We start from the raw sequence: 144,179 nt of genomic DNA, 5'->3' as shown, positions 1-144,179 counted from the left end.
GACATTCAGACAGAGAGATAGAGACACGTAGAGGGAAGATGATATGAAGAGACATAGGGAGAAGACAGCAACTGACAAGCCAAGAAGAGAGGCCTCGAACAGCCTCTTACTCCATAACCCTCAGAAGGAATCAATCCTGCCAACAACTTCATTTTAGACTACAAGCTTAAACTCTGAAACAGTATGTTTCTTTTGTCTAAGACATGCAACTTGTGGCACTTTGTTATGGCATCCCTAGCAAGGAATTCACCATTGTATTGATACCAAATGAGATTATTAGACAGGACAGGAAATCCAAAGTGAATTCATCCAGTCTTTCCTATACCCTTTTTTTCCCAATTTATTTATTTTCATAAAAACATTATTCATTATTCTTTCACCACACCCAGTGCTCCATGCAAGCCGTGCCCTCTACAAAACCCACCACCTGGTACCCCAACCTCCCACCCCCCTGCCACTTCAAACCCCTCAGATTGTTTTTCAGAGTCCATACCCTTTTGATTCCAGGAAAACTTACACTCATGGCCCTTTATATGACAATGTGATGGCTTTCAGTGCGGTGGTAGGATCTATGAAATTTTGTCATGTGGGTGCTCCCTGTCACAGATGTCCCTTGCCTATAGAATTCTTAATTACCTATATACTTCTCAATAAAACAGTCTGTGCCAAAGTGTAGGTGTCCTAGATCGAAGTGTCCGTGTATTCCATTCAAAGTCAATATTTCTATTGACTATTTCTATTGCCAAGTCTGAATAGTAAATCCAGAAAGCAAATCACTGAGTATAGGCAGCCTCCAAAGTTATGCAGATATCTGTGATGGGTGGTGATGGGAATTGGGCAGCAACAGTAAGTGGTTGCAGAGAGATTGATCCATCTTGTCTCCCTGGGTGAATTTTGATTATAAAATACACCTTTTGTGTTAACATATGAAAAGCATATGCAAGATTAGATATCCTCCCCTCAATAAAACAGTAGAGAAGCACAAAGATAAAATTAAATCTCTTACAAAGAACATCAAAATGCAAATTGAGAGGCTTGATATTAGAGCTTATGTGACTTGGGACTGCCAATGTAAGGGTCATCCAGGGCCAGGCCTACAAGTAAAGAAAAACATTCCATCGTAGTCCATCATCAAGAAGAGTAGCACTGCTACCCCTGAAACTAATAATACACTATATGTAAACTAAACTTATTTAAATAAAAGAAAAAGAGAAAACTTCTATTCATGGAAGATGTTAGTTGAAAAATGCTTTCAAAGAAGGAAGGAAGGGAGGGCGGAAGGACGGGAGGGAAAAGGGGAGGAAGGAAAAGTAAAGGAAAGAAAAGAAAAAAGAAAGAGAAGCACTGAAAGATGCTATTAAATCATATTCAGGCTTAGGGCTCTAAGTGTATCTTTTTTGCAGGTAATGCCAGCCAGAAGTCTCTGGTATGTAAAAGTCTTGGGAAAGGCATCTATGACTCTGATCATATTAACTCATCACTTTCTTTAAATGTTATGACCTTTCAAGTCTGAAGATTCCATAAATGCCTAAGAGACTGCACCAACCATTCTAGATCACCAGAACCCACTGAATAAGACATAGAGAAGTTCGAGTCTTGAGGCTGTTAAAGAACTCCCTCACGCCCTCTGAAAGTTTTTTTGTCTGAGATAGCACACTTGACTTGCAGAATCTCATGACTCATATTTTTGTTAAATTTTTATCCAATAGTTCAAGTTATTTGTGAACTACTTTGAAATGTCAGAATATAAATGTGCAGAAGACAGTGTGATGGAGGTTAATGGCCTAAACTTTCTTCCATTTCTGCAGTTTCCTACATAATATCAGAAGCGATTATGAGATGTAAAAGGACCGTAGCAATCATAAGGCTATAGAACCAGATGTTTACTTAAGGTTGAACAGCAGATAAAAGATTTGAAACAGGGCCAAAGTTGTTTGGGAGTGAGAACAAACAGCAGGTCAGCGAAACGGAGGCAAGTCCAGGGATTGGCTAAAATCAACCAGGAATATCCATCCCTTACTTTTCTACTTCACTGATTGCTAAAATAGATGGGGTCCACTTAGACAAATTAAAGAACAGACATTTAGATGGGATAAGATTCTATTATATGCAGCTTTTCTTACATTCCAGCTACTGTGTTTGTATGAGAATATAGTTAGATTTGATGCTTCTCTAAAGAGCAGTAGGTTCTGAATACCTGGGTGACTCAGTGGGTTAAGCATGTACCTTTGGCTCGGGTCATGATCTAAGGGCCCTAGGATCAAGTTCTGCATTGGGCTCCCTGCTCAGCACACAGCATGTTTCCTCCTTTCTCTCTTTCCTGCCTCTCTGCCTACTTGTGATCTCTCTCTGTCAAATAAATAAAACCTTTAAAAGAGAGAGAAAGAGAGAGATTAGTAGGTTCTGGTGGGGAGGGTAGTTAATAAATACACTCATCCATGCATATAACACCAGAATTAAGTACGTCATAATTCTGTGAAAGACAGAGTCTAGTATGGAATGCTGTCTTCCAGAGTTGAGATTACTGGTTCAATCTGGCTGTCCTAGTGAAAGTGATGGACAGAGGTTGGAAGAAGACAGATAGGAAAGATTTTTGTTTAATGTTCTCCAGAATCAGGATATGAATTCAGCATGCTTTCAGACACTTAATGTAGTGAAGGCTAAAACTCAGGACGGGAGCAAGACTGTCTGGGTTTGAATCCTCACTGTGTAACTCATTAAAGAAGCAATAATGTAAATTTTTAAAAAAGAATCATTGTATTCTGTTGAGTGACTATACCACTACATATTTATCTATTCCATATCTATTCCATGAGCAGAGTTGGTTCCAGCTTTTGCAGAGTATTGATAAGAACACTAATATATACATGGACATATGGACACTTTTTGCTTTGTGTTTAGAAGAGCAATTCTCTGAACTACAGAGAACAGAGAATATAAAGGAGAGTAGTTAGCAGAGGGGAGGTTGGTGGGGAGATGGCTAAAAGAGGTGATGGGGATGAAAGAGCATACTTATCATACTCATCATGATGGAACACTGAGTAACATATAGAATGTTGAATCACCATGTCGGACACCAGAAAGGAATAGAACACTATATGTTAACTGTACTGGAATTAACATTTTAAAAAAAATTAAAAAGAAGAGGAATTCTGTGATAAGAGGGTATGTATAATTGATGGACGTAACTGCAGTGCAGGATTGAAGAATTACTTCAGTAAACTATGACATTGGGTTGCAATATCCTAGCTCTGTTACTTCTGACTTTGACATGATGTCTCTTCTTTACCTAGTTTTTCTAATTCTCAATCCATAGCTATGGACTTCCCTATCATTCTTTCTTTTCTAATAATTATCTCTTTCCAAACATGCAAATACTAATGACAAGATCATTGACTATGATCTTCAATTGCTCATCTAATCAAGTCCTACTTAAGTTTCAATTTTTTAAATGCCAGCCTCTGATGAGGTTAATTATAAGAAGTCACTACTCCCAACTGTTCCTTGCATCCATTTTCCTATGGCCACCTCATATGTGTCTCCTCATTTTATTATGGTTGATGTTGTTGTTATTGTTTTTCCCTGGGTCCTGGCCAGCATCTGAGGATCTCAACTCCAGGACCATAACTAATATATTTTAATATTCCAGCACCAACTAGGCAGAATGTACAACACATAGAAGATATAAATACCTGTCACAAATACATGAATATTTAAGCACATATCTCAATTTGTATAACTGGGTTTGTTCTTTAAAAGATTTTATTTATATATTTGACACAGAGAGATAGGATTATAAGTAGAAACAGGCAGAGAAACAGGCAGTGGGGTGGGGGAAGCCGGCTCCCTACTGAGCAGAGAGCCTAATGCAGGGCTTGATTCCAGGACCCCCGGATCATAACCTGAGCCAGAATCAGAAGATTTAACCCACTGAGCCACCCAGGCACCCCAGATAGGATTTGCTGTTTAGGCATGCAGTTCCCTCTTTTTGTCTACTATAATCAAACTAATCTTTTTGTGTTTTTCTCCTATACTTTTCTGCTATACACATGGCCCACCATTTTGTCAATTTAAAAAAAAAAAAATCTTCTCCTGTTGACTAGTTACTGAAATACATGTATAGATGAGGAGGCATTGGTAGTAAGGGTATATATTTCTTTTAGAGAACCTTACAAGGGATAAAGAAGTTCTTCCAGCTTCTTAGTGTATTACTTAAGCTAAGTTTTATTGCACCTTGTCACTCACTCAAATGTTACTTTTTAGTTAGTTGGTTTATTATATTGTGAAAACCCTTTTTATTGTATATGATAACAAGACTTCTGTATCTGTGATTTCAAAACAAGGAAGATATCAACATCAATTTCAATCAAATTCACCCATATATTTAATTTAGTTAAGACCTCTAGTAATTGCATGTTATCAGGGATAGATCTGAAATTGAAACTGACAGGAGTATAACATTCTCCGACCTTTTCAGAATCCCAAGTTGGAGCAAAAAACAAAGGCTCAAATTAACTAAACATGTATAGAGAAGTAACACAAAGTCTATAAAGAATCCAGTCAAGAAATGGGCAGAAGACATGAACAGACATTTCTGCAAAGAAGACATCCAAATGGCCAACAGACACATGAAAACCTGCTCAATATCACTTGGCATCAGGGAAATACAAATCAAAACCACAATGAGATACCACCTCATACCAGTCGGAATGACTAAAATTAACAACTCCAGAAACAATAGGCGTTGGCAAGGATGCAGAGTGTAAGAGGGACCCTCTTACACAGTTCATGGGAATGAAAACTGGTGCAGCCACCCTGGAAAGCAATATAGAGGTTCTTCCAAAGGTTAAAAATAGAGCTGCCCTATAACCCAGCAATTTCACTACTAAGTATTTATCCAAAGGAAACAAGCATAGGGATACCAAGGGGCACAGGCATCCCAAAATTTATAGCAGCAACACCCACAATAGCTGAACTACAGAAAGAGCCCAGATGTCCATCAACAGATGAATTAATAAAGATGTGGTATATACATGTACACACGTATCACAGAATATTACTCAGCCATCAAAAAGAATGAAATCCTGTCATTTGCAATGATGTGGAAGGAACTAGATGGTATTATGCTAAGAGAAGTAAGTAAGATAGAGAAAGGCAAATACCATATGAGTTCACTCATATGTGGAAATTAAGGGTAAAAAAAAGAGATGAACTCAGGGAAAGGGAAGGAACAATAAAATCAGATGAAAACAGAGAGGGAGGCAAATCATAAGAGACTCCTAATTGTAGAGAACAAACAGAGTTTCTGGAGGGGAAGTATGTGGGCACATGAGGTAACTGGGTGACTGGCATTAAGGAGGCTACTTGATAGAATGAGCAATGGATGTTATTTAAGACAGATGAATCGCTAAATTCTACCCAGAAAATAAAAATATGGTGCATGTTAACTATACAGAATTTAAATATGCATTTTTTAAAAAAGAAGTAATCCATTGTCTCCTTCTGGATAATCAATTAAAAACAAAGAATAACCGGGGGGGACAAGATGGCGGGGTACTAGGAAGAGGTGTCTTTTCAGCTGGTACCCCAAAGTGAGCTGATTACCTACCAAAGAACTCCGATCACCCATGAAATCAGCCTGAGATCAGAATTATACACGTCTGGATCTCTACAGGGGCAGAAGACGCCAGTGGGCAGGTAAAGCGGAATGGGAACAGCGGACTGATATCGGAAGATAAACAAAAGGGGGAGGGAGCCACCAGAGGCGACCGGTGGGAAAGTAATACCCCGATACGAGCGAGAGTGCCCTGCGTCTGGGGACCAGCATTAACTTGGAGACTGGTTGAAAGCACTCCAAAAGAGCAAAGGATCACGGGGGCAAATTGTGGGAATCGGGGCGGCTAGTAACAGGGGCTTAAGTCCCCGGTCCCAGACGGCCTCCCCGGCGTGGAGGCAGAGAGTGTGGCAGAGAAACCGGCTCCTGGTCCCTAAGCCGCCAGCGCGCCCCAGAGCGCATGGGTTCCGGCTCCTATGAGGGGATGGGAGCTGAGCCGGTCTGCAGAACGCGCGCTAGCCCTACCACAAAGCTTGAGATGTGCGCGCACGTCGCTCCAGCTCTCCTGGGTTTCTAAGGCCTGGGGGCGCTTCTTGACCCGCACCATTGTTTCAAAGTCTAAGCCGCGCGCGCGAAACTCTTCCCCGGACAGAGGCGAGCAAAAGCCCAGCCTGCGGCTTACGGACCAGCGCCCCGTTCTCAGTGCCCCAGACGCGCGCCGGACCCACAGCCGCATCTGAAAAGAGGTGCGCGCAAGCCGGGCACTCCCAGCCCGGGCCGGCGGCAAAATCTCAGTGCGCGATCGCTGCTTGGAACCTCTCTGGCGGTCAGGAGCTCCCAGACAGCCACCACTGCCTTGGCTTTGGGGACAAGCAAAAGATCCTGCGCCCCCAGGGTCTTTAACTTGGAACCTGCACTGCCAGCGTCCAAGGGGGAATTTATTCAGCTTCTGCACCCAGACTGAGGCTTCTCTCTGAGACGGAGATCAGGAAGTGTTCCAGGTTGCACCTTGACTGCACCAGAGTTGATACATCCAGCTACATCGGTTCAGTCTTCTCCCACCAAAATGACTAGGAGGAGGAATGCCCAACAGAAGAAAAATACAGAGGATGGACCTTCTGCAATAGAGCTAACGGCTATCAACATAGACAATATGTCGGAAAGAGAATTCAGGCTAACAATTATCCAGGCAATAGCTAGGTTGGAGAAAGCCATGGATGACCAAACAGAATTGCTTAGGGCCGAACTGAAAGCGACCAGACAGGATGTTCACAATGTTAGGGCGGAGCTTAAAGCTACCAGGGAGGAGGTCCACAATGCTCTCAATGAGTTCCAATCCAATCTAAACTCTCTCAAAGCTAGGGTAACTGAGACAGAAGATAGAATTAGTGATCTGGAAGACAAACAGATAGAAAGAAAGGATCAGGAGGAAGCCTGGAACAAACAGCTTAGATCCCACGAAAGCAGAATTAGGGAAATAAGTGATGCCATGAAGCGTTCCAACGTCAGAATTATTGGAATTCCTGAAGGGGAGGAGAAAGAAAGAAGTCTAGAAGATATCGTGGAACAAGTCCTTCATGAAAACTTTCTGAATCTCACGAATGAAACCAGCGTTCATGTACTAGACGCTGAACGGTCTCCACCGAAGATTATACACTCCAAAAAAAACATCACGACACCTGATAGTCAAATTGAGAAATTATAATTGTAGGTATAATCTCTTGAAAGCTTCCAGGGCAAAGAGGCTCCTTACTTACAGAGGGAAGCCCATCAGAATAACGTCAGACCTGTCCACAGAGACCTGGCAAGCCAGAACAGGCTGGCAAGATATATTCAGGGCACTAAATGAGAAGAACATGCAGCCAAGAATACTTTATCCAGCAAGACTGACATTCAAAATGGATGGAGAGATAAAGAGTTTCCAAGACCGGCAAGGCTTAAAAGACTATGCAACCACCGGGGAGGAGTCAAGATGGCGGAGAAGTAGCAGGCTGAGACTACTTCAGCTAGCAGGAGATCAGCTAGAGAGCTTATCTAAAGATTGCAATCACCTGCAAATCCATCAGCAGATCGAAGAGAAGAAGAACAGCAATTCCAGAAACAGAAAAACAACCACTTTCTGAAAGGTAGGACTGGCGGAGAAGTGAATCCAAAGAGACGGGAAGATAGACCCCGGGGGGAGGGGCCGGCTCCCGGCAAGTGGCGGAGCAATGGAGCACAAAATCAGGACTTTTAAAAGTCTGTTCCGCTGAGGGACATCGCTCCGGAGGCTAAACCGGGGCGAAGCCCACGCGGGGTCGGCGTGACCTCAGGTCCCGCGCGGTCACAGAAGGATTGGGGGTGTCTGAGTGTCGCAGAGCTTGCGGATATTGGAACGGGAAAGCCGGCTGCAGAGACAGAGCCGACAGTAAGCTCGCAGCTCGGAGTTGCCTTGAACCGGTCGCAAGCTCAGTGAGCTCGGAGCGCGGCCGGAGGTTAGGCAAACGCGAGTTACTAGGAACGGTTCGCTGAGGGCGCACAGGGGAGCGGGGCCCTGGGCTCTCGGCTCCTCCGGGCCGGAGACCAGGAGGCCGCCATTTGTATTCCCGTCCTCCGGAACTCTATGGAAAGCGCTCAGGGAACAAAAGCTCCTGAAAGCAAAGCCGAGCAGATCACTCAGCCCGGCTCCTGGTAAGGGCTGTGTAATTCCGCCTGGGGCAAAGACACTTGAGAATCACTACAACAGGCCCCTCCCCCAGAAGATCAACAAGAAAGCCAGGCAAGACCAAGTTCACCTACCAAGGAGTGCAGTTTCAATACCAAGGAGAGAGCAGCAGAATTCCAGAGGAGGAGAAAACAAACCACGGAACTCATGGCTTTCTGCCTGTGATTTTTTAGTCTTGCAGTTAATTTAATTTTTTTCTTTTTCATATTTTTTTCTCTTCTTCTGCTAAAATTTTTTATAACTTTTACCCTTTTCTTTTTTAACGTTTTTTAACTAGATTATTTAATATATATATATTTTTTTCTTTTTTATACTTTTCTTTATTCATTTTCTTTTTTTTAATTCTTTATTTTTCTTTTCTTTCTTTCTTTCTTTTTGAACCTCTTTTTATCCCCAAATCAGAAGAGCTCTTAATCTCTTCAATCTTTTTTTTTCTTAATTCTTTTTGAAATTCTTGATTGAATTTTTAATTCAATCTCTTTTTTTTAATTCTTTTTTTCTTTTTTTTCTTTCTTTCTTTTTGAACCTCTTTTTATCCCCAAATCAGAAGAGATCCCAATCAGAAGAGATTGGGAGATCCCAATCAGAAGAGATTGGGAGATCCCAATCAGAAGAGATTGGGAGATCCCAATCAAAGGAGATCCCGATCAGAGGAGATCCCTCACTCAATCGTGAGAGGGGAGAAATCCCCCCTAACGATTTGGGATCTCTTCTGATTTGGTGAAAGCATATTTTCCTTGGATTGTTGCCACCCTTTTAGTATTTTACTTGCTCCTTCATATACTCTTAGCTGGACAAAATGACAAGGCGGAAAAATTCACAACAAAAAAAAGAACAAGAGGCAGTACCGAAGGCTAGGGACCTAATCAATACAGACATTGGTAATATGTCAGATCTAGAGTTCAAAATGACAATTCTCAAGGTTATAGCCGGGCTTGAAAAAGGCATGGAAGATATTAGAGAAACCCTCTCCAGAGATATAAAAGCCCTTTCTGGAGAAATAAAAGAACTAAAATCTAACCAAGTTGAAATCAAAAAAGCTATTAATGAAGTTCAATCAAAAATGGAGGCTCTCACTGCTAGGATAAATGAGGCAGAAGAAAGAATTAGTGATATAGAAGACCAAATGACAGAGAATAAAGAAGCTGAGCAAAAGAGGGACAAACAGCTACTGGACCATGAGGGGAGAATTCGAGAGATAAGTGAAACCATAAGACGAAACAACATTAGAATAATTGGGATTCCAGAAGAAGAAGAAAGAGAGAGGGGAGCAGAAGGTATACTGGATAGAATTATTGGGGAGAATTTCCCCAATATGGCAAAGGGAACGAGCATCAAAATTCAGGAGGTTCAGAGAACGCCCCTCAAAATCAATAAGAATAGGCCCACACCCCGTCACCTAATAGTAAAATTTACAAGCCTTAGTGACAAAGAGAAAATCCTGAAAGCAGCCCGGGAAAATAAGTCTGTAACATACAATGGTAAAAGTATTAGATTGGCAGCTGACTTATCCACAGAGACCTGGCAGGCCAGAAAGAGCTGGCATGATATTTTCAGAGCACTGAACCAGAAAAACATGCAGCCAAGATTACTATATCCAGCTAGGCTATCATTGAAAATAGAAGGAGAGATTAAAAGCTTCCAGGACAAACAAAAACTGGAAGAATTTGCAAACACCAAACCAGCTCTACAGGAAATACTGAAAGGGGTCCTCTAAGCAAAGAGAGAGCCTACAAGTGGTAGATCAGAAAGGAACAGAGACAATATACAGTAACAGTCACCTTACAGGCAATACAATGGCACTAAAATCATATCTCTCAATAGTTACCCTGAATGTTAATGGGCTAAATGCCCCAATCAAAAGACACAGGGTATCAGAATGGATAAAAAAACAAAACCCATCTATATGTTGCCTCCAAGAAACTCATTTTAAACCCGAAGACACCTCCAGACTTAAAGTGAGGGGGTGGAAAAGAATTTACCATGCTAATGGACATCAGAAAAAAGCAGGAGTGGCAATCCTTATATCAGATCAATTAGATTTTAAGCCAAAGACTATAATAAGAGATGAGGAAGGACACTATATCATACTCAAAGGGTCTGTCCAACAAGAAGATCTAACAATTTTAAATATCTATGCCCCCAACGTGGGCGCAGCAAACTATATAAACCAATTAATAACAAAATCAAAGAAACACATCAACAGTAATACAATAATAGTAGGGGACTTTAACACTCCCCTCACTGAAATGGACAGATCATCCAAGCAAAAGATCAACAGGGAAATAAAGGCCTTAAATGATACACTGGATGAGATGGACATCACAGATATATTCAGAACATTTCATCCCAAAGCAACAGAACACACATTCTTCTCTAGTGCACATGGAACATTCTCCAGAATAGATCACATCCTCGGTCCTAAATCAGGACTCAACCGGTATCAAAAGATTGGGATCATTCCCTGCATATTTTCAGACCACAATGCTCTGAAGCTAGAACTCAACCACAAGAGGAAGTTTGGAAAGAACCCAAATACATGGAGACTAAACAGCATCCTTCTAAAGAATGAATGGGTCAACCGGGAAATTAAAGAAGAATTGAAAAAAATCATGGAAACAAATGATAATGAAAATACAACAGTTCAAAATCTGTGGGACACAACAAAGGCAGTCCTGAGAGGAAAATATATAGCGGTACAAGCTTTTCTCAAGAAACAAGAAAGGTCTCAGGTACACAACCTAACCCTACACCTAAAGGAGCTGGAGAAAGAACAAGAAAGAAACCCTAAGCCCAGCAGGAGAAGAGAAATCATAAAGATCAGAGCAGAAATCAATGAAATAGAAACCAAAAAAACAATAGAACAAATCAACCAAACTAGGAGCTGGTTCTTTGAAAGAATAAATAAAATTGATAAACCCCTGGCCAGACTTATCAAAAAGAAAAGAGAAAGGACCCAAATAAATAAAATCATGAATGAAAGAGGAGAGATCACAACTAACACCAAAGAAATACAAACTATTATAAGAACATACTATGAGCAACTCTACGCCAACAAATTTGACAATCTGGAAGAAATGGATGCATTCCTAGAAACATATAAACTACCAAAATTGAACCAGGAAGAAATAGAAAGCCTGAACAGACCCATAACCAGTAAGGAGATTGAAACAGTCATTAAAAATCTCCAAACAAACAAAAGCCCAGGGCCAGATGGCTTCCCGGGGGAATTCTACCAAACATTTAAAGAAGAACTAATTCCTATTCTCCTGAAACTGTTCCAAAAAATAGAAATGGAAGGAAAACTCCCAAACTCATTTTATGAGGCCAGCATCCCCTTGATCCCAAAACCAGACAAGGATCCCATCAAAAAAGAGAGCTATAGACCAATATCCTTGATGAACACAGATGCAAAAATTCTCACCAAAATACTAGCCAATAGGATTCAACAGTACATTAAAAGGATTATTCACCACGACCAAGTGGGATTTATCCCAGGGCTGCAAGGTTGGTTCAACATCCGCAAATCAGTCAATGTGATACAACACATCAATAAAAGAAAGAACAAGAACCATATGATACTCTCAATAGATGCTGAAAAAGCATTTGACAAAGTACAGCATCCCTTCCTGATCAAAACCCTTCAAAGTGTAGGGATAGAGGGCACATACCTCAATATCATCAAAGCCATCTATGAAAAACCCACCGCAAATATCATTCTCAATGGAGAAAAACTGAAAGCTTTTCCACTAAGGTCAGGAACACGGCAGGGATGTCCATTATCACCACTGCTATTCAACATAGTACTAGAAGTCCTAGCCTCAGCAATCAGACAACAAAAGGAAATTAAAGGCATCCAAATCGGCAAAGAAGAAGTCAAATTATCACTCTTTGCAGATGATATGATACTCTATGTGGAAAACCCAAAAGACTCCACTCCAAAACTGCTATAACTTATACAGGAATTCAGTAAAGTGTCAGGATATAAGATCAATGCACAGAAATCAGTTGCATTTCTCTACACCAACAACAAGACAGAAGAAAGAGAAATTAAGGAGTCAATCCCATTTACAATTGCACCCCAAACCATAAGATACCTAGGAATAAACCTAACCAAAGAGGCTAAGAATCTATACTCAGAAAACTATAAAGTACTCATGAAAGAAATTGAGGAAGACACAAAGAAATGGAAAAATGTTCCATGCTCCTGGATGCGAAGAATAAATATTGTGAAAATGTCTATGCTACCTAAAGCAATCTACACATTTAATGCAATTCCTATCAAAGTACCATCCATCTTTTTCAAAGAAATGGAACAAATAATTTTAAAATTTATATGGAACCAGAAAAGACCTCGAATAGCCAAAGGGATATTGAAAAAGAGAGCCAAAGTTGGTGGCATCACAATTCCGGACTTCAAGCTTTATTACAAAGCTGTCATCATCAAGACAGCATGGTACTGGCACAAAAACAGACACATAGACCAATGGAACAGAATAGAGAGCCCAGAAATAGACCCTCAACTCTATGGTCAACTAATCTTCGACAAAGCAGGAAAGAATGTCCAATGGAAAAAAGACAGCCTCTTCAATAAATGGTGTTGGGAAAATTGGACAGCCACGTGCAGAAAAATGAAATTGGACCATTTCCTTACACCACACACAAAAACAGATTCAAAATGGATTAAGGACCTCAATGTGAGAAAGGAATCCATCAAAATCCTTGAGGAGAACACAGGCAGCAACCTCTTCGACCTCAGCCGCAGCAACATCTTCCTAGGAACATCGCCAAAGGCAAGGGAAGCAAGGGCAAAAATGAACTTTTGGGATTTCATCAAAATCAAAAGCTTTTGCACAGCAAAGGAAACAGTTAACAAAACCAAAAGACAACTGACAGAATGGGAGAAGATATTTGCAAACGACATATCAGATAAAGGACTAGTGTCCAAAATCTATAAAGAACTTAACAAACTCAACACCCAAAGAACAAATAATCCAATCAAGAAATGGGCAGAGGACATGAACAGACGTTTCTGCAAAGAAGACATCCAGATGGCCAACAGACACATGAAAAAGTGCTCCATATCACTCGGCATCAGGGAAATACAAATCAAAACCACAATGAGATATCACCTCACACCAGTCAGAATGGCTAAAATCAACAGGTCAGGAAATGACAGATGCTGGCGAGGATGCGGAGAAAGGGGAACCCTCCTACACTGTTGGTGGGAATGCAAGCTGGTGCAACCACTCTGGAAAACAGCATGGAGGTTCCTCAAAATGTTGAAAATTGACCTGCCCTATGACCCAGCAATTGCACTACAGGGAATTTACCCTAAAGATACAAACGTAGTGATCCAAAGGGGCACGTGCACCCAAATGTTTATAGCAGCAATGTCCACAATAGCCAAACTATGGAAAGAAGCTAGATGTCCATCAACAGATGAATGGATCAAGAAGATGTGGTATATATACACAATGGAATACTATGCAGCCATCAAAAGAAACGAAATCTTGCCATTTGCGACAACATGGATGGAACTAGAGCGTATCATGCTTAGCGAAATAAGTCAAGCGGAGAAAGACAACTATCATATGATCTCCCTGATATGAGGGAGTGGTGATGCAACATGGGGGCTTAAGTGGGTAGGAGAAGAATCCATGAAACAAGATGGGATAGAGAGGGAGACAAACCATAAGTGACTCTTAATCTCACGAAACAAACTGTGGGTTGCTGGGGGGAGGGGGGTTGGGAGAAGGGGGGTAGGGTTATGGACATTGGGGAGGGTATGTGCTTTTGGGTAAATTGGAAGGGGAGGTGAACCATGAGAGACTATGGACTCTGAAAAACAATCTGAGGGGTTTGAAGTGGCGGGGGGCTGGGAGGTTGGGGTACCAGGTGGTGGGTATTATAGAGGGCATGGCTTGCATGGAGCACTGGGTGTTGTGAGAAAATAATGAATACTGTTTTTCTGAAAATAAATAAATTGGGAAAAAAAAATAAAAAAATAAACGCCTCAGCAGTTACTAGTATAGGTTCCAGGTAACTGTTACTAAAACACACAGGTAGGAGACATCCAATCAGCCAAAGCCACATATGTAGATGTCTGCGATTGTGCCCTATAAAAACTAGCCTATAAGACCAAGGGGCGTTGCTCTCTTGGGAGGCGGCCCTGGCCAGTCAGTCTGACTTCTAATGCTTGGCATAGAATAAAGCTTTACTTAACTTTCACTTTGTCTCAACCTCATTCCCCTGGCGGTTCAGTCTAACTTCTAATGCTTGGCATAGAATAAGGCTTTGCATAACTTTGTCTCAGTCTTGTTCCTTGATAACGGACCCAACAAGTTAAGTCTGCTTTTGATTTCACCCAAAAATGGAGGTCTTCATTCCCTTCCTGCTTTCCATTTTTGATTTTTCCTTTTCTTTCTTTACTTCTCTCCTATTCTCCATCATGTTTTGCCTTGAGTTTCCTTTTTCCTTTTTCTTCTCAGACACATATTAAATTGAATCTGTTAAATAATTCTTTATAAGCTTTGGGACTATCTGTTTATGAGTTTACTATTATTAGTTTATTTTTTATGAAACTATTAGACAAAGACAAGGATATTAAAGTTATTAAATCTTCATACAAATGCCAGTTTTTCCCCCACTGTGCTCTGTTATCTAGTTCAAATTACTTTTTCTTCCTGAGATTCAGTTTCCTTATACATAGTCAGGAATATCTGTTTAGATTGTGCCTGGAAAGCTGTCCTAGATACTTACACAATTTACCCCATTAAGATAGCGGCTAAATAATAAGAGGACGTTTATATAACTGTTACCACTTGCATTATAAATCTATTGCTGTATAACAAGTTACTTCAAAATCCATTGGTCTAAAACACCACTTATTTTATTAGAGCTTCTGTGAGCTGTAAATCCAGGCGCAATTTACCTGGGCCCTTTGCTTCAGTCTTTCATAATAATGTAATCAAATGTTTCATCTTAAATCTCAGCTGGGGAAGGATGTTCCAAACTCATCCAAATGGCTATGTGGAATTAGTTTTTTTGTAGGTTGTTGATTTGAGGGTCTTAGTTTCTCACAAGCGATTTATCAAAGTTTTCTTTCAGTTCCTTGCTGTGGGCTATGGGGGCTCCTGTGTAGATCAGTTCATAACATGGCAGCTTATTGCATCAGAACAAGCATGTAAGATAAACCAAATAGAGAATTTTAGTAAAATAGAACTCTGTATTTTAACCTAATCACAGAAGAGATGGCTCATCACGGCATATTTTATTTGACTGAGGCCATTTACTAGGTCCAGCAAATACTTGCAGTATAAAAAGGGATTATACAGAGTGAATGACAGGGTGGGGTGGGCATTATGGGAAACCATGCTATCACGCCCTTAATGCAAAAAAAAAAAAAAAAGACACAAATCAGAATTTGTACTCATAAAATATTAGCTAAATAGGAAGGCCAACAATTCCTAGAAAAAGCAGTATGCCTGTGGAGCCTAAATCTAATATTCCTAGCAAATTGGTTTGAAATCCAGATATGTTTCAAAAAGTTCTGTGTGCTTTCATGTTGACTGAGTAAATTTCATCGATCTTTGTATGAATTGGACATGTTTGTTATTCATGTCTTTACTATTAAAGCATTAAAGAAATATATTCATCATGACTAAAAAAAAAAAAAAAAAAAAAAAAAAAAAAAAAAAAAAAACTATGCAACCACCAAGCTGATACTGCAGGAAATATTAAGGGGGGTGCTATAAAAGAGGAAAAATCCAAAGAATAGCATTGAACAGAAATATAGAGACAGTCTACAGAAAGAAAGACTTCAAAGGTAACTCGATGTCAATAAAAACGTATCTATTAATAATCACTCTCAATGTGAATGGCCTAAATGCACCCATAAAACGGCACAGGGTTGCAGATTGGATAAAACGACAGGACCCATCCATATGCTGTCTACAAGAGACCCATTTTGAACCTAAAGATACACGCAGACTGAAAGTGAAGGGGTGGAGAAGCATCTTTCATGCCAATGGGACTCAAAAGAAGGCTGGGGTAGCGATTCTCATATCAGATAAATTAGACTTCAAACTAAAGACTGTAGTCAGAGATACAGAAGGACACTACATAATCCTTAAAGGGACTATCCACCAAGATGATCTAACAATTGTAAATATCTATGCTCCCAATATGGGAGCAGCCAATTACTTAACAAAACTGTTAATCAAGATAAAGAGTCATATTGATATGAATACTCTAATCGTAGGTGATCTTAACACGCCTCTTTCAGAATTAGACAGATCATAGAAGCAGAAAATCAATAAAGAAACAAGAGCATTGAACGACACATTGGACCAGAAGGACCTCATAGATATATACAGAACATTCCACCCTAAAACAGCAGAATACTCATTCTTCTCAAGTGCACACGGAACCTTCTCCAGAATAGACCACACACTGGGTCACAATTCAGGACTCAGCCGATACCAAAGACTGAGATTATTCCCTGCATATTCTCAGATCACAATGCTTTGAAACTGGAGCTCAATCACAAGGAAAATTTCCTAAGGTACTCAATAACCTGGAAGCTAAAGACCACCTTGCTCAAGAATGCTTGGATCAACCAGGAGATCAAAGAAGAACTGAAACAATTCATGGAAACCAATGAGAATGAAGACACGTCGGTCCAAAACCTATGGGATACAGCAAAGGCGGTCCCAAGGGGAAAATATATAGCCATCCAAGCCTTGCTCAAAAAAATTGAAAAATCCAGAACACACCAGCTGTCTCTACACCTTAAAGAACTGGAGGATCAACAACAAATCAGACCAACTCCACACATAAGAAGGGAAATCATCAAGATTAGAGCTGAGATCAATGAGGGATAAACCAGAGATACAGTAGAACGTATCAATGAAACTAGAAGCTGGTTTTTTGAAAGAATCAATAAGATCTATAAGCCACTGGCTACACTAATTCAAAAGAAAAGAGAGAAATCCCGAATTCATAAAATTATGAATGAAAAGGGAGAGATCACAACTAACACCAAGGAAGTAGAAACAATCATCAGAAGTTATTACGAACAGTTATATGCCAATAAGCTTAGCAACCTAGATGAAATGGATGCATTCCTGGAAAAATATAAACTACCAAAATTGAACCAGGAAGAAATCGACAACCTGAATAGAATGATATCTAATAACGAGATTAAAGCAGTGATCAAAAATCTCCCAAAAAACAAGAGCCCAGAACCTGACGGATTCCCTGGGGAATTCTACCAAACCTTCCAAGAAGAAATAACACCTATTCTCCTGAAGCTGTTTCAAAAAATTGAAGCAGAAGGAAAACTTCCAGACTCTTTCTATGAAGCCAGCATTACCCTGATCCCCAAACCAGGCAAGGACCCTACCAAAAAGGAGAATTTCAGACCAATATCACTGATGAATATGGATGCTAAGATTCTCAACAAGATCCTAGCCAACAGGATCCAACAACACATTAAACAGATTATCCACCATGATCAGGTGGGATTCATCCCAGGGCTACAAGGATGGTTCAACATTCGTAAATCAATCAATGTGATACAACAAATTAATATGAGAAGAGAGAAGAAACACATGGTCCTCTCAATTGACGCAGAAAAAGCATTTGACAAAATCCAACATCCGTTCCTGATTAAAACGCTTCAAAGTATACGGATAGAGGGAAAATTCCTGAAACTCATCAAATCTATCTATGAAAGACCCACAGCAAATATCATCCTCAATGGGAAAAAGCTTGCAGCCTTCCCGTTGAGATCAGGAACAAGACAAGGATGCCCACTTTCACCACTCTTGTTCAACATAGTATTAGAAGTCCTAGCAACAGCAATCAGACAACAGAGAGAAATAAAAGGTATCCAAATTGGTAATGAAGAAGTCAAACTCTCTCTCTTCACAGATGACATGATTCTTTATATGGAAAACCCAAAAGACTCCACCCCCAAACTACTAGAACTCATACAGCAATTCAGCAGCGTGGCAGGATACAAAGTCAATGTGCAGAAATCAGTGGCTTTCTTATACACTAACAATGAAAATACAGAAAGGGAAATTAGAGAATCGATTCCATTTACTATAGCACCAAGAACCATAAGATACCTGGGAATAAACCTAACTAAAGAGGTAAAGGATCTATACTTGAGGAACTATAGAACACTCATGAAAGAAATTGAAGAAGACACAAAAAGATGGAAGACCGTTCCATTCTCTTGGATCGGAAGAATAAACATTGTTAAAATGTCTATACTGCCTAGAGCAATCTATACTTTTAATGCCATTCCGATCAAAATTCCACCGGCATTCTTCAAAGAGCTGGAGCAAATAATCCTAAAATTTGTATGGAATCAGAAGAGACCCCGAATCGCTACGGAAATGTTGAAAAACAAAAATAAAGCTGGCGGCATCACCATACCTGATTTCAAGCCTTATTACAAAGCTGTGATCACCAAGACAGCATGGTACTGGCATAAAAACAGACACATAGACCAGTGGAACAGAGTAGAGAGCCCTGATATGGACCCTCAACTCTATGGTCAATTAATCTTCGACAAAACAGGAAAAATATACAGTGGAAAAAAGACAGTCTCTTCAATAAATTGTGCTGGGAAAACTGGACAGCTATATGTAGAAGAATGAAACTCGACCATTCTCTTACACCGTACACAAAGATCAACTCAAAATGGATAAAAGACCTCAACGTGAGACAGGAATCTATCAGAATCTTAGAGGAGAACATAGGCAGTAATCTCTTCGATATCAGCCACAGCAACTTCTTTCAAGGTATGTCTCCAAAGGCAAAGGAAACAAAAGCGAAAATAAACTTCTGAGACTTCATCAAAATCAAAAGCTTCTGCACAGCAAAGGAAACAGTCAAAAAAACAAAGAGGCAACCCACGGAATGGGAGAAGATATTTGCAAATGACAGTACAGACAAAAGGTTGATATCCAGGATCTATAATGAACTCCTCAAACTCAACCCACACGAAACAGGCAAACACATCAAAAAATGGGCAGAAGATATGAACAGACACTTCTCAAATCAAGACATATAAATTGGTATCAGACACATGAAAAAATGCTCATCATCATTAGCCCTCAGGGAGATTCAAATTAAAACCACACTGAGATATCACCTTACACCAGTTAGAATGGCCAAAATTAACAAAACAGGAAACAACATGTGTTGGAGAGGATGTGGAGAAAGGGGAACCCTCTTACACTGTTGGTGGGAATGCAAGTTGGTGCAGCCTCTTTGGAAAACAGTGTGGAGATTCCTCAAGAAATTAAAATAGAGCTTCCCTACGACCCTGCAATTGCACTCCTGGGTATTTACACCAAAGATACAGATGTCGTGAAAAGAAGGGCCATCTGTACCCCAATGTTTATAGCAGCAATGGCCACAGTCGCCAAACTATGGAAAGAACCAAGATGCTCTTCAACAGATGAATGGATAAGGAAGATGTGGTCCATATACACTATGGAGTATTATGCCTCCATCAGAAAGGACGAATATCCAACTTTTGTAGCAACATGGACGGGAGTGGAAGAGATTATGCTGAGTGAAATCAGTCAAGCAGAGAGAGTCAATTATCATATGGTTTCACTCATTTGTGGAGCATAACCAATAGTATGGAGGACAAGGGGCGTTAGAGAGTAGTAGGGAATTTTGGTAAATTGGAAGGGGAGGTGAACCATGAGAGAGTATGGACTCTGAAAAACAGTATGAGGGGTTTGAAGTGGCGGGGGCGTGGGAGTTTGGGGTACCAGGTGGTGGGTATTATAGAGGGCACAGCTTGCATGGAGCACTGGGTGTGGTGAAAAAATAATGAATACTGTTTTTCTGAAAATAAATAAATTGGGAAAAAAATCATCAAAAATAAATAAATAAATAAATAAGAAAAAAAAAACAAAGAATAACCAATTATTGGATGGGCAGAAAGCAATGGTTATGGAGTCTAGTGCATGTGCAGCAAGCTATGCCTTGTCATTATATTTAGAATGATTATTTGTGGGTATTAACCAGTTCAGGGTAAAAGAATATCTTGGGGCGCCTGGGTGGCTCAGTGGGTTAAAGCCTCTTCCTTCGGCTCAGGTCATGATCCCAGTGTCCTGGTATCGAGCCCCACATGGGGCTCTCTGCTCAGCGGGGAGCCTGCTTCCTCCTCTATCTCTCTCTGCCTGCTTGTGATCTCTGTCTGCCAAATAAATAAATAAAATCTTTAAAAAAAAAGACTATCCTAAGATCAAGCTTTCTGTAAAGAACTTAAATACATTAATTGAGAAATCATGTGTCTTTAACATTCGTTTATTTTTTCCAAGTGTGACAATATATTTAATTTTTGTCCCTAAAAGACACATTTATGAACTAATATCATTTTATATTATTTTGAAGTTTAGTGAAAACTTATTTTCTGTGCTTGATGGTTGTTTTTATTGCTTCAATTATTATTTTGACAAATATAAGTGCCAAAGATTTTGAGAAAAGCACTTTTGCACAATTTGTTAGGAAAAAAAAATAGATCCACTAACACATAAAGCTAATTCTAACCGTTGTGTTTTCAAGTATCTCCACAGATGTGTGCCTTGATTTTTGCTTTGCTCTTCAGAATACTGATAATGATCTCTGCCTGCCATCCTCATGAAACTATTCTAAGACTCAGTTGAGAGAGGTATGAAAATAATTTGAAAAATCTAAGAGTTCTGAAATTAAGAACTTTCATACTGAAGAGTACTCTATTTGTCTCTTGGGAGGTTTTTTTTTAAAGATTTTATTTATTTATTTGACAGAAATCACAAGTAGGCAGAGAGGCAGGCAGAGTGAGTTGGGGAGGCAGGCTCCCTGCCAAGCAGAGAGCCTGATGCCATGCGATGCAGGGCTTGATCCCAAGACCCTGGGATCAAGACCTGAGCTGGAGACAGAGGCTTTAACCCACTGAGCCACCCAGGCACCCCAAGAGCTTACATAATTAAACCAAGTGCTTAGTTTTCTAAGTTATGGAAATACTCACTGGAGATTAAGCACAATGGGTAACTTCCAGTGCTGAGTTTCTACAGGGCGACTAGAATTAGAAGTGGCCATTTTGTAGGATACTCTAAATGCTTCCATTTCATTCTATATGGTGTGTTAAAACAATTTGATAACCATATGTCATGTTTCACCTGGGTCTATTCTTGGATTTCATTGGTGTGGGGAAGGTTCTGTCTTGTCAGCCAGTAGAAAATTGTTTTTATAATTTGTGAAATGCCTCTTAATCAACCTTGGGAATACTTTAGGAAGCAAATATGTTTTTCCTTGATCAATTATAATCCACTTATTAAGTAATACCGGCTTTTAAAAGTGCACTTTGGTTAAATCACATGTATCTCAAAACTTAAAATCCACAAAAAGATATTTAAGAACTACTGTTCTAAGAGTCAGAATGCTAATTCAGGCAATATTCATTAACAACACATCAGGCATAAAAACATGTATCTTTACATACCATGTGGATAAATAGGTACCAATTTTGCACATATGTGTCCATAGACAAATATGTACATGCATGAACACTTAGATGTCTGAGAAATAGTTTTAAATTTGCCCAGCTAAAATGTATTGTTAAAACTACATTGAGGGACGCCTGCTTGGCTCAGTAGGTTAAGCCTCTGCCTTCAGCTCAGGTCATGATCCCAGGGTCCTGGAATCGAGCCCTGTATTGGGCTCTCTGCTCAGCGGGGAGCCTGCCTCCACGTCTCTCTCTGCCTACTTGTGATCTCTGTCTGTCAAATAAATAAATAAAATCTTTAAAAAAAGGCAACTACATTGATCATTCGTGGCCAAAATAAACTCAGGTGAGTTTCTCTCATCATATCACAGAGCCTTAGATATATTGTCCTCACATGTCCTTTCCATTTATCTGAGTCTTTATTCACTGACCTGTCACTTTTTGGCATGAATTTTAAATGTGCTTTTTTTTTTTTTCTTCTGAGTTAAGTGTTTGAAATCACATTACTGGGATCCAGGTACACATTAATGGTATTCAATATAGATCACTCTCAGAATGTTAACCAATCTTTGGCTTATGGCAAAAATACTCCATAAACTTTCTCCTTTCTATTTCTTGATAGTGTATGAGTAACATGGTGTAGTGGAAGGAGCATGAAGGCATACACCTATAAATTTGAATGCTGCTCATTATTTCATCATTTATCTTTTTTTCCAATTTATTTATTTTCAGAAAAACAGTATTCATTATTTTTTCACCACAACCAGTGCTCCATGCAAGCCGTACCCTCTATAATACCCAACACCTGGTACCCCAACCTCCCACCCCCCCCACCACTTCCAACCCCTCAGACTGTTTTTCAGAGTCCATAGTCTCTCATGGTTCACCTCCCCTTCCAATTTATCCTAACTCCAGGCACCTCCTCTCTAACACCCCTTGTCCTCCATGCTATTTGTTATGCTCCACAAATAAGTGAAACCATATGATAATTGACTCTCTCTGCTTGACTTATTTCACTCAGCATAATCTCTTCCAGTCCCGTCCATGTTGCTACAAAAGTTGGGTATTCATCCTTTCTGATGGAGGCATAATACTCCATAGTGTATATGGACCACATCTTCCTTATCCATTCATCCATTGAAGGGCATCTTGGTTCTTTCCATAGTTTGGCGACCGTAGCCATTGTGCTATAAGCATTGGGGTACAGGTGGCTCTTCTTTTCACGACATCTGTATCTTTGGGGTAAATACCTAGGAGTGCAATTGCAGGGTCATAGGTAAGCTCTATTTTTAATTTCTTGAGGAATCTCCACACTGTTCTCCAAAGAGGCTGCACCAACTTGCATTCCCACCAACAGTGTAAGAGGGTTCCCCCTTCTCCACATACTTCCTTTCTGCTCCAATGCAGGGGCTTGAACTCAGCATCCTGAGATCAAGACCTGAGCTGAAATCAAGAGTCAGACACTTAACCACCAGGGCCACACAGGTATCCTCAGAATCTCTATGTTTGACATAGTCATTATTGTGTTATTTTCTGGAGTGCAATGATATTGTCTTGATGAAGTTAGGGTGCAGCGACTTAACATTCATCTCTTGGCTAAATAGGTGAATTCATGATCTTTCCTTTCAAAATGTATGCTGGTCACCTGCTTCTGAATACCTGATATTCCACCACAGTAATAGGGAGCCTCATGAGGTTTTAGACCTTTAAACCCTCTCCAACACCTCTCACTCTTTTGGGTTTTATAAATTCCTATGGAATTTGGTTATGAATCATTTACACTTTAGTGAAAATTCACTTAGTACTCATCTAATGGACAACTCTTATTTTCCAGACACCAGGTGGGAAAGTGTGTGTGAATATGTATATATGTATGTGTGTGTGTGTGTGTGTGTGAATATATATATATATATATATATATATATATTTAGATATATTTAGATATACCTATTCTTTTTTATTTATTTTTTACCTAATGAAACATTTTTGTTCAGAATCTCAGTCTTCCTTCCTTTCAATAGAATGTTATTCGCATGCTTTTGGTGCCTCCTGAACAATTTGACCATCTCTACCTCCTCAATTTCCAAGAAAGTTATTCTTACCTAAAGTCGTCTGCCATTTTGTTAAAAAGAGTTGGCATCTTTTTGCAGTTGACAATGTTTTTGGTTTGAGTATCTGTTTATATGCTGATGAAGGTGACTTCGGTACTACTCTTTCCTTCTGAATTTGTTTCTTCTTGGGAAAGTAAATTTTCTACTGTTTCAAAAGAAGGACCTAGAAAAGCAAAATGGTTCTTTTTGTCAGTCTACATTCCTTGTTCTCATTTTGTATGTAGTTTATGTGAACAGAGATTTGGGGGCTGACAGCATGTATCAGCATTTAAAAGAAAAAAAAAATGAAATTAAATTTAAATGAATCTAAATTAAATATCTTTATTTGAAACTTGAAAATACAAATTAAAATTTTAAATTAAAAATGTAAATTAAATACATTGGAAAGGGAGGTGAAACATGAGAGACTAAGGACTCTGAAAATCAAACGGAGGGGTTTGAAGGGGCGAGGGGTGGGAGGTTGGGGGAACCAGGTGGTGGGTATTAGAGAGGGCACGGATTGCATGGAGCCCTGGGTGTGGTGTAAAAACAAGGAATACTGTTATGCTGAAAATAAAAATTAAAAAAAGAAAAAATTTGAAAAATCAAAAATGAAAACATTTTAAAGAAAAAAATGTATTTTTAAAAAGGGATCTATGAGGGCTGTGAATTGTGTAAACCTGGCCAATCACAGACCTGTACCCCTGGGGATAAAAATATGCTAGATGTTTGTTTAAAAAATTAAATGTAATAAAATAATAAATAAATAAATAAATAAATGAACAGCTAAATAAAATAGGGATCTAAAGAGGGATAAAGCAAAGAAAATGCAAGACAATGGTCAACAATTGAGGGGCTCAGTCATTTCATGAATTGTCAATGGTTTCTATACTGGGTCACAAATCAGGACTCAACCGATACCAAAAGACTAAGATGATTCCCTGCATATTCTCAGATCACAATGATTTGAAACTGGAACTCAATCACAAGGGAAAGTTCCAAAGGAACTCAAACACCTGAAAGCTAAAGACCACCTTGCTTAAGAATGCTTGGATCAACCAGGAGATCAAAGAAGAACTGAAACAATTCATGGAAACCAATGAGAATGAAGACACTTAGGTCCAAAACCTATGGGATACAGCAAAGGGGGCCCCAAGAGGAAAATACATACCCATCCAAGCCTCGCTCAAAAAAATTGAAAAATCCAGAACACACCAGCTGTCTCTACACCTTAAAGAACTGGAGGATCAACAACAAATCAAACCAACTCCACACATAAGAAGGGAAATCATCAAGATTAGAGCTGAGATCAATGAGGGAGAAACCAGAGATACAGTAGAACGTATCAATGAAACTAGAAGCTGGTTTTTTGAAAGAATCAATAAGATCGATAAGCCATTGACCACACTAATCCAAAAGAAAAGAGAGAAAGCCCAAATTCATAAAATTATGAATGAAAAGGGAGAGATCACAACTAACACCAAGGAAGTAGAAACAATCATCAGAAGTTATTACGAACAGTTATATGCCAATAAGCTTAGCAACCTAGATGAAATGGATGCATTCCTGGAAAAATGTAAACTACCAACATTGAACCAGGAAGAAATTGAAAACGTGAAGAGACCAATATCTAATAACGAGATTGAAGCAGTGATCAAAAACCTCCCAAAAAACAAGAGCCCGGGACCTGACGGATTCCCTGGGGAAATTCTAAAAAACTTTCAAAGACGAAATAACACCTATTCTCCTGAAGCTGTTTCAAAAAATTGAAGCAGGAGGAAAACTTCCAGGCACTTTCTATGAAGCCAGCATTACCCTGATCCCCAAACCACGCAAAGACCCTACCAAAAAGGAGATTTTTAGACCAATATCACTGATGAATATGGATGCTAAGATTCTCAACAAGATCCTAGCCAACAGGATCCAACAGCACATTAAAAAGATTATCCACCATGATCAGGTGGGATTCATCCCTGGGCTACAGGGATGGTTCAGCATTCGCAAATCAATCAATGTGATACAACAAATTCATATGAAAAGAGAGAAGAGCCACATGGTCCTCTCAATTGATGCAGAAAAAGCATTTGACAAAATCCAGCATCCGTTCCTGATTAAAACGCTTCAAATATCTTTGAACCAAAAAATAACTTCTTCAATCTAAAAAAAAAAATTCAAGAGTCTTATTTACCTTCTAGTAAAGCAGTCATTTAGCATGAACTGTTCAGTGATAAAATAAGATATTCTATAGAAAGTACAAATGGATGAATGATAAGTACTAGCATGAATGAAAAACATCTCAAGGCAAAAATGCAGAAGCCATACGTAATAGAAAAGGATGTTTATGGAAAACAATCAATGACCTTGTCTTGAATTCTGTGTCTGAAAGAGAAATGTTCTTAGTAGACACTTCAACTAGAGACCATATTTTGTCTACGGTCACTGCTAAACTTTCCATGGATGAGGAGTCAGATTTAAATTTGAGTAAATCAGATTTCACACCTTAGTTAATTCTGATCAATACAGTATCATAAATGCAAAGCCTTCAAGTTCTAAGAATACTCTTTGACTATTACTTTTTAATTTTAACCTATCCCACGTTTATTATTTTCTGTGTCTCAATATGACCACATGCATGTAGATCAGAGATGCCCTTTCCATGTATATGTATGGACATATGTATATGCTATCATACATATCACGTATCATTAATTTACTATACTGTGTAATGTACTACAATGGTTCTTGCTTTAAGGAATAGCAAAGTAACCCAGCACACCTCAAAAGAAGAAATTGAAAGAAAGAAAGAAAGAAAGGTAAACAGCAATCCCGACCTTTAAAATTAAAAGATTAAGCAATGGACTGTGTATTTGGAAAAACAAAGGCCATTTAAAAGTATTTTTTACACCTCAAAATTACAGATAGATCAAAAACACTCAGGATTAAATCCTATTGATAGCCATCCTCGATACCGTGTGTTATTTGCCCAAGTATCATACGTATGATTCTTTTGTTCCCAGCATAAAAGTGCCTTTTGACTGAGCTGTCCAATGGGTGTGGGTATGAAATATGTATCCCAGATTTGATATACGCCATCCTTAGTATAGCCATAAGAAGGGTCTTTTTCACTTAGGCCCATATTTGATTGGGGAGTTATGGCTTGACAGCAATCCCCTTTCTTTCCAAAGAGCTCCATGGGCATGTAGTACCAAGAAAGCATATTTAGAGTCAGTGTTAATGTTTATTCTTAGGCTTTGGCAATTGAAAAGTGCTAGTGAACACTACACTATACCTAGATTTTCTTATTTTTTTTTTCTATGAAAACTACTGTCATCAGTAAACTGTCATTCACATTTTTAACAGAGGCATCTTAAATCTGGCCAAATAGAGTAAGCAATATCAATAACCTCTGAACAGTTTTGCTCTAAAGAGAAAGAAGTACAGTGGTCAGGTTCAGGCATACAGGTAACTAGGTTTAAAGTTTGACAAGTTTTAAGTATTATTTCTGGCATATCTGTTAGTGTAGCCCAGTATTTAATTAGTCGGCCTCCATCATTCATTGGTGGCCTTTGAATTCTAAGACAAATCTGGACCTGATGTGAACTCATTAGTTAGGGGCTGTTCCATAGTAAGCTCTGAGGCTCTTTTTATAGGAGGGCTGTTCTAGGTTTCACTAAATCATCTGTTTGCAATTGCACCTCAACAGAGGTGGCCTCTAGGATAAATATGACTAAGGGATGAAACCAATACGAAGACCTTTGAGTGGTCCAGCCTTAACAATATCCTGATTACAGAGGATCACTGGCAAATGAGAAAACTTGTCAAGAGATAAGGGGAGTCCCCCATGCATCACCCGATCCAATCATAAAGAAAGTGAGGTCATCCATTATCTCCACAAGTTCATAGTTAATCCTATGGAGTGTGATAGGCTGGCTTTTAGGCAATTTCATTATCCCAGCCACAAACAAGGTGTTAGTTAAGTTATACAATTGTAGGGGAATCAATCCCATTTTCCAGTTGTTTAATCATGTGCCGTGGGGTCTTGCTAATATACCCACAAAATAGTAAGGTTGACTAAAGAAGCTATTGTGTAACTTCTCTGAAGTTTACCTCAAATTGTTTAGCTTAGGTAAACATTTAAAGACAATCAAATCTAGAATTTAACATCCATAAAGGTGTGTTACTAAAACAGAATTTTTCTCTCTAAAATAACCATCATTTACAGAGATAGCTAAATCAGGACTAAATCACTTGTGAAACAATTCCAGTTTTAACAAACTTGGCCCATTATTTACATAAGCTCAGCAAGAACAGTTGAGTGTGATCGATCATATAGATCTTTTAGAATCTGCTTTGATGGAACTTCTTATAAGGTATCTCTAGGTTGAACTTTTAGTAGCCTCTCCGGGCCAGAAGCCAAGCCCTGTACTTGCCATCAGGCATGCCTGCAATACCCTTAGGCGAATTCCTCTTCCTGAGGCTAGACCTACCAATGAGTGACATTCTTTACTCACCTGGTGAGGCTGCTGGGAACTCTGTAAGCAAGGCATCAGGCCAACAGTCCCAAGGGGCTTTATGGCCCCAGGTTTCAGAAAATCAGCCTTAGTTCCGTAAAGCTGTCTGGTCATATCTGAGTCTATGCATGTCTTTCTCAAATACGACATTCCAGTCAAAGCCTTGGTAAAATAACCAGTTTCCAATGCTGTCCTGTTACAAGGAGAACAGATTCTTATTGAACTTATGCAAATGACTGTCTGCCATGGAAGAAAGCTTACTTACTGAGACCTTTTGGTTTCAGAGGGTTCAGATAGAGAGAAAAGTTGAATGATTTGATTTGTTTGCAAATATTTTACATCTCTGTAAGTTACAGATAACTTAAGAAAAAGTATCCCTAGTCTGGAAGAGCAAACATTAGAGAACCAGCAATGAATGGAATCTATCAGAATCTTAGAGGAGAACATAGGCAGTAATCTCTTCGATATCAGCCACAGCAACTTCTTTCAAGATACGTCTCCAAAGGCAAAGGAAACAAAAGCGAAAATAGACTTCTGGGACTTCATCAAAATCAAAAGCTTCTGCACAGCAAAGGAAACAGTCAAAAAAACAAAGAGGCAACCCACGGAATGGGAGAAGATATTTGCAAATGACAGTACAGACAAAAGGTTGATATCCAGGATCTATAATGAACTCCTCAAACTCAACACACACGAAACAGACAAACACATCAAAAAATGGGCAGAAGATATGAACAGACACTTCTCCAATCAAGAAATACAAATGGCTATCAGACACATGAAAAAATGCTCATCATCATTAGCCCTCAGGGAGATTCAAATTAAAACCACATTGAGATATCACCTTACACCAGTTAGAATGGCCAAAATTAACAAAACAGGAAACAACATGTGTTGGAGAGGATGTGGAGAAAGGGGAACCCTCTTACACTGTTGGTGGGAATGCAAGTTGGTGCAGCCTCTTTGGAGAACAGTGTGGAGATTCCTCAAGAAATTAAAAATAGAGCTTCCCTACGACCCTGCAATTGCACTCCTGGGTATTTACCCCAAAGATACAGATGTCGTGAAAAGAAGGGCCATCTGTACCCCAATGTTTATAGCAGCAATGGCCACAGTCGCCAAACTATGGAAAGAACCAAGATGCCCTTCAACGGATGAATGGATAAGGAAGATGTGGTCCATATACACTATGGAGTATTATGCCTCCATCAGAAAGGACGAATATCCAACTTTTGTATCAACATGGACGGGACTGGAAGAGATTATGCTGAGTGAAATCAGTCAAGCAGAGAGAGTCAATTATCATATGGTTTCACTCATTTGTGGAGCATAACCAATAGCATGGAGGACAAGGGGCGTTAGAGAGTAGTAGGGAATTTGGGTAAATTGGAAGGGGAGGTGAACCATGAGAGACTATGGACTCTGAAAAACAGTCTGAGGGGTTTGAAGTGGCGGGGGGGTGGGAGGTTGGGGTACCAGGTGGTGGGTATTATAGAGGGCACAGCTTGCATGGAGCACTGGGTGTGGTGAAAAAATAATGAATACTGTTTTTCTGAAAATAAATAAATTGGGAAAAAAAAAAAAAAGACTCCAGCAAATCACTTTACCTCATGGAGCTTCAGGTTCCTCACCCACAAAATGAAATAATACATGCCCTGATTTATGCACAGAATTGTTCTGAGGTTCAATGGCATACTATATATGAAAGTGTTTTTCTGACTGTAAAGCAAACCTAATAAAAGTGGCATTATTGGTGGTAAAAAAAAAAAAATAAAGACAAAACATTAAGAGACACAACACTATAATCTTTTAGTTCATTTAGTCCCATGTTACTAAATCTGGTGAATGCAGCTTTAGTTATTAGTTTTGGAAATTCTTACCCATTTGAGTTTTAGGATTTTCAAGTATATCAAATATCTGTATTTGTCCTGAAAGTCCTTTGTATGAATCTCTTTGAAGATAAAACTCATTTTACAAAAGAATTAAAACAATTATAAATGACAAAAACTCGGAATGTATATGGTTAGAGCTGAAGAGACGGGAGTTTACAATTTAGCTGCAAGGAAATCAGGTTACTTCTGTGACACATAACATTTCCATAATTACAATATCAAGCGATGATCTCTTACAACATTAAAACTTTAGGAAGTGCATAGAATCTCTAGAATGGTTATAGCATTTTCCCAAATGTAACCCAATGTTTTTCACTGGTTCAGTAGTACTTCCTGAGCAACTTCGCATATCAAGGAAAAGCCGGAGTTAAAGAGATTTACAACTTAAATCTTGTCGACATTTGCTAAAATCTTATAAAGTTTTAAAGCACATGCCTAAATATAATTAGGGATGTTAAACACGTGATAAAACAAAACATAGAAACTGGGTTTTCTGGGCTGGCAAAGAGAAAACCATTTCCATTCTCTTAACAGATCATTAATCTAAGAAAACTTTGTCCTTTTGAACAGAGACAATTTCAGTCTTGTACCAATGTACCTTTAAAACCCATTCATTTCAATCTTAGTCCATCTTGACCATAGCTAAAATTCCTTTTCTGAAGATTTCCCTTCACATACCTTCTACAACTTTCCTCTGCATTCAGGATTTTTCCCAAGCCATTTCTTTCCAAACAACCATCTCATTTAGGACCAAATTACCTTTTATCTTTAATAAAATGCATTTCCCTTCTTTAAATCTTTCTTACATATCATCTACTTTCCTACAGAGTTTCCCTTATTTCCACCAGTCTTAGTTACACTAAGCAGAATCTGATACTCTTAGAAACCCCTTAATCTCTAGTGAAGACTAAGTATTAACCAATTGTGAACTGTTACAACAGAATTCTTCAGATGTCAAATTTATGAAACAGTTAAGTGCAAAACACGTTTACCAACAGATTTAAATACCCTTAGTTTCTTTGTAGTTAAGAAGTCAAAAGCACAAACCTACATCCAGTAATTAATGACTTAGCATTTTATCCTTTAAGACCTAGATGTCCATAATTTAATTCCATTTGTCACCCAAGCAAAACTTTAAAACTTTCAGGTTACCAAAGACTTTGAAAGCTACTTCAGCAATTACCCATTAAAACTTTGAGACAGACAATTAACCATCAGTTTAGCCATCTCTTTGCTAACAAATTTTAACAAACAACATGAGCTTATTTGACCTTCATTAAACTTCGAAGTTTCACATTTACTGCTGATAACTTAAAAGACACGACTTATCTTAAACCAACAAACTTAACTTCATTCCAATACTGATTTACATTTCACCTGGACCCACTCCACTTTGAATGTTTACCTGAGACACAAGTGGGAAGATCTGGAGTGGGGTGTTAGGTCCAGGGGGTGCTCTTCTTGCTCCTTGACAGTGAAGAGAGAAGGAGCCGTGGTGCATGATCTAGAGGCTAGTCATGCAGGCTGCACCCACGTTGGTGCACAGAAACAGGATAAAAGGGGGAAACAGAGGAAACAAAGTGCTGCCAGGAGGCAGAGAAAGGATTCCCGGTTTTGGAACTCATGAACCCCAAAAAGGAGCAGACGCCAAGCTTTCCCACCAGCAAGGGAGGAGGGGTTAAGCAGTCCATGTCGGACCAGAGAAGACAGGGAAACTTCCCCGAAACAAAGGGAGTTTCGGCAGCTGCTTGGGAATATTCCTTATGGTCTGTCTCGAGTTAGACTAACCCCAGTTGGCTCCAGTTACAGCCATTAACACGGTAAGTGAGTGAGGGAGAAGCCCCCACATCTATTAGGAGAAACAGAGAGACAGTCAGGTCTCTTTTGCTAAGGATAGCCCAACAATCTGGGTTTACTAACTGACTCATTTGGGCAAACACATTCCTCAAAAGCCCCTTAGTTCAAGGTCCTTGTGCAGAGCAATCAAGGCCTAGGTATGAGCAATGAAGGTATCCTAGGTCCATTTGCCTGTTTCCTGCAGAGGAGATCTAACTGATAGATCCCACTGAGGCCATGCACTGTTACAGGAGCTCAGTCCTTTCCTAAGTTTCGCAATCCAAATTATTTCCAGTGGGTTAAAAGGCACCCCAAGGTAGAGTCCTTGGGAACTAAAGAAGCCTACTGAGGCCATGCTCCCAGAAATGTAAAGAAGGTCCATTACCAAATCCCTCCTGACTCCTGGGTGGCGTCCTACGCAGTATATGTCAAAGGTTCCTGTGTGTCAAAAGCGATCAGAGGCGTCCCTGAAGATATCGCTATTGATCACCATCCTGCCTTCCCTGGGAAGGCATCCCTGCCATAAAAGGCCCTGGAGGGGTGCCAGCATCCCTCCACTTCCCCATCGCATCCTAGGCTACAGATGGTTGCCTGGTGAATGGACTAGGAAACGGTGCTATGCCATGCCATTGTCTGTCCTGAAGACTGCATACTGTTTTGCCATTTTAACCCATGGAAATACTAGAAAAGTTTGGCAAAGGGGAAATGACCCAATTTCATAGCTATAAGTAGTCTGTAGGAGACATTGACAAGAAACAGTAAAGACTGAAATCCATCATGGTCTATGCGACATTCCAACACATGTGGTTCTTGCAGCCAACTTCCCTAGGAAACGGTCCCCGGTTGCGTTTTAATTCAACTGGGTACTGGTTTCAGCCGGCTCCCAGTGGAGGTCCCTCGGCCAGAAGTGGCTAGACCAGGGATGTGGAGGGGATCACATTAGATCAATCAGGAGGAAACCTCACACGGGAGTCTTAAGATTGGTAGCCGTCCTGGTGACTTAGGTGGCTGTCCCGTGCCCAAGAGAGACAACTCTATATAAGAACAGGAATAAAGAGAGGGTATCAAGTTTCTGGGTCTATTGCCATTCCGGCCAGGGTACTAACTTACAGCCAAGAGGCAGACGTTCCCCTCCCCATAGAGTAGCCACGGGCTAGAGGGTTACAGCCTGAGCAACTGACATGCAAGTGTTCCAATAAGACCTCACTCCTTGAAAAGCCCTGAAATCAGAGTAAAGGAAAAGGAGAGAAAGTACTCACCAATTTTGCACCGAAGCTCAGAATCCAAATGTAAAGGCTCACAGCCCCACGTTCGGGTGCCACATGATGAAGTTCTAGAACCTAGGTGAGGTTCGGTGGGCTGAGGTCCGGAGCCGATGACCAAGAAAGAATTCTTGAGACATCTTTGGTGCAAAATGGTGGTTTATTAAAGCACGGGGACAGGACCCGTGGGCCGGAAGGGCTGCTTCCCCGGGTTGTGAGGGTAGGCATGTTATATACCTTGCGGTTGGGGGAAGGTGAGGGGAAGGGAGGTTCAGAAGGGCTATTGGGGTAAAGAAGACTACCAGGATATTGAAGGCCTGGTTACTATCAAGCCAAGGCCACGTTCCCTCTAATGAGGCATTAACATAAAGACAATTGGGAGTCTCCTGGTGGAATGTGACATTCCTGCTATCAAGCGTACTTGTTAATGAGATTTAGGTTTAGAAGAAATTTAACTTTATTTACTTTTCCTTCTACCTCCCCCTCCTTCAGTTTTTTATGGAGGGGAGGGTGATGTTAGGGCTTGAGGAACTGAGTTATGTGTCTTTGGAAATCGGGCTATTGGTAAGGTAACTTCTTTGTTGTAAATCTCAAGGACATTTGCAAACCAAGGGAGACTCCTGCCTTGCAGGACTGTGATCTCTGCAAGTTAACTATTTGTTTTCCTTCTAGGATAGTCAGGGGTGCCTGAGGAATGTGACACGTATTACTGAGGGGAGCGGGTGGAGGGGGGGTGCAAGGCGCCAGCCCCTGCTCAGTCCTCAGCCAGCCTCCTGCTCCCTCATCAACAATATATGTATATTTTATTAACTAGGTGTTGAAAATATTAAACATTTAAGAAATGAGATAGAGGGCACCTGGGTGGCTCAGTCACTAAGCAGCTGCCTTTGGCTCAGGTCATGATCCCAAGGGCCTGGAATGAAGGCCCACATTCCTGCTCAGCAGGAAGCCTGCTTCTCCCTGCCCTGCTCCCCCTACTAGTGTTCTCTGTGCATGTGTGTGTGTGTGTGTGTGTGTCTCTCTCTACCAAATAAATAAATAAATAAATAAATCTTTAAAAAGGAAATGAGATAGGAAAGGTTCGACTTCATTGGAATAACATTTGCCTGCTACAAGTTGATTTTTTTTTAAAGCAGAACAGTCTCATTTTCTGTTATTTTATTTCCCAAACCACACTGGAATGGAATGAAACCATTAAAATCCTTACTTGTGCTTTTTCCTATTATGTCCCTACAAATATGTAGTTTAATTTAAATATGAAGGAATGAGTGTCACTAACCCAAACTGATTGTTATTCTGATTTCAGAGCACTTCCAACATCTGCCCAAATTCCATTTCCGATGTTAACCTTCAACCTTAATAAGGAGAGGAAGCCCTAAAGGCAGAGCCCCAGGACTGCCCACAGAAGGGGATTATTTGAAACAAAACTGGTATTTCAACTTTGGTGTCAGCCCAAGTCCTACACTCTAATAAGATCTGAGAGGAGCATCTTGATCTTCCAGGAAGGAGAGGAGTATCCTGATATCAGAACCAAGAATGGGCATATCGCCTATCCTACCCAGCACACATGGAGTTTGGATCTGGAAATGGACTCCCTTAAAATGATCTGCACATAAGGATTCTTTATAGAGATTTTTCAACTACCCTTGGGGACATGGTACCCTACACCCACAGGTGTAGACAAATATTTTACAAGCTATGCTGGGAAAAGGGAATTCCTGCACAAGGGGCTTTTATTTTCTTGAAGTGTGACACTAGTGATGAAGTTTTGGAACACAGGTGAGGTTCAGTGGGGTGAGGTCCAGAGCCGTTGACCAAGAAAGGATTCTTGAGACGTCTTAGGTGCATATGGTGGTTTTATTAAAACACAGGGCCAGGACCCAGGGGCAGAAAGAGGTGCTCAGACAGAGGCGTGGTTGACTGGGAGCTGAGGAAAGTGAGGACAAAGGGGGTGTCCAGAAGGACTGTCATATGCTAAAGAAGAATTTCAGGATAAGGGAGACCTGGTTATTGTCAAGTCAAGGCTGTTTTTGCCTCTAATGAGGGAAAGCATGAAGACAGTTGGGAGTTTCCTGGAGATATGTTACATTCCTCCTATCACACATCCTTGTCAGTGGGCTTCGGGCTTAGAAGAAATTCAGTTTTATTACACTTCCCTCACCCTTAGCCTCCCTCAATTTTATGGAGGGGAGGGTGATGTTAGGGCTTCCAGAAACTGAGGTATGGGTCTCTGGAAGTCAGGTTATTGATGAGAAAGCTTCTTCCTTCCTTGTAAGTCGCTAGGACATTTGTAGATGGAGGGAGACTCCTGTCCGGCAGGACTGGGATCTCTATCAATTAAGCATTGTTTTTCCTTTAGGGCAGCCGGGAGTGCATGAGGAATGTTACACATATGGCATGGAGAGAGGGTGTAGGGCACCAGCTTCTGCTTTGTCCTCAGCTTGTCTCCTGCTCCCTCATCCCTAGGACAGGAGCTGGGAGTGAGGTGACATAGTTCAGAAGAGGTGGTGGTAGGGATTGTTGAGGCAAGTCTTGAAGGTGTGAAACGGTCATCCATTAGAGGGAAAGCAAACTCACTGGAGAGACAAGGGAGTTTGAAGCCAGGGTTGAGTATCCACTGGAGAATTGTGGTCAAGTGTTTTAAAGTACATCAGGTTGGCTCAGCTGTATGATTGCTTCCTGGTTTCTGGTGCATGCCACTGGCATTGGTGGAATCATTTCTAAAGAAACAAAACAAAGGAGGATAAGCCGTTCTTTCAGAAACGATGATGAATCAAGTTTTGAACATGCTGGGTTTTGAGGCACAGGTGGGACATCACAGTGAAATAGCACGAGTAGGTAGTCAGTTACAGGGGCCTGGTGGGTAGGAAAGAAACAGATGGTCGTGTATCAGTGGGAGAGATGTTGGCTAGGGAATGGGAGCTGAAACCAAGGGCACAGTTCATATCACTACAAGAGAGGGTAGCTTGGAAGAGAAAGGTTAACTGAACCCCCGGGGAAACCCTGATGGGAAAGTCACATGCATTTCTCAGGCATGCCAATGTTGACAAAGATTATTGTAACTCCTGGGGGCCAGAAGGCATGTCTTCGAGCTTCATTCATTCTCTGCCTCTGGCATGGTGTGGGCCACATTGAAGGTAATTCTAAAATTCGTTCCGATTTGATTTCATTGCACTTTTCATTTACCAGAATCTTGTCATGGTTTGCTAGTGTATCATTTTCTCGAAAAGATTAAATAAGGACCATTTTACAAATATGAGATGAACGCCTGAAGGGATTTTGTTTAATTCATTCATTAGCTTGGGAACCACTAAGATGTTACCACCACTTCAAGCAAGAATCTCAAGGCAGCACATATACAATCAGTAATACTTCAACGAATTTGCTTTGATAGATGCAAATAGATATGCAAAGAGAATGCAAATGGTTGCAAAACTGCCTTCTACCAAAGGAAAGGGGGTCAACTGTACTTCCAGTGGACAAAATTCATTTACATATCGCTAGACAAGATCATCTGCATCCACATCAATTATGTACAATCTATAGAGTTGCAAAATAGCTCAAAGACAAGAAAGGCACAGAATATCCCATAGAATTGGTGAGCCCAGAAGGGTACATGAGACAACACCTGTTTTCCCTTGGAAGACACTATAATCTTTTAGGTTCATTTCAATGTCTTTCATGATTTTGCCTATGCTTTAAAAAAAAAAAAAAGTTACCCTTATCATTCTTATTAGTTTGAAAAAAACTAATAAAATACTAGTCTGTTATAAAATACACATGGAAGAATGTTCTGGCACTATCATACCCAATTTGGGGTACTAACTGATTAGGAAGATGAGGCAGAATTTGGGAGCCCCTAGGATGAGTTGTTTCTGGTTGGAATGGGAAATATTTAAGAATCAAACTAAATGATCTCAAATCCACTCTGGAATGAATCCACACTTTCCGCTGTATAAGGAAAATACAGAAGATGTTGAAATGGACCTGTTGGGTCACTTGAGCTTTCCTGGTCGAGTGGAGACTTCTACCATGATGCTTGTCCTCCTGTCCCACCCGCCCCATACCTCCTCTCCTGGCACCAAAGGGCCACCAGACTTAAGGCTCAGTCTTCAGTTCCAAATGGAAACCCTCTGTTCCCACAGTAGTGGACAGGATGACTCTGGTTGCTGGTGGAAGCGTCAGCTGCTTTAGTCCAACAGTTCAAGAGAGGATCAGAAGAGTATAAGGACTATATTGGAAAACAATGCTCACACGAATTTCCAGAACACAGTATTTCTCTTTGCAATTTTTGAGTGTTCTGTAGCCAACCTGCCAAAAAAATGTCGAAACTATAAATAGAGAAGAGTGGGAAGGAGAAATGAGGACCTGTCACAGTGCCAGTGAAAATAGGGAACTGAGAATTTTCCAGAGATTCAGAGTCAAAGGGGGTTAATATTTACTTAGAAAAGAAGTCATGGGCACAAGCTCTAGGATGAAATAAAGGCAAGAGAGGCAAGTTAAGGAATACAGAGAGATAGAGACTTGAAGATAAAAAAAAAGTCAACTTAAAGTCTCATTCCTCATTAAGGAAAGTACAGATCAGAGAAGAGGGGGAGAGACTGGGATATAGTTGATCGCTGATTGTGTCTGGCTCTGATTCGAAGCTTTGTATCCACTTTTTAATTTCATCTTCCAGCCTGTTTCCTGGATTCCAGCTTCTATTTCCTATGAAATAGGTACCATCACCAAAGACAAGAATCAAACATGTAACAGTAGGCAAATCTTCAACAGCGTGGACAACTAACTAACCAAAAGATGGCCCGGGGACCCACGCAGAGTCAAGTGTTACACTCTCAGTGCCTGGATCCCGAGGCCATGGTAGGGATCTTGGGAAGGGTTCAGGGTAGGGAGACACACAGCAGGTTCTGGCCAGAGGCTAGTCACCAAACTTTGTGTGGCTGAAGGGGTGTGTACCAGCTGAATGTCAGCTCCCAGATGAAACTGAGGGCAATGTCCTTTGGGAAGGTTTCCGCTGACTCTCTGCCTTTCCTTCGTCCTCCCCAGGGTGTTCCATTAGCATCTGGGGTCTGGGGTCCTGCCTGTTGCTCCTGGCTTTGGTGGAGCCACGCCACTGCCACAGCCAGGGTTCCAAGTGGCAGTGCACTGTATGGGGTCTTGACTGTTCCCTCCTGACTCTTGGAAGGAGAACAGGCAGCAGGGATTTTCATTCTTTGTTGGCACCTACTCTCTTCAGCATCCCCAAGATCAGTACCCCAGGCTGCACAAGCTCAGGTTCATGACTTTACCAAAGACTGGAAATCATTTCAGAAAGGAAAGACAATGAAGGTAAAAAACAGTTCGACTACTTGCTCATCTGGACTTCTAGGGCAGGTGGGGTTCCCAGAAAACTTTGTTCCATCGGTCTGGCACCCTTGCCCCCCTCTCGGTGCCTTGGTGATGAGTGTGGACCTTGCTGTTTGCACTACATGAATTTGCCCTTGTCGCTTATTAGCACTGTGGCCCTGGGCTAAAAGTCATGCCTCTCAGAGCCAGTCGGAATAGCTTATTAGACCTATTGATTCTGGCACTGTGGGCCTGTGCGGAAATCTCTCTTCTTCATCCCTCCTCCCTCTCAGTCTTCTCCTCCTCCTCCTCTTCTTTCTCCTCCTTCTTTGATGTGTAAACCAAGGTATCTGGGGAGCAGGGAATGATGTGATGTTTGGGATTTACTTTAAAATATATTCCAGAACTCCCCCCTCCCAAAAAAACAAAAATACAGGCACTTCGGGGGGCTGAAGGAGGAGGAGGGCCTATGAAACAGTTGGGGAAGTAGAGTGATAAGTACTCGGAAGGGCCGGGATCCTTCTGCTCTACACACTTTGGTGTATGTTTGAGAATTTTCATAATAAGAGTAAACAAACAAAGACCAAATAACGAGGCTTTCATTCCCTATATCCAAATGACCACAACAGGGCATAGAATGCACTTTCATAGTTGCTCCCCTGGCAATTTATTCTGATTCTCCAGATAAGATTACCATTCTCATCCTACCTCTCATAGTCTCTGGGTATTGACTGGGAACGTTTTCCTCCACAAGGCCTTGCCAGGCCCACTGCTAGGGAATGTATTGTTTCAGATTCTGTACTCACTTTTTTTAAAAAAGTGACCAGTTTCCCGTTTTGAGTGACTCGAATGCAAGACTCACTGTAAGCCGTTGTCTTGCTGTGTCCCATCCCTTTCTAAGGACTGCTCATGCTATCTCTGGGAGATCACAGCATTGGGAGGGGCAGCCCAGGCATGGGCCATTACAGCAAAGCTGCAGCGTGAAGGGCACGCGTGAGATCTGTGGTTTGAGCTGTCAGAGTCTCACGGAGAAAAAAAAGAAATGGATCATCATTTGACCATGGCATTCCCATTAAAGGGGAGGACAGTGGGAGAAAGAGCAAGGGAAGAGGAAAGAAAAATCTCAAAATAAATGTGGGGTGGATGGCAGGAGGAGGAGGGGGTCTCGGAAATTGGGGGCAGGTGTGGCGATCGAACCAACGCTAGCCACAAACACACGGTTCCGCCCATTCTAGAGCGAACTGGACATAAACATGCTCAGCACATCTACTTGTCGGTTGTGTTTTGAGGGCCGGTAGCGAGGTGATTCTTTAAGAGCTCTGAGGACCCAAACTTGTGGTCCCGCCGCAGCTGAGCCGAAGTGGAGCCGGGAGCTGCCCAGACGACCAGAGGCTGCCAGCTGACCACCTTCCTCCCTACAGATCGCTGGAGCCAAGCTCGGCGGCGGGGGAGAAGCCACGCTCGCCGTTGGGCGCCGGGGCTGAGGGCGGAAGCCGGGCTCCCACAGAGGCCTCCGCGCCCAGATGGCTGCAGCGGTGGCGCACAGGGACCGGAGGCCTGACACGGGGACGTGCCCCCCACTCTGGACAACCGGCCACAGAAGTATGGGGCCAGCATCCCGCCACGGCTATGCTTCCCGCGGGACAATGTCGGGAGAAGGTCCTGGAAGAGGCTCGCAGGCCTATCTTCCGAGGGAAACGGCGAGGTGGGGAAGGAGCGCCCCTGACCCTCCCCAGCCTCCCCTCTCCCGCTCACCCGGCATCACCAGCGGCGGGGCTGCCCCGCAGAAACGTACGCGAGGCTGTGGTGTCACCTTCCGCCGCACGGGGGCAGCATCACCTGCTGGCTCGGCGGAGGCGGTCCGAACGCCTCTCTTGGTGGAGGCAGGCGGAGGCGGGCCCGCGGCATCCTCTTTCATTGGCCGCGGCACCGGCGCTGCCATGTTGGCGGAAGCGGTGCCTTCTGTTCCGTGGAAACAGCGTGGCTGCACCCGCAGCGTCGGGGAGCGCAGCCTCCTACCTTTCCTCCTCGCTGGAGTGTTGGTGCTGAGAGGCGGCGGCCGGCGGGATGGAGAGAAGGAGGATGAACCTGCCCAAGGGGCCGGACACTTTCTGCTTCGACAGGGACGAGTTCATGAAGGTGCGCGCCGGGGCTCTGCTCCCCGGAGCCGGCCAGGTGTGGCCTGCCTTCCTTGGCCCTCCGGGGCCTCTCCTCGGGCTTCTCCTGTGGGCTTCCTGGGCCGTGCCCGCCCCGGACGGGTCCTCGGCGGGGACCTCGCTGCACTTCGCAGTGAGTCTCTTGGCCTTGGGTTGGCTAGGTGCAGCCTAGAGAAAGCACTCCTGTGAAATCGTGCACATTGAATGAAAAGGCCTGAAAGTTCAGGGCAAGTGGTTTTGAGCTAAACGTAAAAGCCCCGGACCCGTAGGACCCGCCTCTGGTACTGTGCGGCACAGTCAGACTGCCGCTCCCCCGGCCTGACAGAAGCCTCCCAGTGCCTTGTGCCTAGAAGCTCAGCGACTGTGCGTTGAACACATCTCTGAATGCACGTACTTACCAGGAATCGGGTCAAAAAGGCACTTAACCTAACGTTTATGCCTGACTTTCGTCTAAAGCTCCAGGAATGAGAAATCTGAAAGACTGTACTGTGCTTACTGATTCTGGTCCAGTACTACAAAGCATACCAAGCTCCTTTTCTAACGTTGCCCTACTTCTCTTGGTGAGGTCAGCCTGAAGCTGGCAGCAGATTACTGTAGGACATAAACTTACATAATAGAAATTTAAACTGAAAAGACTTTACTGACAGGAAAGGTTCATCAGACATAGCCGTGAAAATGCCCCAAGGTTTGAATCAGAGCCAGGAGGAGCTTTATCTGTTTTTTGTATCCCTCTGGGTCTGTACTTAAACTATCAAAACGTATATGTTTAATTTCTAAGGATTGGGATTTAGTAGCTGGTTTCAGTGTTAAAAAGTTTTGGCTCTGTAGGTACCTAAAATTCTGAAAAGTGTTTGAATTTCTTACTTTTTTATGGCTTCAAGTCTTGTTATGTTTTTTTCTTTTTTTTTCTTTTTTGGGTTAACCAGCTAGTTCCTTATTGATACTTGCATTCAGATCACATCTCCCAAACTCTGGCTTTAAAAGTGCTTATGTCTGGATCCTCTGCGGTGTGGCCATATCATTTTTAATATGTAGGGATGTCTAGACGAAGGTATATTGTACTCTTGTTCTTGTACGGTGATGTTAAGCCACTGTAATAAGAGGTGTAAATTGAATGGAGTGTCTGAAGGAGAGCACAGAGTGAATTCTTTGATCCAGAAACCTTTTGTTAACGAAGGACACAATGTGAGGAGAGAGGTCATTGGAAGAAGAAAAGGCACACACACAGACTTAAAGAATCTCAAAGCACGGAAGTCTCTTTAGCTTGTCTGTCTTTGGACTTCGTCAGGCTTCCTTTGGGCCTAACACTAGCATATTCTCACACTTCCTAGCCCCGCCATCTTTCTCACTCTGAGCTGACAGAATGCCTTTGGTCAAAGCAGCTTCGGAAAATAGTAATCTCAAAATAGCAGTTCTAAAGTAGGACTTATAGGTAGGAGGAGAGCAAACTGGGAAAGTGGCTAGAATGCCAGCAATTCCATATTCTTTCAAGGCTCTGAAACTTCTGAATGTAATGTACAATTTGTAGTGTTAATGAACATGACCCCTTCATACATAGAAGGAAAATACATGGAGCAGCTGTTCTGTGTAAAGTGGTATGGATCTTCTAGGTGGGAGCGAGAGATAAAGGTTATTTGCAATTCGTGTTTCCGTCAGAGAGATGTTTTGTAAGTTACAGTTCCGAGGCAGAAATGAGTGGAGAGCTTGCTGTCGGGGTTGTATTTCTACATAGGTGTCTTGTTTGGCACATTTTGGAATGAGACTGGGATGGTAGAAAGGGAGATGGGGTGGGGCTGCGGGTTGCACCTTGGACACTGCATACATTGAGGGGTCCACGTTGATGCAGTCTTCACGGTAGAGCTGCAGTCAGGTTTACAGCAAGAAGTTGCATGGTCATATCTGTTGAGTTGGAGCTGACTGGTGGCAGGAGACTACTTAAAAAGTCATGTTTATGAGATCTAATGAGAAATAGAAGGGGAAAGGTATGCAAAAGAGGTAGGTGATCAAAGTGCAGGAATGGCAGATGGGGAAGGGTCACCTGGGGCAGAGGCACTGGCAACATCATACTTTGTTGGCTTAGAAATATGAAAATCCTTTGGGTTGACAGCCAACTAATAGATGAGCAGGACATAAGGTATTGGTAGTAGTGGGAGAAAGTGGCATAACAGATAAATTAGACCATTTACATGGGTGTGCTATTGACATCACACGTAGCCTTCCTCTTCCATCTCAACATATGACTTCCATCTCCAGTCGTACAGAAAAATTAGCAGCCATCCCACGGGACCTCCTCCATCCTGCTGATCACGATCCCATTCTTGTATTTGTCCCCTTCTCCTCCTCGCCTGGTACGGGGAGGGGCTCTCCTTCCTCCTCGGGTTCAGTATTCACTCTGGCTCGGAGTCCATGCCCTCCTGCCCTTCCAGGAGCCTGCGAGGATCCTCTCCCCTGCACTCCTTCCCATCACGCACTCCTGTTTGATCCTCTCCCACTTGACTGCCCCACCTCTAGGTATTGCCCTGTCACTGTCGCGCATCGCAGCCAGTGCTCAGGGGTTGACTTGACTTTCTTACCTTCCACCCTTCAGGCCCTGTCGTTCCACTAAAGAGTTCTTACCAAAACTGTAAGTCAGCACACCTGACCTTTCTCTGTCTCCTTACTTGACATCGCAGTAGACCAAATGCTCTGCATTGCTTCCTGTCTTTCTTCTACCTCTCTGATGTGTCTCTTGTGCAAAGTCATGCTCCTGGTAGCCACTGAATGCTGATTATGGGCTCAGCCCCGTGTTCCTTTCTTTCCCTAGATGACCTTTCGTGCAGCTTCATGACCACCTATCGGCAGGTAAGGCAGATTCCTGTCTCTGTCCCACACTCCTCCTGAGCACCAATTCTGTGTATCGGACTTGGTGACCTTCTCGGAAGTCTCTGTGGCCCCTCAGACTCTTCAGGTTCAAGACGGAATTCGTGAGTACCTCCTCTACTGAAAACCATCTTTCTTATTCTATTGCCTCTCTCAGTAAACACTTCATCGGTTTAGCTGGGAGTCGGGAAACCAGAAGTCAACTCCTACTCTGTCACCTTTCCAAAATCTAGTCTGTCACACCAAGTCCTGTGGATTTCGCTCCCTAAACCTCTTGAGTCCATATACTTCTCTCGATCTCTTCTCGTACCTTTGCAGTGCGCCCTCGCCATCACACCATAGAAGCTTCTCACCCAGTCTTCTTGTGCCTTCCTTGTCTTTCTGGCCCCTGGTCTACACTGCAGGCAGCCACTCTTGTCAGAATGCGGATGTGATCTTGTATGTGATCTTGGATGTGATCTTGTATGTACCAGGTGACTGGTCAGTCCACCAGCTCTTGAAAAACCATTTTCCCACACACTCGAACGTATTTCAAAGAGAATCAGTCCCCCATGGGGTAGTTTTCCTTGGTAGACAAGTTTGTTTCTGCGCTGAGCCAGTCTGCCTCCTAAGAACTTCTCTGCGTCAGTTCTTCTCTGTAACCTGTGGCTTCGTTGGCACCCCGGGTAGGGATATGATGACCTTTTCCATGAGAAGTGAAGGCAGGAGCCCTCTGGACGGTGAATGTATGTACCCTCATGTTCCATAGGTAAAAGAACCGTGTGTGTTTGCGGGGGGGGGGGGTAAGTCCTTGAGGCTCCTCCCTGTTCTAATTGGGTGAACTGGGAATTTTGAGACAGGAAGCAGGTCCTGTGTGTCCTTGTTCACAGGGAGCATGCATTCTGATGGACAAAACGGAAAAGGGGAAGAACGAGCATCTGCTCAGATCTGTTTGTACTGTGCTGGCTGATTAGCTGTGACCTGCAGATGTGGGTCCCATCCTCGGCTCTGCTCTCTGCCTGCTTATGTCTGACTTGGGGCAAATCACTCACCTCCGGCCTTCTGTTTGCTTGTTAGTATAATGAGGTGGTGCTTATCTATGTGATCTTTGCGGGCTCCTCTGAAAAGACTCTAGTCCATCCTGGCTTGCAGATAAGGAAACTGAGGCCTGCTAGTTGGGGCCAATCACAGGCCAGATCTCCTGACCCCCACGCATCAGTCCTTGGAAATCCTACTGTAATATGTTCCTTTCCAGAGGCCACAGGTGGGGAACTGAGGGAAGTGGGACAATCAGAACATTAAGAATAGCGCAGAAGATGGCACAATGTCTGCACGCCTTGGCGCCTGCATTTCACCAATAGGGCCACCTTTTACCTTAGAAAAAGTTCCCACAGGGCTGGTGATCTGGATGCCTGGCCTGGAACTTAGCTACGGTAAATGGGACCAGAGGGAAGTGATGGCTGTTTGAGGTGGACTTTGTTGACGGCGGCTGGAGATAGCAGCTGACAGAGGAGGAAGAGGGAAGAGTGACAGACGGCAGATAGCCGCAGGCCTGCAGGTCAGCCACTGTTGCCCAGGGTCCCCCATCCCCAAGAGCCGTCTTCGTGTCACAGGAGCTGAGTGCTTATCCTGTGGGTTCTTAGTTCGATGTCACGTCTTGATGACAAGATTCCATTCTCTTCCGCATCAGTTTGAGACAGACCTCATAATAAAATTCTAATTAGCCAAATATGGAATGTAAGCCTGGAACTCATTTTATAGAGAAGTTTTCTTATGTGAACTACTTTCCCTAATGATAGAGGAGATGTGACGATGTAACATCAGATAAAGTTTATCTGATTGGCACTTGGTAAGAAGGGTTCCTGGCAAAAAAGAAGTGGGTTTTTGTTGTTGTTGTCCACCCTTTTGATCTTTCCTTTCCTTTCCATTCCTTTTTTTTTTTTTTTTGTCTTTTGTGAGCGGTCATCTGATTTATAAAAAGATGCAACAAAAAGCAACATGGTACAAGATAATCAGTTTTAAAACATAAAAAATAAGTGTCTTTAGCCATAGCTCAGAACAGAGGAACTGGGTAAGGAGAATTGCTTGTATGAACTGGCAACAGGAAAAGTTGGTAAAGGAGGGCTGAGGAACTCTGTTAAGAAATAGGAGTGAGGGGCTCCGTCATCATCTGGCATTCGCTCAGTGTCGTCTGTATGGTTAGAAATGTCCATGATGGGAACTCCAGCAATCTTCTGGGTCTGGGTCAGCTGATGCCACAGTGTAACACTCTGAATTACTTCCGTACTGAGCAGTCATCTGTGTAGTTTGTCTTGTGTGTACGTGGTAATCGTTTGAATCTTGGCTCTTTGGCAATCCTTAGAGCCTCTTGATACTTTCACCCTGGTTTCTCAGTTTCAGCCAGTACACAGTCAGTTGTACAACTGATACACTTGGCACACAGCCCGTCCATCATTGACTGTACCCGGTCAAGTTTGGCCTAAATAGAAAAGTTGATAAAGTCGGTACCAACCAGGATAGTAAGGCGGCCCAGCTGTGTGTTTATATTGGAAAAAGCAGGAGGGATGTTGGGGGACTTCTCTTTCCTTGAGTGCACGGGATCCTTCTTTTCTTTCTTTTTAGGTTTTAATCTGTCCTTCTCTCAGAGAAGGATCTCAGAGCTAAGCATTCGCTTCCCCGTCACATACTTTCTTGCTTTCTCTTGCTTCCCCATGTTCACACCATGCCCATTTTTCCTTGCTTTTGATTTTCTAGTTCACTCTTTGTAGTACCATAAAACTTATTTAAATAAAATGTTGGCCTACTCAGTTATTGATTATTAGTAAGTTCTTTGTTCAAAATTTGAGAGCAAGAATATTATGTAAATATATCTTTTTGTAATTTAACTAGTCTTACAACATTTAGCATCAAATTTCTTTAAACATTTAAACAAATTAATCACAAACTGGGGCTTGGGCTTTTTCTTTTTCTTTTTTTTTTTTTTTTTAAGTAATCTCTATACCCAACATGGGACTTGAACTCACAACCCTGAGATCAAGACCTGCACGCTCCAGTGACTGAACCTGCCAGGTGCCCTTTGGGCTTTTGTTTTTAAGTTCCTCAGGTGAGGGGGTGCCTTCCTTAGTGGCTCAGAGAGTTAAGCTTCTGCCTTCGGCTCTGGTTATGGTCTCAGGGTCCTAGGATCGAGCCCTGCATGGGACACTCTGCTCAGCATGGAGCATGATTCCCTCCCCCTCTGCCTACTTGTGATCTCTCTCTCTCTGTGTCAAATAAATAAAATCTTAAAAAAAAAAGTTTCTTAAGTGATTCTAATGTGTGACCAGTGTTGAGAACTCTAGCACTGGATAAGTCTTTTAAATAGCTCAAGAAATTAAGTTCGAAAAGCGAATTAAAAGCCTACATAGATTATGATTGGTGTTAAATTGAGGGGAAAACAGAGATAAAGAGAAGAAATCAGCTGGAACAGAGTGTAATTAGCAACTCAAATATTTGTTAGATGGATAAATACATTTACGGAATGTAGGGGTTTTTTTTGTCTCTTCATAAATATGTCAAATGCGTATATAAATTCAACAAAGGAGTTTGATATAAAATTGATTAAAATGTTAGAACAGAAGTTCCATAGAATTTCGGTGTTACTGTTTCATTTTGCTTTTAAGATGATCTCTCTGTAGATGGTGGGAAGATCTTGTTAGCATATGTTTTTAATTTCTCAAGCTTGGATAATTTAGTCACCGAACAAAGATTTAGAATGAGTTTTGGGAGACACACGTCCTAGATTATGTCCCCACCTAGCTGGGTCAGAGATTTGAGAGCAGAGGCTGGAGGGAAGAGCTCCAAGGACATTTTTGTACACATGCTGATACCTTGGGCGGGAACACTCTTCCCACACTTCCTGTGGCTAGCTCCTTTGTGTCATTTGGATCTCAACTCATTGTTCTATATTTCCTGGTTCATCCAAGTTAAAATACATCCCATTTGTCAGTCAGACCTTTACGGTGTCCTGTTTTCTTTTTAGCTGTGATCACTATTCATTAATCACTATTTGATCACTGTTCATTAATATAATGTTTATTTGTTTACATATTTATTTTCTCATTTCTGCATTAGAATATCTGCTCCTTAATAGCAGAGACCTTGTCTTGTCTTTTCATGACTGTGTCCCCAGGTCTTAGAGCAGAGCTGGAGTTGCATGATAAATATTTGAGGAATATTTATGGGATATACAGGGACATTTATTCATCTCTGTTGTCCGTTGTTTTCAAGAATGGTTGGAAACACACACATACGTGAGCGCACACAAACTTTCTATGTCTTTCAACCCCTATGTAGTGTGCAGATTAGTGCTTAACTATTTTGGTTTTTGTCTGGATGAAATGGGACATGTTTCAGGGCAGAGCTCATAAATTTCATATGCCCTCTTAGTACTTCTCATCATTACAGAGTGATGGTTCTGGGGGATTCTGCTTCTCGTGGAGATAGTACATAGTGATTTTATAAGTCCATGTATCTGGAAAGGAGTGTTTTACTTCTTGGCAGCTTAGAGAACTTCAATCTTTCCAAATTCCATGTAATTTTCATAGCATTAAAGCTACTAATTTCGGATTATTGGTAAGTTTTAAATGATTAATTCCCAGGTTACTTTGAATTAGTCTTTGTTTGCCATCCCTGATTGCAGCTAGTTAGTAAAGTAGCTAAACTTTTAAACTCTACTTGGTTTTAATTTTGAGTGATGTCACTGCTTCTCTCATGGTTAATGGTTCTTAATTACCTGCAGCTTGTCTGGTTTGCTCACTTATTTTCCTGTGTTCCAGCACCTCTTGTGATCGCCCAACTTCTGGCCTTTTGGGGGATTTGTACTTTAACTGGGTTCAGATAGGAAATACCCCTGAGTACAAAAAGAAGCTATTTTTCTTCTAACTTCACTATCTCCTATTATTAATGTATTACATTGTTGTGGTACACGTGTTACAACTGATGAACCAGCATTGATACAGTATTAATTAAAGTCCATGGTTTATATTAGGGTTCACTCCTCTTTCTATAGTTCTGTGGGTTTTGACAAATGTATAATGTTATTTACCTACTGTTGGTATCTTACAGCCTAGTTTCATTGCCTTGAAAACCCCTGTACCTCATCTATTTGTTTCTTCTCCTCTGTCTGCACCCTCCTCCCTCACCCCTCAGCCTGGGATCTTTTTACTGTCTAGAGTTTTACCTTTTCAGAGGCACCTGGCTGGCTTAGCTGCTAGGGCATCTGACTCTTGATCTCGGGGTTGTGAGTTCTAGCCACCGCATTGGGCATAGAGATGACGTAAAAAATAAATAAAAATAAAAATGTTGGTTAATTTTTACCTTTTCCAGAATGCCATAGAGTTGGAATCATATAGTATTTAGCCTTTGAGACTGGTCTTTCACTTAGCAATACGCATTTAAGGTTCTTCGAAGTCTTGTGGCTTAATAATTCATCTTTTAATTGCCGAATAATCCATTGTGTGGGTGTGGCACAGTGTACCTGTTCACCTACTGAAGGAGATTTGGATTGCTTCCAAGTTTTGGCACTTCAGAGAATAAAGCTGCTGTAAACATCCTGTAAACATTTTTGTGGACACTAGTTTTAAGCTCTTTTGGGTAAATACGAAGGAGCACAATTACTGGTCTTATAGTGAGAGTGTGGTTAGTTCTATGAGAAACTGCCAAGCTGTCTCACACAGTGTCTCCCATTTTGCATTCTGACCAAACAGTGAATGAGAGTTCGGTTGTCCCACATCCTTGCTAGCATTTGGTATTACTAGTGCTTTGGATTTTTTATATTCTACGTGATATGTAATAGTACCTTGTTTAAATTTGCAATTTCCTAATGACATACAAAGTTGAGCATCTTTTCAGATCCCTTTTTTTTTTTTCTATTTTAAAGATTCTATTTATTTATTAACAGCACAAGCACACGGAGAGGTAGCAGCAGGCAGCGGGAGAGGGAAAAGCAGGCTCCTTGCTGAGCCGGGGGCCTAGTGTGGGGTTCAGTCCCAGGACCTGAGCTAAAGGCAGATGCTTAACTGACTGGGTTTCCCAGCCACCGCTCTTTTCACATTTTAAAATTAGGTTTGATTTCTTACTGCTACTAAGGCATCTTTATATTATATTTCTTATTTTAAGTCCTTTACCATGGATGTGTTTTGCAGATATTTTCTCTACTCTGTGACTGGTCTTTTCATTCTCTTAACAGTGTCTTTTACAGAGAAGTTTAATTTTAACAAAGTCCCTCTCATCAATTTTTTCTTTCGTAGATCATGCTTTTGGTTTTATATCTGAAAAGTCATTGCCAAATCCAAGGATCCCTACATTTCTTCTTATGTCATCTTTAAGAAGTTTTGCGTTTTACGTTTAGGTTTTGTGAAAGGTGTGAAAGTTTGTTTTTATTCTTTTCATTTGTTTGTTTTTTCTTATCAATGTCCCATTGTTCGGTTCCTTTTGTTGAAGACTGTCCTTGCCATTGAGTTGCCTTTTCCTGTGTGTGTGGATGTTTTTTTGGGCTCTCCACTCTGTTCCAAGCACCTGTCTCTTTTGCCAGGCACCTTCTGTCTTAATCACTATAGCTTTAATAGTAAGTCTTGAGATTGGGTTGTGGCAATCCTCAATTTCCTTTTTTCCCACTCTTTAATATTTTGTTGACTACTCTGGGACTCTTGGTTTTCCAGTTTTCCATCCAAATTTTAGAGTCAACATGTTGGTATCCACAGAATAACTTCCTGGCATTTTGATTGGGATTGCATTGAATCTGTCGATCAGTTTGGGAAGAACTGACCTCTTAACAGTATTGAGTGTTCTTACCCAAGATTATGGACTTTTTTTCCACTTCACATCTTACCTTGCTTGTTATCTTTCATCAGAATTTTATACTTTTTCTCACATGGATCTTGTGCATATTTCGTTAGATTTGCACCTAAGTATTAATTTTTTTTGGTCTGCTAATGTAAATGGTCTTGTGTTTTTTTTACTTCACATTCCACTTGCACGTTGCTGGTATATACGAAAGCAATTGACATTTTAAGTTTTTTTAATTTAAATTCAATCTCCTTAACATGTAGTGTACTTTTAGTTTTATGGTTAGAATTTCGTGATTCATTGGTTGCACACAACACCCAGCGCTCATCCCAACAAGTGCCCTCCTTAATACCCTTCACCCAGTTACCCCAACTTTCCCCTCTCCAGTAACACTCGGTTTGTTTCCTGTAGTTAAGAGGCTCTTGTGATTTGCCTCCCTGTCTGTTTCTGCATGCAATTGCTTAGATAAACGTGTTCCCCACTTAACTGCTTGGGCATTGAACATTTTGCCCTTAACCTGTGGCTTCTGCAGTTAGGAGGAGACAATCTGGAGGTGAATCAGAAGATGGCTGAATCCACATGGTGGTGGGCTGGGTTTGGGAGATTTTCCTGGAGATTCAAAAGAAAGATCTAAATTCTTCCAGTGGGGAGTGGTAAACATTTTATCGATGGGAGATGGAAAATAAATTGTCTGGTTAACCTTTCCCTCCCCCACAAAACCCATTATTTGAAAAAACAAAAAGGGAAGTGAAGGGAGAAATCCTCCCACTCCCATCCCCACTCCCCTCCATAGCCACCTCCTCTTCCAAGAACCTAACAGACAAGGTGCCAAGAAGTGTTAGGTACCAGCAGTGGTCTCAGATCTCATTCAAGGATCATGGTGAAAGGCATTCAAAGAGATTGTGGGAGCACAGGGATACAATTAAGGGGGACAAGTTTAAGGTATGCCTGGTCCCCTAAAAATTAATGGCACTACAGAAGATGAGCTTTGGGAACTATAGCTGAATGGATACAACGTGTAAAAAGCTTCAGTGATTCATGGTGGGAAGAGGCCATGAGGGCAGCAAATACAGTCTTAGATGATGTTATTAATAGCGCTACAGGCTCTAGATTTCCTGTGGTGGTGTTCTTGGCAAGACCAGCCCAGCCAAAGTGGATACTCACAACCTGGAACAGAGGGTCTTGGAGATGCCAGCACGTGAGGTATGATGAGAGGGTAAAATGATAGGAGGTGTCCTTTGGAAGGACTGTCTCCTTGACTTTAAAAGGGAGAACCCAAATCTGTAGGTGAAATCTTTTTGGCTACAAAGAGGGCCGAGGCCTCCTAAGGTCAAGGTCTCCTCGTCACTTGCAAAGATGTCGAAGAACATATTCAGACATTTCAAAGATGTCCTCATGTCCATCCGTTCCCACTCTGGAATTCTATCAATAAGGTGAGAGTTCCTCTAGTTGAAAAAAAGATCGAAAATGACTTCCCTTTCTCATGTAATTTCTGTAACCTCCAGGACCCACCCACCTACGCCTTCCAGCGCTGTAATGAAGCCACAGCTGGTGCCAATTTGTGGAACTCCTTAAAGGCTATTTTCCCTTATATACCCCCGGACCAAGTTCCCATGCTCCCTCACCTGATTTCCTGCACTCACCTCCCACCTGGTGTGTTCACACCTGCACGTGCCTTTTACCAACCCCTTTGCCAAAAGGCAGCCAGAGTGACCTTTCAAAGACCTATCAGTTCCTGGCATTTGTCTCCATAGAAATCTGCACTGATCTTCTAACAAATTCTCAGTCCTCCAAAGGCATCCATAATTCTCCCATCCGTCTCTTCCTACCCCTCCAACTGACTGATGCCTGTTCTGCCCCGTCTCTCTGCCCTTCAACCACGCTGCCTCCCTCTTCCTTTGGAGATGCCTCATGGCGCCTGCCTCCAAGCACAGGTGATTCCCATTGATGGGAAGACCCTCTTCCTCTCCCCTGTCTCCCCACTCCAGTTACTCCCACTTATTCGTGAGCTCACAAGCCCCATGGTACACACTCTCCATGCAGCCTGCTCTCTCTTTTCTAGCACTGGCCTCCGTTTCTAGCTGTGGTTGTGTCACGGATGTCCCTCCCCAGCCAGCCTCCAAGCACTCCGTCCGTTTAGCTCCAACACCTGACACAGTGCCTGGCACGTAGTAAGCCCTGGCTAGCTTCTAAGAGCCTCACTGAGGGACTGAAAGCATTTTAAAAATGTCACCACGTCGGCTTCAAACTGTAGGCAGAAAAAGCTTTGCCTGGATTGACATTTTAGAGACGTATTCGTCAAGTTAGATGTGTTCACTGACTTTACCTTGTAAAATTAAAAAAAAAAAAAAAAGGACCTCTGTATTGTTCGCATCTAATGAAGGCACATGTATACTATTAGACCACGTTATGAGCTTAATGGAAGGAGACAAGATTTTTTCGCTAAGAAAATGTATAAGACTGTTGAGGTCACGTGGGAGGAAATAGTCCATTTGTTGGAGCATTGCTATCTTACTCTATCACAGCCACTAATAAAAATCTGACACGGGGTGAGTCAGAATTGTCTGTCGGAGATGAGTTAGATCTGGCTCATGTTCGTACAGACATGAAAGCCAGGAACGAAGAAAGAGACTTTGAAAGCCTGGGTTGATGAGGCGGTGTGGTTCACTGCGATGAGCTAAGTGCCCAGGGCCACAGGCAGACATGCAGGCCTGTGTCATTCCTTTGTTCTGGGGTCCCTCTTGCACCACGTGGTGAGGCTGGCGCCTGGGAGCAGCTCAGGACAGGACCCGGTGGCATCTTACCTCTCCCACCCTCCTGTGGGCTCCAGTGGGCTCCAGTGGGTCCCAGGGGACAGCCTGCCTTCCTTGCAAAGCCCAATAGCACTGGGAGCAGAAACTGGGACCAAAGAGTGAGCACCCTGTTTGACAAGCCAGACCAGCCACCTCTTCTTCAGATGCAGGGGGAGCCCTGGCGTGCTGACTCCTCCCTTCTCCCTTTCCCCCTTCCTCTCTTCCTCCCACTTCCCTTCCCCTCTCTCCTTCCCTGGTGGTGCCCTTTCCCAATGCCCACTTCATCCCTTTCCTTTCTTACACGCCTGTCTTCTAGATTTTCTTCTCTTTCCTCCCAATTACTTCCCTTCGTCTGAATCTCCTCTTTGGTCTCTTTGTCCCCGCTCTCTGCTCCTCCTCCCCTTCCCTGGCCCCTGTTCAGCTCCATCCCGACTGCAGGCAGAGCTGGAGTAACACGCTCACTCGCTAGCTCAGCTACCCTCCAGAGAAGTCAGTCTTCGGTGGCCACCTTCCTGACCCCCTGGTCCTTTATCCACTTGCTCAGCTATTGCTCTGAAGTCTGAGGAGGACAGAGCGGGGCTGCCACAGAATCAGGCTAGAGGAGAAACCAAACCATGTGTCCACACTGTCCCCCAGCACTGCTGCTCTGAGAGCTTTCGGAGTCCTCAACAGGGTTAGGATTTAGGGGCTTCTTCAGAACCGGGAGTGAAAACAGCCATAGGTCAAAAGAAAAGCTATGGCCCCCACACAAAAATAATAATCACAAATGAAAACTAAGTTAACTCTGAAGTCCCAAATGCAAAGAATTGCCTTGAATCTGTCACTAGAAAGCACCCAAGGCCTCACTCTCTGGGTTCTGGGTGCCCTGGCAATGGCAGGAGGCTCTGACCCCCTTCCCTCTTCATTCACTCCTAAAGAACGTCCTCTGAGGTGGTTTTCGTTTTGTTTTTTTTTTTTTTTTTTTAAAGATTTTATTTATTTATTTGACAGAGAGAGATCACAAGTAGGCCGAGAGGCAGGCAGAGAGAGAGAGAGGAGGAAGCAGGCTCCCTGCTGAGCAGAGAGCCCGATGTGGGACTCGATCCCAGGACCCTGAGATCATGACCTGAGCCGAAGGCAGTGGCTTAACCCACTGAGCCACCCAGGCGCCCCCCTCTGAGGTGGTTTTCAAACTTCCTCTGAGAAACTGTCTCTGGGAACTGTAGGCCCTCGGCTGCTGGGACTAATGAGGGTGATGTCAGGACCTGATGGGCAGCTTTACCAGGAGATTGTGGCTTCTGGATGCAGTCCTCAGGTCCCATGGTCTGGGTTAGATCTGGGTCTTTGAGTGGAGGACAGATGAGATTTCAGATTTTGAGTTGATTCTGGAATGATTAGTGCTTTGGGGGGATTGGGTGAAGGTATTTTGCACATAGGAAGGACACGAATTTGGGGGGCCAGAGAGTGGACTGTTAAGAGCTGACCTGCATTTCCCCCAGAAACCTTGCTGCTGTCCTTATCTCTGGTACCACAGAACGTGACCTTATTTGGAACTAAAGTCCTTACAGATGCAATCACATTACAATGAGGTCGTTAGAGTGGGCCCTAATCTCCTGTAACTGACTTCCTTATGTAAAGGGAAAATCTGGACAGAGAGATGCCCCTACTGTCAGTGGTGGGCAGTGCATGAACTTCTAGAACCCTGACATTGGTGGAAAACAGATACAGGCTGGGCACTAGGTAAATGGGAGCTCTAGCGGAATTTCAGATGAAGATGCTGTGGACCTCGGCTTCCCATGTCATAGTGACGTTAGCCTGAAGATGCTCTTTTGACCCTGCAACCCCCGCTTTTCACCATTCACTGACTTTTAAAGCTGGAAGGACACATGGAGGCTCTCTATTCACCCCTGAATACTACAGATTAGGAATCAAGGATAGGTAGGTAACTATCAAATGGTATTTTCAAATAGGTAACTTCAAAACAATGAAAATCCTTGAACAGAAATAACCCAAGGAGAAAACGATCAGCCAAGAAACACATGAACAGATTCCTAAAATCCTCAGTGATCTCAAAAGAGCCAAGGAAAACACAATGTGTTAGTGTTAACCCAGAGGAGAAGGACCCCAAAGAGTGTTACTTATTCCAATGGATTGAATCCTGAAAAACGGAGGTAATCATGGAGTGGGGCACATGGATGGTTGCTTTCTGCTGGGGTCCTGAGGCCAGGGACTTGGGCTCAAGCCCAGCCTGGGACTCTCTGCTCAGCAGGAAGCCTGCTTCTCCCTCTCCCAATTCCACTGCTTGTACTCCCTCTCCAGTTGGGCTCCCTCTCTTACTGTCTCTGTCTTTCTGTCCAATCCGTCAATCAACCAACTAATTCCTTCAATTCAAGAAGCAAAAATCAAATGTTGACGCATGGAGTCCTAATGAACAAGATTATGGAGGATTGTTTGATGATTTTTTTGAAAGATTTTCTTTCTTCCCTTGACAAAGAGAGGAGAAGGAGGCAGAGAGACAGGCAGAGAGAGAAGGGCAAACAGGCTCCCTGCTAAGGAAAGAGCCAGATGCAGGGCAGGTTCCGCTCGCTGGTGCCTCACCAACTGAAGTGTGAAGCCCTGCATCAGCTCCAACAGTCTCTTTGGGATCTCCCTGCAGGTCTTGCCTGCCCCTCCACCGCCAGGGGCGCCTGATTGATTCACAGAGTGGGGCACTTGGGTGGCTTCATTAGGAAGCATCTGCTTTCTGCTGGGGTCCTGATGCCAGGGTCTTGGGATCGAACCCTGCCTGGGGCTCTGTGCTGAGCACGAAGCCTGCTTCTCCCTCTCCTACTTCCCCTGCTTGTCCTCACTGTCTCTCTATTTCTGTCAAATCCGTCAATCAATCAACCAATTCCTTCCATTCAATAAGGAAAAATACCATGTTGACTCATGGGGTCCCAAGGAACAATAAGAATATTGAGGGTTGTTTTAATAACTTTTCTTTCTTAAGATTTTATTTCTTCCTTTTACAGTCAGGCAGAGAGGGTGGCAGAGAGACAGGGGAAAAGAGGCTCTCTGCTAAGCAAAGAGGCAGAGGCAGGGCTAACTGGGCAGGTTGGTGGCTGGCTACGCCAACTTGAAGACCTGCAGCAGCTCCTACAGTCCCATGGGGATATCCCTGCACATCCTGCCTGCCCCTCCCCCAGGCAGGCACCTGGGGGCAACACTCAACTCCTCTCTGGACCGGTCGGCGGCCCAGACCCCCGAAGTGAGTGCGCTCAGAGGGCGCTGGAGGTGCTACTCGCTGCTAACACCAGGGCTCCAGGGCTCAGCTGCACCCTGTGGTGGCGGCTACGGCTGCAGCGGTGGCAGCGGCGGCTGAGGGAGCAACAGTCCTGCGAGGGCGGGCAGCATCTCTGGCTCCTCCCGCTCGCCTCGGGGCCCATTGCTTCTCTCCCCATCCCTCCCACTCTCAACCCTTGTTCATTTCTGTGAAGGGTTTTCCTTGTTTGTTTTAGGGAAAGAGCACATGTGATGGGGGAGCTGGCATGGCCAGGACCAAGAGAGAGACCTAGTGAACTCTGTCCTGAGCCCAGAGCTTGCCTCAGGGTCAATCTCAAGAGCCTGAGATCACTCCCTGAGCCAGAACCAAGAGTTGGGCAGTTCACTGAGCATACCACCCAGGTGCCCCTCAGCTGTTGTTGATCAATTTATGGAGACTTGCACGGGCATGGCTCCATTGCTGGAGCAACTGTCTTAGGCTCAGGTCATGACCCTGGAATTGCAGGATCTCCTCCCGCCTCAGGCTCCCAGCTCCTTGGGGAGTCTGCTTCTTCCTCTGACCTTCTCCTCTCTCCTGCTCTCTCTCACTCATTCTTTCGCAAATAAAGAAAGAAAATCTTTCAAACAAATGTCTTGAGCCTTGTTTGATGGGCTTGAATGTGGTTGAGCTCAATGAGTTTTCCCATCAGATGCCCACACGTTGAGGATGGCCATGGCTTTCTAAATGGATGCTTTGTTGCTCTGAAATGCCTTCTTTCTCTCTGCATTCTGTCCGGGGTCTTTCTACTGTCTCTTGTCAAGACCTAGGAAAATCAGCCTTTTAGGATTGGCGTGGGTCCGGTCTAGCACTTTTCAGCATTTATTCTTTTCACAAAATCTATACTATCCTCTGCATCCTTCTATGTAGAGTTGATTTTTCACTGACATAATTAGGTCTTTTCTTTCAATAGCATTTTAGCTGTTCATTCTGAAGGGAATTGTTGAAAGGTTGAAGTTGAAGTCCACTACCTTGCTACTTTTGTTTTCTTGTTCCCGTCAATTCCTTCTTCCCTTTGGAACTGCCTTCCTTTCGATGACCTGAGTCATTGGGAGACTGCTCTCTGCCTTCTAGGATCGGCTGTTCCACGGGCAGTGAGATCTTAGTAGGTAATACGGATTCTTTCTATCTGGACTGAACCTTCTTTTTCATCTTCCCTTTCTTTCCAGTATCGCTCTCTGTCTTTTGTTTTTCTTTTTCTTTTCCCTTTTTTAATTTTCTTTTTCTTTTTCTTTTCTTTTGTCTCTCGTTTGGGTGGGGAATCCTGATTGCTCAGAAGTGTTCCAGGGTGCACCTTGACTGCACCAGAGTTGATACATCCAGCTACATCTGTTCAGTCTTCTCCCACCAAAATGACTAGGAGGAATGCACAAAAGAAGAAAAATGCAGAGGATGTTCTGCAACAGAGCTAATGGCTATCAACATAGACAATATGTCAGAAAGAGAATTCAAGCTAATAATTATCCAGGCAATAGCTAGGTTGGAGAAAGCCATGGATGACCAAACAGAATTGATTAGGGCCGAACTGAAAGCAATCAGACAGGATGTACACAATGTTAGAGCGGAGCTCAAAGCTACCAGGGACGAGGTTTACAATGCTCTCAATGAGTTCCAATCTAATCTAAACTCTCTCAAAGCGAGGGTAACTGAGGCAGAAGATAGAATGAGTGATCTGGAAGACAAACAGATAGAGAGAAAGGATCAAGAGGAAGCCTGGAACAAACACCTTAGAAACCACGAAAACAGAATCAGGGAAATAAATGATGCCATAAAGCGTTCCAACATCAGAATTATTGGAATCCCTGAAGGGAAGGAGAAAGAAAGAAGTCTAGAAGATATAGTGGAACAAGTCCTTCATGAAAACTTTCCTAATCTCGTGAATGGAACCAGCATTCATGTACTAGAGGCTGAACGGTCTCCACCCAAGATTATACATTCCAAAAAAACACCACGACACCTGATAGTCAAATTGAGGAATTATAATTGTAGGTATAATCTCTTGAAGGCCGCCAAGGCAAAGAGGCTCCTTACTTACAGAGGGAAGCCCGTCAGAATAACGACAGACCTGTCCACAGAGACCTGGCAAGCCAGAAGAGGCTGGCAAGATATATTCAGGGCACTAAATGAGAAGAGCATGCAGCCAAGAATACTTTATCCAGCAAGACTGACATTCAAAATGGATGGAGAGATAAAGAGTTTCCAAGACCGGCAAGGCTTAAAAGACTATGCAACCACCAAGCCGATACTGCAGGAAATATTAAGGGGGGTTCTATAAAAGAGGAAAAATCCCAAGAATAGCATTGAACAGAAATATAGAGACAGTCTACAGAAAGAAAGACTTCAAAGGTACCTCGATGTCAATAAAAACGTATCTATCAATAATCACTCTCAATGTGAATGGCCTAAATGCACCCATAAAACGGCACAGGGTAGCAGATTGGATAAAACGACAGGACCCATCCATATGCTGTCTACAAGAGACCCATTTTGAACCTAAAGATACACACAGACTGAAAGTGAAGGGATGGAGAAACATCTTTCATGACAATGGGCCTCAAAAGAAGGCCAGGTAGCGATTCTCATATCAGATAAATTAGACTTCAAACTAAAGACTGTAGTCAGAGATACAGAAAGACACTACATAATCCTTTAAGGGACTATCCACCAAGATGAACTAACAATTGTAAATATCTATGCTCCCAATATGGGAGCAGCCAATTACTTAAGAAAACTGTTAATCAAGATAAAGAGTCATATTGATATGAATACACTAATCGTAGGAGATCTTAACACTCCTCTTTCAGAATTAGACAGATCATCGAAGCAGAAAATGAATAAAGAAACAAGAGCATTGAATGACACATTGGACTAGATGGATCTCATAGATATATACAGAACATTCCACCCTAAAACAACAGAATACTCATTCGTCTCAAGTGCACATGGAACCTTCTCCAGAATAGACCACATACTGGGTCACAAATCAGGACTCAGCCGATACCAAAAGACTGAGATTATTCCCTGCATATTCTCAGATCACAAGGCTTTGAAATTGGAGCTCAATCACAAGGGAAAGTTCCGAAGGAACTCAAACACCTGGAAGCTAAAGACCACCTTGCTTAAGAACGCCTGGATCAACCAGAAGATCAAAGAACTGAATTCATGGAAACCAATGAGAATGAAGACAATTCGGTCCAAAACCTATGGGATATGGCAAAGGCGGTCCTAAGGGGAAAATACATAGCCATCCAAGCCTCCCTCAAAAAAATTGAAAAATCTAGAACACAGCAGCTGTCTCTACACCTTAAAGAACTGGAGAATCAACAACAAAGCAAACCAACTCCACACATAAGAAGGGAAATCATCAAGAATAGAGATGAGGTCAATGAGGTAGAAACCAGAGATAGAGTAGAACGTATCAATAAAACTAAAGCTGGTTTTTTGAAAGAATCAATAAGATTGATAAACCATTGGCCACACTAGTACAAAAGAGAGAAAGCCCAAATTCATAAAATTATGAATGAAAAGGGAGAGATCACAACTAACACCAAGGAAATAGAAACAATCATCAGAAGTTATTATCAATAGTTATATGCGAATAAGCTTAGCAACCTAGATGATATGGATGCATTCCTAGAAAATAAAAACTACCAACATTGAACCAGGAAGAAATCGACACCTAAATAGACCGATATCTAATAACGAGATTGAAGCAGTGATCAAAAACCTCCCAAAAAACAAGAGCCCAGGACCTGACGGATTCCCTGGGGAATTTTACCAAACCTTCAAAGGAGAAATAACACGTATTCTTCTGAAACTGTTTCGAAAAATTGAAGCAGAAGGAAAACTTCCAGACTCTTTCAATGAAGCCAGCATTACCCTGAACCCCAACCAGGCAAAGACCCTACCAAAAAGGAGAATTTCAGACCAATAACACTGATGAATATGGATGCTAAGATTCTCAACAAGATCCTAGCCAGCGGGATCCAACAGCACATTAAAAAGATTATCCACCATGATCAGGTGGGATTCATTCCTGGGCTACAAGGATGGTTCAACATTCGCAAATCAATCAATGTGATAGAACAAATTAATAGGAGAAGAGAGAAGAAACACATGGTCCTCTCAATTGATGCAGAAAAAGTGTTTGACAAAATCCAGCATTCATTACTGATTAAAACGCTTCAAAGTATAGGGATAGAGGGAACATTCCTGAACCTCATCAAATCTATCTATGAAAGATCCACAGCAAATATCATCCTCAATGGGAAAAAGCTTGCAGCCTTCCCGTTGAGATCAGGAACAAGACAAGGATGCCCACTTTCACCACTCTTGTTCAACATAGTATTAGAAGTCCTAGCAACAGCAATTAGACAACAAAGAGAAATAAAATGTATCCAAATTTGTAGTGAAGACGTCAAACTCTCTCTCTTCGCAGATGACATGATTCTTTATATGGAAAACCCAAAAGACTCCACCCCCAAACTACTAGAACTCATACAGCAATTCAGCAACATGGCAGGATACAATGTCAATGTGCAGAAATCAGTGGCTTTCTTATACACTAACAATGAAAATACAGAAAGGGAAATTAGAGAATCGATTCCATTTACTATAGCACCAAGAACCATAAGATACCTGGGAATAAACCTAACCAAAGAGGTAAGGATCTGTGCTCAAGGCACTAGACAACACTCATGAAAGAAATTGAAGAAGACACAAATAGATGGAAGACCATTCCATGCTCTTGGTTCGGAAGAATAAACATTGTTAAAATGTCTATACTGCCTAGAGCAATCTATACTTTTAATGCCATTATGATCAAAATTGAAAGGAGAGGTGAACCATGAGAGACTATGGACTCTGAAAAACAATCTGAGGAGTTTGAAGTGGCTGGGGGGTGGGAGGTTGGGGTACCAGGTGGTGGGTATTATAGAGGGCACGGCTTGCATGGAGCACTGGTTGTGGTGATAAAATAATGAATAAAGTTTTTCTGAAAATAAGTAAATTGAAAAAAAATGTCTATACTGCCTAGAGCAATCTATACTTTTAATGCCATTCCGATCAAAATTCCACGGGCATTTTTCAAAGAGCTGGAGCAAATAAACCCTAAAATTTTATGGAATCAGAAGAGACCCCGAATCACTAAGGAAATGTTTAAAAACAAAAATAAAGCTGGCGGCATCACATTACCTGATTTCAAGCTTTATTACAAAGCTCTGATCACCAAGACAGCATGGTACTGGCATAAAAACAGACACATAGACCAGTGGAACAGAGTAGAGAGCCCAGATATGGACCCTCAACTCTATGGTCAATTAATCTTTGACAAAACAGGAAAAAATATACAGTGGAAAAAAGACAGTCTCTTCAATAAATGGTGCTCGGAAAACGGGACAGCTATATGTATCAGAATGAAACTCGACCATTCTCTTACACCGTACACAAAGATCAACTCAAAATGGATAAAAGACCTCAACGTGAGACAGGAATCCATCAGAATCCTACAGGAGAACATAGGCAGTAATCTCTTTGATATCAGCCACAGCAACTTCTTTCAAGGTATGTCTCCAAAGGCAAAGGAAACAAAAGCGAAAATAAATGTTTGGGACTTCATCAAAATCAAAATCTTCTGCACAGCAAAGGAAACAGTCAAAAAAACAATGAGGGAACCCACAGAATGGGAGAAGATATTTGCAAATGACAGTACAGACAAAAGGTTGATATCCAGGATCTATAATGAACTCCTCAAACTCAACACACATGAAACAGGCAAACATATCAAAAAATGGGCAGAATAAATGAACAGACACTTCTCCAATCAAGAAATACAAATGGCTATCAGACACATGAAAAAATGCTCATCATCATTAGCCCTCAGGGAGATTCAAATTAAAACCACATTGAGATATCACCTTACACCAGTTAGAATGGCCAAAATTAACAAAACAGGAAAGAACATGTGTTGGAGAGGATGTGGAGAAAGGGGACCCCTCTTCCACTGTTGGTGGGAATGCAAGTTGGTGCAGCCTCTTTGGAGAACAGTGTGGAGATTCCTCAAGAAATTAAAAATAGAGCTTCCCTATAACCCTGCAATTGCACTCCTGGGTATTTACCCCAAAGATACAGATGTCGTGAAAAGAAGGGCCATCTGTATCCCAATGTTTATAGCAGCAATGGCCACAGTAGCCAAACTATGGAAAGAACCAAGACACCCTTCAATGGACGAATGGATAAGGAAGATGTGGTCCATATACACTATGGAGAATTATGCCTCCATCAGTGAGGATGAATACCCAACTTTTGTAGCAATATGGACGGGACTGGAAGAGATTATGCTGAGTGAAATAAGTCAAGCAGAGAGAGTCAATTATCATATGGTTTCACTTATTTGTGGAGCATAACAAATAGCATGGAGGACAAGGGGTGTTAGAGAGAAGGGAGTTGGGGTAAATTGGAAGGGGAGGTGAACCAGGAGAGACTGTGGACTCTGAAAAACAATCTGAGGGGTTTGAAGTGGTGTGGGGGTTGGGAGGTCGGGGTACCAGGTGTTGGGTATTATAGAGGGCACAGATTGCATGGAGCACTGGGTGTGGTGAAAAAATAATGAATAATGTTTTTCTGAAAAAAAATAATTTGAAAAAAAAAGTCCTGATTTTGTGCTTTGTTGCTCCGCCTCTTGCCGGGAGCTGGCTTCCCCCCCCGCCCCGGGGTCTATCTTCCTGTGGCTTTGGATTCACTTCTCCGCCAGTCCTACCTTTCAGAAAGTGGTTGTTTTTCTGTTTCTAGAATTGCTGTTCTTCTACTCTTCGATCTGCCGATGGGTTTGCATGTGTTTGCAATCTTTAGATAAGCTATCTAGCTGATCCCCTGCTAGCTGAAGTAGTCTCAGCCTGCTACTTCTCCGCCATCTTGACTTCTCCTCCCTCCATTCTTGAATCATTTTGATGATTTCGTTTTTCTAGGAAATCATCATTTCTTCTAGGTTATCAAATTGATTAGTATAAAGTGCCTTGCAGTTTAGTAATTATGCATTTGCTTTTATATCTCCGTTCCCTATCCTTATCTCTTTTGCAACTCTCTCTCTCCCTCTCTCTCTCCCCTCCTCCCTGAAACCCCCCTCCCCATCCTCATTCCCTCTCTCCCCACCTCCTCCCACACCCCATCTTCCCCCTTTCTTATCCTTAATAGGGCATGTGAAGTTTTTTTTTTTTTATTATTTCATTAGTCTTTCATAGAAACAACTTTGAGTTTATTTGCCCCTCATATTTTTATTAGTTTAAAAATTTATCTTTATTATTATTACTTCCTTTCTTTTGATTTATTGAGCTGCCCTTTTCTGATGGGTTTAAATGAGTAGAGTTTCTTTTATTCAAAAAAATGTTTGAAATTGAAGACATTTGACACTAAAGTCTCCTTAGAGTCCAACTTCTGGTGTCTTCTGTAAGTTTTGGTATGAAATAGTCTCCTTTCTATTCCTTTCAAGATTTTCTTCAGTCCTCTTATGATTTCTTCTTCTTCTTCTTTTTTTTTTTTTTTGATGATTTCTTCTTTGATTGAAGACTGTATTTCTTAACTTGTATGTAGTTTCAAGTTTTTGTTACCAGGTTATCTAATTCTGATTCTACTGGATTGTGATCAAAGAACTGTTCTTTAAATCTTTAATTTGGAAGGCTTGTAAAGGTTTCCTTTGTTGCCTAGTACGCAATTAATCTTTACAAATATGGCTTTTCTTAGGTGTAAGAAAGAAATGCTTTCTGAGGGAAATAAGGATGTCTATTTCCTGTGTGTCCTTGTTTTTCCCTCCTTCTAGTAGATACTCCTATTTGAAAAGCTAAAGTTTTACCTTGTTCTTGCATCTTTAGAGTCTTTAGGTTTTATGTTGTTAGATGTATACCCGCTTATACCTTTTACATCTTCTTTCCAAACTCTGCCTTTAAAAATGTCCCTCTTCATCTTAGTACCTATAACTTAGACCCAACTTGTCTGTGATGAATTTTGCCATTCCGGCTTTCTCTTTTGCATGGTATCTCCTCACCTTGTACATTCTCAATCCCTTTTGTCATTTTAAGTATGTTTCTTGAACAGCATGGATCTGTAATCCCCCGATAGGCACTTTGATTTAATAGAAGTCAGTCTGTACATATTTAAAGTAATGATAAACAGTCATGATTTTATTCCTCCCATCTTATTTTGTTTTTATTTTCCCCATTTTTGATGTTTTTAATCAAGTTCATTCTTTTCCTACTTGATAAATATAGTTCTTTGCATTTTTTTGATGACAGCTTAATTGAGATATAATTCACAGGCCATACCACTCACCATCTAATGTGGACAATTTAATGGCTTTCAGTATAGTTAACTATACTATACTGAACTACTTGCACATTTTCATCGTCCCCAAAAGAAAACTTTAGCCATCACCACCAGCCTTAGGCAACCGCTAATCTACTTTCAGTCTCTGTAGATTTAGCTATTCTGGAAATTCCAGATAAATCAAATTATGCAATATGTGGTCTTCTGTGACTGACTTCTCTCAATCAGCAGAATGTTTTCAAGGCTCCTCTGTGTCGTTGCACGTATCAAAATTCTATTCCTTTTCAAGGCTGAATAATATTCCACTGGCTGGATGGATCACATTTTATGTATCTGTTCATCAGTTGATGAACATCTGGGTTGTTCTCACCTTTTTGCTATTACGAATAAACCCTAAACCTTCATGCACAAGTTTTTGTGTGGGCATAGTTTTTTTCTTGGCTCTATACACAGGAGTGATATTGGTGTGTCATATGGCAACTCTGTGTTCAGCATTTTGAGGAGCTACTAAACCGTTTCTAATGTGGCTGCGCCATTTTCCAAGCCCACCAGCAATTTACAGGTTCCAGCTCTTCACATCCTGCCAACACCTGCTTTTCGGTTTTTTGATAGTAGCCATCCACGTGGGTGGGAGGTGATATCTCACCATGGTTTTGATTTGCATTTCCCAAATGATTAGTGATGTTGAGCATATTTTCACGTGCTTATTGTCCCATTTATTTTATATATACCTTACATGTATTTTTAAATATATATTATATATTTCATATTTTTATTTAAATACATATTTAAGCATATAAATATATTTACATAAATGTATGTTTATATAAATATAAGATAACACAAAATATATTTATATATACATTTATATATTAATGTATACATTTGAATATTGGAGAAATGTGTATTCAAGTTCTTTGCTCATTTCTTAACTGGGCTGTCTTTTTATTTGAGTTGTAAGAATTCTTCACACAGTCTGAATGTATGTTCCTTATATATGACCTGCAAATATTTTCTCCCATTTAGTGGCTTGTCTTTTGACTTTGTCAATGGGGTCCTTGGAAGCACAAAACTGGGACATTTTGGTTGAGTCCCATTTATTTGTTTATTATTATTATTTTTTAAGTTGCTTGTACTTTGGTGTTATGGCTGAGGAGCCGTTGTTAGATTCAAGACCACTAACATTTACCCTTGTGTTTTCTTCTGAAAACTTTATCATTTTATTTTATTTTTATTTTTTAAAAGATTTTATTTATTTATTTGAGAAAGAGACAATGAGAGAGAGCATGAGGGAGGAGAAGGTCAGAGGTAGAAGCAGACTCCCCGTGGAGCTGGGAGCCTGAAGCAGGACTCAATCCGGGAACTCTGGGATCATGACCTGAGCGGAAGGCAGCCGTCCAACCAACTGAGCCACCCAGACATCCCAAACTTTATCATTTTAATGCTTACATTTATGTCTTTGATGCATTTTGGGTTATTTTCTCTGTATGGTGTGAGGCAGGACTCCTGTTTCATTATTTGCCTGTGGCTGCTGGGGAGTAAAATACTGTTCTTATCCCCATTGAATTGTTTGGCACCCTTGTCAAACATCAGTTGACTGTAATTTATTTTCCTTTTTTTTTTTTTTTTCCCATTGAGGCATTTCACGTGCCATGTATATTATATTTCTAGGAAAAAGGAATCCTAGGATTTTCCCTGCTGCCTGGATTCTTCCTTCTTCATGGTGCATGATGCCAGAAGAATTTTTCCATGCAGTGAAACCAAACTGAGGGGATGGAAATATTCTGCCACTTTTCTAGATCTTTCAGTTATACAAGTCTAGGGCTAGTCATGCCACACTTGTTTAACTTGCCCATGAGGTTCACAGCAGTTTTCCCAGCTCTGTGGTCATCAATAATTTCAAATTTGCCAATGTACCCATGCTTCGTCATCACAGTGAGGAAACAGGACAATGACTTTGGTGCAGGGCCTCCTAAGAACCGGGCCTTCGCCTCTCCCTTTCAGCCTTGTTAATGTTCTTGAGGGCATCTGTGGGACATTTGTTCACACTGTTACTGCGGCACGGAAAGATGGCAGAAAAAGCTGTTTTCCCTTTTATTAATATTTGGTCTTGTTCTCCTTCCCTTTCTCATAACCGAATGCGTTATTTCCCCCTCTATCATTTGAAAACTGCATACTGTTCTCCAGCTGTTTTCCCCAAAACGAGACCTTGTGTATCAAGAATCCTTATTTCACTCTTATTATACACAATCTTAAGGATTTATGACTGTCCTCTTATTTTACACATGCATACACACGAAGCACTAAATACGGACTTTATCTGAATGGCTAAATGTTGGCCAAGACAGAAGCCAGTTGTAGTGAGAACTTCTAGGATAAAGATCTAGTCTGAAGTTTTTGTTCTTTAAAAAAAGCCTTCATGGGGCGCCTGGGTGGCTCAGTGGGCTAAAGCCTTTTGCCTTCAGCCCAGATCATGATCCCAGGGTCCTGGGATCAAGCCCCACATCGGGTTCTTTGTTCAGTGGGGAGCCTGCTTCCCCCTCTCTCTGCCTGCCTCTCTGCCTACTTGTGATCTCTGTCAAATAAATAAAATCTTAAAAAAAAAAGCCTTCATATTTTATTAAAAATTTTAGATGTCCGAATTCAAAAGGTTAACAATATAGTACAAGAATAATAATAATAATCATAATAATATATAATCTAATAATAATATTATAATAATTTCTCCTGCATAGTCACTGCTGCACACTAGTAAAATGGGATGTTTCTTTTCTTTTTTTTTCTTTTTTAAAGATTTTATTTATTTTATTTATTTGACAGACAGAGATCACAAGTAGGCAGAGAGGCAGGCAGAGAGAGAAGGAAGGAAGTGGGCTCCCCACTGAGCAGAGAGCCCGACGTGGGGCTCGATCCCAAGAGCCTGAGATGACCCGAGCCAAAGGCAGAAGCTTAACGCCCCAAGCCACCCAGGCGCCACGAGATGTTTATTTTCATTTGGGATTATGGAGGGGCAAGGTTTTTTTCGTTCTCCTGCTGAAGTAGGGACTCCTGTCAGTATTGTCTCCACCTTTTTCCCTAATAGTAGCTCTGGATGATGAAGACGTCCCTCCATCTCCCAGACATGAGGGTTGACCAGGACATGGGATGGTATAAGCTCATTGACATAGTCTCATGAACTAAGCCCTGGTTTATTGGTCACAGTCGTTCTCCAAGTATTTTCAGGAGTAAACTTCAGGTGTTGCCCTTACTCTACTTTTTCTTTCTGAGATTTCTGACTGCAATCGCTACTTCCTGCAGTCACTTGAGGAGAAACGAGGCATGTGGCAGCGCAACAGTGTGTTTTTCTTTCAAGATGACAGAATCACCCTTGATTTCTGTATGCATCTAGGATTTTCATATACGAACACGGATTTTGGTGTCTACCCTGAGGTGATGATAGGTACGGTGTGAGGTACACTTGTATTCTCATGACACGTCACCTGGGTTACCCAGAACTTTCTGGGCCCAGCAGAAAGGCAGAAACCTGGGTGAATTCCTCATTGCTCCAGCAGGCTGTCAGCCCTCAAAGGCCTTCTGGATGTGTTTGTGCATCGCGGTGTCTGCTGAGTAAGATACAGAAAGAGCACAGTAGTTCAGGGGGAAAATATTTAGGAACACATTTTCCAGGAGGAACCAGGATTCAGTTTGGGTGACTCTCGACCATTTTTCGTCTTCTGATGACTGGAAGTGGTAGCTAGTCTACAGTCATGGTTTTAACATGCATTTCGAATGTAATGTTAGTTTCCATCAACATAAAACTATAAGAACTGTCTTCCTAAAGGGCATTCATGTAAGACCCATTATTTTCCAGCTTGATTAATAAAAACACCATTTTTCTGTAATGCTTTCTTCCTACTCTGCATTAGTTTTCAGGGATGGATTGAAAGTGATTTATTGTGGATGGGGTTATACCTGCTCGTGGAATTGTTTTCTGTTCCTGGGTTTTTAAAGGTGGCAGAGTTGACTTTCTGATTTTAATTAATCTTCACTGGATAAAGAATTCACAAATAGGGCTTTTTCTTGAAATAATCATAGCCTGGGGGCGCTTGGGTGGCTCAGTGGGTTAAGCCTCTGCCTTTGGCTCAGGTCATGATCTCAGGGTCCTGGGATCGAGTCCCACATCGGGCTCCCCGCTCAGTGGGGAGCCTGCTTCACTCTTTGCCTCCCCCTCTGCTTATGCTTTCTCTAATAAGTAAATAAATAAATAACCTAAAAAAAAAGAAGTTGTATTTGACTGGAGCTTCATGTGGAGTGACAGATCAACAGAAAGACAAAGGGATATGAGACAGTCAGGAAGCAATGAAGGAAAACACAGAGGCACACAATACAGACAGATGTTCCTCAGCTTATGAGGGCTTCGGCTCCTAATAAACCCATTGTTCAGCTGGAAATCTCTTTAGTTGAAAATGCATGGAAAACACCTAAGCAACTGAACATCAGAGCTTAGCCCCACCAACCTTAAATGTGTTGAGCACACTTACAGTATTGCACAGTTGGGCAAAATCCTCTAACACAAAGCCTATTTCACAATAAAGTGTCTGGTATCTCGTGTAATTTACCAAACACTGCACTGAAAGCCAGAACAGGACGGTTCAAGTGTGTTGGTTGCTGACTCTCGTGATCACCTGGTTTGCCTGGGGGCTGTGCTCGCTGTCCCTGCCCAGCATTACAAAAGAGGACCCTACTATAGATCGACAGCCCGGGAAAAGATCCAAACTAAATGCATATCACTTCTGCACTATTATAAAAAGTCAAAAAACCATAAACTGAACCAATGTGAAGTCAGGTTATCTTCTGTACCAGGTTTGTTAGGGAAGGTCAAGCGCTCCTGTCTGGCCAGGAACCATAGTGGTATGGGGGAAAGTTCCACAGTAGAAAGTTCTACAGCGGAAAACCACTAGGACTCAAGCACCAAGGGTCACAGATTGCGCCAGGAAGACTGGATGCTCCTCTGTGGGCGATGAGAAGCCACGAGCGACTCAGGAAGGCTGCAGAGCTCTGGGCAGGTGGGACAGCCGAGGGCTGCAATGAAGAGGGACAGGTGGAGCTGGGAGACCAGGTGGGGAGAGCCCGCTACCCTCGAACAAAAGGCGACAAAGGTCTGGACTGGGATGACGGAGATGGTGGAAGGTAATGGGATATTCATGAAACAGAACTGGAAAGCCATGGAAATGAAATAAGAGAATAAGGGAAAACCGAACATGACTTTAATTGCCATCAGTATAAAACATGTTGAATTAAACTGAATTGGTATTTCTAGACCGATGATGACATCACAATAATGGAAGGAAACCAATTCTGATTTTGAACCTGGTTAAGGAGAAAGTATAGACAAGAGAAAAGCAGAGGCTCTGGAGTCACACAAATGTCACCATTGAGATTTGTCACGACTCTTCATTCCCTTCCCTGTAAACCCAGGCAAGAGACACCTGCCTCACAGCACTGGTAACAAATAGGGAAGAGTACACGTTCCCGGGTCAGACAGGACAGCCAGGGATCAGCGGCGCATGAGGAGGTGACAGGTGGTCACTAAACTGAGCTCAGGCGCATGCACAGCAGTTTACGTCACCTTGAGATGGCTCCTCCTGTAACCTCTCGAAGAAGGCGGCAGTGGTGAGGAACGAACTCCAGGAGCTTATTAGCATACATGATCTTCAGGCCATCTGGATGAGACTCAACGATCTGTTCTACAGTCACCTAGAAGAAGGAAGAGCGTTTTATTTTTACTTATTTATTTGTTTGTTTGTCTGTTTGTTTGTTTAAAGCACCTAAAAGAGAAGTATGAACTATACACTACAGAGAAAATAATCGAGTAAACCTTAAAAATGTACTTCATCCTTCCTCCTCCCCACTCAGTATGCTTTCTAAACAGGAGGTAAGTAACAGCGGCACGAAAATCTAGGTCCCGGGATTTGGGAATACTGCTCCAACCCTGGAGGACACAGAGGCTGGGGGACAGAGACTGGCCTGAAGCTAAAACATCACACACACTCATCTGCTTCCCTTCTGAGCTTAAAAGCGAAATACTGTATCTCCAGACAACAGCTCTGTACCATCTTCACCCTGGCCTTATCCTCTACCGTCTCCAGAACAGGGCAAGGGCTGAGATGGAAAGTGATGGAAGAAAACACATCTTATTTTGCTTTAGTAGTTTATTTTTTTGTGATGAGGCTGAGTTGCAGGAGGTGAATGACAAGCATACAAACTTAAAATACAAACGTGGCCACAGTTCATTTAACGACACGGAAAAGTAAAGTACTTCCCTAATTTAGCATATTAGATTCAGTTCAATGAAAAGGGCATAAATTAAATAACTAAAATATTTTCCTTTAATGACAAAAAATAATGTGATCTTTTTCACCCCCACAGAGAGAGCTATGAACTATAATAGGATACATACAAAGAACTGACAGATCATTTACTTTTAGTAGTCCTAATGAAGCTGAGAAGATTACTGAAAATAATCCTTCAATTTCACTTCTATCAATGGGATACTGTCCCCTTTTAAAACTGGAAGCCTTTCATCCTGAAGTCATGGTGGGTAGCTTTATACTTACCGGACAGAAAGAACACTCGCACTGGCAGGTGACTGGAAGAAAGCCCTGAAACGCTGAGACTGGCATCATGACTTCTGTCAGCCTGAACTAGATGAAACCAACGCTCTCTAAGTGGGAAGCTGCTGATTGCTGGCGGCCTCACATGATGCAGCCTGTACTCCAGCCGCTCAGAGGCAGAATACACTGACTCCCTGTATTTAACTGTATCCTCATAGGTCAAGAACACTGGGTAACCAAGTTCTGGACTTAAGGTACTACCCCGCTAACTTGCCCGTAAAAGCCCTTTATCTTTGAATATTCCCTCCCTCCCACCTTCCTAGCCTGGCAAACTCCCCCATGGTCTTCAAGACTTAGGCCACATCAATTCTGCGAAGACACCTCCCCTCACAGACTTTCCCTGTGCACAGATTTGTCTTCCAGCTCCTCCAGTGGGCACGGGCGCCTTGGTGGGGTCACGCTTTTCGGCAACTTCATTAACATATAACTTACGGAAATGGAAATTGACCTGAAAATGTTCTGATCCGTACCTTCTTCCTAGGCAAGTCCCTCACCCCTACTAAATTAAGATGATCCCTGAGCTATGGCATCACTGGAAGAGACCAGAGCACATGCCTGATTCCTGCCATGCTGATGGGCACCAAGCGGGACCAACCTTTTCTTACAACCAGAAGAGCAGGAACTAGAAGCATCTTCAAGGAAGAGCCCTGAGCTCTCTCACACCCAGTCAAGAATCGAAGCCAGAGTAGATGCTCTGTGTTTGCAGAATGAGGTGCATGGGGGCACAAACCTCATCCATGTACGGTTTCACCAGTACTTGACCTACCAACGCCTCTGCATCCCATGTCTTGTCAATTGTAGCGTAGGTCGGTAGGCAGTGCCGTATGATGTCCACATTGGAAGTCCGAAGCCCTTCTAGCAGCAGGCCTTCCAGGGAATGCTGCAGCATGGCCGTAATGCCTGCTATACACTGCAAGAACAAAGAGACCAGGAAAGAAGGTCCAGGCACAACAGTTTCTAAAAACTCAAATATATGTATATAATTTATATACATATGTGTTATAAATAAAAAGCGAGCCTCTAATTCTACCAGAATATATGTAAGATTAAAATCCCAACATTTCCTAGAGAGTAACAATGAATCTCTTCTCCCCATGATTTCTTTCTTTCTTTCTTTCTTTAAAAGATTTTTATTTATTTATTTGTCGAGAGAGAGCACAAGCACACAAGGAGGCACAGGCAGAAAGAGAAGCAGGCTTCCTGCCAAGCAAGGAGACCAAGGTGGGACTCGATCCCAGGACCCTGGGATCATGACCTAAGCCAGAGGCAGTGGCTTAATCGACTGAGCCACTGAGGCGTTCCCTCCCTATGATTTCTTTAAAAGTAAGTCGGCTTCATCAAAGTGAAGTTTAGACAATTACTGAACGACAAAAAGTTATTTGCCTCTTAAGCTACAGAGTAAATCAGGCAACCGTGCATTTAAACCCAGTCAAGGGCTTTGGATAAATGAACTCTGACTACATCATATGATGTGTCAAGTTACATGAAATTCAGAATTAATTTTACTTGCATAGTTTGGAGACTACGCTCGTGTCTTTACACAAAATCTATCTAGTGTGACATAATGGAAGCAGGGTCCCAAGCAGGAGACACTGAAAAAAAAAAAAATTCAAAGCTAGCTTCAAAATCCTGTAGAGTAGCAATTATCAGGGGGCAATGCTAGGTCAAACCAAAATCATCCAGGAAATTCGCAAATAGCAAATTGAAAATCAAAACCAACACTTACTGGTCTTACTTTGTCCAGAAGAGTCATGCCTTTGCTCTGAACAGCATGAAACTGTAACTGGTTAAATTCTGTGGCAATTCTCTCCAAAATCTGTCTAGTCCAGACAGGGCTAGTAGAGACAATTAGAGAAGTGTAATTCACAAAGTTAATTTCTGAGTGACCACATCACCTGGTCAGCAATGCCGACTTTGGCGCCCCTTGTGCTCTTTCTTCACAGTGTGTTCCCAGCCACAACCCGCCACCCCCACCACCCCCCATGCCTTACAGCACTCAGGCACCTGCACGCCATCAATTTTCAGGACAAACTGTCTGTGCAGCAGGCCCCAGGTGCGGAGAGTGAGGAGTGGGGAGGTCGTAAAAGCCACTGACGCAGCCTGGCCCGGGCCACAGGGCCCAGGCAAGGGGATGGAGCTATTTTAGGTCAGTGTGGGTACAACTGCGTGTTTTCACAATGTTCCTCGGGCTCTCCCATTCGTGCCCTTCTTCTCCCTTTTTCTCCCATTCTCTAACCCCCTCCTCTCTCTTGCTCTGTCCTACCATTCATACCCGAATCCCCCTCTTCTTCTCTGCCTGCCTCATTCTCTCTCCCCAGTACCTCCCCAGTACCAACTACTGCTGTCTCCTCAATCAGCTAAAACTGACAGCCTAGCAGCAACCTGGGAAATCCCTCAGAGCAGCGGACTCCAAGTTTACATTTACCCAATGGCAGAAAGAGAAAGCTCGGTGCTCCGGGAGCTGGTGAGAAATCACTCACAGTGCATCTGCCATCAAGTGGACTGGATACACTTCCCTCTTGCCCCTCACATTAGAAAGCATCAACCCCATTCAAAAGGAAGCCAAACAGTGAACGAAAAAAAAAAAAAAAAAAACACAAGAAAGGCCCCGAAGCTCCTGCTGGGCTCTATGAGGCATCCCACATCTGAGGATGGGCAGTCAGGTAATAAGGAATCACACTGTAAGGAAACCCAAAATGTCTGGAGACCTGCCGCAGTGTGCCCCGTCCCAGAGCATCAGAGCTGGTGTGGAGGGAAGGCAAGCGCTCGGCACGACCAACGCCGAAGCCTAATCCCAACCTCTACTGACTGATCCCGTGCACATTTCCTATTTATCCTTATATCGGTGTTTCGGGCCTGGCAAGCATGATGGATTTACCGTGCGCCAATGCTGCTCTGGCTTTCCTGACTCTAGAGCTCAGAGCTTCTCTTCTGGAGAAAAAAAGTCCTCCAAGGTAATTCTGAGCAAGAAAGTGCACAATGTCTGTTTATCAAGGACAGCGTTGCAAAGGGACAGGATTGTAGACACAGAGCTCACTGAGGTGTTTCTATCTGAGGAGCACAGCGGCAACGGCAAAGACAGGAAGAACACTGGAGGGCCAGCTCCCCAGGGGCCGAACGTGGACGTGGCTGGAGGGGCTGAAGGCGCTGCCAAGGGCTGCAGCGAAGCAGAGCTGCTGGAGACACACAGGCCGCAGAAGGGCCACACACCAAGTGTCAGCTAAGTGTGGATGGACGGGGGCAGAAGCACCAGTGCAACGGGCTAGAGACACAAGCACAGTGGGGGCTGACCACTTAGTTAAATGCCTTGATGTGAAAGGGGGAAGAGACCTAGGACCAGAGAATCGCTTCCTTTGGGATGTGTCCGTTCTTAACCTCCATCATGAGACATGTGGAGCATATGGTCTCTCAAGTTCCTTCCAAATCTAAAACCTTAATTCCTAAAATTTAGAAACCTAACTCCACCTGCAGGGAGAGGGACTGTTAGCCTCACACAACAGAGCACACAGGGCACCAGGCGACCTTGATGCAGGCAGCCCAGCTGGTATGTACAGGACCAGCCCGGGCTCCTCCCACTGCACCACTGTGCATCTCACGGTGCTGACAGGACCTAACTACTCATTTTCTGAGTCACTCATCTACCCTGGCTGATTGAAAATTCACACCAGGAAGGGAACAAGACAATCACAGTATAACAAAGAGAGCCATCATCTTTTTTCTATTTCATAAGCTTTTTCTTTCCTATTTGTAAATTTCAACTGGATGTGTCCTATATTGTTTCATAATAATATAATGCTGGTGCAAAATACATCAATGGTAATACTCTGGACATGTCTAGGAAAAAAATGAGATGGAAAAAAACCAAGATGAACGGTAGGTATGCCTTAAAGATCAACAGGACTTTGCTAGTCCTCAGGGAAGGTGATTCCAAATATACTTTTCCACTGCAAGCATAATGACGTGTTGGAACTGTGGTCTATAACCAAAGGGTTTATAGGAACGTGTTACAGATTTCACCATTTCATGCTCTCCACTCTTCTGGAGCTACATTCTAGCCACAAACCTGGATTTTCTTCTTGTTCAGAAATGAATTCTAACTAAGCCGTCCCCTCCTAATTAGACTGGATGTAAAGTATTAATTTATGTGCTACATAGTTAAAAAAATGCTTACCTGCTTGCTTCTAGTGCAGAGGTTTCTTTAGAGCTTTGTGAATTTAAGATTTTTTCAATCTTTTCAACTAATCAAATAACTTGTATAAGCCTCAACACACACATCTATAAAAATAAAAATTAAGCAAACAAAAAAAGTCACCATCTTTACTCTTAATCATCTTTATTTCCCATGCTAAATGCAGGAAAATATAAGACCAAAAGTTAACTTCAAATATATAGGGCATGCTATAATTTGAATATTTCTATGAAACACAGAATTCTCAAGAATGCAAATCTTAGTTCTAGAATAAGCATACGTCCATATTCTATTGCAAGTTTATAGAGAAAAAAAAAAAAAACCTAGACTTTGCTTTCTCATATTCTATACTCTTATTTCTTCTTTTCCCCATCCTGAATCTTTCTATGGGCATTTCTTTCCTATTTTTTTAAAAAGATTTGTTTATTTGAGAGAGAGAGAGACTGCATGTGCGCGTGCAGGGGAGGGGCAGAGGGAGAGAGAGAATCTCAAGCAGACATCCTGCTGAGCACAGAGCTCAATGCGGGGCTCAATCTCATGACCCTGAGATCATGACCTGAGCCAAAATCAAGAGTCGGACGTTTAACCAACTGAGCCACCAGGCACCCCTCCATTTGTTTTCTTATGGCCCTTTATTCATGTTTTAACTTTGGCTTCCAATCGTACTGACCCTCTCAGTTTACATGTGCATATATCTATATGCCCAAGCACCAAATCATTAAAGACCTTTTACACAACAAATATTATCAAAGAGGTTGAGGGACATTATGAAAACTCTCATCCTTAAAGAACAAAAAAATACAAAGTCATCCATTCAATAAATAGTTACTAAACACCCCTGGGAGCTCGACATTCATTCCGATGGGAGGTGGGGGAGGAGGGGGACATGAGAAAATAAAGCAAGAAATACACCCTGCTCTCACAAAGCTTACTGTTTTGTCTGGAAGTGCACGACAAGCATTCTTTGGACAAAAGCTGTGAGGAGATCCAGAGGTGAATTAAACAGAAGGTCCCTCAAACAGGCTTCTCCCCACTGAGATTTTAACAAGTATGCTAATAATACACATAGAAAACATTGTACAGAGCAGCAGGCGAGAGTCAGAAGCCCAGACTCCCAATGCCCGCTGTGCCCCTACATCGTTATGATCATGAATGAAATCGGGGACACTTGAAACTGGAGATAGCACTAAGGGGCACACTCCCGGGGTGAGCCCTCAGATGCACAGAGCCGTTGCCTGTCTCACACACCTGAAACTAAGCCAACACCGCATGCTAACTACTGGGAATCGAAAAATTAAAGTGAACACCAGAACATAAAGAACACAGAATCAGAAAATAACAACAAACCTGCAGCAGAATCCTGAGTTTGCTTTGGAAAGCCCACTTCTCCCCTAGTCTCTAATATAGGCCTATTTTCTTTACAGGGCCGCTGACAATTTATACAGTCATTAACTGTCAAGCGCTGCACCGACAACAGTTATCACTGTTTCTTGTTCTGGAAAAAGTGGATGATCTTGAGATCGTGTGAATACCTCTAAAATTCTGTCTCATGATTTCAGGTAGATAACGTGACATAATGCGTAAAATGCACATGCATGAGAGCTTTGAAAAAAAGCTGAATAGTGCTGACAAGTACGTGGAGACAGGAGGAGAGGGCTTCAACTGGCACGCAGCATAAGAAATCTACTGGAGGGTACCTTTTTCTTCCTTATGTCCTCTTGTTTACACATTCGTTTTTCTACTGCCCGAATTCCTTCACTGACAGATGAACTGAGACTGGGGTCAAAATGACACGAAGGCAGGGTCGCATGGCCAGAAAAAGAATGACACATATACAGTGAAAGTTATGGGGATGAGGGGGCTTAGAATGGAGAACAGATAATCTGAAGCAAAGTACAGGAGAGTCTGGAAATGCGACGGGGCTCGAATTGGACTCTGAAAGCCATGTGTACACAGCTGCCGAGGTGGGGAGGGGATGGGGAGCAGATGTAAGTGCAGACGCACTCAGGGGCAGGGTCAGACAGGCACACAGCTGTGTGCACTGCAGGCTTCCTTCTGGAGAGAAGCAGAAATAGGAAGGGAGGGCCAACTTCACTGAGATGAGGTCTTTAGATTCTGCACATTTTGGAGAACGAGAGAATGTCAAAGCACTGATGCATGATGATGAAATGTGGGTATGGAAATACCAGGAATCAAGAATGAAGAACAGAAGACCAGAAAACGGCAGAGCGCAGAGGTGGAGAAACATGTCCAGAAGTTAATGAATAAAGAGATAATTAGGAATTAGGGCCAAAACAAAGGTTAACAGAAACAACTAGAATGAAGTAGGCATATCACAAAAATTCCACAGGAAGGTGAATTAATTCACTCCATCAACATTATGAAACACCTCCCGGACGTCAGTATTGTGGCAGCCCACAGGGATACAATGAAGACAGATATAGTCGTATCCCTGAGTGGTCTGAGAATCTCACAGAACAGCTTCAGAGTTGGGACCAGAAAGGCAGGTCAGGCCGGTGGATGAGCAGGACCAAAGTGGCCATAAAGACAGGCCATGGAAAAGGGAGGGGATATGGTGCTGCCAGGGGGTGAGGCGGGACGGGAGCCTGGCGAGTACAGCAAATCTGCCTCCAGGGAGGGGATTCGAGAGAAGAGTGAGAAGTCAAAGGAAGGCTAGGCTCAGGAAACAACACCACTATGAGGCCCCGGGAGGAAGAGGCACACCAAGGAGGCAGTGGGAGAGCCCCACAGCGGCTGGTGTGGAATCAAACAGTGGACCACAAAAACCCCTTCCATTCCAAGGAAAAGTACCTTTAACAAGATTTTGTAAAATTCAAATGAGACATAAACCATGGAAAGTATTGGCTAGCTCAGCCTTGAGACTTTTACCTCTTTCACGAACTCTTTCCTGCCTGCCCCTCTCCTAGGCTTCTCAGCACTGATATTTCCATTACTCTGCATTTTTCTTGGTTCTAACCATGTACTGTCTTCCCTTAAATTATGTTCTCCTTATATTCTCTCGAGGATGTAGGCACTGTCTTAGGGGAGGGATGCACGAGGCCACGCAAGCTAGAGGAGACACACAAGGAAGGATGGTGTCGTTTATGACCAGTTTATGACAGGGCGTCAGAATGGACGGAGGCTGAAGTCAGGGCACCAGACACAGACGGCGGGGTGGGGGGGGGGGAGACAGGGCAGCACAGTTTTCTGTTAGAAGTGATGCCACAACTCCCCCTCCACTCTTCACCCAGGTGGAGTTCCTTTTCCCAATGGCTTAGAGGTGGGGAGTCCCATTCCCACAACAGAGATTTTTCTTAGAGAACATGCAAATGTAACATTTATTAAGTATTACATTTTATTTATATTATCCTTCAGTTCCATTAGGGATTACATAGCTTTTGTAGATCAGCCCAGGAACCTAACCACACGTAGATTACCTGGGGGGGGGCGATATTTACAAGATTACAAACTGTTAAAATACAAGTCATTCGTAAGTTAGAAACCACCTACATATGACCAAAGTGGCATTAATAAGTTGAATTTGGAAATATGCTTCCTCCCCCCTGACATTTGGCTGTCTACTCTGAGAATATGTCTTCAAATCGAACATTTTTTAGGTTTTTAGCATATGCAAAAACAGAATCATTTACAACTCTTCTGAAGGTGAATGTTATTATCATGAACCATTAAAATACAACCACCAGTACCACCAAACTAACAGATGAAAAGAATTCTTAGAGAAAAGCCGACGAGGACAACATGCGTCACAGCAAACTGTTTTCATTAATTGGGGACTTACCAGAACTTCTTCTCGTAACTGTCCCAAAGGCACAGAAAGTTGATTGAAGGCTTTGTCCATGCCAACCTAAAGGCAAAACCAGGTTGGCACAAACACATCACGATAAGGAGTAATAGTGACGTATCTATTTAATGATCAAAGCAGTACCAGATTTAAGTTATTTTTTTGGCACAACCGTATTTTGCTACGTAACTAGCTAAACAACAGAAGTGTTATTTTGCCATTAATGTTGCTCATAGAATATGAAAAACATCTGTTGAAATACATGAAACTATAAAAATAAGGGAAGTCATGAGAAACGAAAGTTTCCTTAAGAACAATTTGCCTTTAGATGACACTTTAAATGAATGTGAAAAATTTTCACAGAAGGTGAACAGTTCTCTGTCTGTACTTGATGATACTCAGCCAGCTGATGTGAAAGTCTGACGGGCTACATCTCTCTTAAACATTATTATAACCCTTGAGAAAAATAGAAATTAAACAGAACAGAAGTAAAATTTTAGAGGTTTTTAATGCCATTGGAATATTTATCTTAGTGGTATATTTCCCAAAAGCAAATGTGCATCATTAATTTTAATGCTTCTTGAAATTCCCACGGAGCTGCAACTTTCTGTGCTTCTCTGGACAAACAGATTTAAAACAAAATGAAACATCAACAAGGAGACTTTTCTTCCAAGTAACAAAATTCAACATTTCTAAACGGCTTTTACAAACAACTGATAAGTTCACTGCAAATCATTCTTATATTTTTATAAAACCAAACTTTTTAAATATCAATATTGGCCAATGTTCCCTCAACCTAGCTCTGGCTAACAGATATACCTGGGAGTAAATTAAACATTGTAAGAGTGGTGGACATTTGCTCCTACAAATTAGTCTAAATCAAGGAAGACTTCAAGGTAATCACTTACCAACTAACAAAACAACCCCTCAGGTATTATTATCCTTTACTTTTCACTGTTGACTAATGAATTTGAAACATAATCAAACTAGAGCAGCCTTAAATGAATAAAAACTAAAACAAACAAAAAATGTATTGCAAAAAGTTTAGTTCTTTTATTAATGAAATTGGTAATTTCTTCAAGTTTCTGGTGGGGTTGGTGGGGTAATCAACTGAAAGGTTTCTAAAAACTCTGCCCTTTTAATAAATATGAAGGAGAGAGAAAGTGTGTGTGTGTGTGTGTGTGTGTGTGTGTGTGTAGGACTTGTGAATTTCAGGTTTACCAAGTTTGTGGAAAGGTTGACAAAATCTGCATAATCCTTGTTGATGAGCTCGACCATGGCTGTTTTAAGAAGTTTATAGTAGAGTTCCAGATCTTCTCTTAGTTCCTCCAGCTGAACACGGTTCCTACAGTCAGAAACAAAATGATCGACGTCGAAATCTTCCTGAAAATCAAACCAGAAAGAAAAAAACTATTGCACTGATACCACATTTTACATAGAAAAATAAGATCAGAGAAAGAATAAGAGGCCGTATTACTGCAGGGAACACACACAGGGACATGAGGAAGTCTGCTCACTTCCTAAGATTATGGAAAAGGGGGCCCCTCACCAAGACCATTCTCTCCTGTTGCCTAACTCTCCAGGCATTTTATTCCTTTTAATTATACATTTCAAAGAGGCTCTTCTCAAAATAGAAACAGCTTTTTCTTCTTAATTTTAAAAGTAACAAATGTTCACTGTCAAACTTTCAATCAACCAAGAAATACTTACGTAAGAGAGAAAAAAAAATCACCCACTCTCTAATGCTCTGCAGTTAGGCACTGTTAATGTTTGTTTATTTTCTTCACTATTTAACACAGTGATTCACATCCTTCCAGACTTTGTTTTGGTCTTTTTACTTTTTTTTTTTTTTAAGATTTTATTTATTTGAGAGAGAGAGACTGAGAGAACGAGTGGGAGGAGGGGCAGAGGGAGAAGCAGGCTCTCTGCTGAGCTGGGAGCCTGATGCCAGGGTTCATTCCAAGACCCTGAAATCAAGACCTCAACCGAAGGCAGGCGCTTAACTGACTGAGCCACCCAGGTGCTCTAGTCTTTCTCTTTAAAATATAAATTACTTTTGGCATGCCTGGCTGGTTCAGTGGGTTAAGGCCTCTGTCTTTAGCTCAGGTCATGATCCCAGGGTTCTGGGTTCAAGCCCCGCATTGGGCTTTCTGCTCAGCAGGGAGCCTGCTTTCCTGTCTCTCTCTCTGCCTACTTGTGAACTCTGTCTGTCAAATAAATAAATAATTTTTTAAAAAATAAAATATAAATTACTTTTTAAAGAAACCGACATATAATGGACACATGTTAGTTTCAGGCATACAACATAAAAATTCCACATTTTTATCTGTTGTGAAATGATCACCCTAAGACTAGTTAACATCCATCACCAAACATACACATTTTTTTCTTGTGCTAAGAACTCTTAAGCTTTAGCAACTTTAAATATATAATAATATACTATGCAGCCATGAAAAGAAATGAAATCTTGCCATGTGCAATGACGTGGATGGAACTAGAGGGTATGCTGAGTGAAATAATCAGAGAAAGACAATTATCATACAATCTCCCTGATAGGAGGAATTTGAGAGGCTAAGTGGGGGTGTGGGGGTAGGGAAAGAAAAATAATGAAACAAGATTGGATTGGGAGGGAGACAAACCATAAGAGACTCTTAATCTCACAAAAGAAACTGAGGGTTGCTGGCGGGAGGAGTGTAGGGAGAGGGTGGTGGAGTTGTGGACATTGGGGAAGGTATGTACTATGGTGAGTTCTGAGAAGTGTGTAAGCCTGACAATTCACAGACCTGTAACCCTGGGGCTAATAATACATTATATTTCTAATAAAAATAATAAAATAAATATACAATAATACACAGTATTATTTACTACAGTCACTATGATGTACATTACATCCCCAGGGCTTATCTTATTAACTGGAAGTTTATGCCACTGGGCCCCTTCATCTATTTCCTCCACAACCTCGCCTCCAGCAACCACCAATCTGTTCTCTATGACTTCATTTTGTTTTGTTTTTTAGATTCCACATGTGAGGGAGATCATACAGTATTTCTCTTTCTCTGTCTGACTTATTTCACTCAGCACAATATCCTCAAGGTCCATCCATGTTGTTGCAAATGGCAAGACTTCCTTCTTTTTATGTTTGAGTAATATTCCATCGTATACACATACATTTTCTTTATCCATTCACCCCGTCGGTGGACACTTTAGTTACTTCCAAGTCTTGGTTGTTGTAAATACTGTGATACTCACTACCGTGAGTGTGAGTCTTGCTGGCCCACTAGAGCCAGGTGATCCAGAGGTATTCCCTGGGTAGTAACTGCAAACCTCGGGGCATCATATGAGCATTCAAGCTCCTTTCCAGGAGATACCAGAAAGCAGAAGCGAGGCAGAGGGACAGCGCAAAGATGGCACCTGTCAGCTCCATCGTTGGAGAATACCTTTCTGGGCTACTAGATCCATGTTAAATTAGATGCCTGCCCCTCAGAGCTTTAAGATAAGCAAATGAGCCTCTTTCACAGAAATCTGAACGCATTTCAGTCTGCTGCTTCTGTGCTGAGTTCCAGGGTGGGTCAGTCTACTCCTGCGACTGCTTTAAGAACTGTTTCTCAGTTTTGCTATAGCCTTGTGGGTCTCATGGGTGCAAGCTCTGATGGCTTTCAAAGCTGGATGTTTTGGGGTCTTGTCTCTTAGATGTACGTCTTGAAAGTTGGGGTGCCAGAAGTGGGGCTCAAACCCTTTACTCCTCAGGGAGAAGCCTGGGGATGTTGAGTACCCTCCCAATCCCAGGTTCCTGTACCAGGGGTGGGGTTGATGGCAAGACTGATTCTTACTTCAACATAGGTTTTTTTCCTTACTCACCTAATATGTAGGAGTCACTCAGCTAGTTGTAGGGTTTTTTCCACAGGAAATTTTTTCATATGGAGCTATAGATTCAGTGTGTATTTCATAGGAGAGATGAGTTCAAGATCCTCCTATGCCACCATCTTGAATGGAAACCCCAGACCTTCTCTATGTATGTGTGTTCACACACATATGTGTACACACACACACACAAATATTCATGCTCTTCTAAACTATTTCCCATCTAGGGGCATCTGGGTGGCTCAGTGGGTTAAGCCTCTGCCTTCGGCTCAGATCACATCTCAGGGTCCTGACATTAAGCCTCACATCGGGCTCTCTGCTCAGCCGGGAGCCTACTTTCCCCCCTCTCTCTGCCTGTCTCTCTGCCTCCTTGTGATCTCTCTCTCTCTCTCTCTCTCTCTGTCAAATAAATAAATAAAATCTTAAAAAAAGAATAAAAAAATAAAAAATGAAAACCCATTCTATTAAAAAATTTCCCATCTAAAAATATAACTTGAATGTCTTTACATAAAACACATACATTTCTATTAATATTTTATGTGCATGCTGAGTGTCCCATTGAACAGATGTTCCAAATCTTTCATAACCTATTTCCAAGTATTGGTCTCACGGGATTAGTGATGCTGTGTTTCCCATTTACAATACTGTGCTGCCCCGGTAGGCTTATATGCTTAGAGGCAATAAATTACTATCTACTTCCCCTGTGACTCTGCTACTCCCTGACCTGTTTAGTCAGCAAGAATCAAATGTGATGATTCCCAAACTAGTTAAGAACACCTACACTTACTTCATAATTATATAGCTTCATTAAACACTATGTAAACCAACAAAATATGACTGCAAAAAAAAAAACACTGTTTTTTTGAAAACTAACACAGCTACTTTGGAAAGATTTGATACAAAGAAATCAATAAGAAATTTTTTGCTAAGTTAGGTATGGGTGAGATGACCACGTACCAGGTAGGGAGGGGATGATCACAGGATTCTCACTCAATTCAGTTAAAGAAACTGAAACTGAATGCAAAAAAAGACAACATAGAAAGCTTTTTTAAAAAAGATTCTTTTTATTTATTTGAGACACAGACAGACAGTATGAGCAGGGAAAGGGGCAATGGGAGGAGATTCCCTGCTGAACAGGGAGCCCAATGCGGGACTCCATCCCAGGACCCTGAGGTCATGACCTGAACCGAAGGTAGATGCCTTGATGCCTTGAGCGACCCAAGTGCCGTGACAACTCAGAAATCTAATCTGCAGGCCAGTTTCCAGAGAAAAGACCTGGCACTGTTTCAATGGAGAATAAATGTACATATGTTTTTTTCCAAATAAAATGCTAAAAGCTGTATGTACCATTCCCTAAGAGTACTTGTTTAAACTGACTTTCTTAGTTAATCAACCAAAGACTGACCCTGATAGTGTCGGAGAGGAGGACTTCATACCAAACCATAACTTCACAGTCATCTACTAAAAGCCACCTGCTTCTTAAACTGGAACCCAAATTACCCTGGACCTTTCTTTCCTGAGACCATCTCAGACCTCACATCATAGTTATGTAGTACTTCTTGGGAGGGGGTTTCTCGGTTCATAATCCTGGCCATCCTACTCACCAACTGTATACCTTTAGGTCGATCACTTTCCCTGCCTCAGTTACACATTGTTGAAGTTCTGAATTTCATGATAGCATTCTAAATTGTATAACTGGGGTGCCTATGTGGCTCAGTTGGTTAAGCATCTGCCTTTGGCTCAGGTCATGATCCCAGTCTCTTGGGTTTGAGTTCCACATCAGGCGCTCTGCTGAGCAAGGAGCCTGCTTCTCCCTCTGTCCCTTACTCCTGCTCCCGCACTCTCTCACTCTCAAATAAAATCTTAAATAAATAAAAAAAATAAATTATATAACTTAGCCTCAGTGAACAAAAGCTATTAGGTAATATTAATACTCAACTTACCATTTATGCATTTGTTCTCAGATAAACAAAAGTTGCATAACACATGACTAAATAACTCGGAACATCTGTGAATACTGGGTTAGGCAGCCTTTGCTGTGAAAAGCAAACCCAAACTCACAGTGCCATAATAGAGACCCATTTCACTTACCAAGAATGGTTTTACTACTTCAGGAATGGTTTTACTTTATAGTGTAGATTTCCCAAGTATTCAAAAAGAAAGTATTTACAACCCATATATTTACGGTCAACTGATTTTTCACAAGGATGCCAAGACCATTTAATGGGGGGAAAAAACAGTCTTTTCAAGTGCCTACTATTGGGACAAGTGAATATCTACATGCAAAAGAATGAACTTTGAACAACAACTTCACACATACACAAAAATATAACTCAAAATGGATCAAAGATTTAAATGTAAGAGTAAAAACTGTAACACTCTCAGAGAAAACAGGTGATAATCTGTATGACTTTGGATAGGGCAAAGCTTTCTTAGACATAATACACAACGCAATAAGAAATATTAGATAAGCTGAACTTGATCAAAATAAAAACTTTCATGTGTCAAAGGACACTACAGAGAACGTGAAAAGACAACCCACAGAATGGTAGAGAGTATCTGCAAATCATTTGTCTGACAGGGACCTAATAACCAGAATATGCAAATATACTCTTAGAACTCAACAACAAAAAGACAAATAACCTAATTTAAAAACAAGCCAAAGAATTCTGAATAGACATTTCTCCAAAGATGATACACAGACGGTCAAGAGCACATGTCGGGATGTTCAACATCCTTAGTCATTGGGGAAATGTGAATCAAAAGCACATGCAGATGCCATGTCACACCCACTAGGACAACTATGGAATAAGAAAAAGAAAAAGAAAAAAAAAGAAGAAGAAAAGTGCTGGCAAGAAGGCGGAGAAGGTGGAACCCTCCTGTATTGCCGGTGAGAATGTAAAATAGTGTGGCTAAGGCAGCAAACAGCTCGGTAGTTCCTCAAGAAGTTACACACGTACAATTACCCAGCAGTTCTACGTCTAGGGGTATGACACCGATAGAACTGACAACAGATGTTCCTGCCACAACGTGTACATGAATGTGCACGGCAGCACTGCTCGTAACAGGCAAAAGAGTATATACCCAACGTCCACCAACTGATGAATGGATACATAAAATGTGGAAGAGCCTCTTACACAACCATAAAAAGGAATAAACTGTTACATGCTACAACACAAGTGAAGTCTGAAAACATTCTACTCTCAGGTTAAAGGAAGCCAGACACTAAAGGTCACGTGGTATACATTTCACTGATATGAGATGTTCCAGAAAAGGCAAATTCATAAAAACAGAAAGTAGATTCATGATTGCCAGGGAATAAGGGGAGGGGAGAATTGGAACTAAGAGGTTTATTTTTCGGGTGATGGAAGCATTCTGGAATTAGACAGAAGTGACGTATGTACCAGATACACAGTAAATATACTAAAAACCAGAGAAGAGTACACTTTAAAATGGCAACTATTATGCTTTGTGAATTATATTTTGATGAAAAATGAAACAACTTAAATATCAACAAGTTAAATGCTAGGATACATTAAAAAAAATCCAAAGTAACACTAATCACAGGAACAATGGAGTAGCTACATGAATTTCAGAAAAAGCAGATTTCAGAGCAAGGAAAATTATCAGGCATAAAGAGCAGGATTACATAATGATAAAGAAATCGACTGACCAAGAAGACACAATTATCCTTAACATATGTGTGCCTGATCAACACAGGTGAGACACAACCTAACAGAACTGCAGGGAGAAATAAACAATTCCATTATCACAGCTGGTGACTTCAACACTTCTCCATCAGTAATGGGCCGATCCAGCAGCAGGGCAACAAGGATCTGACAGATGCGGACATTCAGTCCAGACATGGCACACTCAACACCACCATCAATTACCGTACAACAGACGTACACAGACAATTTCACCCAGTAATAGTGCAACACACACTCTTCTTAAGCTCATATGGAACACTCATCAAGACAGAATAATTCTGGGCCACAAAACACAACAAATTTTTAAAAATAAAAATTATACCAACTATGTTCTCAGACCACAGTAGAATTAAAAATCAGTAACAGAAGATAGCTGAAGAAGTCCAAAATACATGGAGATTAAATGACACACCTCTAAAGGGCAGGAGACCAGTCTCAGCAAAATACAATGTAGCAAAATGTGTGGGATGCTGCTTAAAGGGAAAATACAGTACTGAATGCAAATATTAGAAAAAAAAAGATTAAAGTCAATAATCTAAGCTTCCATTTTAGGCAACAACAACAAAATCAAATCTAAAGTAAGGAGGGGCTCCTGGGTGGTTCAGTTGGTTAAGCATCTGCCTTTGGCTCAGGACATGGTCCCAGAGTCCTGGGACAGAGCCCTGCATCAGAGCTTCCTGCTCAGGGAGGTCCTCCTGCCTGTATTCCCTCTCTCACTGACTCTCTCTCTGTCAAATAAAATCATAAAACAAACAAACAAACAAACAAAACCCTAAAGGAACTAGAAAAAAATAAAAATTAGAGCAGAAATCAATGTAATTAAAACCAGGAATTTTTTTTTTTTTAAATCAATAAACCCCAAGTCTGTTTCTTTGAAAAAATCAATAAAACAGATACACCCTTTGCCAGGCAAACAAAGAAAAAAAGATAGAAGACATAAATTACTAATATCAGATAAAAGAAGGGAGAGCTACTGCTAACAATCCCAATCACTGTAAATTCAACGAAACATTTATGGAATACTACACAATTCTCTAAAATCTCTTCCAGAAAGTAAAACTAGAAGGAATACTTCCTAAATCATTCTAGGTTTCATTATTACCCTGACACCAAAACCAATACTACAAGAAAAGAAACTACAAACTAGTATCTCTCATGAACACAGACATAAAAATCTTCAACAAAAATTAGCAAATAAAAGCAAACAGTATATTAAAAAATTATACACCAGGATCATGTAGAATTTATTCCAGGTATGCAAGTCTGGTTCAACATTAGAAAATCAATGTGATCCATCATATCAACAGAAAAAAAATCACATGATCGTATCAATGAAGGGAGAAAAAAAATTTAACAAAATTCACACCTCTTCATTATTAACCTTCAGGAAACTAGGAATAGGAGGACTTCCTCAACTTTATAAAGAATGTCTCCAGAAGTCCACAGCTAACATGATATTAATACTGAGAAAACAGAAGACAGGGAATCAAGGCAAGGATGTCCCTCCTACTATTACTACTCAATACTATACCGGAAGGCCAAAATAATGAAATAAGGTAAGAAAAGGAAACAAAAGGTATACAATCTGGGAAAGAATAAAACTTTGTTCACAGATACATGACTGTCTACAGAAAATACAAAGACTTCACACCCCACACCCACACCCTCCTGAAACTAGTCAAGTGATTATAGCAAGAATGCATGATACACAGTTAAAATACAGAAGTCAATTGCTTTCCAATGATGTATCAGACAAAGGGCCAGTATTCAAAATTTATAAAGAATTTCTCAAACTAAACATCCAAGAAACAAAAAAATCCAGGCAAGAAATGGACAGAAGACATGAACAGAACAAAGAAGACATCCAAATGGCCAACAGACACATGAAAAAGGGCTCCACATCACTCAGCATCAGGGAAATACAAATCAAAACCACAATGAGATACCACCTTTCATCAGTCAGAATGGCTAAAATTAACAAGTCAGGAAACAACAGATGTTGGTGAGAATGTGGAGAAAGGGGAATCCTCCTACACTTTTGGTGGGAATGCAACTCTGGAAAACAGTATGGAGGCTCCTCAAAAAGTTAAAAATGTAACAACCCAATGACTTAGCAATTTCCCTATTAGATGTTTATCCAAAATACACAAAGTGATTTGAAGGGGCAAAAGCACCCCAATGTTTAAACTCAAACTATTGAAAGAGCCCAGATGTCCATCAACAGATGAATGGATAAAGAAGATGTGGTGTGTACACACACACACACACACACACACATTACTCAGCCATCAAAAAGAACAAAATCTTGCCATTTGCAAGGACATGAATGGAACTAGAGGAAGACAAATACCATATAGTTTCAGTCACATGTGGAACTTAAGAAACAACAGATGAATATAGGAGAAGGGAAGGAAAAATAGAAACAGACAGGGAGGCAAATCACAAGAGACTCTTAACTACAGGAAACAAACCGAGGGTTACTGGAGAGGGGAAAGTTGCGGTAACTGGGTGAGGGGTATTAAGGAGGGCACTTGTTGGGATGCGCTCTGGGTGTTGTATGCAACTAATGAATCACGAAATTCTAACCATGAAACTAAAAGTACACTATATGTTAAGGAGATTGAATTTAAATTAAAAAATTTAAAAAAGTCAATTGCTTTCGTATATACCAGCAACATGCAAGTGGAATTTGAAGTTAAAAACACAAGACCATTTACATTAGCAGACCAAAAAAATTAATACTTAGGTGCAAATCTAACAAAATATGCACAAGATCCATGTGAGAAAAAGTATAAAATTCTGATGAAAGATAACAAGCAAGGTAAGATGTGAAGTGGAAAGAAAGTCCATAATCTTGGGTAAGAACATTTAATCCTGTTAAGAGGTCAGTTCTTCCCAAACTGATCGACATACTCAATGCAATCCCAATCAAAATGCCAGGAAGTTATTCTGTGGATACCAACATGTTGACTCTAAAATTTGGATGGAAAACTGGAAAACCAAGAGTCCCAGAGTAGTCAACAAAATATTAAAGAGTGGGAAAAAAGGAAATTGAGGATTGCCACAACCCAATCTCAAGACTTACTATTAAAGCTATAGTGATTAAGACAGAAGGTGCCTGGCAAAAGAGACAGGTGCTTGGAACAGAGTGGAGAGCCCAGAAAAACATCCACACACACAGGAAAAGGCAACTCAATGGCAAGGACAGTCTTCAACAAAAGGAACCGAACAATGGGACATTGATAAGAAAAAACAAACAAATGAAAAGAATAAAAACAAACTTTCACACCTTTCACAAAACCTAAACGTAAAACGCAAAACTTCTTAAAGATGACATAAGAAGAAATGTAGGGATCCTTGGATTTGGCAATGACTTTTCAGATATAAAACCAAAAGCATGATCTACGAAAGAAAAAATTGATGAGAGGGACTTTGTTAAAATTAAACTTCTCTGTAAAAGACACTGTTAAGAGAATGAAAAGACCAGTCACAGAGTAGAGAAAATATCTGCAAAACACATCCATGGTAAAGGACTTAAAATAAGAAATATAATATAAAGATGCCTTAGTAGCAGTAAGAAATCAAACCTAATTTTAAAATGTGAAAAGAGCGGTGGCTGGGAAACCCAGTCAGTTAAGCATCTGCCTTTAGCTCAGGTCCTGGGACTGAACCCCACACTAGGCCCCCGGCTCAGCAAGGAGCCTGCTTTTCCCTCTCCCGCTGCCTGCTGCTACCTCTCCGTGTGCTTGTGCTGTTAATAAATAAATAGAATCTTTAAAATAGAAAAAAAAAAAAGGGATCTGAAAAGATGCTCAACTTTGTATGTCATTAGGAAATTGCAAATTTAAACAAGGTACTATTACATATCACGTAGAATATAAAAAATCCAAAGCACTAGTAATACCAAATGCTAGCAAGGATGTGGGACAACCGAACTCTCATTCACTGTTTGGTCAGAATGCAAAATGGGAGACACTGTGTGAGACAGCTTGGCAGTTTCTCATAGAACTAACCACACTCTCACTATAAGACCAGTAATTGTGCTCCTTCGTATTTACCCAAAAGAGCTTAAAACTAGTGTCCACAAAAATGTTTACAGGATGTTTACAGCAGCTTTATTCTCTGAAGTGCCAAAACTTGGAAGCAATCCAAATCTCCTTCAGTAGGTGAACAGGTACACTGTGCCACACCCACACAATGGATTATTCGGCAATTAAAAGATGAATTATTAAGCCACAAGACTTCGAAGAACCTTAAATGCGTATTGCTAAGTGAAAGACCAGTCTCAAAGGCTAAATACTATATGATTCCAACTCTATGGCATTCTGGAAAAGGTAAAAATTAACCAACATTTTTATTTTTATTTATTTTTTACGTCATCTCTATGCCCAATGCGGTGGCTAGAACTCACAACCCCGAGATCAAGAGTCAGATGCCCTAGCAGCTAAGCCAGCCAGGTGCCTCTGAAAAGGTAAAACTCTAGACAGTAAAAAGATCCCAGGCTGAGGGGTGAGGGAGGAGGGTGCAGACAGAGGAGAAGAAACAAATAGATGAGGTACAGGGGTTTTCAAGGCAATGAAACTAGGCTGTAAGATACCAACAGTAGGTAAATAACATTATACATTTGTCAAAACCCACAGAACTATAGAAAGAGGAGTGAACCCTAATATAAACCATGGACTTTAATTAATACTGTATCAATGCTGGTTCATCAGTTGTAACACGTGTACCACAACAATGTAATACATTAATAATAGGAGATAGTGAAGTTAGAAGAAAAATAGCTTCTTTTTGTACTCAGGGGTATTTCCTATCTGAACCCAGTTAAAGTACAAATCCCCCAAAAGGCCAGAAGTTGGGCGATCACAAGAGGTGCTGGAACACAGGAAAATAAGTGAGCAAACCAGACAAGCTGCAGGTAATTAAGAACCATTAACCATGAGAGAAGCAGTGACATCACTCAAAATTAAAACCAAGTAGAGTTTAAAAGTTTAGCTACTTTACTAACTAGCTGCAATCAGGGATGGCAAACAAAGACTAATTCAAAGTAACCTGGGAATTAATCATTTAAAACTTACCAATAATCCGAAATTAGTAGCTTTAATGCTATGAAAATTACATGGAATTTGGAAAGATTGAAGTTCTCTAAGCTGCCAAGAAGTAAAACACTCCTTTCCAGATACATGGACTTATAAAATCACTATGTACTATCTCCACGAGAAGCAGAATCCCCCAGAACCATCACTCTGTAATGATGAGAAGTACTAAGAGGGCATATGAAATTTATGAGCTCTGCCCTGAAACATGTCCCATTTCATCCAGACAAAAACCAAAATAGTTAAGCACTAATCTGCACACTACATAGGGGTTGAAAGACATAGAAAGTTTGTGTGCGCTCACGTATGTGTGTGTTTCCAACCATTCTTGAAAACAACGGACAACAGAGATGAATAAATGTCCCTGTATATCCCATAAATATTCCTCAAATATTTATCATGCAACTCCAGCTCTGCTCTAAGACCTGGGGACACAGTCATGAAAAGACAAGACAAGGTCTCTGCTATTAAGGAGCAGATATTCTAATGCAGAAATGAGAAAATAAATATGTAAACAAATAAACATTATATTAATGAACAGTGATCAAATAGTGATTAATGAATAGTGATCACAGCTAAAAAGAAAACAGGACACCGTAAAGGTCTGACTGACAAATGGGATGTATTTTAACTTGGATGAACCAGGAAATATAGAACAATGAGTTGAGATCCAAATGACACAAAGGAGCTAGCCACAGGAAGTGTGGGAAGAGTGTTCCCGCCCAAGGTATCAGCATGTGTACAAAAATGTCCTTGGAGCTCTTCCCTCCAGCCTCTGCTCTCAAATCTCTGACCCAGCTAGGTGGGGACATAATCTAGGACGTGTGTCTCCCAAAACTCATTCTAAATCTTTGTTCGGTGACTAAATTATCCAAGCTTGAGAAATTAAAAACATATGCTAACAAGATCTTCCCACCATCTACAGAGAGATCATCTTAAAAGCAAAATGAAACAGTAACACCGAAATTCTATGGAACTTCTGTTCTAACATTTTAATCAATTTTATATCAAACTCCTTTGTTGAATTTATATACGCATTTGACATATTTATGAAGAGACAAAAAAAACCCCTACATTCCGTAAATGTATTTATCCATCTAACAAATATTTGAGTTGCTAATTACACTCTGTTCCAGCTGATTTCTTCTCTTTATCTCTGTTTTCCCCTCAATTTAACACCAATCATAATCTATGTAGGCTTTTAATTCGCTTTTCGAACTTAATTTCTTGAGCTATTTAAAAGACTTATCCAGTGCTAGAGTTCTCAACACTGGTCACACATTAGAATCACTTAAGAAACTTTTTTTTTTAAGATTTTATTTATTTGACACAGAGAGAGAGAGATCACAAGTAGGCAGAGGGGGAGGGAATCATGCTCCATGCTGAGCAGAGTGTCCCATGCAGGGCTCGATCCTAGGACCCTGAGACCATAACCAGAGCCGAAGGCAGAAGCTTAACTCTCTGAGCCACTAAGGAAGGCACCCCCTCACCTGAGGAACTTAAAAACAAAAGCCCAAAGGGCACCTGGCAGGTTCAGTCACTGGAGCGTGCAGGTCTTGATCTCAGGGTTGTGAGTTCAAGTCCCATGTTGGGTATAGAGATTACTTAAAAAAAAAAAAAAAAAGAAAAAGAAAAAGCCCAAGCCCCAGTTTGTGATTAATTTGTTTAAATGTTTAAAGAAATTTGATGCTAAATGTTGTAAGACTAGTTAAATTACAAAAAGATATATTTACATAATATTCTTGCTCTCAAATTTTGAACAAAGAACTTACTAATAATCAATAACTGAGTAGGCCAACATTTTATTTAAATAAGTTTTATGGTACTACAAAGAGTGAACTAGAAAATCAAAAGCAAGGAAAAATGGGCATGGTGTGAACATGGGGAAGCAAGAGAAAGCAAGAAAGTATGTGACGGGGAAGCGAATGCTTAGCTCTGAGATCCTTCTCTGAGAGAAGGACAGATTAAAACCTAAAAAGAAAGAAAAGAAGGATCCCGTGCACTCAAGGAAAGAGAAGTCCCCCAACATCCCTCCTGCTTTTTCCAATATAAACACACAGCTGGGCCGCCTTACTATCCTGGTTGGTACCGACTTTATCAACTTTTCTATTTAGGCCAAACTTGACCGGGTACAGTCAATGATGGACGGGCTGTGTGCCAAGTGTATCAGTTGTACAACTGACTGTGTACTGGCTGAAACTGAGAAACCAGGGTGAAAGTATCAAGAGGCTCTAAGGATTGCCAAAGAGCCAAGATTCAAACGATTACCACGTACACACAAGACAAACTACACAGATGACTGCTCAGTACGGAAGTAATTCAGAGTGTTACACTGTGGCATCAGCTGACCCAGACCCAGAAGATTGCTGGAGTTCCCATCATGGACATTTCTAACCATACAGACGACACTGAGCGAATGCCAGATGATGACGGAGCCCCTCACTCCTATTTCTTAACAGAGTTCCTCAGCCCTCCTTTACCAACTTTTCCTGTTGCCAGTTCATACAAGCAATTCTCCTTACCCAGTTCCTCTGTTCTGAGCTATGGCTAAAGACACTTATTTTTTATGTTTTAAAACTGATTATCTTGTACCATGTTGCTTTTTGTTGCATCTTTTTATAAATCAGATGACTGCTCACAAAAGACAAAAAAAAAAAAAAAGGAATGGAAAGGAAAGGAAAGATCAAAAGGGTGGACAACAACAACAAAAACCCACTTCTTTTTTGCCAGGAACCCTTCTTACCAAGTGCCAATCAGATAAACTTTATCTGATGTTACATCGTCACATCTCCTCTATCATTAGGGAAAGTAGTTCACATAAGAAAACTTCTCTATAAAATGAGTTCCAGGCTTACATTCCATATTTGGCTAATTAGAATTTTATTATGAGGTCTGTCTCAAACTGATGCGGAAGAGAATGGAATCTTGTCATCAAGACGTGACATCGAACTAAGAACCCACAGGATAAGCACTCAGCTCCTGTGACACGAAGACGGCTCTTGGGGATGGGGGACCCTGGGCAACAGTGGCTGACCTGCAGGCCTGCAGCTATCTGCCGTCTGTCACTCTTCCCTCTTCCTCCTCTGTCAGCTGCTATCTCCAGCCGCCGTCAACAAAGTCCACCTCAAACAGCCATCACTTCCCTCTGGTCCCATTTACCGTAGCTAAGTTCCAGGCCAGGCATCCAGATCACCAGCCCTGTGGGAACTTTTTCTAAGGTAAAAGGTGGCCCTATTGGTGAAATGCAGGCGCCAAGGCGTGCAGACATTGTGCCATCTTCTGCGCTATTCTTAATGTTCTGATTGTCCCACTTCCCTCAGTTCCCCACCTGTGGCCTCTGGAAAGGAACATATTACAGTAGGATTTCCAAGGACTGATGCGTGGGGGTCAGGAGATCTGGCCTGTGATTGGCCCCAACTAGCAGGCCTCAGTTTCCTTATCTGCAAGCCAGGATGGACTAGAGTCTTTTCAGAGGAGCCCGCAAAGATCACATAGATAAGCACCACCTCATTATACTAACAAGCAAACAGAAGGCCGGAGGTGAGTGATTTGCCCCAAGTCAGACATAAGCAGGCAGAGAGCAGAGCCGAGGATGGGACCCACATCTGCAGGTCACAGCTAATCAGCCAGCACAGTACAAACAGATCTGAGCAGATGCTCGTTCTTCCCCTTTTCCATTTTGTCCATCAGAATGCATGCTCCCTGTGAACAAGGACACACAGGACCTGCTTCCTGTCTCAAAATTCCCAGTTCACCCAATTAGAACAGGGAGGAGCCTCAAGGACTTACCCCCCCCCCCGCAAACACACACGGTTCTTTTACCTATGGAACATGAGGGTACATACATTCACCGTCCAGAGGGCTCCTGCCTTCACTTCTCATGGAAAAGGTCATCATATCCCTACCCGGGGTGCCAACGAAGCCACAGGTTACAGAGAAGAACTGACGCAGAGAAGTTCTTAGGAGGCAGACTGGCTCAGCGCAGAAACAAACTTGTCTACCAAGGAAAACTACCCCATGGGGGACTGATTCTCTTTGAAATACGTTCGAGTGTGTGGGAAAATGGTTTTTCAAGAGCTGGTGGACTGACCAGTCACCTGGTACATACAAGATCACATCCAAGATCACATACAAGATCACATCCGCATTCTGACAAGAGTGGCTGCCTGCAGTGTAGACCAGGGGCCAGAAAGACAAGGAAGGCACAAGAAGACTGGGTGAGAAGCTTCTATGGTGTGATGGCGAGGGCGCACTGCAAAGGTACGAGAAGAGATCGAGAGAAGTATATGGACTCAAGAGGTTTAGGGAGCGAAATCCACAGGACTTGGTGTGACAGACTAGATTTTGGAAAGGTGACAGAGTAGGAGTTGACTTCTGGTTTCCCGACTCCCAGCTAAACCGATGAAGTGTTTACTGAGAGAGGCAATAGAATAAGAAAGATGGTTTTCAGTAGAGGAGGTACTCACGAATTCCGTCTTGAACCTGAAGAGTCTGAGGGGCCACAGAGACTTCCGAGAAGGTCACCAAGTCCGATACACAGAATTGGTGCTCAGGAGGAGTGTGGGACAGAGACAGGAATCTGCCTTACCTGCCGATAGGTGGTCATGAAGCTGCACGAAAGGTCATCTAGGGAAAGAAAGGAACACGGGGCTGAGCCCATAATCAGCATTCAGTGGCTACCAGGAGCATGACTTTGCACAAGAGACACATCAGAGAGGTAGAAGAAAGACAGGAAGCAATGCAGAGCATTTGGTCTACTGCGATGTCAAGTAAGGAGACAGAGAAAGGTCAGGTGTGCTGACTTACAGTTTTGGTAAGAACTCTTTAGTGGAACGACAGGGCCTGAAGGGTGGAAGGTAAGAAAGTCAAGTCAACCCCTGAGCACTGGCTGCGATGCGCGACAGTGACAGGGCAATACCTAGAGGTGGGGCAGTCAAGTGGGAGAGGATCAAACAGGAGTGCGTGATGGGAAGGAGTGCAGGGGAGAGGATCCTCGCAGGCTCCTGGAAGGGCAGGAGGGCATGGACTCCGAGCCAGAGTGAATACTGAACCCGAGGAGGAAGGAGAGCCCCTCCCCGTACCAGGCGAGGAGGAGAAGGGGACAAATACAAGAATGGGATCGTGATCAGCAGGATGGAGGAGGTCCCGTGGGATGGCTGCTAATTTTTCTGTACGACTGGAGATGGAAGTCATATGTTGAGATGGAAGAGGAAGGCTACGTGTGATGTCAATAGCACACCCATGTAAATGGTCTAATTTATCTGTTATGCCACTTTCTCCCACTACTACCAATACCTTATGTCCTGCTCATCTATTAGTTGGCTGTCAACCCAAAGGATTTTCATATTTCTAAGCCAACAAAGTATGATGTTGCCAGTGCCTCTGCCCCAGGTGACCCTTCCCCATCTGCCATTCCTGCACTTTGATCACCTACCTCTTTTGCATACCTTTCCCCTTCTATTTCTCATTAGATCTCATAAACATGACTTTTTAAGTAGTCTCCTGCCACCAGTCAGCTCCAACTCAACAGATATGACCATGCAACTTCTTGCTGTAAACCTGACTGCAGCTCTACCGTGAAGACTGCATCAACGTGGACCCCTCAATGTATGCAGTGTCCAAGGTGCAACCCGCAGCCCCACCCCATCTCCCTTTCTACCATCCCAGTCTCATTCCAAAATGTGCCAAACAAGACACCTATGTAGAAATACAACCCCGACAGCAAGCTCTCCACTCATTTCTGCCTCGGAACTGTAACTTACAAAACATCTCTCTGACGGAAACACGAATTGCAAATAACCTTTATCTCTCGCTCCCACCTAGAAGATCCATACCACTTTACACAGAACAGCTGCTCCATGTATTTTCCTTCTATGTATGAAGGGGTCATGTTCATTAACACTACAAATTGTACATTACATTCAGAAGTTTCAGAGCCTTGAAAGAATATGGAATTGCTGGCATTCTAGCCACTTTCCCAGTTTGCTCTCCTCCTACCTATAAGTCCTACTTTAGAACTGCTATTTTGAGATTACTATTTTCCGAAGCTGCTTTGACCAAAGGCATTCTGTCAGCTCAGAGTGAGAAAGATGGCGGGGCTAGGAAGTGTGAGAATATGCTAGTGTTAGGCCCAAAGGAAGCCTGACGAAGTCCAAAGACAGACAAGCTAAAGAGACTTCCGTGCTTTGAGATTCTTTAAGTCTGTGTGTGTGCCTTTTCTTCTTCCAATGACCTCTCTCCTCACATTGTGTCCTTCGTTAACAAAAGGTTTCTGGATCAAAGAATTCACTCTGTGCTCTCCTTCAGACACTCCATTCAATTTACACCTCTTATTACAGTGGCTTAACATCACCGTACAAGAACAAGAGTACAATATACCTTCGTCTAGACATCCCTACATATTAAAAATGATATGGCCACACCGCAGAGGATCCAGACATAAGCACTTTTAAAGCCAGAGTTTGGGAGATGTGATCTGAATGCAAGTATCAATAAGGAACTAGCTGGTTAACCCAAAAAAGAAAAAAAAAGAAAAAAACATAACAAGACTTGAAGCCATAAAAAAGTAAGAAATTCAAACACTTTTCAGAATTTTAGGTACCTACAGAGCCAAAACTTTTTAACACTGAAACCAGCTACTAAATCCCAATCCTTAGAAATTAAACATATACGTTTTGATAGTTTAAGTACAGACCCAGAGGGATACAAAAAACAGATAAAGCTCCTCCTGGCTCTGATTCAAACCTTGGGGCATTTTCACGGCTATGTCTGATGAACCTTTCCTGTCAGTAAAGTCTTTTCAGTTTAAATTTCTATTATGTAAGTTTATGTCCTACAGTAATCTGCTGCCAGCTTCAGGCTGACCTCACCAAGAGAAGTAGGGCAACGTTAGAAAAGGAGCTTGGTATGCTTTGTAGTACTGGACCAGAATCAGTAAGCACAGTACAGTCTTTCAGATTTCTCATTCCTGGAGCTTTAGACGAAAGTCAGGCATAAACGTTAGGTTAAGTGCCTTTTTGACCCGATTCCTGGTAAGTACGTGCATTCAGAGATGTGTTCAACGCACAGTCGCTGAGCTTCTAGGCACAAGGCACTGGGAGGCTTCTGTCAGGCCGGGGGAGCGGCAGTCTGACTGTGCCGCACAGTACCAGAGGCGGGTCCTACGGGTCCGGGGCTTTTACGTTTAGCTCAAAACCACTTGCCCTGAACTTTCAGGCCTTTTCATTCAATGTGCACGATTTCACAGGAGTGCTTTCTCTAGGCTGCACCTAGCCAACCCAAGGCCAAGAGACTCACTGCGAAGTGCAGCGAGGTCCCCGCCGAGGACCCGTCCGGGGCGGGCACGGCCCAGGAAGCCCACAGGAGAAGCCCGAGGAGAGGCCCCGGAGGGCCAAGGAAGGCAGGCCACACCTGGCCGGCTCCGGGGAGCAGAGCCCCGGCGCGCACCTTCATGAACTCGTCCCTGTCGAAGCAGAAAGTGTCCGGCCCCTTGGGCAGGTTCATCCTCCTTCTCTCCATCCCGCCGGCCGCCGCCTCTCAGCACCAACACTCCAGCGAGGAGGAAAGGTAGGAGGCTGCGCTCCCCGACGCTGCGGGTGCAGCCACGCTGTTTCCACGGAACAGAAGGCACCGCTTCCGCCAACATGGCAGCGCCGGTGCCGCGGCCAATGAAAGAGGATGCCGCGGGCCCGCCTCCGCCTGCCTCCACCAAGAGAGGCGTTCGGACCGCCTCCGCCGAGCCAGCAGGTGATGCTGCCCCCGTGCGGCGGAAGGTGACACCACAGCCTCGCGTACGTTTCTGCGGGGCAGCCCCGCCGCTGGTGATGCCGGGTGAGCGGGAGAGGGGAGGCTGGGGAGGGTCAGGGGCGCTCCTTCCCCACCTCGCCGTTTCCCTCGGAAGATAGGCCTGCGAGCCTCTTCCAGGACCTTCTCCCGACATTGTCCCGCGGGAAGCATAGCCGTGGCGGGATGCTGGCCCCATACTTCTGTGGCCGGTTGTCCAGAGTGGGGGGCACGTCCCCGTGTCAGGCCTCCGGTCCCTGTGCGCCACCGCTGCAGCCATCTGGGCGCGGAGGCCTCTGTGGGAGCCCGGCTTCCGCCCTCAGCCCCGGCGCCCAACGGCGAGCGTGGCTTCTCCCCCGCCGCCGAGCTTGGCTCCAGCGATCTGTAGGGAGGAAGGTGGTCAGCTGGCAGCCTCTGGTCGTCTGGGCAGCTCCCGGCTCCACTTCGGCTCAGCTGCGGCGGGACCACAAGTTTGGGTCCTCAGAGCTCTTAAAGAATCACCTCGCTACCGGCCCTCAAAACACAACCGACAAGTAGATGTGCTGAGCATGTTTATGTCCAGTTCGCTCTAGAATGGGCGGAACCGTGTGTTTGTGGCTAGCGTTGGTTCGATCGCCACACCTGCCCCCAATTTCCGAGACCCCCTCCTCCTCCTGCCATCCACCCCACATTTATTTTGAGATTTTTCTTTCCTCTTCCCTTGCTCTTTCTCCCACTGTCCTCCCCTTTAATGGGAATGCCATGGTCAAATGATGATCCATTTCTTTTTTTTCTCCGTGAGACTCTGACAGCTCAAACCACAGATCTCACGCGTGCCCTTCACGCTGCAGCTTTGCTGTAATGGCCCATGCCTGGGCTGCCCCTCCCAATGCTGTGATCTCCCAGAGATAGCACGAGCAGTCCTTAGAAAGGGATGGGACACAGCAAGACAACGGCTTACAGTGAGTCTTGCATTCGAGTCACTCAAAACGGGAAACTGGTCACTTTTTTAAAAAAAGTGAGTACAGAATCTGAAACAATACATTCCCTAGCAGTGGGCCTGGCAAGGCCTTGTGGAGGAAAACGTTCCCAGTCAATACCCAGAGACTATGAGAGGTAGGATGAGAATGGTAATCTTATCTGGAGAATCAGAATAAATTGCCAGGGGAGCAACTATGAAAGTGCATTCTATGCCCTGTTGTGGTCATTTGGATATAGGGAATGAAAGCCTCGTTATTTGGTCTTTGTTTGTTTACTCTTATTATGAAAATTCTCAAACATACACCAAAGTGTGTAGAGCAGAAGGATCCCGGCCCTTCCGAGTACTTATCACTCTACTTCCCCAACTGTTTCATAGGCCCTCCTCCTCCTTCAGCCCCCCGAAGTGCCTGTATTTTTGTTTTTTTGGGAGGGGGGAGTTCTGGAATATATTTTAAAGTAAATCCCAAACATCACATCATTCCCTGCTCCCCAGATACCTTGGTTTACACATCAAAGAAGGAGGAGAAAGAAGAGGAGGAGGAGGAGAAGACTGAGAGGGAGGAGGGATGAAGAAGAGAGATTTCCGCACAGGCCCACAGTGCCAGAATCAATAGGTCTAATAAGCTATTCCGACTGGCTCTGAGAGGCATGACTTTTAGCCCAGGGCCACAGTGCTAATAAGCGACAAGGGCAAATTCATGTAGTGCAAACAGCAAGGTCCACACTCATCACCAAGGCACCGAGAGGGGGGCAAGGGTGCCAGACCGATGGAACAAAGTTTTCTGGGAACCCCACCTGCCCTAGAAGTCCAGATGAGCAAGTAGTCGAACTGTTTTTTACCTTCATTGTCTTTCCTTTCTGAAATGATTTCCAGTCTTTGGTAAAGTCATGAACCTGAGCTTGTGCAGCCTGGGGTACTGATCTTGGGGATGCTGAAGAGAGTAGGTGCCAACAAAGAATGAAAATCCCTGCTGCCTGTTCTCCTTCCAAGAGTCAGGAGGGAACAGTCAAGACCCCATACAGTGCACTGCCACTTGGAACCCTGGCTGTGGCAGTGGCGTGGCTCCACCAAAGCCAGGAGCAACAGGCAGGACCCCAGACCCCAGATGCTAATGGAACACCCTGGGGAGGACGAAGGAAAGGCAGAGAGTCAGCGGAAACCTTCCCAAAGGACATTGCCCTCAGTTTCATCTGGGAGCTGACATTCAGCTGGTACACACCCCTTCAGCCACACAAAGTTTGGTGACTAGCCTCTGGCCAGAACCTGCTGTGTGTCTCCCTACCCTGAACCCTTCCCAAGATCCCTACCATGGCCTCGGGATCCAGGCACTGAGAGTGTAACACTTGACTCTGCGTGGGTCCCCGGGCCATCTTTTGGTTAGTTAGTTGTCCACGCTGTTGAAGATTTGCCTACTGTTACATGTTTGATTCTTGTCTTTGGTGATGGTACCTATTTCATAGGAAATAGAAGCTGGAATCCAGGAAACAGGCTGGAAGATGAAATTAAAAAGTGGATACAAAGCTTCGAATCAGAGCCAGACACAATCAGCGATCAACTATATCCCAGTCTCTCCCCCTCTTCTCTGATCTGTACTTTCCTTAATGAGGAATGAGACTTTAAGTTGACTTTTTTTTTTATCTTCAAGTCTCTATCTCTCTGTATTCCTTAACTTGCCTCTCTTGCCTTTATTTCATCCTAGAGCTTGTGCCCATGACTTCTTTTCTAAGTAAATATTAACCCCCTTTGACTCTGAATCTCTGGAAAATTCTCAGTTCCCTATTTTCACTGGCACTGTGACAGGTCCTCATTTCTCCTTCCCACTCTTCTCTATTTATAGTTTCGACATTTTTTTGGCAGGTTGGCTACAGAACACTCAAAAATTGCAAAGAGAAATACTGTGTTCTGGAAATTCGTGTGAGCATTGTTTTCCAATATAGTCCTTATACTCTTCTGATCCTCTCTTGAACTGTTGGACTAAAGCAGCTGACGCTTCCACCAGCAACCAGAGTCATCCTGTCCACTACTGTGGGAACAGAGGGTTTCCATTTGGAACTGAAGACTGAGCCTTAAGTCTGGTGGCCCTTTGGTGCCAGGAGAGGAGGTATGGGGCGGGTGGGACAGGAGGACAAGCATCATGGTAGAAGTCTCCACTCGACCAGGAAAGCTCAAGTGACCCAACAGGTCCATTTCAACATCTTCTGTATTTTCCTTATACAGCGGAAAGTGTGGATTCATTCCAGAGTGGATTTGAGATCATTTAGTTTGATTCTTAAATATTTCCCATTCCAACCAGAAACAACTCATCCTAGGGGCTCCCAAATTCTGCCTCATCTTCCTAATCAGTTAGTACCCCAAATTGGGTATGATAGTGCCAGAACATTCTTCCATGTGTATTTTATAACAGACTAGTATTTTATTAGTTTTTTTCAAACTAATAAGAATGATAAGGGTAACTTTTTTTTTTTTTTAAAGCATAGGCAAAATCATGAAAGACATTGAAATGAACCTAAAAGATTATAGTGTCTTCCAAGGGAAAACAGGTGTTGTCTCATGTACCCTTCTGGGCTCACCAATTCTATGGGATATTCTGTGCCTTTCTTGTCTTTGAGCTATTTTGCAACTCTATAGATTGTACATAATTGATGTGGATGCAGATGATCTTGTCTAGCGATATGTAAATGAATTTTGTCCACTGGAAGTACAGTTGACCCCCTTTCCTTTGGTAGAAGGCAGTTTTGCAACCATTTGCATTCTCTTTGCATATCTATTTGCATCTATCAAAGCAAATTCGTTGAAGTATTACTGATTGTATATGTGTCTGCCTTGAGATTCTTGCTTGAAGTGGTGGTAACATCTTAGTGGTTCCCAAGCTAATGAATGAATTAAACAAAATCCCTTCAGGCGTTCATCTCATATTTGTAAAATGGTCCTTATTTAATCTTTTCGAGAAAATGATACACTAGCAAACCATGACAAGATTCTGGTAAATGAAAAGTGCAATGAAATCAAATCGGAACGAATTTTAGAATTACCTTCAATGTGGCCCACACCATGCCAGAGGCAGAGAATGAATGAAGCTCGAAGACATGCCTTCTGGCCCCCAGGAGTTACAATAATCTTTGTCAACATTGGCATGCCTGAGAAATGCATGTGACTTTCCCATCAGGGTTTCCCCGGGGGTTCAGTTAACCTTTCTCTTCCAAGCTACTCTCTCTTGTAGTGATATCAACTGTGCCCTTGGTTTCAGCTCCCATTCCCTAGCCAACATCTCTCCCACTGATACACGACCATCTGTTTCTTTCCTACCCACCAGGCCCCTGTAACTGACTACCTACTCGTGCTATTTCACTGTGATGTCCCACCTGTGCCTCAAAACCCAGCATGTTCAAAACTTGATTCATCATCGTTTCTGAAAGAACGGCTTATCCTCCTTTGTTTTGTTTCTTTAGAAATGATTCCACCAATGCCAGTGGCATGCACCAGAAACCAGGAAGCAATCATACAGCTGAGCCAACCTGATGTACTTTAAAACACTTGACCACAATTCTCCAGTGGATACTCAACCCTGGCTTCAAACTCCCTTGTCTCTCCAGTGAGTTTGCTTTCCCTCTAATGGATGACCGTTTCACACCTTCAAGACTTGCCTCAACAATCCCTACCACCACCTCTTCTGAACTATGTCACCTCACTCCCAGCTCCTGTCCTAGGGATGAGGGAGCAGGAGACAAGCTGAGGACAAAGCAGAAGCTGGTGCCCTACACCCTCTCCCCATGCCATATGTGTAACATTCCTCATGCACTCCCGGCTGCCCTAAAGGAAAAACAATGCTTAACTGATAGAGATCCCAGTCCTGCCGGACAGGAGTCTCCCTCCATCTACAAATGTCCTAGCGACTTACAAGGAAGGAAGAAGCTTTCTCATCAATAACCTGACTTCCAGAGACCCATACCTCAGTTTCTGGAAGCCCTAACATCACCCTCCCCTCCATAAAATTGAGGGAGGCTAAGGGCGAGGGAAGTGTAATAAAACTGAATTTCTTCTAAGCCCGAAGCCCACTGACAAGGATGTGTGATAGGAGGAATGTAACATATCTCCAGGAAACTCCCAACTGTCTTCATGCTTTCCCTCATTAGAGGCAAAAACAGCCTTGACTTGACAATAACCAGGTCTCCCTTATCCTGAAATTCTTCTTTAGCATATGACAGTCCTTCTGGACACCCCCTTTGTCCTCACTTTCCTCAGCTCCCAGTCAACCACGCCTCTGTCTGAGCACCTCTTTCTGCCCCTGGGTCCTGGCCCTGTGTTTTAATAAAACCACCATTTGCACCTAAGACGTCTCAAGAATCCTTTCTTGGTCAACGGCTCTGGACCTCACCCCACTGAACCTCACCTGTGTTCCAAAACTTCATCACTAGTGTCACACTTCAAGAAAATAAAAGCCCCTTGTGCAGGAATTCCCTTTTCTTACCACCATCCAATCAAATCTATACCTACATTTGTATCCATTTTTAATTTGTTTTTAGACATTTACTCAACAAATATTTAGTCAGTACCTACTGTGTGCTACACACTGCCCTGAGTGTTTGTAAATCTGTGGCGAATGACACAGAAAAGTCCCTGGCATCATGGAATTTACATGGTAATTGGAGAAATGTACAAGAAACACAGAAAGAGTTGAAGACAGAGCAGGTTTATTGAGAAGAGCAGACATCCCCAGCTGGGGTTTGTTCTTCCTTGTGCCTGGGATTTTTTCTCTCCAGCCCTCTCCAGGACTCTACTCCCAGGGTCAATATCAAGTTCTCGTTCCAATGGATCCTTCCAGTCAGAAGACAAATGACCTTTTTTATAAAAACAAAAGGAAAAAACCCAAAACAAAGACTTCCTTTTACCTTCTATCTTCCTATAACAACCTCCATATTTCTCTCCCCATCTCATTCCCAGCATAGCTTGTAAAATATTTGTCTACACCTGTGGGTGTAGGGTACCATGTCCCCAAGGGTAGTTGAAAAATCTCTATAAAGAATCCTTATGTGCAGATCATTTTAAGGGAGTCCATTTCCAGATCCAAACTCCATGTGTGCTGGGTAGGATAGGCGATATGCCCATTCTTGGTTCTGATATCAGGATACTCCTCTCCTTCCTGGAAGATCAAGATGCTCCTCTCAGATCTTATTAGAGTGTAGGACTTGGGCTGACACCAAAGTTGAAATACCAGTTTTGTTTCAAATAATCCCCTTCTGTGGGCAGTCCTGGGGCTCTGCCTTTAGGGCTTCCTCTCCTTATTAAGGTTGAAGGTTAACATCGGAAATGGAATTTGGGCAGATGTTGGAAGTGCTCTGAAATCAGAATAACAATCAGTTTGGGTTAGTGACACTCATTCCTTCATATTTAAATTAAACTACATATTTGTAGGGACATAATAGGAAAAAGCACAAGTAAGGATTTTAATGGTTTCATTCCATTCCAGTGTGGTTTGGGAAATAAAATAACAGAAAATGAGACTGTTCTGCTTTAAAAAAAAATCAACTTGTAGCAGGCAAATGTTATTCCAATGAAGTCGAACCTTTCCTATCTCATTTCCTTTTTAAAGATTTATTTATTTATTTATTTATTTGGTAGAGAGAGAGACACACACACACACACACACATGCACAGAGAACACTAGTAGGGGGAGCAGGGCAGGGAGAAGCAGGCTTCCTGCTGAGCAGGAATGTGGGCCTTCATTCCAGGCCCTTGGGATCATGACCTGAGCCAAAGGCAGCTGCTTAGTGACTGAGCCACCCAGGTGCCCTCTATCTCATTTCTTAAATGTTTAATATTTTCAACACCTAGTTAATAAAATATACATATATTGTTGATGAGGGAGCAGGAGGCTGGCTGAGGACTGAGCAGGGGCTGGCCCCTGCACCCCCTCTCCACCCGCTCCCCTCAGTAATACCTGTCACATTCCTCAGGCACCCCTGACTATCCTAGAAGGAAAACAAATAGTTAACTTGCAGAGATCACAGTCCTGCAAGGCAGGAGTCTCTCTTGGTTTGCAAATGTCCTTGAGATTTACAACAAAGAAGTTACCTTATCAATAGCCCAATTTCCAAAGACACCTAACTCAATTCTTCAAGCCCTAAGGTCACCCTCCCCTCCATAAAAAACTGAAGGAGGCGGAGGTAGAAGGAAAAGTAAATATAGTTACATTTCTTCTAAACCTAAATCTCATTAACAAGCATGCTTGATTGCGGGAATGTCACATTCCACCAGGAGACTCCCAATTGTCTTTATGTTAATGCCTCATTAGAGCAAAAGTGGCCTTGGCTTGATAGTAACCAGACCTTCAATATCCTGGTAGTCTTCTTTACCCCAGTAGCCCTTCTGAACCTCCCTTCCCCTCACCTTCCCCCAACCTCAAGGTATATATCATGCCTACCCTCACAACCCGGGGAAGCAGCTCTTCCGGCCCACGGGTCCTGTTCCCGTGCTTTAATAAACTACCATTTTGCACCAAAGATGTCACAAGAATTCGTTCTTTGTCATCGGCTCCGGACCTCAGCCCACTGAACCTCACCTAGGTTCTAGAACTTCATCATATGGCGCCTGAACGTGGGGCTGTGAGTCTTTACATTTGGATTCTGAGCTTCGGTGCAAAATTGGTGAGTACTTTCTCTCCTTTTCCTTTACTCTGATTTCAGGGCTTTTCAAGGAGTGAGGTCTTATTGGAACACTTGCATGTCAGTGGCTCAGGCTGCAATCCTCTAGCCCGTGGCTACTCTACGGGGAGGAGAGCATCTGTTTCTTGGCTGTAAGTTAGTACCCTGGCCGGAATGGCAATAGACCCAGAAACTTAATATCCTTTCTTTATTCCTGTTCTTATATAGAGTTGTCTCTCTTGGGCACGGGACAGCCACCTAAGTCACCAGGACGGCTACCAATCTTAAGACTCCCGTGTGAGGTTTCCTCCTGATTGATCTAATGTGATCCCCTCCACATCCCTGGTCTAGCCACTTCTGGCCGAGAGACCTCCACTGGGAGCCGGCTGAAACCAGTACCCGATTGAATTAAAACGCAACCGGGGATGGTTTCCTAGGGAAGTTGGATGCAAGGACCACATGTGTTGGAATGTCGCATAGACCATGATGGATTTCAGTCTTTACTGTTTCTTGTCAATGTCTCCTACAGACTATTTATAGCTATGAAATTGGGTAATTTCCCCTTTGCCAAACTTTTCTAGTATTTCCATGGGTTGAAATGGCAAAACAGTATGCAGTCTTCAGGACAGACAATGGCATGGCATAGCACAGTTTCCTAGTCCATTCACCAGGCACCCATCTGTAGCCTAGGATGCGATGGGGAAGTGGAGGGACGCCGGCACCCCTCCAGGGCCTATTATGGCAGGGATGCCTTCCCGGGGAAGGCAGGATGGTGATCAATAGGGATATCTTGAGGGATGCTTCTGGTCGCTTTTGACACACAGGAACCTCTGACATATCCTGCGTGGGATGACACCCAGGAGTCAGGGGGGATTTGGTAATGGACCTTCTTTACATTTCTGGGAGCATGGCCACAGTTTAGTTCCCAAAGACTCTACCTTGGGGCTCCTATTAACCCACTGGAAATAATTTGGATTGCAAAACTTAGGAAAGGACTGAGCTCCTGTAACACTGCTTGGCCTCAGTGGGATCTATCAGTTAGATCTCCTCTGCAGGAAACAGGCAAATGGACCTAGGATACGTTCATTGCTCATACCTAGGCCTTGATTGCTCTGCCAAAGGACCCTGAACTAAGGGGCTTTTGCGGAATGTGTTTGTCCAAATGAGTCAGTTAGTAAACCCAGTTTTCTGGGCTATCCTTAGCAAAAGAGACTCTGATTGTCTCTCTGTTTCTCCTAATAGATGTGGGGGCTTCTCCCTCACTCACTTCCCATGTTAATGGCCGTAACTGGAGCCAACTGGGGTTAGTCTAACTCGAGACAGAGACTGTAAGGAATATTCCCAAGCAGCTGCCGAAACTCCCTTTGTTTCGGGGAAGTTTCCTTGTCTTCTTTGGCCCGACATGGACGCTTAACCTCTCCCCCCTTGCTGGTAGGAAAGCTCGGCGTCTGCTCCTTTGTTGGGGTTTATGAGCTCCAAAACTGGGAATCCTTTCTCTGCCTCCTGGCAGCACTTTGTTTCCTCTGTTTCCCCCTTTCATCCTGTTTCTGTGCACCAGGATGCAGGGTGCAGCCTGCATGACTAACCTCTAGATCATGCACCACGGCTCCTTCTCTCTTCACTGTCAAGGAGCAAGAAGAGCACCCCCTGGACCTAACACCCCCCACTCCAGATCTTCCCACTTGTGTCTCAGGTAAACATTCAAAGTGGAGTGGGTCCAGGTGAAATGTAAATCAGTATTGGAATGAAGTTAAGTTTGTTGGTTTAAGATAAGTCGTGTCTTTTAAGTTATCAGCAGTAAATGTGAAACTTCGAAGTTTAATGAAGGTCAAATAAGCTCATGTTGTTTGTTAAAATTTGTTAGCAAAGAGATGGCTAAACTGATGGTTAATTGTCTGTCTCAAAGTTTTAATGGGTAATTGCTGAAGTAGCTTTCAAAGTCTTTGGTAACCTGAAAGTTTTAAAATTTTGCTTGGATGACAAATGGAATTAAATTGTGGACATCTAGGTTTTAAAGGATAAAATGCTAAGTCATTAATTACTGGATGTAGGTTTGTGCTTTTGACTTCTTAACTACAAAGAAACTAAGAGTATTTAAATCTGTTGGTAAATGTGTTTTGCACTTAACTGTTTCATAAATTTGACATCTGAAGAATTCTGTTGTAACAGTTCACAATTGGTTAATACTTAGTCTTCACTAGAGATTAAGGGGTTTCTAAGAGTATCAAATTCTGCTTAGTGTAACTAAGACTGATGGAAATAAGGGAAACTCTGTAGGAAAGTAGATAATATGTAAGAAAGATTTAAAGAAGGGAAATGCATTTTATTAAAGATAAAAGGTAATTTGGTCCTAAATGAGATGGTTGTTTGGAAGGAAATGGCTTGGGAAAAATCCTGAATGCAGAGGAAAGTTGTAGAAGGTTTGTGAAGGGAAATCTTCAGAAAAGGAATTTTAGCTATGGTCAAGATGGACCAAGATTGGAATGAATGGGTTTTAAAGGTACATTGGTACAAGACTGAAATTGTCTCTGTTCAAAAGGACAAAGTTTTCTTAGATTAATTGATCTGTTAAGAGAATGTAAATGGTTTTCTCTTTGCCAGCCCAGAAAACCCAGTTTCTATGTTTTGTTTTATCACGTGTTTAACATCCCTAATTATATTTAGGCATGTGCTTTAAAACTTTATAAGATTTTAGCAAATGTCGACAAGATTTAAGTTGTAAATCTCTTCAACTCGGCTTTTCCTTGATATGCGAAGTTGCTCAGGAAGTACTACTGAACCAGTGAAAAACATTGGGTTACATTTGGGAAAATGCTCTAATTATTCTAGAGATTCTATGCATTTACTAAAGTTTTAATGTTTTGAGAGATCATCACTTGATATTTTAATTACGGAAATGTTATGTGTCGCAGAAGTAACCTGATTTCCTTGCAGCTAAATTGTAAACTCCCGTCTCTTCAGCTCTAACCATATACATTCCGAGTTTTTGTCATTTATAATTGTTTTAATTCTTTTGTAAAATGAGTTTTATCTTCAAAGAGATTCATACAAATGACTTTCAGGACAAATACAGATATTTGATATACTTGAAAATCCTAAAACTCAAATGGGTAAGAATTTCCAAAACTAATAATTAAAGCTGCATTCACCAGATTTAGTAACATGGGACTAAATGGACTAAAAGATTATAGTGTTGTGTCTCTTAATGTTTTGTCTTTAAACATTGCTGGTTCTCTAATGTTTGCTCTTCCAGACTAGGGATACTTTTTCTAAAGTTATCTTTAACTCAAAGAGATGTAAAAGTGCTTAAGGCATTCAACTTTTCTCTCTATCTGAACCCTCTGAAACCAAAAGGTCTCAGTAAGTATTCTTTCTTCAATGGCAATCAGTCATTCGCATAAGTTCAATAAGAATCTGTTCTCTTTGTAACAAGACATCATTGGAAACACGGGTTATTTTACCAAGGCTTTGACTGGGATGTCATATTTGAAAAGATTCAGATATGACCAGACAGCCTTAAGGAACTAAGGTTGACTTTAAGAAACATGGAGCCATAAAGCCCCTTGGGACTGTTGGCCTGATACCTTGTTTACAGAGTTCCAAGCACCCTCACTAGGTGAGTAAAGAATGTCACTCCTTGGTAGGTGCAGAGTCCCATGAAGAGGCATATGCCCAAATCGACAGGTATTGCGGGCATGCCTAGTGGCAAGTACGTGGCTTGGCTTCTGGCCTGGAGAGGCTACTATAAAAAGTTCAACCTAGAGATTCCTTATAAGGAGTTCCAGCAAAGCAGATTCTAAAAGATCTATATGATCACACTCACTGTTCTTGCTGTGCTTATTAAATAATGGGCCAAGTTTGTTAAAACTGGTCTTGTTTCACAAGTGAATTAGTACTGATCTGGCTATCTCTGTAAATGAGGGTTTTTTAGAGAGAAAAATTCTGTTTTAGTAACACATCTTTATGGATGTTAAATTCTAGACGTGGTTGTCTTTAAATGTTTGTTTACCTAAGCTAAACAATTTGAGATTAACTTCAGAGAAGTTGTACAATAGCTTCTTTAGTCGATCTTATTTTGTGGGGATATTAGCAGAACCCCGTGACACATGATTAAACAACTGGAAAATGGGATTGATTCCCCTACAATTGTATAACTTAACTAACACCTTGTTTGTGGCTGGGATAATGAAATTGCCTAAAAGCCAGCCTATCACACTCCATAGGATTAACTATGGACTTGTGGAGATAATGGATGACCCCACTTTCTTTATGATTGGATCGGATGATGCATGGGGAACTCCCCTTATCTCTTGACAAGTTTTCTCCCACTTGCCAGTGATTCTCCATAATCAGGATATCGTTAAGGCTGGACCACTCAAAGGTCTTCTTATTGGTTTCATCCCTTAGTCATATTTATCCTAGAAGCCACCTCTGTTGAGGTGCAATTGCAAACAGATGTTTTAGCGAAACATAGAACAGCCCTCATAAAAGGAGCCTCAGATCTCACTATGGGATAGCCCCTAACTAATGAGTTCACATCAGGTCCCGATTTGTCTTAGAATTCAAAGGCCATCAATGGATGATGGAGGCCAACTAATTCAATATTGGGCTATACTTACAGATATGCCAGAAATAATACTTTAAAACTTTTCAGACTTAAAACCTCGTTACCTGTATGCCTGAACCTGACCACTGTACTTCTTTATAGATCAAAACTGTTCAGAGGTTATTGATATTGCTTACTCTATTTGGCCATATTTAAGATGCCTCTGTTAAAAATGTGAATGACAGTTTACTGATGACAGTAGTTTTCATAGAAAGAATAAGAAAAGCTAGGTATACTGCAGTGCTCACTGGCACTTTGCAATTGTCAAATCCTAAAAATAAACATTAACATTGACTCCAAATATGCCTTCCTGGTACTACATGCCCATGGAGCAATTTGGAAGGAAAGGGGATTGCTGTCAAGCCATAACTCCCCAATCAAATATGGGTCTAAGTTACAAACACCCTTCTTATGGCTATAATAAGGATGGCATATATCAAATCTGGGATACATATTTCATACCCACAATTGGACAGCTCAGTCAAAAGGCAGTTTTATGCTGGGAACAAAGAAATCATACATATACTTGGGCAAATAACACACGACATCTAGGATGGCTATCACTAGAATTGTGTTCCCAAGTAATAGTACTCCAGGCTACTGACTGGTTTGCTACTGACTGGGCAAGGCGACCTGGCATTAGATGGCCAGCTCCAAATGGAACCCAGTGGGTATGTGGAACCAACCTGTGGCCCTGGCTTCCTCCAGGATGGATAGGTCGCTGTACCTTAGGATTTGCCTGGATTCATGGGCGCATTACTAAAACCATTACAACCCCAGCTAATTTCCCCAACTTGAAACAAAGATGGACACGATCGTTTTAAATGGGATGATCACTTAGCATCCATTTTTGTTCCATCTCGGGACTAGAGGATGTCATGTGGCATGTAGAAGCCCTTAATAAATATACTACAAAGGCACTCAGTGATTCACTAAACAGCATCTCCCTACTTAATACCGAAGTTTCACAGATTAAGGCAGTTCTACAGAAAAGGATAGCCTTAGATGTCCTGACAGCAGCGTAGGGTGGCACATGTGCAATTATCAAGACAGAATGTTGTGTGTACATCCCAGACTATCACAAAAATGTCACAGGACTAATAAAAGATATGAATACCCAGATTAAGGCCCTACAAGATCCTTCTCTCTCTCTCAGTGAATGGTTAAGTTCCTGGTTTGAAGGAGTACTATGGCCAACAATTAGGAATCTCCTTTTTGGGCTTCTCAGTCTTATCACCTTATTAACCTTAATATGTTGCTTTGTTCAATGTTTCTCTACTTGGTGCCGAGACTCCATTGCTGCAATGACTTCACCACGGCAGATGATCCTTACCACGCGCAGACACTCCTTCACTGTCAGCGCTGGATTCAGCTGCCTCCGCCTTTTGTAACTCCCCTATACATTCGTCCACTGATCAATGTTGACCTGAGTAGATAGGGACAGCTCTACGCCCCTATTCAGCAGGAAGAAGTTACAGAAGATGAGACTTTCCACCTTCAACCACCTTAAAGATTTAAGGGTCAAAATTGTTCAGGGGGGAATGATGAGGGAGTAGGAGGCTGGCTGAGAACGGAGCAGGGGCTGGCGCCTTGCACCGCCTCTCCACCCACTCCCCTTGGTAATATGTGTGACATTCCACAGGCACCCCTGACTTCCCTAAAAGAAGAGCAAATGGTTATCTTGCAGAGATCACAGTCCTGCAAGGCAGGAGTCTCTCTTGGTTTACAAATGTCCTTGAGATTTACAACAAAGAAGTTACCTTATCAATAGCCCAATTTCCAAAGACACATAACTCAGTTCCTCAAGCCCTAACGTCACCCTCCCCTCCATAAAAAACCAAAGGAGACGGAGGTAGAAGGAAAAGTAAATAAAGTTAAGTTTCTTTTAAAACCTAAATCTCACTAACAAGGACGCCTGATAGCAGGAATGTAACATTCCACCAGGAGACTCCCAATTGTCTTTATGTTAGTGCCTCTTTAGAGGGAAAGTGGCCTTGGCTTGATAGTAACCAGGACTTCAATATCCTGACAGTCTTCTTTGCCCCAATAGCCCTTCTGAACACCCCTTTGTCCTCACCTCCCAACTCCTGTGTATATAACCAGACACTCCTCACAGGCCCAGGGCAGCCGCATCTCTGCCTGCCCACGGGTCCTGTCCCCATGCTCTAATAAACCACCTTTTTGCACCAGAGACGTCTTAAGAATTCTTTCTTTAGCCGTCGGCTCTGAACCTCACCCCAACGAACCCAACCTAGGTTCGAGAACTTCATCAGTTTCATCCCTTAGTCATATTTATCCTAGAGGCCACCTCTGTTGAGGTGCAATTTCAAACAGATGCTTTAGTGAAACCTAGAACAGCCCTCCTATAAAAAGAGCCTCAGAGCTTACTATGGAACAGCCCCTAACTAATGAGTTCACATCAGGTCCAGATTTGTCTTAGAATTCAAAGGCCACCAATGAATGATGGAGGCCGACTAATTAAATACTGGGCTACACTAACAGATATGCCAGAAATAATACTTAAAACTTGTCAAACTTTCTCCCAACCCCCCTCCCCCCAGCAACCCACAGTTTGTTTCGTGAGATTAAGAGTCACTTATGGTTATGGACATTGGGGAGGGTATGTGCTTTTGGGTAAATTGGAAGGGGAGATGAACCATGAGAGACTATGGACTCTGAAAAACAATCTGAGGGGTTTGAAGTGGCGGGGGTGGTGGGAGGTTGGGGTACCAGGTGTTGGGTATTATAGAGGGCACAGCTTGCATGGAGCACTGGGTGTGGTGAAAAAATAATGAATACTGTTTTTCTGAAAATAAATAAATTGGAAAAAAAAAAACTTGTCAAACTTTAAACCTAGTTACCTGTATGCCGGAACCTGACCACTGTACTTCTTTCTCTGTAGAGCAAAACTGTTCAGAGGTTATTGATATTGCTTACTCTATTTGGGCAGATTTAAGATGCCTCTGTTAAAAATGTGAATGACAGTTTACTGATAACGGTAGTTTTCATAGAAAAAAATAAGAAAAGCTAGGTATAGTGTAGTGTTCACTAGCAATTTTCAATTGCCAAAGTCGAAGAATAAACATTAACACTGACTCCAAATATGCTTTCTTGGTACTACATGCCCATTGAGCTCTTTGGAAGGAAAGGGGATTGGTATCAAGCCATAACTCCCCAATCAAATATGGGCCTAAGTGAAAAGACCCTTCTTATGGCTATACTAAGGATGGCGTATATCAAATCTGGGATACATATTTCATACCCACACCCATTGGACAGCTCAGTCAAAAGGCACTTTTATGCTGGGAACAAAAGAATCATACGTATGATACTTGGGCAAATAACACACGGTATCAAGGATGGCTATCATTAGGATTTAATCCTGAGTGTTTTTGCTCTATCTGTAATTTTGAGGTGTAAAAAATACTCCTCAATGGCCTTTGTTTTTCCAAATACACAGTCCATTGCTTAATCTTTTTATTTTTCAAGGTGGGGATTGCTGTTTAGCTTTCTTTCTTTCTTTCTTTCTTTCTTTCAATTTCTTCTTTTGAGGTATGCTGGGTTACTTTGCTATTCCTTAAAGCAAGAACCATTGTAGTACATTACACAGTATAGTAAATTAATGATACGTGTTATGTATGATAGCATATACATATGTCCATACATATACATGGAAAGGTCATCTCTGATCTACATGCATGTGGTCATATTGAGACACAGAAAATAATAAACTTGGGATAAGTTAATATTAAAAAGTAATAGTCAAAGAGTATTCTTAGAACTTGAAGGCTTTGCATTTATGATACTGTATTGATCAGAATTAACTAAGGTGTGAAATCTGATTTACTCAAATTTCAATCTGACTCCTCGTCCATGGAAAGTTGAGCAGTGACGGTAGACAAAATAGGGTCTGTAGTTGAAGTCTCTACTAAGAACATTTCTCTTTCAGACACAAAATTCAAGACAAGGTCATTGATTGTGTTCCATAACATCTTTTTCTATTATGTACGGCTTCTGCATTTTTGCCTTGAGATGTTTTTCATTCATGCTAGTACTTATCATTCATCCATCTGTACTTTCTATAGAATATCTTATTTTATCACTGAACAGTTCATGCTAAATGACTGCTATACTAGAAGGTAAATAAGACTCTTGAATTTTTTTTTTAGATTGAAGAAGTTATTTTTTGGTTCAAAGATATTTGAAGCGTTTTTTTTTCCAATTTATTTATTTTCAGAAAAACAGTATTCATTATTTTTTCACCACAACCAGTGCTCCATGCAAGCCGTGCCCTCTATAATACCCACCACCTGGTACCCCAACCTCCCACCCCCCCGCCACTTCAAACCCCTCAGATTGTTTTTCAGAGTCCATAGTCTCTCATGGTTCACCTCCCCTTCCAATTTACCCAAAAGCACATACCCTCCACAATGTCCATAACACTACCCCCCTTCTCCCAAACCCCCTCCCCCCAGCAACCCACAGTTTGTTTCGTGAGATTAAGAGTCACTTATGGTTTGTCTCCCTCCCTATCCCATCTTGTTTCATTGATTCTTCTCCTACCCCCTTAAAGCCCCCATGTTGCATCACCACTTCCTCATATGAGGGAGATCATATGATAGTTGTCTTTCTACGCTTGACTTATTTCGCTAAGCATGATACGCTCTAGTTCCATCCATGTTGTCGCAAATGGCAAGATTTCGTTTCTTTTGATGGCTGCATAGTATTCCATTGTGTATATATACCACATCTTCTTTATCCACTCATCTGTTGATGGACATTTAGGTTCTTTCCATAGTTTGGCTATTTTGGACATTGCTGCTATAAACATTCACATGCAGAAAAATGAAATTGGACCATTTCCTTACACCACACACAAAAATAGACTCGAAATGAATTAAGGACCTCAATGTGAGAAAGGAATCCATCAAAATCCTTGAGGAGAACACAGGCAGCAACCTCTTCGACCTCAGCTGCAGCAACATCTTCCTAGGAACTTCGCCAAAGGCAAGGGAAGCAAAGGCAAAAATGAACTATTGGGATTTCATCAAGATCAAAAGTTTTTGCACAGCAAAAAAAAAAAAAAAAAAAAAAAAAAACAGAAAACAAAATCAAAAGACAACTGACAGAATGGGAGAAGATATTTGCAAACGACATATCAGATAAAGGACTAGTGTCCAAAATCTATAAAGAACTTAACAAACTCAACACCCAAAGAACAAATAATCCAATCATGAAAGGTTGAGAGGAAATGAACAGACGTTTCTGCAAAGAAGACATCCAGATGGCCAACAGACACATGAAAAAGTGCTCCATATCACTCGGCATCAGGGAAATACAAATCAAAACCACAATGAGATATCACCTCACACCAGTCAGAATAGCTAAAATCAACAAGTCAGGAAATGACAGATGCTGGCGAGCATGCGGAGAAAGGGGAACCCTCCTACACTGTTGGTGGGAATGCAAGCTGGTGCAACCACTCTGGAAAACAGCATGGAGGTTCCTCAAAATGTTGAAAATAGAACTGCCCTATGACCCAGCTATTTGAAGCGTTTTAATCAGGAACGGATGCTGGATTTTGTCAAATGCTTTTTCTGCATCAATTGAGAGGACTATGTTATTCTTCTCTCTTCTCATATTAATTTGTTGTATCACATTGATTGATTTGCGAATGTTGAACCATCCCTGTAGCCCAGGGATGAATCCCACCTGATCATGGTGGATAATCTTTTTAATGTGCTGTAGGATCCTGTTGGCTAGGATCTTGTTGAGAATCTTCGCATCCATATTCATCAGTGATATTGGTCTAAAAATCTCCTTTTTGGTAGGGTCTTTGTGTGGTTTGGGGATCAGGGTAATGCTGGCTTCATAGAAAGAGTCTGGAAGTTTTCCTTCTGCTTCAGTTTTTTGACACAGCTTCAGAAGAATAGGTGTTATTTCTTCTTTGAAGGTTTGGTAGAATTCCCCAGGGAATCCGTCAGGTCCTGGGCTCTTGTTTTTTGGGAGGGTTTTGATCACTGATTCAATCTCATTATTAGATATCGGTCTATTCAGGTTGTCGATTTCTTCCTGGTTCAATTTTGGTAGTTTATATTTTTCCAGGAATGCATCCATTTCATCTAGGTTGCTAAGCTTATTGGCATATAACTGTTCATAATAACTTCTGATGATTGTTTCTACTTCCTTGGTGTTAGTTGTGATCTCTCCCTTTTCATTCACAATTTTATGAATTTGGACTTTCTCTCTTTTCTTTTGGATTAGTGTGGTCAATGGCTTATCGATCTTGTTGATTCTTTCAAAAAACCAGCTTCTAGTTTCATTGATACATTCTACTCTATCTCTGGTTTCTACCTCATTGATCTCAGCTCTAATCTTGATGATTTCCCTTCTTATGTGTGGAGTAGGTTTGATTTGTTGTTGATCCTCCAGTTCTTTTTTTTTTTTTTAAGATTTTATTTATTTATTTATTTGACAGAGAGAGATCACAAGTAGGCAGAGAGGCAGGCAGAGAAAAAGAGGAGGAAGCAGGATCCCTGCTGAGCAGAGAGCCCAATGCGGGACTTGATCCCAGGACCCTGAGATCATTACCTGAGCCGAAGGCAGCGGCTTAACCCACTGAGCCACCCAGGCTCCCCGATTCTCCAGTTCTTTAAGGTGTAGAGACAGCTGGTGTGTTCTGGATTTTTCAATTTTTTTGAGCAAGGCATGGATGGCTATGTATTTTCCCCTTAGGGCCCCCTTTGCTGTATCCCATAGGTTTTGGACCGAAGTGTCTTCATTCTCATTGGTTTCCATAAATTGTGTTAGTTCTTCTTTGATCTTCTGGTTGATCCAAGCATTCTTAAGCAAGGTGGTCTTTAGCTTCCAGGTGTTTGAGTTCCTTCGGAACTTTTCCTTGTGATTGAGCTCCAGTTTAAAAGAATTGTGATCTGAGAATATGCAGGGAATCATCTCAGTCTTTTGGTATCGGTTGAGTCCTGATTTGTGACCCAGTATAGAAACCATTGACAATTCATGAAATGACTGAGCCCCTCAATTTTTGACCATTGTCTTACATTTTGTTTGCTTCATCCCTTTTTAGATCCCTATTTTATTTAGTTGTTTATTTATTTATTATTTTATTACATTTAATTTTTTTAAACAAACATATAGCATATTTTTATCCCCAGGGGTGCAGGTCTGTGATTGGCCAGGTTGACACAATTCACAGCCCTCATAGATCCCTTTGTAAAAATACATTTTTTTCTTTAAAAAGTTTTCACTTTTGATTTTTCAAATTTTTTTCTTTTTTTTAATTTTTATTTTCAGCATAACAGTATTCCTTGTTTTTACACCACACCCAGGGCTCCATGCAATCCATGCCCTCTCTAATACCCACCACCTGGTTCCCACAACCTCCCACCCCTCGCCCCTTCAAACCCCTCAGATTGATTTTCAGATTCCTTAATCTCTCATGTTTCACCTCCCCTTCTAATGTATTTAATTTACATCTTTAATTTAAAAGTTTAATTTGTATTTTCAAGTTTCAAATTAATTAAATATATTTAATTTAAATTCATTTAAATTTCATTTCATTTTTTTTCTTTTAAATGCTGATACATGCTGTCAGCCCCCAAATCTCTGTTCACATAAAGTACATACAAAATGAGAACAAGGAATGTAGACTGACAAAGAAGAACCATTTCGCTTTTCTAGGTCCTTCTTTTGAAACAGCAGAAAATTTACTTTCCCAAGAAGAAACAAATTCAGAAGGAAAGAGTTGGACCGAAGTCACCTTCATCAGCATATAAACAGATACTCAAACCAAAAACATTGTCAACTGCAAAAAGATGCCAACTGTTTTTAACAAAATGGCTGACGACTTTAGGTAAGAATAACTTTCTTGGAAATTGAGGAGGTAGAGATGGTCAAATTGTTCAGGAGGCACCAAAAGCATGCGAATAACATTCTATTGAAAGGAAGGAAGACTGAGATTCTGAACAAAAATGTTTTATTAGGTAAAAAATAAATAAAAAAGAATATGTATATATAAGAATATATACATATATATATACATATACAGACACACTTTCCCACCTGGTGTCTGGAAAATAAGAGTTATCCATTAGATAAGTACTAAGTGAATTTTCACTAAAGTGTAAATGATTCATAACCAAATTCCATAGGAATTTATAAAACCAAAAAGAGTGAGAGATGTTGGAGAGGGTTTAAAGGTCTAAAACCTCATGAGGCTCCCTACTACTGTGGTGGAATCTCAGGTATTCAGAAGCAGGTGGCCAGAATACATTTTGAAATGAAAGATCATGAATTCACCTATTTAGCCAAGAGATGAAAGATAAGTCGCTGCACCCTAACTTCATCAAGCCAATATCATTGCTCTCCAGAAAATAACACAATAATGACTATGTCAAACATAGAGATTCTGAGGATACCTGTGTGGCCCCGGTGGTTAAGTGTCTGACTCTTGATTTCAGCTCAGGTCTTGATCTCAGGATTCTGAGTTCAAGCCCCTGCATTGGAGCAGAAAGGAAGGATGTGGAGAAAGGGGAACCCTCTTACACTGTTGGTGGGAATGCAAGTTGGTGCAGCCTCTTTGGAGAACAGTGTGGAGATTCCTCAAGAAATTAAAAATAGAGCTTCCCTACGACCCTGCGATTGCACTCCTGGGTATTTACCCCAAAGACACAGATGTCGTGAAAAGAAGGGCCATCTGTACCCCAATGTTTATAGCAGCAATGGCCACAGTCGCCAAACTATGGAAAGAACCAAGATGCCCTTCAACGGATGAATGGATAAGGAAGATGTGGTCCATATACACTATGGAGTATTATGCCTCCATCAGAAAGGATGAATACCCAACTTTTGTAGCAACATGGACGGGACTGGAAGAGATTATGCTGAGTGAAATCAGTCAAGCAGAGAGAGTCAATTATCATATGGTTTCACTTATTTGTGGAGCATAACAAATAGCATGGAGGACAAGGGGTGTTAGAGAGGAGAAGGGAGTTAAGGTAAATTGGAAAAGGAGGTGAACCATGAGAGACTATGGACTCTGAAAAACAATCTGAGGGGTTGGAAGTGGTGGGGGGGTGGGAGGTTGGGGTACAAGGTGGTGGGTATTATAGAGGGCACGGCTTGCATGGAGCACTGGGTGTGGTGAAAAAATAATGAATACTATTTTCCTGAAAATAAATAAATTGAAAAAAAAGAAAGGAAGGAAGGAAGGGAGAAAGGGAGAATAGGAGACAGGAGGGAGTTAGGGAGGGAGGGGTTTGAAAGAGAAATAAAGTGAGAAAGAAAGAGAGAGAAAGAAAAAGGAAGGAAAGGAGGGAGGGAGAGGAAGAGAAAGAAAAGACATAGGGATTCTGGACCTATTTGACTGCTTGTCATCTCTAGATTGGTATTATAATCTCTATTTAAAAAGATAAATAATGAAAGTTTTTAAAAGATAAATGATGAAATATTGAGCAGCATTCAAATTTATAGGTATATGCCTTCATGCTCCTTCCACTACACCATGTTACTCATACACTATCAAGAAATAGAAAGGAGAAAGTATATGGAGTATTTTTGCCATAAGCCATAGATTTGTTAACATTCCAAGAGTGATCTATATTGAATACCATTAATGTGTACCTGGGTCCCAGTAATGTGATTTCAAAGACTTAACTCAGAAGAAAAAAAAAATCACATTTAAAATTCATGCCAAAAAGTGACAGGTCAGTGAATAAAGACTCAGCTAAATGGAAAGGACATGTGAGGACAATATATCTAAGGCCCTGTGATATGATGAGAGAAACTCACTTGAGTTTATTTTGGCCACGAATGATCAATATAGTTGCCTTTTTTTTTAAAGATTTTATTTATTTATTTGACAGACAGAGATCACAAGTAGGCAGAGAGAGACGTGGAGGCAGGCTCCCCGCTGAGCAGAGAGCCCGATACAGGGCTCAATTCCAGGACCCTGGGATCATGACCTGAGCTGAAGGCAGGGGCTTAAACTACTGAGCCAAGCAGGCACCCCTCAATGTAGTTTTAACAATACATTTCAGCTGGGCAAATTTAAAACTATTTCTCAGACATCTAAGTGTTCATGCATGTACATATTTGTCTATGGACACATATGTGCATAATTGTACCTATTTATCTATCCACATGGTATGTAAAGATATATTTTTTATGCCTGATATGTTGTTAATGAATATTGCCTGAATTAGCATTCTGACTCTTAGAACAGTAGTTCTTAAATATCTTTTTGTGGATTTTAAGTTTTGAGATACATGTGATTTAACCAAAGTGCACTTTTAAAAGCCGGTATTACTTAATAAGTGGATTATAATTGATCAAGGAAAAACATATTTGCTTCCTAAAGTATTCCCAAGGTTGATTAAGAAGCATTTCACAAATTATAAAAACAATTTGCTACTGGCTGACAAGACAGAAACTTCCCCACACCAATGAAATCCAAGAATAGACCCAGGTGAAACATGACTTATGGTTATCAAATTGTTTTAACACACCAGTTAGAATGAAATGGAAGCATTTAGAGTATCCTACAAATGGCCACTTCTAATTCTAGTCGCCCTGTAGAAACAGCACTGGAAGTTACCCATTGTGCTTAATCTCCAGTGAGTATTTCCATAACTTAGAAAACTAAGCACTTGGTTTAATTATGTAAGCTCTTGGGGTGCCTGGGTGGATCAGTGGGTTAAAGCCTCTGTCTCCAGCTCAGGTCTTGATCCCAGGGTCTTGGGATTGAGCCCTGCATCGCATGGCATCAGGCTCTCTGCTTGGCAGGGAGCCAGTTTCCCCACATCTCTCTGCCTGCTCTCTGCCTACTTGTGATTTCTGTCAAATAAATAAATAAAATCTTTAAAAAAAAACCTCTCAAGAGACAAATAGAGTACTCCTCAGTATGAAAGTTCTTAATTTCAGAACTCTTAGATTTTTCAAATTGTTTTCTACACCTCTCAACTGAGTCTTGGGATAGTTTCATGAGGATGGCAGGCAGAGATCATTATCAGTATTCTGAAGAGAAAAACAAAAATCAAGGCACACATCTGTGGAGATACTTGAAAACACAACGTTTAGAATTTGCTTTATGTGTTAGTGGATCTATTTTTTTTTTCCTAACAAATTGTGCAAATGTGCTTTTCTCAAAATCTTTGGCACTTATATTTGTCAAAATAATAATTGATGCAATAAAAACAACCATCAAGCACAGAAAATAAGTTTTCACTAAACTTCAAATTAATATAAAATGATATTAGTTCATAGATGTGTCTTTTAGGGATAAAAATTAAATATATTGTCACACTTAGAAAAAATAACAAATATTAAAGGCACATGATTTCTTAATGTATTTAAGTTCTATACAGAAAGCTTGACCTTAGGATATTCTCTTTTTTTAAGATTTTATTTATTTATTTGGCAGAGAGAGATCACAAGCAGGCAGAGAGAGAGAGGAGGAAGCAGGCTCCCCGCTGAGCAGAGAGCCCCATGTGGGGCTCGATACCAGGACCCTGGGATCATGACCTGAGCCAAAGGCAGAGGCTTTAACTCACTGAGCCACCCAGCTGCCCCAGGATATTCTTTTACCCTAAACTGGTAAATACCCACAAATAATAATTCATTCTAAAAGTAATGACAAGACATAGCTTGCTGCACATGCACTAGACTCCATAACCATTGCTTTCTGCCCATCCAATAATTGGTTATTCTTTGTTTTTAATTGATTATCCAGAAGGAGACAATGGATTACTTCTTTTTTAAAAAATGCATATTTAAATTCTGTATAGTTAACATGCACCATATTTTTATTTTCTGGGTAGAATTTAGCGATTCATCTGTCTTAAATAACATCCAGTGCTCATTCCATCAAGTGCCCTCCTTAATGCCAATCACCCAGTTACCCCATGCCCCCACATATTTCACCTCCAAAATCTCTCAGTTTGTTCTCTACAGTTAGGAGTCTCTTATGATTTGCCTCCCTCTCTGTTTTCATCTGATTTTATTGTTTCTTCCCTTTCCCTGAGTTCATCTCTTTTTTTATTTTACCCTTAAATTCCACATATGAGTGAACTCATATGGTATTTGCCTTTCTCTGTCTTACAAGATGGGGCCGAGACCAAGGAGAGTGGAAGGAGGGATGATAAGGGGAAGGCCAGAACTCAGGCTAGACACAACTGGCTGCACTGGGTCCTGCCAAGGAAGGTGATTTCCCCCTGAATCTTTCTCCATCTGAAATCAACAGGCCAAGCCTCATCAGCATAGGTGAAAGCCCATGCAGCCCATGCTTTGGACAGTTCTCAGGACCAGGGCTGATGATCTTGAGCAGACTTGGAGATTCTCAGCCTCTCTTTTCTCCTCTCGACAGTATGGATCTTTCCTCATGACTCCAAGGCACATGTCTCTTCACACAGGTTATGAAGAGACAGATATGCTATCGTTGTCCAGCTAACAGAACATGTTGAAGTCACCAGTACATTTAAACCTAGATAGACCTTTGGAAACCTACAATCGGTTGGTTTTAGGTTTTCAGCCTAGAACCTTTTTTCTGGGTGGGCACTCAAGTCCCTCGTCATCTTGCACAAGTTCCCAAAGTGATGGGAAGATGCAGTCTGAGCTCCAGACCCTGCTCTTCCTGGTGGTTCATGGCGTTGAAGCTGACTATATAGCCCCCGAAACCCACCCTCTTGTCTGCCTGGTGGAAAATAAATAATTCTGGTCTCTAGATGAGGCCTGCACAATGCTGGCACTCAGAGAAGGCACAGTGCAAAATTGCGTAAGTTCCCTGCTCCTATCCTTCCCGGATAGAAGCTTCTCAAACATCGCAACAATGTGATCCATCTACCAGATGGTCACGTAGGCCGAGCAGGTCCAGGATCAGCAGTTCAATAGGTGAGTGCTCACTCCATACACAGCACAAGGGGGAGCTTTCTGTCTACTAGTTGTATGTCTTAGGAATGTTAAAGCACCTCTCTGAACCTCTTTTTCCTCTACTGAAAAGTGGGGGTGCTAAGAAGATGAACCTCATAGGGCGACTGTGGGAAGTCATGGGAGAAAACATGGCATGTGCTTCTCTGGGGTCTGGCTCTGTAGAAAGGGCTGCTGGACATGCTGGGCATTTTCCCTCTGAACAATTCTCTCTCCAGGGAAGATGCATTCAGGCTCAACCCTCACAAGTCTGTGACCCTTCTGGGTATGAAAAGGAAATGGAAAGCTGGCAGGTTTTCTATTTGCAAAGGACTTTTGGGATTCCATCTAGTTTGTCCTGGTTGTGGTCCTTTAAGTGTCCAGTTCAGGGGAGACTGGGAGCAGGCAGAGCAGCCCAAGGGCCACTCAGGATTTGCAAAGTCTTCTTTGGGTGATTGCATTCAATCATGGGTCTTAAACACCTAGGAATACAGGCACTCTCTAGTCACCAAGATCAGTGTATGGGTAAAGTAGACACAATGTCTGGGTCTAAATCATGTCCAAGGGTCAGATAGGCACCCTCCACATCCAAAGAATGCAGGTCTAGTTTTCATCAGATGGGCCATCTCTGCGGCCTACTCATGTGATAAATGGATCCACCACTATTGGAACCATGAGGAGGTACTGTAAGATCAGGAAGAACACAATAGGTCTTTGGATCCCGAAGGAGGGCCTGCTGCCTCCACAGAGCAGTGTGGGATATGACAAGGGTTGTTGCTGGGGAGGAACGTTCAGAACCATGGATCTCCCTGAACTCTTGATTTCCATGGGAGAGCTTAATGGGGCGGCTTCCTGTAAAGAAGCCAATGAATCCAAGAGAGCTTAGGATGGGCTGCCAAGCTCCCTGGGAAGCAGAGCCCACTGTGGGTTGAATTGGTGCCTTAAACACCCATCCTTGGGTGGATCATTCTTGTTCTACCTGCCCCTTTGGATGTCCGCCTCCGATGACCACAGCAAGTGGGGCCAAGGAGAAACGGTGTGGGGACCAGACCACTTACCAATTGGCCTCCAATATATCCCTGATACTAGTCTGCATGGAGGATGCATGACTGAGGGGGAAAAAGATCTGCCTATGGGGGGGGGGGTCATTCATCCATCCTGGTCAGCTGTCAGCAAGGACAGCTCCAGAGGGATTGGAAGAGGCCTGGGGTCATTCTGTGGGGCTCAGACAGAAAGAATGGTTTTGTGGGTATAGTGTGGGGAAGGAAAAGCCAGTTCTCTGACTCTGCTCCACATATGACTCTCCCTAGCACTCTGTGTCCCATTATAAGGACCTGGACTAAGAAGACACTGCAGGGTACTGGGCAGTCCAGGCACAGTGCCCAGGTCAGGTCAAGGGGCCTATGTGTACCTCAAGTGGCATGACTGGGACCTGAATACCCATGCCCCCATTCTGTTGAGGCAGCATGAAATTCTGTAGCTCAAGGAGGCTGAGGTGGAGGGTAAGAGGCATTGCAAACAGAGAAGGCCATATGGGATGGGGTTCATGCACTGGGTATTCCTTGAGAGGCCATGGGATCTGTCCTGTTTAGGGAAAGGAACATGGAATGTCAGTGATATCGCTGAAAATTTCCCTTTCTCCTGCCTCAGTGTCAGCTCTGTGACTCATTCAAGGAGCTGAGCCAGCCAAAGGGCATCCCATTAACCAAGAGGAATTCCTGGCTCTGCATCTGCCCTCACATTCAGGGTCATTACCAGCCTCCCATTCCTCAGCTGTTACAGAATTGGGACAGGGGCTCCCATGTCCTGTATGTATGACGGGTCCTAACCCCAGCAGCAAGGCAATCAGTTTTCATGGAAATTTTCACTCCAGCTATCCCAGTTGCCACTGAGCCCATGACAACACCAGAGGTTTCTAGCTAAAACAAGAATGAACTGAAAGAGAAGAAGCCTGAACTTCAGGAATTCCATCCCAAACTGGTGGCAGAAAAACTGAAATACATGTATACAGTGAGCATCTGGGCCTTCAGGGTTGAAGGGCAGGTCAAACATTTCTACTGCTCTCAGCTGAACGGTGGCTCCCTATCTCATATGTGCACTCCTAGGATATAGGGCCAGATCTCAGCTGCAGTCCTAATCGACCGTGGAAACAGATCATGGTTTACAGACCCGAGCTTTCACTGTCCAGCTGCGGACTTTGGAGACAGACACTGAGAAGGTCTGAGGCAGAGGTACCACGTAGACGCAATGAGTCAGAAGCAAGAGATATAAAAGGGAAGGCTCTGGTCTCTCGGGGGGAGGAGGGCAGCTCCCTGTGTGCAGTCCCGTCCATGGGTCGCCCGGCAATCCGCCTGGGAGCCTGAGCACCATCAACCTGGCTTAGGCATCTGATGTGTCCTGAAGGACAGGCTAGACACAGAAAGCCATGCTTTCAGCTACCAGGAGACAATGGGTACCTGAAAGGAGACAGGGACCACAGGGATGAGCATTTGGAGGAGGAGATGCCCCCTTGGGAGCGCCACCTGGAAAGGCCCCCTGGACATGGAATGATCAAGGTGCACATGCCTTCCTCCCTTCCCTTGCCTCTCTTGGCTCCTGGGGCATCCCTCACTGGCTTCCCTCGGAGAAGAAGAAAGGCATGAAATCCAGGCTCTCTAGCAGGCTCCGGCCACATTCGCAGCCTCCTGAGCTCGAGCTCTGACCTGGGACCACTCCCTAGGACATGAGTCTTGCATGGGTGAACATGTGTGGGGCTCAACAAACTTCCACTGTCCCCTAGGAGCTGTTCAAGAAGGTGGTGCCCCATCAGTGCCTGGGCTCCATCTGGTCTCGGAGGAACAGGCCTGGCAACGAGTACCTGGCACCCACAGTCCGGGCCTCCATCGCCCATTTCAATGCTGTGGCCAGCTGCATCATCACCACTAGACTTGGCGACCCAAGGATGACTGCCCGGGACAGGGCCATGGTGTTGGGCCACTGAATCCGGGTGGCCAAGGTATGCCGGGTGGCCCAAATCCCTGAGGCTCTCCTGAGCCTCGGGAACTGATCTTCTGTCTTGCTCCCTTCTCAGGGCTGAAAGCCCTGCTCTAAGACCTGTGCTCTCTAGGCTCTTCCTCCTGGGGACATGGCCCAACATTGGGACGCTAAGTTCCTATGTGACTCCTCCTTTGCAGTGAGGGAAAATCCTCCCTCTCGCCAGCAGTGTTCCTCTTTAGGGCTGACCTGTGCCCTTCTGCAGCTCCCTGGACATCAGCTTCATCCGTGGGGGAGCCCTAAACCGAGGGGGGAACTAAAGCTCTCGAGCATCTAGGGCTCCTTCTCTTCCCTCCTCCAGGCCTGTCAGAACCTAGGGAAATACTCCTCCCTGCGTGCCATCCTGGCAGCTCTGCAGAGTGCCTCCATTCACCGCCTGCAGAAGACATGGGACAACGTTTCCAGGTGAGGCTTCTCTGCAGGGAGGGACCAGAATGGAGGTGGGATCTCCCACAGGCCTGTCCTTTGCCCCCCTCAGTCAGCTTGGACCTCCTTAGAGGCAGCAAACCCTGACCAAAGGACCTGGGCCCGGGGCTGCTCCTCTCAACCTTCCTGGGGAACAGGCCACCATGCCTCCTGCTTGAGAAATTCAATATCCTCCATGCCCCACCCTGGCCTCAGCTGAATTCCATATTTCCACGTGGTGACTTGCAGCCACTGAAGTCTCTGCCCATGGTTCAGCCAGAACCGCACCCAAACCGACCTGTTCAACTAAGGTGGGAAGGGACGCCCAGGAGGACGCCCAGGAGAACTCCCTCCCATGTCCTATGAAGACCCTGGTGTTCAGAGCATCCCAGAGCAAACCCTCAGCCAGCCCCGTGGACATGTGGGGGCTCTCCAAGAAAAGGGACTCACACTCTACCCTGCCACATTAAGCCTCCCCTGAGCCTAACTTCTTTCCCTCTCTTCAGGAAGAGCTTCCGAACATTCCAAAAGCTCTGCAGAGAAGGCAACACCCAGGGCAGGGAATGTCTCATCAAAGTAGCACGGGAGGTGCAGGGCTCGAAGGACAGGAGAGGGGTGTGAGGAGGCATGATCATGTGTGGATGAGTAGGGAATGGCCGGAAGCATTCCTCAGGGAGCAGAAGCCTTTGGCATGAATGTGCTGACAGCCTGGCCCGAGATTCCCCCTGGGCCTGGGACAAGTGGGTGCTGCCCATCCATACTCCCTAGGCTAGATTTCAAGTCTCTCGGTGTCCATCAAGATGGTCCACGTGGGGACCACATGAACGCGTACAGCCCAGAGGACAGGCCCCTGCTCACAGATGGGATGGGGATGGGTTGTGGGCCACAAAAATGAAGATCTTAAGAGGATCCTGAGTTCTCAGGAGACCACAGGAGGTAGGAGGAGTTCCCCCTTCTGCCCATGGGAAAACAGGCTCAGGGAGGCCAGGATCCAAGCTCCAGGTCCCCCATGGACTGAATGGGGAGCTGAGATTGCTCTAGCAGGACTGGTGGCATGCTTTAGGAGAATGGAGTGTCAGTATCAGCAGACGTAGGTCGGATGTCTAGGTTCTTAAGTCAAAGACGGTGGGTGCAAGGGGACTGAGGCTATTCTGCTCTCAAGGATCTTGTCCTTGGCTCTCTAGAAGCGGCCCTCGAATAAACTTGCCAGCCTGGTGAGGCAGCTGCAGAGAGCGCGGAAGGGGCTGCCGAAGAAGGTGAGAGTGCCTGAGGGACAGGACCTCCAAGGCCAGGGGAGAGGGGCTCCTCCCTGAGGGCTAGAAGCGTCTAGGTCAGGACAGGTGGGACCTGCGACTCCAGCTCCACCACTTTCCGCCACAGTGGCTCAATGTCTTCTTTCCCGGTGACCAGGAGGAAGTAGTCTAGCAGGCTGGGTAGACAATGGATTTGGGGCTGGGGAAGGGCCCAGGGCTCCATAGCCCGTGATTTTTTGAATGTCGAAAAGCAGGCCCTGGAGGGGATTAGGAGGAGTCTGATGTTCTGGGAGGGTGAGGGGAAAGCCAATCGAGGGGAAGCAACTAAGGGTCCTAGGCTCTTTTCCATATGGGAATGTGGGGGTGGGCCAGGATGCTGAAGTCTTTTCGGGGAGGGCCCCTGTGGGCACCAGAGAGCAGGGACTCATCCCAAACCTACCCCTCATGACACAAGGTGTCGTTCCATAACTTGGCACTTTCCTCACTAACCTGGTGGAGTTGGATACAGCAATGGAGGACTACCTGGAGGTGGGTGAGCCTGAGGATTGTGCAGGAGGGACCAGAGTCCTGAGAACAGGGAGCAGAGATTTCCCAGACTGAGCTCTGAGCTCTGAGTCCTTCGGAGACCTCCCTTCCCCACAGCCTCACAGCCTCACAGCCGCCCCTGGGAACTGGGGCCTCATGCCCATCTCAGTGCTGAGGGAAGGGAGTCTGCACCCAGACGGGTGGCCCAAGATTGGGGAAGCACCAGGGAATCCTGAAGGTGAAGCTGCATGCGCTCTTTGTGCATGGGCTGTAGCCTCTCCCTCATATCTTGCCTGTCTGGGACAGTGAAGTCAGGATCCTGCACATCAGCCACACTTCAGGAACCCAGCAGGCCCTGCCTGCCTGAGGCATCTGCTGCTCCCTTCAATCACCACAGAGTGTTGTGCTGCAGGGTGCCGACCTGGGGCCCTTTCACCAGCCCCCAGTCTCCTTCCTCTGGACCCCAGGGCTTGCCCTAAACCCATTCTCATAGTGTGTGTGGCTTGGCGTCCCCCTCCTGGGTCCTGGCCTACACGCAGCCTCTGACGGGGTTGGTGTAAGGTGCTAGGACTGACCGGGAGCCTCTTTCTGAAGCACAATGGTTGTCTGCTTTCCAGGGCAATGAGATCAACGACCGCAAAAAGAATAAGGTGAGCATACGTAGCCATGGCTGTAGGGAACGGCAGGCAGTCCCTATCAGAGACACCCCTGGGAAGAACATTCCTTGGCTCCATTCACTCTCCTCCGTCTCCCATTTCCTGGGACAGGTTGCTAAGAATGAAGTGCAAGACCTACTGAGTCAGTCAGTAGGGATCCAGAAGGGCATCAAGGAGGACTTCCCTTGATGGAGGAGTGGCTAATTCTACCAGCCTCTGAGAACAGTTTGAGACCAGATGAAGTTGCATGCAGGAGGGTGGTCATGTGTGCCAAGACCCAGGACCCGTCCCCTGTCCCTCTGCTCGGCCGTCACCTGGCCCTGTAGCTTCCCTACCCAGGCTCGGGGTGCATCCTGTGCCTCTCTCCCGGCCCAGGAATACCGAGTCCTCACGGACATCATGCTGCTCCAGGCGGCGGCAGAAAATTACTGCCTAGAGCCCCAGCATCCATTCACGGCTTGGTTCTGGGCTGTGGAGCGGCTGAGTGAGGATGACAGGTGAGGCCCATTCAGAAGCTGGGTGAGGCGACATCTGGCTAGACTCTTTCTCCTAGCCCCACCTGGGAACCCTCTTCTAGGGCTCCCTGGGCGGCCAGACACCAGCTGTGGGAAAACCCTGGGAGGGACTCCTGAATGCCAACTGCTGCTCAACTCACAGGTGTCCCTCTGTCCTTAGCTACAAACTGTCATGCCAGCTGGAGCCGCGGTCCTAATTGGCCAGCAGAACATAAGCACCAGGACAACTGGCTACAGCCACCATCAAACCTGAACCCGTGCACACTGGACGAGCCAAGGATTGCCCCTCGGCCCCTGGGCTACTTAGGGTGCACGAGCCCCATACGCTGCTCAACACCCCTTCCTCTCCCCTACAGAGTTATTTGTTCAAGAGGGGGCAATATTTAATATAATTAAAGGGCTGTTTATAACAACAACAACATCAACAAAAAGGAATGAGAACCCTTGGGATTAAAGTTTTCTTACCAAAATAATAATAATAATAATAATAATAATAATAATAATAATAAAGGTTTTTATTTTCTCGTCTTCCTGCCCACATGTGTGTTTGGTTCTTTTATTTCCTACGGTAATGTACAACGTGTACAGACTCTCTGATTCATTCCTGAACCGAGAAATATTAAAGAGTCAGCAGCTATTCAATGGGCAGAAAGGAGAGGAGCCAGCCCTCCTCACTACCTACTGGTGGCACCTCCAAATCCCGTTTCCTCAGAGGACAGGTTCATTTCTGTGTCAGGCATCTGGGCAAACAGCAGAGACAGCCTTTAGGACCCCTGAGATGGAGACGTTGCAGGTCCATCCCCAGGAAGGCAACAAACCCTGACCAGGAGAGTCCTTGAGTGTTCCTTCCCCTCCCCAGAACTATGTGCTGCCCAGGAGAGGGGCTTCTTCTCTCCCCTCTAAAGCAAAGAGGACTATGTCTTGCTTCCGTTGGGATATGGTATGTGTGCGTGTATTTGTGTTGGTTTGGACCCAGTATTTGGGACTGACGGTTGTCGAGTTCAGTCTCTGGAATTGCATCAGCATGAAGTAGGGAAAACACATGCAAAGCGATCCAACCCTGCCTGTGGAAGCTCCAAAACCTGAGGAAGATATTTTGTAAATGAAACAAGGGCAGGCAGGACATCCCGTCCTCAGTTTCCCTTTAGGCTCTCCAGGTTCACCCTTTACCAAGACTGGAATCCCCCTGGGATCCTTATCCAGGATCTCTGGATTCCTTTTCCCTGCTTCTTTTATGTGAGGCTGGAGAAAAACTAAAGAGACTGGGAGGTGTCCCTGGTTCTATTCACATCTATGCTGGCCTAGGAGCTAGGATGTCCAGCCATCCTGCATTTCCTTACACAGTCCTTGGCAAGGCCGTGGTGCCCTTCAGGCCCCTGACCCTCTTGGTAGCCAGTGCTCCCTGGATGGGGCCTGATGGAGCAGAGATTGGTTCTTCCTTGCCAGGATAAAGGTTCAGATCCTTGACCAGAGAAACCCCACACTCTCCTGGCTGGCCAAGGGCACTGTCAGGTCCAGGTGCTTCTGAAGTCCCTGGTCTCCATCATCCACCAGGTGACACAACCATGTTCCACTCACTTGTCTGAAATAGGGAACTCCCCTGACCTGGTAGACCAACACACAGATGGAATGTGAGCAGGGGAGAAGCATCTATCATGCAAATGGATGCGAAACTAAGCAAGGGTAGGAATCCTTCTCTCCAGACACAATAGACTCTGAACCAAAGGGGGGAGGTACGAAGCCACAGAGAAGGACACTACTTCCTCACAAGGGTGGCCATGTAATAGGAGAGAACATCTCGAAATATGTAGACACGCACCATGGGAGCTCCCAAAGTCATCCAACTGTCATAAAAACATAAAGTCACCTTTGGCAGCAATACCATGCAGTGGGGGCCTCTAACACCCCACATCTACTAATGGACACATGATCCAAACTGAAAATCAACAAGGAATCTATGGATTTGAGGGATGCACCCGTTTGAACACGTAGATGCAGAACCTTCCAACCTGAAACAGCAGAATTCGCAGTGCTTTCCAGTGTACATGGAACATTCTCCAGCATAGATCACACGTTAGGGCACAAACCAAGTCTCAACAAACTCCAAAAGATGGATATCATCCCACGCATCTTTTCTCAGCACGATGCTATGGAACGCCAAATGAACCCTAGGAGCAACCCTGGAGAGACCACGAATCCATGGAGGTTCCATTACATGCTACCCAACCAGCACTGGGTCAACCCGGAATCCAAAGAGGACATCCAAAATTACATGGAAGCAAAAGGACAAGCCAAGGGTCCCCAACCATGCAGATACAGCACCAGGGAATCTAAGAAGACAGGATCCAGCACCACAAGAAAAATCCCCAATACCATCAGCTGACACATAAGGACCTAGCCAAAGCACAACACAGAGCTCCTGAGCAGTCGCTCAGCCTGGGCGAGTTGAAGCTCCTGCTGTTGGGTGCAGGCTTAGCTTCCATCTCAACTCTAAGTCCCAGCCTGGGGGGTGTTCTTTCCTCTCTTCCAGAACCATCCCCACCAGGGCCACTGGGGAATCAACCCTTCAGGGGGTTCTCGGCAGAGAGAAATGGCCCAAAGGGCCCAGGCAACAACCACCCCTTCCCCGCTAGTGGATCAAGGTGGCCAATTTGCGTTCCCTCTGTGGAACATTCCACAGTGCTTTTGGGGGGATGCCCCTCTCAGGCTCTGATGCCCAGGGTTTCTTGGCAAAGGTCAGATTCCGACTGAGTACCCCTGGGATGGACCTGACACTCTGCACTTCTAGCATGCTCACAGCTAATGCCCCAGCCACCTGTCCCCGGAGCACACGGAGAGGCAACTTGCCAGCGGACCAGTGGACAAAACGTCCTCCCTTTCATCACCAGGAAGACATCGATCCGCAACAGTCTGGCAGCCACAGGAAGATCAACAGCCAGGCAGGGCTTGGTCCACACCCACAGACCTCTCCTCCTCTTCTCCTCCAGAGTACAGGGAGGCAGGATGGCTGGAAAGACAGTATGTTCAGTGGAAGTGAAATCCTGAGCTTGAGTCCCTTTCTCCCTAGAAGCCTGGGCCCTCCTAGGCTGCTTCCACTGTGGCCTCTGTGGAAGGCCATTCAAAACACCAGTGTTGGTTTCCCAAGTTCCGGAATACTGGGCAGAAAGCGATGGAACACAAGAGAGTCCCAGGGAAGTGACAACAGATTTGGCCATGAAAGCTTGAAGCTGTCAAAGACCATCTCTTGCCCTATGTTCCCTTGGTCAGAAACCTTTCAGCAACCGCTCAGAGGAGAGACAGGCAGGTAGAGAGCCAGGATGGGGAACCCTGGGAGCCACTGTAGACCAAACCTGGGGGGTCTCTTCACCACAATTCACACAGACCAAGATACAGACGGAAGACTTAACATCCGTGGGTGTTGTGTTGGCATAGGCTTTGATTCATAGGTGACTTTTCAGAAACAGAAAAGAATAAAGGGAATCAGGAAAGAGAGGTGATCAAAACACCAGCTCAAATATAGGGAACATACTGGTGGGAACCAGGTGGGCGAATGGGTGGAAGGGGGGCTGGGGATCAAGAAGACACTTATTGTGCTGAGCACTGAGTCACATACAGAACTCCTGAATCCCTACTCTTCAACTGAAATGACGAAAATACTGTATGTCCATTAGACTGTATTTTCAAAACTGTCTTTGATAGGTGGGTATTAGGAGATCGAAGATGAGATTACGCTCTGAGAGTTTCCCAATCAGGTGTCCTCAGGCTGTACGTGAATGCACATTAAAGATCTGAAAGAACCCAAAGACAAAAGTGACGTCTGTTGATATGGAAAGGCCAGTGCCCACCTCTGTGATCACAGAAAAAACACACCTTCCTAGGATATTGGCTGTTGTAAAAGCATTTCACCCACGTCCCCTTGGAGCTACGCTCCTCTAGTATTTCCATTCTACTTGGTTGTGTGTCTTCATGAAGTAGTTGAAGGAAATATTGCTATCCCATGTTTGGTGGACTAAACCAAAGCTGGCTATTTCTAGTCCCTGGAAGATTGGAGCTAGAGGGCCTTCTGGAAAACATTGCACAACTGGATCTCTCATCGTCTTCCAGTGAAGGAAAGGGAGGCCCCACAAGGGCACCAGTGGAACAGGAACACAGAGGAGGTTCTCCTGACACCGGCCTCTGGATCCCAACTCCCTGAGCAAGAATGAAGAACCCCGTCCCTCCAGACACAATGGACACACTGGAATGGGTCATTTCCCTGGAAAAGCGAAATGCGGTCAAACATGGACAGGTACACAATAACCTCACTGAAAGAAAGCCCACTGGGATCCCCTGCCCTGAGTCTTAAGTTCCACCTATGCATGAAGCCATTTGATAATCACAGGGGAAGGGAGGGAAAACTGAATGGGAAGCCACCAGAGCGAGAGAAAGGCGATGAGAAGCTCTTCCCTAAGAAACAAGCAGAGGAGCCTAACAAATAGCATGGAGCACATGGGGAATTAGAGAAGAGAAGGGAGTTGGGGGAAACTGGAAGGGGAGGTGAACCTTGAGAGACTATAGACTCTGGAAAACAATCTGAGGGTTTTGAAGGGGCGGGGAGGGTGGTAGGTCGGGGTACCAGGTGGAGGGTATTATAGAGGGCACGGATTGCATGGAGCACTGGGTGTGGTGCAAAAATAATGAATACTGTTATGCTGAAAATAAAGAAAAAATAAATTAAAAAAAAAGCAAAGAAACAAGCAGAGGGTTGCTGGAGGGGAGGTGGGTGCAGGTATGGGACAATTCGGGCAGGAGCATAAAGGAGGGCATGCGATGGGATGAGCACTGGGGGTGAGACGCAACTCATGAACAGCTGGGCACTACCTCAGAAGCTGATGAGGTACTGTATGGTGGCTTACTGACTGTCCACAACAACAACAAAATACAATCCAAGGTTCTGTGTTTCCTTGATTTTCAATGTGGAAAATACGGGATGATTACTTTTCTTCCCTCAAGCAAGGAAATGACATAGCCTATTCATGAGGAGGCAATTCTCAGGACATTCTACCCCTTTCAGCCCTAAAGAGGTTTTTAAACAGGCTTTCACCAGTTGTAGTCCTCATGCCCTTCTAGTCATTTCGGAGCACTCTTGACAGGGGGACAAACCCTTGTTTTCTTCAAGGTGACTCACCCCAAGCAGGTAATATCCCTACATGCCACAGGAATGACTACAGGTGCGCCCCCTCCATCCTTTCCAAGGGCCTCACTAAAAGTTTTCCAGCAAGGTGGCATGAATACTAGTGGCTGGAGGGTGGATGCTGGATGACATTCATCCCTTTCTTCACTTGTGGGATGACTAGAGGCAGGGTCTCCATCTCAGTCATGGAGGTGCAAGAGCTCTCCAGCACCGCTTCAGACACGGCCCGGCCCTCTCTCCCATAGAAGAACCTGCAGAACTACGTGACCATGACCTGGGAACACACAACAAGGGTACAAAGGTCTTACCTGAATTCAGTTCAGCATGGCAATGACAGACTGGTCCCTCTTGGAGGTTGCTCCCAGTGTCCTTGAGGCATTCGAACCCCTTCTTGGCAACTGCCTCCAGACAGTGGCTCACCTGTCACAGTGGCTCACGATAGAGGCATGAGAATTTCCTCAGAGACAGGTGTCACCACACCACTATCATCACCCTTTATCGTGGAAGAAGTCTATGTCCCTCGCCGGATTAAGAAACCCTTCAAACAGGACTGAAGCAGGGTGCAATAAAAGGCTCCCTTTGAAGAAGGGCTCAGCTTGGGGACATGTCCAGTCCTATGTCCCACTGCTGCCATCACCACACACAGTGGTGCCCAAAATGGGCAGGGTACCATTTCCAGTACATGGCTCCTGCTCGCCCACCGTACCTAATCCTATCATCGCACCATCGCATCTAGTCAGGACCCCAGCATCAGGCCTGTGCGTCTCCAGTTCCTGCTGCTGCTTGCCTCCACCAGCGATCCTGTTTCATCTCTGAATTCCGAGCTCTGTAGCATTCATCTTCCTCACCTTCACAAAACAGGATTGTCCAATGATTTCATGGATACGACCTGCAAGGCACAGGATGGAAAAGAAAAGGAAACTCACACACTGGACATTCAGAATACTTAAAATCTTTGTGACTTGAATGACATTATCAACCAAGGGAAAGCACAGTTCAGAAGTCGGGAGAGCATGTTTGCAAACCATGGATCTGACAGGTTCTCAATATCCACAATAGCTAGAGATCCCAGAAACTCAACAACATCAACAACAAGAGAAAAACAAGTCAAATGTGATGTGTGAATGTACAAATGGGCAAGAGACATAACCTCAAAGCTATACGCATGGAAGGAAATTGCAAAGGATAGTTCCCATCCCTCATTCTTTGGAAATCCTAATTATAACAAGCAATGAGATACCTTTATGCATCCATGAGGTTGGATCCCCTTAGAAAAAGAAAAAGAAAACAAAACACAACAGAACAAAACAAAACACTCGGGAGAAAGGAAAAGACCAAGCGATGGCAAAGATATAGAGAATTAGGAACCTTGCTGATTGGGTGTGGTAGGAATGTTTAAGGGCATGGTTGTGAAATCAGTATGACAGCTCTTTACAAAAATCAACTTTAGCGGGACACCTGGGTGGCTCAGTCTGTTGAGTGCCTGCCTTCGGCTCAGGTCACGGTCTCAGGATCCTGGGATGGAGTCCCGCATCGGGCTCCTTGCTCAGCCGGAAGCCTGCTTCTCCACTTCCTGCTCTGCCTGCCACTTCTCCTGCTTCTGCATGCCTCTTTCTCACGCTGACAAATGAATAAATAAACTGTTTTTAAAAAATCAACTTTCGCACTACCATGTGTTTTAGTACTTGCCCTTCTGCGCTAGGTACCCACATTCATGAACAGTATGGTCCTGGAGATTTATGTGAGCACACCTTCTCATGGTAGCATTGTTCCTAAAACCTAACCCATGAACGCAATCCAATTATCTGTCCAGGGAGGAATAGATGTTGTATATACAGACGTTGGGATAGTATTCATTCTGTAAAGAGGACAAAAACATTGACATGCGCCACCCCATGGGCGAACGTTGAGGAGGGTATGCTTTTTTTTCTTTTTTTTTCCCAATTTATTTATTTTCAGAAAAACAGTATTCATTATTTTTTCACTAAACCCAGTGCTCCATGCAAGCCGTGCCCTCTATAATACCCAACACCTGGTACACCAACCTCCCACCCCCCCGCCACTTCAAACCCCTCAGACTGTTTTTCAGAGTCCATAGTCTCTCATGGTTCACCTCCCCTTCCAATTTACCCAAATTCCCAACTCCTCTCTAACGCCCCTTGTCCTCCATGCTATTGGTTATGCTCCACAAATAAGTGAAACCATATGATAATTGACTCTCTCTGCTTGACTTATTTCACTCAGCATAATCTCTTCCAGTCCCGTCCATGTTGCTACAAAAGTTGGGTATTCATCCTTTCTGATGGAGGCATAATACTCCATAGTGTATATGGACCACATCTTCCTTATCCATTCATCCGTTGAAGGGCATCTTGGTTCTTTCCATAGTTTGGCGACTGTGGCCATTGCTGCTATAAACATTGGGGTACAGAAGCCCTTCTTTTCACGACATCTGTGTCTTTGTGGTAAATACCCAGGAGTGCAATTGCAGGGTCATAGGGAAGCTCTATTTTTAATTTCTTGAGGAATCTCCACACTGTTCTGCAAAGAGGCTGCAACAACTTGCATTCCCACCAACAGTGGAAGAGGGTTCCCCTTTCTCCACATCCTCTCGAACACATGTTGTTTCCTGTTTTGTTAATTTTGGCCATTCTAACTGGTATAAGGTGATATCTCAATGTGGTTTTTTTTTCCCCAATTTATTTATTTTCAGAAAAACAGTATTCATTATTTTTCACCACACCCAGTGCTCCATGCAAGCTGTGCCCTCTATAATACCCACCACCGGGTACCCCAACCTCCCACCCCCCCGCCACTTCAAACCCCTCAGACTGCTTTTCAGAGTCCATAGTCTCTCATGGTTCACCTCCCCTTCCAATTTACCCAAATTCTCTACTCCTCTCTAACGCCCCTTGTCCTCCATGCTATTGGTTATGCTCCACAAATGAGTGAAACCATATGATAATTGACTCTCTCTGCTTGACTTCTTTCACTCAGCATAATCTCTTCCAGTCCCGTCCATGTTGCTACAAAAGTTGGATATTCGTCCTTTCTGATGGAGGCATAATACTCCATAGTGTATATGGACCACATCTTCCTTATCCATTCATCCGTTGAAGGGCATCTTGGTTCTTTCCATAGTTTGGCGACTGTGGCCATTGCTGCTATAAACATTGGGGTACAGAAGCCCTTCTTTTCACGACATCTGTGTCTTTGTGGTAAATACCCAGGAGTGCAATTGCAGGGTCATAGGGAAGCTCTATTTTTAATTTCTTGAGGAATCTCCACACTGTTCTGCAAAGAGGCTGCAACAACTTGCATTCCCACCAACAGTGGAAGAGGGTTCCCCTTTCTCCACATCCTCTCGAACACATGTTGTTTCCTGTTTTGTTAATTTTGGCCATTCTAACTGGTGTAAGGTGATATCTCAATGTGGTTTTTTTTCCCCAATTTATTTATTTTCAGAAAAACAGTATTCATTATTTTTTCACCACACCCAGTGCTCCATGCAAGCTGTGCCCTCTATAATACCCACCACCGGGTACCCCAACCTCCCACACCCCCGCCACTTCAAATCCCTCAGACTGCTTTTCAGAGTCCATAGTCTCTCATGGTTCACCTCCCCTTCCAATTTACCCAAATTCCCTACTCCTCTCTAACGCCCCTTGTCCTCCATGCTATTGGTTATGCTCCACAAAAAAGTGAAACCATATGATAATTGACTCTCTCTGCTTGACTTCTTTCACTCAGCATAATCTCTTCCAGTCCCGTCCATGTTGCCACAAAAGTTGGATATTCGTCCTTTCTGATGGAGGCATAATACTCCATAGTGTATATGGACCACATCTTCCTTATCCATTCATCCGTTGAAGGGCATCTTGGTTCTTTCCATAGTTTGGCGTCTGTGGCCATTGCTGCTATAAACATTGGGGTACAGATGGCCCTTCTTTTCACGACATCTGTGTCTTTGGGGTAAATACCCAGGAGTGCAATTGCAGGGTCGTAGGGAAGCTCTATTTTTAATTTCTTGAGGAATCTCCACACTGTTCTCCAAAGAGGCTGCACCAACTTGCATTCCCACCAACAGTGTATGAGGGTTCCCCTTTCTCCACATCCTCTCCAACACATGTTGTTTCCCGTTTTGTTAATTTTGGCCATTCTAACTGGTGTAAGGTGATATCTCAATGTCGTTTTAATTTGAATCTCCCTGAGGGCTAATGATGATGAGCATTTTTTCATGTGTCTGATAGCCATTTGTATGTCTTGATTGGAGAAGTGTCTGTTCATATCTTCTGCCCATTTTTTGATGTGTTTGTCTGTTTCGTGTGGGTTGAGTTTGAGGAGTTCATTATAGATCCTGGATATCAACCTTTTGTCTGTACTGTCATTTGCAAATATCTTCTCCCATTCCGTGGGTTGCCTCTTTGTTTTTTTGACTGTTTCCTTTGCTGTGCAGAAGCTTTTGATTTTGATGAAGTCCCAGAAGTTTATTTTCGCTTTTGTTTCCTTTGCCTTTGGAGACGTATCTTGAAAGAAGTTGCTGTGGCTGATATCAAAGAGATTACTGCCTATGTTCTCCTCTAAGATTCTGATGGATTCCTGTCTCACATTGAGGTCTTTTATCCATTTTGAGTTGATCTTTGTGTACGGTGTAAGAGAATGGTCGAGTTTCATTCTTCTACATATAGCTGTCCAGTTTTCCAAGCACCATTTATTGAAGAGACTCTCTTTTTTCCACTGTATATTCTTTCCTGTTTTGTCAAAGATTCATTGACCATAGAGTTGAGGGTCCATATCTGGGCTCTCTACTCTGTTCCACTGGTCTATGTGTCTGTTTTTATTCCAGTACCATGCTGTCTTGGTGATCACAGCTTTGTAATAAAGCTTGAAATCAGGTAAGGTGATGCCGCCAGCTTTATTTTTGTTTTTCAACATTTCCTTAGCGATTCGGGGTCTCTTCTGATTCCATACATATTTTAGGATTATTTGCTCCAGCTCTTTGAAGAATGCCGGTGGAATTTTGATCGGAATGGCATTAAAAGTATAGATTGCTCTGGGCAGTATAGACATTTTAACAATGTTTATTCTTCCGATCCAAGAGCATGGAATGGTCTTCCATCTTTTTGTGTCTTCTTCAATTTCTTTCATGAGTGTTCTGTAGTTCCTCAAGTACAGATCCTTTACCTCTTTAGTTAGGTTTATTCCCAGGTATCTTATGGTTCTTGGTGCTATAGTAAATGGAATCGATTCTCTAATATCCCTTTCTGTATATTCATTGTTATTGTATAAGAAAGCCACTGATTTCTGCACATTGACTTTGTATCCTGCCACGCTGCTGAATTGCTGTATGAGTTCTATTAGTTTGGGGGTGGAGTCTTTTGGGTTTTCCATATAAAGAATCATGTCATCTGCAAAGAGAGAGAGTTTGACTTCTTCATTACCAATTTGGATACCTTTTATTTCTCTCTGTTGTCTGATTGCTGTTGCTAGGACATCTAATACTATGTTGAACAAGAGTGGTGAAAGTGGGCATCCTAGTCTTGTTCCTGATCTCAATGGGAAAGCTGCAAGCTTTTTCCCATTGAGGATGATATTTGCTGTGGGTCTTTCATAGATAGATTTGATGAGGTTCAGGAATGTTCCCTCTATCCCTATACTTTGAAGCATTTTAATCAGGAACGGATGTTGGATTTTGTCAAATGCTTTTTCTGCATCAATTGAGAGGACCATGTGGTTCTTCTCTCTTCTCATATTAATTTGTTGTATCACATTGATTGATTTGCGAATGTTGAACCATCCTTGTAGCCCAGGGATGAATCCCACCTGATCATGTTGGATAATCTTTTTAATGTGCTGTTGGATCCTGTTGGCTAGGATCTTGTTGAGAATCTTAGCATCCATATTCATCAGTGATATTGGTCTGAAATTCTCCTTTTTGGTAGGGTCCTTGTCTGGTTTGGGTATCAGGGTAATGCTGGCTTCATAGAAAGAGTCTGGAAGTTTTCCTTCTGCTTCAATTTTTTGAAACAGCTTCAGGAGAATAGGTGTTATTTCTTCTTGGAAGGTTTGGTAGAATTCCCCAGGGAATCCGTCAGGTCCTGGGCTCTTGTTTTTTGGGAGGCTTTTGATCACTGATTCAATCTCGTTATTAGATATCGGTCTATTCAGGTTGTCGATTTCTTCCTGGTTCAATTTTGGTAGTTTATATTTTTCCAGGAATGCATCCATTTCATCTAGGTTGCTAAGCTTATTGGCATATAACTGTTCGTAATAACTTCTGATGATTGTTTCTAATTCCTTGGTGCTAGTTGTGATCTCGCCCTTTTCATTCATAATTTTATGAATTTGGGCTTATTCTCTTTTCTTTTGGATTAGTTTAGCCAGTGGCTTATCGATCTTATTGATTCTTTCAAAAAACCAGCTTCTAGTTTCATTGATACGTTCTACTGTATCTCTGGTTTCTCCCTCATTGATCTCAGCTCTAATCTTGATGATTTCCCTTCTTATGTGTGGAGTTGGTTTGATTTGTTGTTGATCCTCCAGTTCGTTAAGGTGTAGAGACAGCTGGTGTGTTCTGGATTTTTCAATTTTTTTTGAGCGAGGCTTGGATGGCTATATATTTTCCCCTTAGGACCGCCTTTGCTGTATCCCATAGGTTTTGGACCGAAGTGTCTTCATTCTCATTGGTTTCCATGAATTGTTTCAGTTCTTCTTTGATCTCCTGGTTGATCCAAGCATTCTTAAGCAAGGTGGTCTTTAGCTTCCAGGTGTTTGAGTTCCTTCGGAACTTTTCCTTGTGATTGAGCTCCAGTTTCAAAGCATTGTGATCTGAGAATATGCAGGGAATCATTTCAGTCTTTTGGTATCGGTTGAGTCCTGATTTGTTACCCAGTATGTGGTCTATTCTGGAGAAGGTTCCGTGTGCACTTGAGAAGAATGAGTATTCTGCTGTTTTAGGGTGGAATGTTCTGTATATATCTATGAGGTCCATGTGGTCCAATGTGTCATTCAATGCTCTTGTTTCTTTATTCATTTTCTGCTTCGATGATCTGTGTAATTCTGAAAGAGGCGTGTTAAGATCTCCTACGATTAGTGTATTCATATCAATATGACTCTTTATCTTGATTAACAGTTTTCTTAAGTAATTGGCTGCTCCCATATTAGGAGCATAGATATTTACAATTGTTAGATCATCTTGGTGGATAGTCCCTTTAAGGATTATGTAGTGTCCTTCTGTATCTCTGACTACAGTCTTTAGTTTGAAGTCTAATTTATCTGATATGAGAATCGCTACCCCAGCCTTCTTTTGAGTCCCATTGGCATGAAAGATGCTTCTCCACCCCTTCACTTTCAGTCTGCGTGTATCTTTAGGTTCAAAATGGGTTTCTTGTAGACAGCATATGGATGGGTCCTGTCGTTTTATCTAATCTGCAACCCTGCGCCATTTTATGGGTCCATTTAGGCCATTCACATTGAGAGTGATTATTGATAGATAGGTTT

At 42.9% G+C, this 144,179-nt stretch overlaps 1 protein-coding gene, 2 long non-coding RNA genes and 3 pseudogenes across 5 annotated transcripts; 2 read left to right on the top strand and 4 right to left on the bottom strand.

The window, feature by feature from the left end:
- Positions 1-35,209: 35,209 nt before the first annotated feature.
- Positions 35,210-40,608, bottom strand: LOC122915245. Its single transcript, XR_006386032.1, has 2 exons — positions 40,492-40,608; positions 35,210-36,091 (listed from the first exon to the last, which is right to left on the bottom strand). It is a non-coding gene; the product is annotated as an uncharacterized LOC122915245 (long non-coding RNA).
- Positions 40,609-45,723: 5,115 nt separating this feature from the next.
- LOC122915214 lies at positions 45,724-46,653 on the bottom strand (annotated as a pseudogene).
- A 19,652-nt stretch (positions 46,654-66,305) lies between these two features.
- On the bottom strand, positions 66,306-68,369 carry LOC122915269 (annotated as a pseudogene).
- On the bottom strand, positions 67,829-99,837 carry LOC122915227 (conserved oligomeric Golgi complex subunit 2-like). 3 transcript variants are annotated; one of them, XM_044261912.1, is made up of 8 exons: positions 99,658-99,837; positions 80,766-80,927; positions 79,542-79,607; positions 75,725-75,828; positions 73,280-73,388; positions 72,320-72,463; positions 70,509-70,636; positions 67,829-68,502 (listed from the first exon to the last, which is right to left on the bottom strand). In XM_044261912.1, the coding sequence occupies exons 5-8, from the start codon at positions 73,304-73,306 to the stop codon at positions 68,463-68,465; spliced, it is 339 nt and encodes a 112-aa protein (XP_044117847.1). In that variant the 5' UTR covers positions 73,307-73,388; positions 75,725-75,828; positions 79,542-79,607; positions 80,766-80,927; positions 99,658-99,837; the 3' UTR covers positions 67,829-68,462. The 3 variants fall into 3 exon arrangements, with proteins under 3 accessions (XP_044117847.1, XP_044117856.1, XP_044117838.1); XM_044261921.1 differs by lacking the exons at positions 67,829-68,502; positions 70,509-70,636; positions 72,320-72,463 and having other exon boundaries at positions 72,977-73,388; XM_044261903.1 differs by lacking the exons at positions 67,829-68,502; positions 70,509-70,636; positions 72,320-72,463; ... (1 more) ...; positions 75,725-75,828; positions 79,542-79,607 and having other exon boundaries at positions 80,604-80,927.
- On the top strand, positions 93,842-94,771 carry LOC122915221 (annotated as a pseudogene).
- Positions 99,838-99,884: 47 nt separating the features above from the next.
- LOC122915240 lies at positions 99,885-105,285 on the top strand. The gene is made up of 2 exons (XR_006386030.1): positions 99,885-100,001; positions 104,404-105,285. It is a non-coding gene; the product is annotated as an uncharacterized LOC122915240 (long non-coding RNA).
- Positions 105,286-144,179: the final 38,894 nt, after the last annotated feature.

This window comes from Neovison vison, chromosome 1 (genome assembly GCF_020171115.1).
Source record: "Neovison vison isolate M4711 chromosome 1, ASM_NN_V1, whole genome shotgun sequence".
NCBI classification, from domain to species: Eukaryota; Metazoa; Chordata; class Mammalia; order Carnivora; family Mustelidae; genus Neogale; species Neogale vison.
This window is presented reverse-complemented; position numbering and strand designations above follow the sequence as displayed.

What these genes read in the sequence shown, in the direction of transcription:
- LOC122915227 (XM_044261903.1), bottom strand. Translation starts at nt 99,729, where the DNA reads ATGGAGAGAAGGAGGATGAACCTGCCCAAGGGGCCGGACACTTTCTGC. An exon ending in ACAGGGACGAGTTCATGAAG is followed by an intron (nt 80,928 to 99,657) that starts GTGCGCGCCGGG and finishes TTTGATTTTCAG; the next exon opens with GAAGATTTCGACGTCGATCA.